Here is a 133315-nt window from a genome sequence, read left to right as displayed (position 1 = left end):
ATAGATACTAGTATGAGAGTGAAAATACATCATGCAATGTCACATCACAAGCGCAGCAGATGCAGGATGTAGTGAGAAAAGCCAGATTCCACGATGACGGTAGCTCGAAGCTGGTATATCGTGCGTGTACACCCAAACCGTGCAATCAATCTAGATATATAGCCCCAAAAACAACAACCCGATCCCACCTACCCTCCACAGGGGCAGAAACAAACACTCCATAAAAGCCGTTCATCTGCCAAGAAAAGCACGCCGATTAATCCACCTTGACACAAGTGTATTAGAAGGTAAAGCAACGACCAGAAGAGTTCCAGTGTAATCGGAGTGGCATTACTACTTCAGGACGGGATAGGATAGAAGGAGAAAACAAACAAGGGGTATTATTCGAAGTATGAGAAAAGGGGTATCAGAAGAGCAGAGTATCGCAGAGTGTTGCAGAGCAGAGCAGCGCAAGAGACGCTCAGGTTTGACAAAGCAGGGAAGCGCGTACGGAAGCGCGTACGTGTGCGGGAAGATGAAGATCCTGCTGCACGCATTAGCGGATTTGCTCGAAGAAGCCTCAGATAGAAAACAGGCGTACGAACCTTGTTACAAAAGCAAACATCTTCTTTCCTATCGCCTAGCCGGCGCCTGGGCCCCGGGCTGACCGTCGACATTGCCCGTGAGCTCCGCGACTCTCGCCTTGATGCGCGCGACGCGGCTCTCGATCGTCTCTTCGCCGCTGGTTTCTCCCTCGTCGGTGCGCACGCTCTGGCTGTGGCTTCTGCGAGACTGCTCCTCGCTCAAGCGGGCAGCGCGCTCAGCGGCGTTCTTCCTGATCTGTGCCCAGCGGTCCTGCGTCTGAGGTGCCTGCGCCGAATCATCCACTGACTCCTCTGAGATGTTGTCAATGGAGCGTCGTGAGGGCGTAGATTCTTCCGGCACTGCTGGAGGTGCGTAGCGAGGCACGCTCGGAGCTGCATCGTCGTCGTCGGAATCATCGGGCACGAAGGCTGGCATGTCGTCCATGGGTCCTTGGTCGAAAGTGGAGAACGCAGCGTTTGCCTCTGGGTCTTGGTGCCTGTTCGGGGTGGGCGTCACTTGGAGCGCCGGTTCATGGTACGTCTTCGAGATCGCCGATAACGCTGGACTATGCTGTGCATCTGTAGGGAAAGTTGGTGGGGGCAATGGCTTCTCAACGCTGCGGGCTGGGGAGGGCTCACGAGCGTCGCCGTGATCGTCGATTCGCGAAACGCTTCTGGTGGCCTCAATTGCACGTAGGCGTGCGTCGTCGTCGGGTTTAGTGGTCACTGGCGCTGGAGCTTCAGCCCTCTTCTTGCCAAAAAGCTTTCGGAATCCACCACCGCCCTCTTTCTTGTTCTTCTTTAATTTCGAAGGAGGGGACTTCTTTGCGTCTGAAACAGGACCATGCTCGTCACTGGGACGTGTCTCAGGCTGCACTGGAACAGGCTTCCTGAGCGCTGGATGCTGGTCTAATGCAGGACCGGATTTATCATCGAAAACGGCAGGCGATAGCGCTGCTTTCTCCGGAGGTGGTGGAGCCGAGCTCGAAGCTCCGTTGTACTGCGGCTCCGGGAAAGCCTGAGGTGCAGGGGATGGTGGCGCGTTCTCCTCAGCTGTAGGCAGCGCAGGAAGATCACGGTTTGAATGATTGCGGTGAGACAAAGCCGCAGTGCTCCCATTCCCATTCGCAGTAGACAGAAGGTTGGTATTCGAGCCTTTGCCAGCTGCCACGTCGCCGAGGTACTGAGCACGGAGTGCATCACGATCCTTTGCACCTTCCCCGAACCTCTTATCCCACTTCATTGCTGGTCCAGCTTCACTCAGTAGGTGGGGCTGCAGTGTGAGGACACTGTTCGTCTTGGTTGAATTTGCATCATCGTTCCTACCGCGGCGCTGGGCAAGCTGCTCCGCAGCTTGTAGGTTTCTCTGGTCTTGGGCTAGTCTTGCTGCGGCGGCTTGGACACGAGCGTGCTGATCTGGACCGATACTGGTCTTGCTCATTGGCGTGTTTTGGGTTGTGCGGTTATACGGCTCCTTAGCTGTTGGCTTCTTGCCCGTAGATTTTCTCCGCCCTAACCGACCCCGCTTGGTCCAGCTGAACATAGATTTCTTCTCCGCGATATAAGCTCCTTCTTCCTGTCCAGGCGAGGCGCCCTTGACCTGCTCTTCCATCACGAGCCATTTCGCGCCTGCAATCTTCGTCTCGATCAATGTGCATCTCCCAAAGGCAGCTTTGCGCTCGGTGGTTTCCTCGGATGCTAGACTCGTCATCCAGACCCACCAGAATGTATCGTCGAGGTCAAGCTGAGTGATGCTCGCAAGTTCACCAGGATCGAGATCCTCCTCGCCGCGCAAGTTGCGCACGTGGGATTGTGAGCTTTGCACGCGAGCAGCTTCGCCAATGGGTGGAAGTTTTGCGGAAGGTGATAGTAATGTCGACGTATTGTTGTTCTCGTCTGGAAAGCCAGTGGAAAGGAAATCAGCCCAGGAAGGTGTTGTAGGTCGACCAAAGTCGTTGTTCCGCGAGCGTGCCCCTGATCTCATGCTGGAGAACTCGCGTGTACCGGACTCACTTGGCGCACCGTTAGTACTCAGCGATGGACTATCTAGTATTCCCGAGAAACCCAGATCTTCAAATTTGGACCAGGATGGATCTTGTTTCGAACCCTCCGCCGCTGCTGCCACAGATTGATTGGCGGAAGAGATGGAATCTAGCACTCTGCGGCACTCGTCAGTCAATGCTGTGACGGTATCGTCATAAGATGAGAAGGCCTGCAGAGCCTCGTCATCGTCGCGGTATTCAAAATTCTTCGCTCGGCGCAAAAGGGCAAATGGCGTAGGAGACACAGAGTCCACGATCATAACGACTTTGGTGGTGGTCTGGAACATGAGCTGTGGCGCTTGTGGCGGGTATTCGGTCTGCGATAGCAACGACAGAAGTGATCTGGGAAGAGCATTAATACCGCTCATAACATTGGCGTCCGGAGATAGAGAGCGCAAGTAGGCGAAGAACAAATGACTAGCAGCATCGGCGGCTCTAATGTTGGGTCAGAACACAGTCATTGAGGCGAGTGGAGAGGCAGTACTTTTCCCATGCGCGGTAGCCCCCGTCAAAGCCTTTGCCATCGTCTGTGAACTCGAAGGCCCACCATCCGGCCATACGAGACAGCTTCCTCCCGCCCATGCCATTACTCTTGCCTCGTGCAGCTACGGCAGCGAGCAGATCGAAGAAATCGAAGATGACACGTTTGCGGGCTTCCGACTCGACGCTGAGTGGAATGAAAGTATCGAAGGCGTGTCTGGCGAAGTTGGAATCTGTGGCGCGCGTTAGCACGGTTACGCGTGCTCATGTGCATCCGCATCTGCAGCTTACCCGACTCCCCGATGCGGAAAAGCTCGTACGCGTCCCAACTGACGACGCCGCCGGGCAATCTGCTCCAACACCATTTCATTATGCTACAAAGTGTCTGTCTGAGTTAGCCACCGTTGCGGGTTCAATGTGACGAGGCGCCTACCAATGGCTCTGCGAGGCGCACTTCCTGCGCCAACCCCTCGCCAGTGAATTGCCTGCTCCCCTCGTAATTAGCCCTGAAGAAGTTGCGCACAAAGTTGCGAGCGGCGCTGGGTTCTGATGTTGGGCGGAAGGGTAGCAATATGAAGGGAATGTCCAGTGCTAGCACTTGTCAGCCATGTGTGGGTTCCAATGCGCAATTGATCGCACCTCTTGACTTCATCTCTCGTGTGCAGACGTGTATGAGCTCCTGGATCTCGTCGGGCGCAACCTCTTTGCGGGTCCAGGACTCTTCCCAGCGCGGCTTCGGCGGTGCCACGGGCTGGCTGCTGGCGTTGCCTGCCTTTGCACCGCGCGATCCATCTTTGGACCCAAAGACCTTCTTGAAGAAGGGCATTCTGTAGGTCAATTCACAGGCGGCGCCGTGTTGCCTGGCGGCATGCGCTGGTTGCGACCGGGGCGGAGCCGAGGGGCTTCAATGCTGGTACGCGAGCGGGATGAGGTCACCAGCGGGCGTTGGGCGGAGCGACGGGCGTGCGACGGTTTGTTGATAGGAGGCGTGGTGTATCGAAGCAGCCTGCCTCGGAGGTGGGTTACCAGTGTAAAGTTTCGGCTTGTGGAAGAGACGTGTGTGTGGTTGACAGACAACCTGACCCCTTTGCGAAAAAGCGAAATGAGCCCTGTAAACTAACTTCACAGGCCCCAATGCGCGCCCACGCCACGAAACACTGCCAAGCCCAGGTCGAGCTTGTTGTGCCGCTAGCAGCGACCCAATTGCCTATGGCACTCGTACATGGCTCTCTGCTTCACCGCAGCTTTCTCCATTATCTTGCTTTCCGAGCCTCTGCGCGCGCGCTCGGCGACGACCTCGGATGGGTGCTGCTACACGCGCCTTCTATTGGCCTCATCTCCCACAGGCCCTGCTGCGGCGCTTCAGGGTCCTGGATGCGTTGTCGTCCTCGTCCACACTCGGCGAATCAGGAGCTGTTACGTTGCGAGACTGTCGTCAACCCGTACCACTCGCTGGCACACCGCACCGGTACTCATTGTGGCCATGCCGCCCGGGGCCATACCAGCGATCGCAGAGGCAGCAGCACCTTCGTCAGAAGAAGCTCATCAACAACCCCCACCATGCCGCTGCCACAGATGGCGTCATGCGTCCGGGTAATGAGCGCTTCTCCAGCGTAGAGAGCACCTCTCTGAGCACCCTTCCCTGGAGCCGCATTCCCGCAGCCCTCACTTGCATGCGCGTCCTCGGAGGACGACAGAAGGGTCCGAATCACGCATGAATCACAAAGTACCGCTACTAACCTAATCGCCATTGATCGCGAAACGCGCCACACCCGTAGCAGTGGGCCATTGGTTAGGAACCCGCTGCACTCATCTCCAGCTCCCCCACGTTGCCTCATTCGTTGCACCAGCATTTGCAATTCCTGACATGAAGGAATGAAAGCCACAATAGTCAACTGATGGGTGACCAGCTTTCCTATTCGAGCAGTAGAACAGCCTCACGGAGGACACGCTGGCATGGGCTTGAACTTCTGAGCTGAAGTTCTGATTCCATTGGAAGCTGGTGACTGGAAATGCCCCTATAGCCTTTGATGTACTGTGTACACTTTCACTGTCTGTTGTTCCACGACACATCTATTATGCGGACATACTACAATGGATGGTCACTGCGAAGCTATAAAACAGCTTGCCCATGCCGCGAATTTATGCATACCCGTGGACCCGTACCCGTGGACAAATGGCTGTCATGTGATTCCGCGTTTAGGGTTTAGACCCAGCCCGGCCCGGGAAGACGCGCTAGCCGCTGCTGCGTGAGCCCCACCGACACTAAATGCAGGTGTTTTGTTGTCATGCACCAAACCGGAGCCCGCTCCCGTCTCACAAGCCGCAGCCTACTGAGCGCAGCTTTAGAAGTGAGGTTAACCTCCTCGGGCTGTTCGCATCTCGATTGCCGTCATCGAGTCTATAGTGAACCGCCAGTATGCAGAGGTGTCCAGTTCCGGACATCGATCGGGCGTTGTCCCCATATATCAACACACGCGAAGAGACATTGAGAGTGCGCCGTACGCTTTCCAGATACCTGACTGCTTCCCTTCGACCCGTCAATGCGGCGACTCAAAATCAGCACCTCAATCACGAGATCCCACACAACCTTGGTGCGGTCGGTACAAATCCTCCAGGACTCAAAGGTTCCCGCGGTGCATATCTAGAAGCAATCAGGAGTAAAAAGGCTGCCCAGGCGAAACTCGAGAGACTCCAAGCTTCGTTGGAAGAACTTCAGCAACGCCATGTCGTCGAGTCCTCTGTCAAAGTCTCTCCTCAAGAAACCGACGTGGCCCAAAGCTACATAACCCTGCTTCGACAGCGGCGTCGATTTGCAGAAATTGAGATTGTACAGGCATCTCTTGAAAAACTACTCAACGTGAACCCCATCGAAGGCCTAAAGGATCCGCGCGATCTTGTCAAGGACTCGATCGGTGAGCAACCCAGTCTCCCTGCGGAACGTTTCGAGAGTCTGGCACATGCTGAGAATAGCGCCTCGTCTATTCTGAAGCTGAAGAACGAGGTTCTTGAGGCAAGATCGAGCATGGACCGGGCAAGGGCGGCACGAAACGAAGTACACGGCGCATCGCAGGATGTACCCAGTCTGGCTGTGCAGGTATATGCGCTCAGTCGTGCGCGAGAAGAGATTGTAGAATGGGTGCAGGGCGAATTGTCTAAGATGGATGAAGAATCTGGGTTCATTGAAGATGCTTCCCCGGTCAAGCGGCCTGTTGCCCAGCCCAACGGCCAGGATCTCGCTTCATCGGAATCTCAAATCCGGAGTTGCTACAATCAATACACAGCATCCCGCGCAAATGCTATCGAGGGGCACCATTCTTTCCAGCAACCTCCAGCGACACGCCAAGGAGAGCTTGAGGAGGCCAAACAAGATACCTACACCACGGCTCAGAATACTACAAGTGGGAGCTCCAAGGTTCTCGTCGCTAGCCTTCTCCCTCATCTATCGCATCTCGCTCGGCACCATACTAATGAGCGCCTTATGCTCTTACAAACCCTCTATCTGCAAAATCAGATATCATCTGCGGACGAGGCAATGGGCGATTCGCTAGCGAGACTCGCTGACGAAAGCCATCTTCTACCGTCCGGGTCGCGAGGGATCGAGCCTTGGGGCACGGCCGTTGCCGAGCTCGAGACACGCAACTTGGAGTCCGTTGAAGAGCGCTTGCACAGCAGCCGATCGAATATCAACAACATCGCTACTATCATAGATCTCTGTTCTCTCCAGAGCAAAGTACTGGATTCAATTTAAGCGTTCACCCACAAACGTCATCTTGCTGTCCATGCGACACAATCTACAATGCAATCCCAGGTTTCTCATCGAATTGCAAGCGTACAGCGAGTGCTTCTATGCATGTATATTTCTTCAGTGAGAAGAAAACGGGCATCGTCCCAATGGGACATGTCGAACCAGTCAGGGTCATGCTCAACACTTCGTACGCACGATTTGTTGCTAACATCTGCCGCGCTGGTCCCCACGTTGTCTATGCCTAACCGACGCTTGATAACACATCAGGTGCTAAACTTGGTGTTCCCTTCCAAATCCGGGTCAGTTGCGGGCTCAGTCCATCAAAATATATAGGGAAGATGGTCATGGTTCGTCAAATTAGCCTTTTAACATCCTGGGCAACGCCGAAGCGACCCAATCGCCATACCCTTCCGATTGCCACGCCCGGCATGAAACATACCCAGGAGAGTGACCTGGGTATGCTGTTGAATAATGACTGCGATTGGATTTGCCGGTGTATATTGTAATATCATCGGCCGGGATTGGCCAGTCGTCTGCGTTTCTACAAGGCTTCTCCGCAATCTTCTTCATTAAACCTACATCACAGGATATGGGGCCATATGGAAGTGCCACAGGACTTGGTAATGGCCCGCGGTGGCTCCACACATTCATGGGTCGCCACAGCATGCGACTTTCGCAGGCATAAAGACTTCCTTTCCCGGAGACGACATACTCGGATGAGTTGACCGCCTTCCTCCATTGCCACCAATATGCCTTCCTACAAGCTCTTCGGTAGTGCTATTGCACTTGCCAGCTACGGTAAATAGACCCTCTTTGCGTATGCGCTTTTCTGACATCGCTGGCAGTGATCGCGCAAGGTGAGATCTCATCTAAAGTTGTCTGCGATGCGGAAACAAAGATCTGTTATTCGTCGTACTCGAACGCTGCGTCCGGATTGACCTTTGGAGTTGCTCTCCCGAAAAACGTCACCGATCCATACGATGCCATCATCAAAATCACGGCTCCTATAAACCATACCTGGGCCGGCTTCGCATGGGGCGGACAGATGGTATGGAACCCGCTCACTGTTGCCTGGCCAAATGGAAACTCTGGAGTTGCATCAGCGCGCTTTGCCTAGTACGCAATCCTCTCGGCTTTTAAAAGTCCTTTTCTGACAAAGAATAGCTCCATCGCCTTGCCCCAGGGCTATGATGGTGCCGAGCACTTCCTAATGAAGGGGACCACGAAGAACAGCACACACTGGACGGTGAACGCTCTATGCAAAGGCTGCACTGGTTGGCAAGACGTCGACGAAAACCGATTCGTTCTGAATAGCACGGGAACTACCCAGTTTGCGTGGGCTTTCGGCACCTCCGCCGTGGAAAATCCGGCTCGGAATGACTCTGCGTTTAACGTACATGCCGATGTTGGACACTGGACCCATGATCTTAACGCCGCTCGCATTGACAACTTTGACCAGTTGGTGAAGAGCAATCTGTTACTGACAACACCTACAGCTAGCGCCACCGCTATTCCCCCTGCCAATACCGTCACATCCAGTGTTAGGTCGACTGGCACCACCAATGCTGGCGCCGCCATTCCCGCTTCGTGCTCCGGTGCTGGAAACCCCGCGTACCCGGGTACACTCGCTACTGGCTGGAAGGCGACCAAGGTCGCGGGAGGATTGACTCTCCCTCGCAGCATCAAATTCGATGACAAGGGCAACATGTTGGTGGTACAAGCTGGCAAGGGTATCTCATATCACGTTGTTGGTACCGATGGCTGCATCACCTCGACAAAGATGTTGGTTTCTTTGAACAGTCTGAACCACGGCCTCACCTTGAGTGTAGATGGAAAGACCTTGTACGCCAGTTCCATGACCCAGGCCTTCTCGTGGCCGTATGATTCCGCCGCTGCAACAGTAGGCACGCGCTCCACCGTCATCACCGGCATGGTCAACGGCGGCTCGCACTTGACTCGTACGCTTGAGATCGCGCCGCACGCGCCAAACCTTCTTGTCGTGTCTCACGGTTCGAACGCGAACATCGATACTGCCACTTCCAACCCAGCTACTGGTCGCGCCATCATCAAGGTCTTTGACCTCAGTAAACTCCCAAGCGGAGGATACAACTACGTCTCGGGAGGCTACACTGCTGGCTACGGCCAACGCAACGAGGTCGGCATGTGCTGGGATGTGAACAACCAGTACGAAACGTTACCAATCGGATAATTCAACTCATGCTAACGAACCACAGGTTGTGGGGTGTAGAAAACAGCGGTGACCAATTCACCCGCAACGGCAAGGACGTACACAACAACAACCCCGGCGAGAAGATCCACTTCATCGGCGACGTGACCAAGCCCAACAACAACTGGTACGGCTACCCAACCTGCTTCACCGTCTGGCAGCCGAGCGACTTCACCGACAAGACGTTCAAGGTCGGCGACTGGTTCGTGCAAACGCCCAGCACGTCCATGAACGACGACACATGCGAGCAGAAAGCCACAAAGCCCGCCATGACGCTGTTCCCGCACTCGGCCCCCATCGACTGCAAGTTCAACGCCGACAACTCCAAGATGTTCATCACGTACCACGGGTCGTGGAACCGCTCGCCGACCACGGGCTTCAAGCTCGTCGCCGTCGACTTCAAAAAGGGCGACAATGGCACGATTGTCCCCACGGAACCGCTCACGAGCAACAGCGCCGCGAAGGATATCTTCTCCAACCCGGATGTTACCAAGTGTGCGGGTAACGGGCCGTCGTCTAGCTCGGGCTGCTTTAGGCCTGCGGGTCTGCAGTTTGACAAGAGTGGGAGGTTGTATATGACGAGTGATGTGTCGAACGGTGAGCTTTGGGTGCTTGGTCAGTCTTAGATGAGGCGGTTAGAAGCCTGGGGGGTGGGGGTTGTATATACGGCCACATGGTGTTTTGAATACGGGAATACTATCGTTGACTCTTAGTTGTGATTCGTTCATCTGAGCGTGTGAATCCTCTTTCCGTAGAAGCCTTGTGCTTCTATTCGTGGGTTTGTTCTTCAACCAGAGCAGGAGCCCGGGCGCGGGCGCGTCCACAGGCACGTGATTGCGCGTTCTTGCCTCATTAAGCGCGTGTTTGCTTCGAAGGGCGCGCACCTACTTCAGTAGCTGCTTCATTTACTTAATTAACCACTCACCCACGCTCTCGCTTCTACTTCGCTTCCACAGTCCACCCAAAGTTACGGCTTCGATCCCACGCCCTCCGCAGGCAGGCCACCCTCGACCATGGCTGCAACGTCCGCGGGCTCGAAAAAGCCAGGCCCACCCGCAGAAAAGCATGAGGTCGACTGTGACTTACACGAGTCTGCCTTGTCGAGCCAATGCAATGCGACAACTACCCGCAACCTCACCTGTCGCCGCGCTCCCAGGATCTTCTCAGCTGAGTATTTCCCGGTTTGCGGACAGCACAGGTATTTACAGATTCCTGCGGGCAATTGTCAGGCCATCGGAGAGTGTGGCCGACGCTGCGATCGTCTTGCAAATGCCAATCCGCCTTTTCACTTCTGCGACTGGCATGCGAATGGTACCGACACACTTCCCTGCTATCTCCTGGGCCTTCCCGCGGAGCTTCGAGATATGATTTGGCGACACGTTTTACCGGAGACCATATCTGGCAAGCTTACCTGCCAATCATACCGGAGAGGAATGGAGGGAAAGAAAGCAAATAAATTCTCGCTCTTGTTCGTGAACCTACAGATCAGCAAAGAAGTTTTAGCAGTTGCGTACGAGCAAGTTCCTTTCGAAGTGGACGTCGACGAATATCGAACAATCTTTTGCGGCAATCATTTGGAGTCACCTTCTCCCTGGCAAAGGGCAAGATCAGTTGAAGGTTCCATTTTCGACCTGGCTGTCACAGGCCGGCTACTACCAGTGCTCAAGCGTGTTCGCAACTTCAGGATCACAGTCACTTTAGGTAGTCACCAAGAAACTCCCCGTGGATGTTCAATTTATCGTAACCGACAATCTATCACAGTAGAAGATTACCACGTCTTCCATACTCGCGAGAGGTTGAGGAAGTTCATCGATCTTATCAGGCCGGGAGATAGCGCGCCCAGGCACGCGGATAGCGGCAACTTTAAACTTCGAGGCCTCGATCTACTGCTACAGTTCGGGGAGCAATACAATTGGGGATTTCACGAGGTACTGAGTATGGTGATCATGGCGGCAGAGCCCTTCAAGGCTCTAGGCAATGTTCAAAAGCCGGCTCTTCATGATATTGTATCTTTGCCATCCAACCCCGCCCGACCCGATTCTGATGCGGATGCCTTCAAAACCGAATACCAAGCCTACAAATTGGAATGGCAGAAATCAATGATGCAAATATCCGGAGAAGCCCCTGCGAGCTCCTTGGGGTTTTCACAAAGCAAAATAGACAAGATAAGGAAGGAATTGCGAAAAGTCGAACAGTTCATCTCGCTCCTACTGAAGCAGAATTTCACCGGGACCTACGGGCACGATATGTGGGATGATCTCGGTGACCAGCCATTTAGCAACATTGCCCGAGTCCTTCATCTAGCTCGGGTGGCCAGTGAACAACTTGATGTGGACAGACTTGCCAAAATTCGAGAGGTTCTGTTACAACGCTGGATCGACTACCAGGGGAAGCAAGAACAGAAATCCAATGCCTTGTCCGAGTCCTTGTTGGACATGTTCCAGGGCAACAAGAAACCCAAGGCGTTTCGTGAGCAGCGAGAGAAGTTGACTGCTACGAAATGGGAGCCCCGAGACATAGACTTCGACTGGGAATGGCCGGAGCTTGATGCCGGTCGTTTCGTTGGAAACAGGATTTCACCCGAAATCCCACCGGATGTGACGGTCACGGAAGATAGGCAGTATCGTCACTTCTCCAGGGATGGGAGACAATGGGCAGTCCTCAAGACTCCACTATTTGTAAGAAACAAACCTACTCGAACCAAGCCACTCGATTAACGACTCTAGATTCGACACAATCGCAACGGCGTGAGCATGTGATCCAGCCTTTACACCCATCTTCCTGCTTTGGATTTGTTCTTGAGCACAGCCATAGCAATCACGGCGTTATTAGCATTACGTTGCAATGCGCATACAATTGCTCGACATTCTGCCGTACATCGTAATATCCATGCACGTTTTGTTTTTGGCAACAGCACGAGCATTTCATGGGGCTGTTCCTCGACGTGTTCTGCATCTGAGCACACTAATCGTTGGCAAAATCTGATCTTGCTGAGGATGATACAACCACGGTGGGGGAGCGGTTTAAGCGCTCGACTCCAACAGTCTAATTGTTCATTCGGCACTTGGAAGTGTACATGTACCTAGTAAATATATACCAATCGAAATCATCATAGAAAAAACCTAGTATGACAGAACGAAACGTTACGTAACTCCAGTGCCCATGCCACCCCCAGATCTCTCAAACAAGCACCGCCTCACCCTTCACCAAGCCAAGTTCTCGAACGTTATTCTTTTCTCCTCCTCATCCCCACCTCCAACCCCAACGGCTTCCTCAAAAACCCCTCCCTCGTCTCCATCTCCCCCTGCCGCAGCTCAAACTCATACCGCCTAAACACCGTCCCCACAATAAGCGCCAGCTCCATCTCCGCCACGTTCCGTCCCACGCACGCCCTCGGCCCATAGCTAAACGGTATAAAAGCGTTCTTCTGCTGCTCTGTAACATTTTCCCAGCGCTCAGGGCGGAAGTCCTCCGCGTCAGGACCCCATATCGCGGTGCTGTGGTGGATGGTGTAAGCTGGGACAGAGAGCACGGTGCCCTGTGGGAAGTGCGCGCCGGCTATGGTGATTCCTGGGCCTGGGGGAACGACGCGGGGAAGACCGAGCGAGGAGGTGGAGTGTATGCGCATCGTTTCTTTGATCACTGCGTCTAAGTACGGGAGGTCCTTGACCTGTGCGAAATTCGGCACGTGGTCTACGTCTGGGATGGCGGCGTCCAACTCAGCGTGGAGTTTGCTGACTACGTTGGGATGGGTCAGGCAGTGGTAGAGCAGCGCGCAGGAGGTGTTGCTCGTGGTGTCGCTGCCTGCGATGAGCTGGGTGAGGGCCTCGGCGGTGAGTTCCTGGCGGCCTAGGGGGGCGCCTGCTTCGTCGCGGCCTTCCATGAGGCGGGCGAGGAGGTCGACGCGGTCGGAGGGGTTCTGGAGGCGGTCGTTTACGCGGGCGATTGCGATGCCGGCGAGGTTTTCGACGGCGGCGATGCCCTGGGTGAAGAAGGGGTCTGGGAGGTATTTGGCGTAGGGCTTCAACTGAGGCAAGCATCCGAGGGTTCTGGACGGGTCAGTGGACGGGGGAAGGAGGAGGATGGGTGGGCGTACCCTGAGACTTCTCCCCGACGGTTCAGCACCTCGATTGCAGGCGCGTATGTCGGCGGGGCATCAGGACTCTTGCGGACCTCTGCGACGTCCGCGCCCTTCTCTAGCATGCCGAACGGCGCACCAAACGCCAGATCCCCGATTACATCGAACGCGAGATAATTGAACCAGTTCAGCGCATCCATCTTGTAGTAGCCTCCTTTCTCGGCATCTGCGCGCTGGTCCCATTGGCGCTGTAGTTCCTCGAGGTTGTGGTGCATATACTGCTCGAACTGGCCAACAGACTTCGCGGAGAAGGTGTGAGCGACAGTTTTGCGTTTGCGCGTGTGCTCAGCGCGGTCGCGGGTGTTGAAGAGGCCGCGACGGATGGAGACGAAGGCATCATAGTAGTCGCTGTTATTCATTTTAGCTTTGTATTTCATCCTGTCTCTTCACTGCTCTTCTCAAGAGATGACTGGGGGAAAGGGGAGTCTTACCTCTTCAAGAAGCCGTTGCCGTGTCCGTAGATGATGGGAATGGCCTCCGCATCCGCGATACTGACATGGTTCGGCGCAATCCTGACGAGCGTCCCGTACTTTTTATGAGCGTCGTGCACGGCTAAGAACCGTCGTCCTCTCCGTGCTTGGTACAGCAGCCATAGATTTGAGAACTTCGCCGCGAAAGGGCCGGGAATTGCGCGGATGGACCAGTTGCGCAGGTAGGGCAGGATGTAGTAGAGGACAGGCAAGAGGAGGAGGGTATAAGGTGTTAGGAGGTTGGTGAGGAACATGGTTCCGGTTCCGGCGCCTTGACGCAAGACACTGAAGACAAAGAAGACGTGCAACAGAAGAAGGGGAGAGAATGCGTGTGCTATCCCAGGCGTATCTTACAGTAATCAGAGGCATACTCGTCTTTATACACCGTCCTGCACCAGCGCGGCGTCGTCACCAGCCCAGCTCCCGCTCCCGTCCCCTCCGTCCAGCTCATCTCGTAGACCCTTTTCCGCCCTCGCGCACCCACAACGTCTCAACACCACGCGAGCTATGCGATGGGTCCATCCCTCTCTGAGCTTAGTGCGCGCCAATCAGCACATGGGTAATGCAGCTCACGATTCCCGACGTTGGACTCCGGCCTGTGTTTTGCGGGGTTCAGGCCTCCGAGCTTCCCCCGCGCTGGTGGCTTGCGGTCGGAACAGGGATCCGGACCATGTCGCGCGCCTGACTCAGTAGCGTAGGGCTGATGGGCCACCGAGATACGTCCGCCCCAGTCCACATATAGAGGCTTCGGCAGCGAAGAACGGTTTCTGGGGTTTTGATGGGTTTCATCACGGTGCGTGAAATGACGCCTAAACGAAGCCGTGCGCTTGGGGATGTGTACGGCATCCTCGGCCGAGGTGGAGTGGAGCCATCAAACTACAGCGCTGTCAACGGTGAGTAGGATGCAGCGGAAGAGCTGAAAGAGACGTTCCAGTCCAACACTTAAGACACAAACCCTGCAATGAGAATCCATGCAAAGAGTGGTGGAGCCCATGCAGACCCAAGATCTTCATAGCTATCGCGAGTGTGGTTGAAGAGAATTATTGAGCATGGGGAGAGTCGTCCCGCCGTTACAAATTCCTCGTAAAAACAAGAAACATCCAGTTTGCTTCCAGACTTGATGAGATATCTAGATATTAATCTAAGACAGTCTCGAAATGCCACTTGTACCCCAACAAACGTCTACGCATGGTTCCTGATGACCTATGATCTCTTACGAGTTGGAGCTGCCCTATCCTTTGTCGGTATTTCCACAAGATAATTCGAATGATTGAAGCCGTATCAAGGCAACTTACTTATTTGCTCCATCCCCTTTGAAACTCTCCCAGAGGGCTCAATTCGGGAACGCCGTCGTTGATCAACATAACCACGCAATGTGCACAGAAAACACAAGTTTGCGCAATGCAACTAATCATATTAGGCATGAGCAACTATAGCTAAGAGAAGTCACAAAAGAAAAAGTGCCGCGCCAAAGGGCTCAAAAGGCCACTCCGGACGCCCTCACATGGTATCTTATCAGGTATCATAGGTGTCGTGTCAATCACGCCAATCCATCCTCTTCTCACGCCTTCGACCTCTTGTGAGGCCTCCCCTCTCTTTGCTAACTTACTATCTACCACTCACTCATCCGTCTAGTCATCATCCTCGAAGAAATTCAAGATAGCCTTGATCGCCATCGGGCCCAGCCCATGCGGCGGGTAGCAGATATAGCTCGGGTCGTCCGTGGCGCCCAGCTTCTCTCTGAACTCGGTCTTGTTCGTGAGCTTGAGCTCCGTCGCGATGGCCTGGTACGCGCGGCTCAGCACCTTGACGCGCGTGCCCTTTACGTTGTGGCCAGGCGTGAACTTGCTGCTTGCCCCGCCGCCGAAGGTGATGGTCGTGGCGCCGGCCTGGGCGACGACCTTCATGGCGTGGAGCACGACGTGTTCGATGGAGCCCGAAGGTGCGCCCGGGAAGTCGAGCGAATACTTGACTTGCCAGCCGTGGTCGGCGCTCAGCTGGGCCATGACGACGAGAGCGGCGATGGTGCCGTCGGGTGTCATGGCGATGTGGTATTGCCGGTGCTCCTCGTCTTGCCATGGGTGGATGTTGGTAAGATGCACCTGGCGGCCCTTCCTGCCCTTAAGCCAGTCTTCTACACGGGCATCGACCCTCTTCTTCATCTCGTCCGGTACGGGGGTGCCAACAATGTAGTCGGTGATCTTGACACCCTCCTTCTCGGCATGGCGGACCTTGCGCTGTACGTCGGAGTCGTTGAACGCAGGGTTGTGCGCAGGGTCGACACGCTGTTCAGCGACGACGGAGAAGGTCCGCCAGTTGAACTTGGTGGCCAGTACTTCCTCAGCATCGTGACCTACCAGAAGCCAAAGTGGCTTCAGGTTACGCTCCTTCTTGATGTACTTGAGGTAGCCAGTCATGGTCTTCAAATACTGGCTCGGGTGGCAGAGAGGATCACCCACGGTGATCGCGAAACCATCCTGGGGAACGAAGCCCACAGCAGCTCCCGTGAAATCGTCTCGCCAGATCTCTGTGCGAGGCTCCAACCAGGATGTGTTCGTAGCATCTCCGTAATTGGCAATGAGCTTGGTGATGGGCTGGAAGTCGATGCCTGCTGCAGCTCGATCTTGGCCTTCCCACGGCGGGTGCATTGTGCTGGATTCTGGGTGACGGAGTTGCTTGATCACGGGCTTTTCGGGCAAACTCTTGGGGTCGCGAGGGAACAGCGACGCATGTCGGATGTTGCCCAGGCTCAGCATAAGCATGAGAATACGTTCCAAACCGATACCACCACCGCCGTGCGGAGGAGCACCCCATTGGAAGCCCTGGATGTACTCTTCCATGGTCTGTGGGTCAACCTTCATCCGGTGCATCTTGTCAAGGAGCATGTCTGAGTCATGGATACGCTGGCCACCACTCAGAATCTCCTGGCCACGAACGAAAATATCGAAAGAGTTGGTGAGCTTGGGGTCGTTCGGATCGGGCATCGCGTAGAACGGCCGTGCGTTGGCAGGGAACTTGTCGAGGACGTAGTAGTCGGTGCCAAGCTTCTGCTTGATAACACGGCCAAGCTGTACTTCATCACGTGTACCCATGTCTTCGTTCTCATCCAGAGGGTTTCCGTCATCGTCCCTCCAGCCAGACTCGTTAAGCATGCGAATACCTTCTGCGAAGGGAATGATGGGAGTTTCATCTAACCAAACGAGATCCTCGTGAGGGAAGTGCTTCTTGATCACCTCAATCTCGGGCCGGTAGCGCTCGTAGATACCCTTGAATATATTCTTGAATGTGCGGTCTAGCACGCGGAGCACTTCATGATAGTGCTCGTCGATCGCCATCTCCAGATCAAGACCAGTGTACTCAGTCAAATGGCGGTATGTGTTGCTGTTCTCCGCACGGAAGACAGCACCAATTTCGTAAACCCTGCCAAAGTCGGCAGAGATACACATCTGCTTCGCCAACTGAGGGCTCTGGGCAAGGAAAGCACCACGGCCAAAGTATTCGACCTTGAACACACTGGCACCGGATTCGGTCGCACCACCCTGGAGTTTAGGAGTGTGGATCTCGATGAAGCCTTCATGGTCTAGCTGAGAGCGGAAGAGGTTGCAAATGCCGGACTGGATGCGGAAGATGCCCTGGGATGCTGTTGTGCGCAAGTCGATGACACGATTGCTCAAGCGCGTTCGGTCATTGATCCTCACGCGGGTGTGGCCTTCTTTGTGGTCAGCGCCCGCGAGGTCTTCGTCGACCTCGGCTTGCGTGACCTCAGCTTCGTAGACATTGAACGGAAGGTGCTCGGTAACAGCAGCCTCAACATGGAGGTCGTGAACAGCGACTTCGACGTCATGGATAGTAGCACCAGTGACGTCGCCCTGCTTGTTGTTTGGCGCCTGGAGAATACCCTTGACAAGCACAACGCTCTCAGCCTCGAGATGCTCAGCCCAGTAGAGCATGTACTTGGATATATCTGCATGCTCGACCAATATACCTTGGATGGTAGCAAGCTGCTGCCGGAAGACAAAGAAGACGAACTTGGAGCTCATCTTTCGCAGGTGGTGGATTCTAGCGCGGAAGACAACTTGCTTGCCAACATCAGCAGCGGTGAAGTCGAGGATCTGCATACGCGGCTCATGCTTCCACTCTGCAGCATAGCTGTTGGGCGCGACCATGCCATACTTCGCCCTCTGCTCTGGAGTGAGCTCTGCCGCGGCCTGAGCCTCCATTTCCTTCTTCCTCCGCTCGATTTCCTTCTCCTTCTGCAGAGCCTCCTGGTGACGCTCTTCTTGCTGCGCCTGCCTCTCGTGCTTTCGTAGCTGGTTCTTGGACATGGGCTCGCCTTCGCGGTTGAGCGGAGTGTCGCCATCGCTGGACGAGTCGCCGCCGATGTGCAGCTTCTCCTTGACGGCGCGGATGGGGGAGTGGGTGGCACCGGAGCCAGAGCGGCCATGGCCCGACCCAAAGGTCCGGCTGCGGCTTGGGCTGTCGGTGCGGCGGTGGAAGATGCCACTGTCATTCTTGGAGTGCTTATCTATGCTGGTCCTGCTGTCGGCGGGCGAGAGCACACCGGAGGGGCTGTCGAGGCCCCGCTTGAAATCCCCACTGGCTCGGTGTGCAAAGACACCGGAAGATCGTGGGGACGTTACGCCACCGTTCGCGTGGGAACCGGATCGTGGTGACTTGATGCCACCCGCGCTTTCATCGTCCGAGGTGGGGTTGCTGTGGGAGCCCGTCTTGAGCTTTCCCAATACTTTTTTGAGAGACATTTTGTAAGATGGGCCGTACGACGGCTGCTCCCAGGAGGATGGTCGGAATTAGGTTCGCACAGCTGCCTTGACTTCAGCTGGCGTGACGCAATTGCGGCCGTGGTGGGGCAGGAAGCGGCCGCGGGGGAGCGAAGATAAAGAGTTGGTGGGTGAGGAAGCTGTGTGAGGGGATTTCTTTGAGCAATGCGGCCCGGGACGTATAATTAACGTTGGGCGCGTCCTGCAGTGGCTTGTTTCTGCGCGGGCCACACGGGTGTGCTGATGACGAAAGGCTTTCTTTTCGCGTGCTGGCCTGGCCGAAACCGATGAGGAATGGAAGGTCGGTCTAGCGCGGGAGTTTCGGGTACGTCAGGGCAACGTCAGTCGTGATGTCCAAACGCTCCAGGAATACCCAATTCACCAGGGGACAAAGACAACAAAGCAGTGCGTGCTCGCTCAGCGGATCCAACAGCGGGGAGCAGACCCTTTTTGCTCTGGGCCTCCTGCCTCCGCACACGGGCGGCGTGCGCATTCTCTGCGGGCGCCATGGTGGTTTACTCAGAACAGTGCGGCTGACACATCCGTCTGATTCCGGTTCGAGCCACCTCTCTCTCGATGTGGCGGGCACCTCGGCGTGCGAAAGTGTAGCGAAGCTCTCAGAAGCTTTCCCAAGCCTGGCACCCGCTCATGCACTTCACCCCACATGGCGCCCGTCTTAACCGCTTGTGTCCGCTCTCGCGCGCATGGGAAAGGCCGTGACTGATGCACATGCAGATGTCGGCGACTGTGGATAGCGAGGTTTAGCCCTCTTTGCCATGCACCCTGGTGACCCCGGCGCCGCAGGCTATTCCCTGATATTGCCCGCAGTCTGTGCTGTGCCACATGTTTACCGGCTCAGGGCTCGTATCAGGCACGGCATGCGGGAATACCAACTTGCCAACACGCAATGCGTGAGATTCTCTGATCCTGCTCCAAACCTTCGTCTTAGCACTGCAACTTAATATAGCTCCGACCGTTCTGGAGCCCCTCAAATCATCCAGCGCACACACTCTGAGACACCGCCCAGTGAACAGTCGTCATTTCCACTGTTTGCCTTGTTCTCTCCCCAGAGATCTACAGAGGTTTATTTTACTGCAGTTCGGGATACGCATACAACACGTCATCCTCGCCGGTCTCGAACCCTCCCCATCGCTTAAACTCGTCTGCAACCTGCACTGCGGCTTTGAGGTAGAATTGGTTCTCGTCGCCCCAAGTTTCTGACGCAACCTTCATCGCTCGTAGCGCTGCTATCGTTAGCCCCGACCCACTTGGACACTGCGTGATAACTCACATTTCACAAAGTGCGCGTCCAGCGAATGAGATGAGTTCAGTGCCTTGTCCAGCACAAACTTCCAGTTCCTGCCTTGCAAGTCGTATTCGTTGATCCTGTCGAGCTGGATCTCCGGCCGGGTCTGCGCAATGTACACTGCCAGCGTGAATAGCCACCATTGCCGAACCAGGCTGATGTGGAACTTGGTTGGGATGAGTGGAAGGAGTAGTCGCACGGCGTGAGAAGACGTCAGCAGGTGGACGAAGAAGAAGTCGAACCGGGAATCCTCTGCTGGGTCGGTACCAACAAGTATTGCGACCGCTGCCTGTTGTGATTCCTCGAATTGCTTTCTTGGATCTGAGAGGTCCCATGCATTGAAGTATTCCAGGAAAGCGTCCTCCTGCTCTCCTAGCACCTTCGTTATGTCACCACTGCGCTTCTTGTAGAGTCCATCGAACCTCTTATCCTTCCTGACCTTGTGCAGAATGTCGACAAGGGATGTCGACTGAATGGGGCTCGGTCTTGTATACTTCGGGTCGTCGATGTACTTGTGGAGGGAGCCGTAGAAGCATGCCCCGAGGGCCAGGGCTTCGATCGCGACCGTTCTTGAGTTGAGCTCGTAGGCGTAGCCAAGGTGAATGAGCGGATGAGCAACTAGATCCTCGTTAAATCAGCATCAACAGCCGATGCGCTTCTACTTACGTCCAGAGACCAAGCCGTTGATCAACGGTTCTTTGCCCTCGAACATATACTCTTCCAAAAGCACCTTCGAGTCATACCGCTTCGCCACCAGTTGGTCTTCAAAGAAGTCCACAAACGCCCGTTGGTACCTGCAGACAATCAGCACTGGCAAGCCCGTGATGGCACATGTCATACTCTCGCTTCCCCAGAAACTCCCTCCAGTCATCCTTTGATATTTCTCCAGGCGCATCATGCCATGATTCCAGTTCTTCCGACTCCTTCTCGTAGATGTCGTTCAGGTGCTCATGCGTTCCGCCCAGAATGTATGCCGAGCCCAGAATCTGAGATGCAAGCTTAGCTAACAGCCAAAGTCGCCTTCGATTGCGCTCACGTGTGGTGCGTGGTTGTGGTACTGCAGATTGTGATATATAATCGAATAGTTCGCGTGGTTCGCCTTGAGCAGGTGCTTCAACGTTCGCGGCCGCTTCTCCGCAGCCGTCTCGACATTGTGCGTCTCCACGGGAGCTATGTCAATGGACGGATATTCGTTTCTATCTGCGGTTATGAAAGCCGGTAGCTTGAACGACGGGAGAGTGAACATTTTCCAGCTGGTAGGATGGTGGAAAGAAAGATTGCGGTGCATCTGCGGGGAAATCTAGAGCTATGATGATTCGATATGGTCTGTGCGTTGACACCATGATCCCGGCGATACTCGGATGTTCGATCCAGAAGCAAAGCGTCACCGAGTTCACTAGGTTGGAACCATGGACCAGCTCATTGGAAATGCTCGACGCTTATATTGACGTTCCAGCCTACACGAGTCTCTATGCCAACATTACAGGAACCTGACAATCAATGTAACGCTCACAAAGTCACTAAAGGCGTACGTGCTGCTGTTCACAGGGTATATTGCCTAGTACTCGCCCTCCTCAGCACCCTCCTCCAGAGAGTCGCTGGCGACCTCCTCGTAGTCCTTCTCGAGCGCCGCCAAATCTTCACGAGCCTCGGAGAACTCGCCTTCTTCCATACCCTCACCAACGTACCAGTGGACGAATGCGCGCTTAGAGTACATGAGGTCGAACTTGTGGTCTAGACGAGACCAAGCCTCGGCGATGGCAGTGGTGTTGCTAAGCATAGAGACGCTGCGGTCGACGGCGGCAAGCTCGCTTCCAGGAGGGCTGATGGGCCTGAGAGGGGGTAAGCAGAGATATAAGGTTTGACCAGGATCTAGATACTCACTTGGTGTAGTTAATTCCAAGCTTGAAGCCAGTAGGGCACCATTCGACGAGGTTGAAGGATGACTTGGCCTTGAGAGCGGCCGCAGCCACCGTGCAGTCGCGAGGAACGATGTCTCCGCGGTACAGAAGTGCGACAGCCATGTACTTACCATTGCGCGGGTCGCAGACAACCATCTGATTGTTGGGCTCGAAGCCTGGTCATGTCAGCAATGAATATGTTGGGAGCCTGAAGCACCTACACTGGAAGGTCAAGTCGGAGACCTTGAAGCTCTCGTGAGAACTCTTCTTGGCTGAGACGACAGGAGCGTAGCTGATGAGCGGGTAGTGGATACGCGGGTATGGGACCAGGTTGGTCTGGAACTCGTTCAGATCAACGTTGAGCGCACCGTCGAATCGCAAACTGGAGGTGATGGAGCTGACGACCTGGGCAATCAGGCGATTGAGATGCTCGTAGTTGGGGCGGGGGATATCCAAACTGCGACGGCAGATATCGTACACGGCCTCGTTGTCGACGAGGAAAGTGCAGTCGGAGTTCTCAATGGTGCTGTGGGTGGACAGGACAGCATTGTAGGGCTCAACAACGGAAGTTGAGACACGAGGAGCAGGATATACGGCGAACTCGAGCTTGCACTTCTTGCCGTAATCGGTAGAGAGGCGTTCAAGAAGGAGAGCACCAAATCCAGAACCAGTTCCGCCACCAAAGGAGTGGAAGATGAGAAAGCCCTGAAGGGACGAGCAGTTGTCTAGCGAGGTCAGTCACCGCCCTTCGTATGACCAGCGCGAGGCAAAGTCCTACCAGCAACGCGTCGGATGCGCTCGATGACGCTGTCGACCATCTCCTTGCCAATGGTGTAGTGACCGCGGGCATAGTTGTTAGCAGCGTCTTCCTTGCCGCTCATCAAGAGCTCGGGGTGGTAGAGCTGGCGGTAGGCGCCGGTGCGGATCTCATCGATCGGGGAGGGGTCCAAGTCGACGAAGATGGAGCGCGGCACGTATTTTCCGCTTCCAGTCTCGGTGAAGAAGGTCTCATAAGAGCCACCTTCCGCGACATCTTTGGCATCAGGGTCAGGTTTGCCGTCAGCCCCCAAGCCGTGCTCCAGCAGGTACCTAGGCTGCGGTCAGTCGAGATGGGTCGTATGCGGTGGCGGAGAAGTGCGCGTACAGCTCCCAGGCACTGTTACCGAGCTGGACACCAGCCTGACCGATGTGAAGGTGGCAGATCTGGAGAAAAGAAGTGGTCAGCGAGATTTCGATGCAACAATTGACGTCCGGCACGAATTGTCCCAACAACTCTTCTACAATACTCGAGATGGCTCCTTGGACAGCCAAGGCAAGCACCCCTCCTACCCCTCGATACACGTAAACAACGCGCTGTGTGGGTTGATATACGTACCTCTCCTCGCATGTTGGGCGTTCTTCAGCGCTGTATCAAACAGACAGAGGAAGAAAAGGGTGAAGGGACGTAGACCGGGGGGTTGTCGTGTACTGCCGTTTATGCGATGAAGCGGTGAGCGGCGTGGTGCTGTGGGTTTGGCGGGGCCCGCAGTTGTGTGTTTACGACCTAGCTTAGCGCATAGACCAGCGCGGCAGGGGGCTCTACACATTATTGGACCACTTGTCTTTATCCGCCAGCCGCTGTCGCAGCCGCTCGCGTCAAAGTGAACGTCGACCATGCACATATCATAGCCGAGGCCATTCGAGGCTGCTCTGTCGCACAGACAATGTCGAAAGCTTTATCGTCTATGAGGATGAGAGTAGGAATGCAGAGGTTGACCACGCTCTCAGTGCTAGCAAGCAGCCCCTTCGCCATCCACGGTGCCATCCCATTCAACACCACTCAACAACCCAACAAGTCACATCAACAGATTTTCCCACGACGTTGCCTAACAGCACGTGATAAAGTGACGAAAACAAATTTGATTTAGGGCTTCTGGCCAACCTTCACGTTGACTTCAAGATTGCTATCTGTATGACGAATCGAAAGGTTACAACGCGGTTTGGACGCGTCAATGCATAACTAATCTAACGACGGTTCGCCTGTTAGGCTTGTGTAGCTGTAAAAACACATCCTTGATGGAGGACCGATGTACTGAACCTTCACTTTAGAACGCTCGTGAGCTACACACTGCTGCATTCATTCCCATCCCCAAGCCCTTCAGAATTCCCGTGCGCTAAACAATACTTTAATTCACAATTACACATCACCATTCTCAAGAACAAAATCAAGTTCGCAACAGCGCTTAGTTACGAGGCTTCAGCCTCTGCCAGTCTACAGTAAATACCCCCGTGATGCTAATTACGACAAAAAAGAAAGGGAAAAGTTTCGTAGCCCACTACCTGCTGCTGAACAGCACTGGGACTCAACGCCAAACAGTCTATCCGCCATGGTAACGCTTTTCTCTATCTGGATGCTGCTATCCGCGCTGGATTCAATGCAGTCTGTTTAATTACAAAGGAAATAGGGAGAGTGGGTTTTGTGACTTAGTGGAACCGCCTCATCTCGTAGTTGTCCGTTTGAGAGCGGCTTGGGGCGTGGAACGCATGGTCTATGCTCTCTGTGGGGAGGGCGCCAGAACTCTCCGTCGCGCGCGGCTCGTCGTTGCTCATTCGCACCGCTTGGGGGCTGATGAGGCCGGAGCGCGGATCAAGCTTCTCTTTGCTTCCGTTGGAGTTGGAGTCATAGGCGCTCTCGGGGATGTCGGCCATGGCGGCCTCCTCGTCTTGGCCATGGTGCCGGTTGCGGCTGAAGAAGCGGTTCCTGTGGTTGCTTCGCTCCCGTGCTTGTGAGCTATCCGTGTTGACGCGCTGGAGACGGCCAGACTGGTGGCTCGGGCGGGAGGCAATTGAGGTGGAGCGAGCCATGTCGTTGGACGAGCCGCGCTCTGTGGAGTGGCGAGAAGGTGAGGTGACCCTGACCACGGTAGCTCGTTGCTGGATAGCGTTCTCCCTGTCTTCGAAGACATCGCCGGGCATCTCGGTGAAGCTGACATCCTTCATACCAAGCGAGAAGTCAACACGGCGGCCCATGGCTGCCATGGACTCACCGCGAGCACGCCCACCACCCGTACGAAGAATGGAATGCTGTCGGCCAGGGACACTTTCGTGATCTTTGCCATCGGCGGGGCCATCACTTCCATAAACAGGCGGAGCAACGATAGGCTCATCCTGGGGTTGTTGGTGGAGCATTCCGCTCGGGTTGTCGGGTGTTCCATTGTGACCGACGCCAGGTGTCGCTTGGTGAGGAAGATTCTGCATATACACAGGGAAGGACTCCTTCTGACCAGGGAAGCGCATGCGCGGTCCTTCGATCCCGCATTCTTGCATCGACACCATCAAGCAACAGATGAACTTGTTGCGGCGTTGGAGACGGAGCAGCTCGTTCTGCCAGTTGGACTTGTAGAAGAAGACGACATTGAGTGTGAGCGAGTGGACTTCGGTGACTTGTCTCAGCTCTGTGAGGATGTTGGACCCGTATTCACGCTTTTCAGCAGTGACGAATTCAAGCAACCGTTGGCGGAGAGAATCAATCTGTTCAAGAGTGGTGCCGAATTTGATGACGACAGGGACTGCCTCCGCAAGAGCACCGGAACGACGTTGGTTGAGAATAAACAGCGTGTTCAAGTAGCTGTTGGGTGCTTGAACAACATGGCCTTCCATCTTCTTGAACTCCGTGTAGAGCAATGCAATCTCTTTGACAAAGTAATCGTCTCCGAGACCTGCGGCACCAGTGTTACCGTAAATGGTGACGCGGTCTCCGACATCGAAGGGGTGCTTTACAAAGACGAAGATGACGGACTGCAAGAATTCCTGCGCCGTGGCTGAGAAGAGCCAAGAAAGAGCAAGAACCGAGGAACCAGCAGAGGTGAGGACGCCTGCGGCAGAAGTTGAGATGATCGAGACGAAGACAAGGACGGTGATGACGATAACGATAAACAAGAACACGTCGTCGAGCTTGCTGACCACGGAATCCAGATCTTTCAAGGACGCAGTGATGGATTTGCGTTCACGACCGATCTCAACACAAACCGCCTCCAGCTCTTCCATGGAAATGTCACCGTTCATATCCTTGTCGAACATGGAAAATGCTGCGTCTGCCTCATCGTTGTTTTCGAAGGCGTCTTTAAGGTCATCCGAGTGCACGGTCTCCGTTTCTAGGCGTGCAAAGGTTCGATACAATCGGCGCGCCAGGACCTGGCTGCCGGAAGTGCTACCGAGAAGCGTCAGGACAACCTGATTTGGGTGACCACTCCCATTAACTTCACGACCAGTGAAATCCCCAGCAACCTTTCCGGCGATGTCCCCGAATTTGCTGAAGGCTTCCTTGGTGTTCTTTTGAGCCTCTTTAATGTACTGGCCTGGTGTACGAGCACCAGATGCCATGCCTTGTGCTTCGAACTCAGAGTCCTCCATGGCGATCTTCTCTTTCGAATACTTGTAAAGCTTAGCCAAGCTCCCGATTTGGAATTTGTTCAACTCAATTCTGTCAGCGTATGTGCGCAAATGAAAGCTGATAGCAATGAGTTGGATAATGATCTTTTCAATGAAGTTGAGTGTCATTCCGACAAGGAGCGAGATAAGAATCTTGTTCAGGATCGATTCCCAGTTCTTCGTGGCGGAGTCATTGTTGGTGTGGTGGTGCTTCATAGTAGGAAGGAATGATATCTCGATGGCGAGGAACCAGAAAAACAGCGTCGCAGGGAGTTCAAGTTGTTTGCCCATGTCTCGCCATTTCTTGCTGTTGTTGGTGAAGAGACTTGAGATTAGTCCGATAGGCCAAGGCAGGCATTTGGCGATGGTCCTGCCAGCCCAAAGAGACAACCAGATGATCATGAGCCATATACAGAACCAGGACATCTTGACACCACCCACGGACGCGTTCTTGAAGAGCAATGCTCCCAGTAAAAGAGGAATGAGAATGATTAGAACCAACGGTGTAATGTAGGTGAAGTACCGGACAACCCAACTCGAGTTGTGGACTTTCTTGAAGAAGCGGGACACGCGGGTGGATGGATTCTCTGGCGGTTTGTAGATGGCCGTTCTTTCGTGCAAGGGGTTCGTAGCCACATCGAACTCGTCTTCGGGTTCGTCCCTGCGTGAGCGGGTTCGTCGCACGGATCGATTTGTCGACTGTCCTTTTTCGAGATCCTCGGCAATAGAAACCTCGCGCTCGACTTGGAGCATTGCTAGGTCATCATTCAAGCGACTAGCCTGCTCCCGATTCTGCGAGGGAGACTGCAGTGACCCTGGTGGACCGAGGTGGACTGTATCAACCGTCAAGTGGCTGCCCGCTCGGGCTCGGCGAGCTCCCGTATCAAGCTGAGGAAGTGCCGTCTGGCCTGGGTTCGAGTTCTTCTGGCTCAGTTCTTCTCCCACAAAGGTGCCGTCGTCGTCTGAAGATCGTTGTCCGTGTGCAGGCCCTGGTGGTAGGTGGGTTGAGCTGTCCATGGCGTAGGTAGGCTCCGGCCGCTCGACTGGAGTGACCATAATGGACGTCCAATGTGTACTTGATTTGATCGACTTTTTTGGGTGTATGCGTTGCCAGTTCGCCCGAGTGCGAACTGCTTATGACGTTGTCAATCCCTTCTGTGTATCTGGGATCAAGAATGACGGATTAAAAAATTATTCAGCGAGTGACGATACGTAAGAGAGTGCGTGTGCGAGGTGGTGGAGCGGTTGTATTGTAGGAGAGACGGCGATATGCCAAACCCAAATAGTAGGGACAGATTCCCGGGGGACAGTGTGTCTATATGGAGGATCACCGGCGAGATGCCATCAGCTGGGGCGAGCGGCCCTGATCAACGATTTTCATTCTCTAGCCAGGATCGGAGCGACGGTCGATAAGAAAACTGGGTCACTGCAAATGAAAGTCGCGGAAGCAAGCGCAAGAGGGCCGCAACGTCAATGCTGGCGTTTCTGTGGATCCGCCCATTCGGTGTTGGGAATGGAGACTGTCTCGAAAAAGATTTCCCGCCGCACGTTGCGCGTGCATAAGCGTGCAACTGATTGTTTGGTTCGCTGTCGGCCAAACGGTGTCTTTTGGCGCGCGTACGTCACCGATGCAGGTCCCACTTGCGCACTGCACCCTCGCCAAAGCAGAACACGCACTGCTGGCCAAGCCATGGCACTCGCGACGATATGTCGCGCCGCATTCTACGCGACGCACGCTGTACAACGACGAATCTCGCTACCCCTTTCCTGTCCAATCCTGTGTCCGCCTCGCTTCCACATGCCTCACCCTCCCGGACCCTTTGAAACAGGTGCCTGCGATAGCGATAAGGGTGCAAGGGGCGGCTGCTTTCAAGGATGGTGGCGACGGCGCGCCCCTGATGGGCTTGGCTGCATCTGTCGTTGCGTGGGGGGTCCACAGCGGACGATCGATACACCTGGGCAACTCGACGACGCTCCAGACGGATGCGCCGAGATTCCGACCCGGAGTCGACGGTCCCACACAAATCTCCAGATCGTCCCATCTCATGTGCTGAGGGACGCCTTTCTCGACGTCGTCGTTGACCACCACCTGTCTTGCTTTCATCAAACCCTCCGCAGAAGAATGTCGGTAGTGACCTTCGGCAGGCGGCACGTCTCGGTGGCCTAGAGACATTTACAACGATATTCTTACTGGCATACTCTGTCTGCGAATCTGGATGACGTCGGTCCGATTGACTAGCAAAAGCTGACTCAGTCGCGCTCCTCCCGGTCAATACGGCATACGGGCAATGGTACATATGTAGTGTAGTACAGTTTCATCGTATTCGAACGTAGGATGCAGCATATCATTTTGTTTTGAGGCGTGTGTTTTAGACACTGGCAATATTTACAGTTGCGCCGGAAAGAGCTATCAACACAAGGCTTCATCTGTCTCATCTCGATTATTATCATTCCATTTCTGCACATGCATATTGGCAGTCGGTCTGCCATCTTCTTCACGTTCGATTTAGTACCGGGTTTGAGTAGCCTGCGGTATTACGCATCCTAGTACGGCTCAGGGTTGATACAGTCCGGACAAAGTCGATTTCACCTGTTGGTCGCTCCTACCTGTTAAGGTGGCTATCCCAAGATCTCCGTTCCCTTGGATAGTACAGCTTTTTGCGCGTGTCTTGAAAATAAGTTGGGAAATCCGTTCAGTCCCTTAGTGTAGATCAACGGTCAATCAGTGGATATGGTCTTTACTAAGCTTCATGTATCATGTAGTGTGCGTCGTACGGTACATAAGTTTGTTTAGCTTATCGAGTTTATTAGACAGGAGTTGAGAGCAGTCATGCAGAAAAGTATGATTCCCAGTTTGTCTGTTCAACGGAAGGGATTAGAATTTTGCTAAGTGTTGCACAGTCCTCTTGCTCAATTTGTCACTTCTAACAAATCGCTGCAGCCTTCTGTAGGGAAACGATGAACATGAGGCGCCCGTGAACGTCGATATCTGGGCCTGCTGCGTACCTTCCTGTCCCTGTCACGGCGAACCGCGTTTGAAGTGCCTGCCGTTTGCACCTGCCAACCTCGCGAGCACCGACGTCACCTTGTACATAAACACCCTCGCAAGAAGCTTCCAAACGCACATCACAACCACTCAACCCATCGACCTGCGCTCGCAGCACCCGATCGGCAAATTTCCTTCCACTCGACGACTTGACTCTCTACCAAGCATCATACAATGTCGACTTCCACCGAGCGTTCCGTAAGTCACCACTAGCTCCTCTATTCACGTTGCTCCCTTCTCAGCCAGGCTCATGCTTGCTGATGGGCTTTCCTGGAGACCTCTGCGACTCGCATCCCTGCCGGTCGTCTCGTCCATATGGAGTTGCAGTCTGAACATTTCTCCCAGTTCAGCATGTCGAAGCGTCACTCACACTTCGCGAAGGTCCTCAATAAGTTGAAAACCGATCCGCTGAGCATTACTCCCGAGGATGCCCGGCGTCTGAGCGAGCAGGTCGAAGTCACTGACCGTCGCTCCGCTAAAATTGTCTCCGCGGTGGAGTCTCTCGCCATGGCCAGCGAGGACATTCAGCAGCAGCTGGACCCTCAGACGAACTCGCCACCGATGGTGCAGGTTCCTAGCCACACTCAACACAATCTCGTCAACGATCTCAAGGCGGCTGTTGACAATCATCCCGACGACGTGACCGCTGATCTCCTCAAGGCTACGCAAGATATCGTCAGCAGTAAGTACTTTCGAATCCTCAGTACTTAACTGTGTGTACGCGGTTGATATTCGTTCATTGACCTCTTTCGCAGCGATGCAGCGTGCAGTTGGTGCAGCCCACGCGCCAAACCCTGAACTGGAGGATGACCTTCAAAAGGAACTTGCTAGAATCGGTCCCAAAGTTGAGGCAGGCACTGTCACCAAGGCGGAAGCTGACCGTCTCCACTCCCTCAAAGCTCGTGCTCACGGCCATACCGAGAAGGGCGGACTTATAGCTCAGGCTCAGTCAGTCGCCGCGAAGCGCGAGCGTACCCAATCTCTCAGCGATTCCACCAACGATGGCCAGATCCCCACCGACAGCTCCAACATTTCGAAGGACCAATCCCAGTCTCCTGCTACGTCAGACACCTCCGGAAAGTTCGCTGCTCTATCTTTGGTGGAGAACAAACCGAAGGACTCCCCTGCTCCCAAGGTCGATTCAGCGCATCATAGTCAGATTCCCGTCCGCCACACCCGCAAGGGTAGCGAGCAGAAGGCGGTTGAGGCCCACTAGGGCTTGGAGCACACTACTCAGGTTCAAGTTCACGACAGCAGACGCTCGGAATGAGACATGGATTGTGGTTTAGGCACATGTATATGTAGCTGCGGTGCATGAATAGCTGGGACTGGAAGGAGGATCATGCAACAGGATGCTGTCTCGTCTTAGCATACGCAGTACATATGGCAATAGTTATCAACCTTTCGCCCTCAGACCATGTCCACACAATATTTCCAACCCTCGTATCCATCCATGGTCTCTCCGCTTGCCGCATGTGTAATTGTTGACAGTGTAGTTGTCCGCTCAGCTTGACACAACGGGACACAATTCGATGCTTCCTGAGGTAGCACACTCAGCTTTTTTAATAAGCGTTGCTCATGCTCGCCTTGGACTCTGCATATGCCAAGCATAGCATAGCCCAGATCCCTGTCTCACGCAAATTCAAATTATTTGTCCTGACATGTTCATCGTCCGGTTCCAGTGATATCTCAAGGGGGGTCACCATGTGGAAGCGAGTAAGTACGTGATTAATGCTGCATCTACTTGTCCTATCCTATCCTATCCTATCCTATCCTAGCCTATCCCGACTTACCCATGGTATCTCATCAATCGTAAAGGCACATGCCCACTCCAAATCCCAAGCGCAGACGCCCGCCAAAAACATCCATCTCGGTCCCCCTCCGCGCAACACTCAACCCTGCTTCGCCTTGATCTCCGTCTTCGCCAACGCATCCGCAAGCTCATCAACATCCTTGTCGCTCTTCTGCGACACGTTCGCCTCCTCGGCCTGCTGGTCCGCAATGATATCCCTCGCGGCCTTCTCCTGCACGTCTACGCCCTCGTCCTCCTCGTCGCTTCCGGCCTTTGCCTCCTCCTCGGCGTCTTCCTCGTCCTCATCTTCAGACTCCAGCTCGTCGAGGTCGCCAATGCCCCAGTTCTCGTCGTCCTCGTCCTCGACGCCGGCTGCTTCCCTGCGCTTGGCGAGCTCCTCGCGGAGCTTCTCGATAGATGCATCTTCGGCGTCGAACTTGTTGCCTTCGAGCTCGATGCGGCGGAGGGCGGGGAGCTTGGGCAGTGCGGCGGCGAGGCTAGCGACGCCCTTTGCGTTGATCTCGTTGAACTCAAGGCGCAGGATCTCGAGCTTGGCGTTTTTGCCCTTCTGCAGCGCGTTCGTGAAGGTGATGCCGCCGCGGCCGCTGAGCAGGCAGTCGCCGACGCCGAGCTCTTTGATGTCGGGCCAGTTGCCCACGACGTTGGCGAGGGCCTTTGCGCCCGTTGCGGTGAACGTGTTGTCCTGCAGGTCGAGGGTCTCGATTTTGGTCGAGTGGACGAAGCCGTGGTTAAGCACGTGCGTTATGCCCTCGGAGCGGATGCCGTTCTGCACCATCTTAACCTCCTTGATGCCCGTGTGCGCGGCGTAGGACTTGGCCCAGGCGGCCATGCTGCCGTTCTCGAGGCGGTTGCGGCCGCAGATGACAGTCTCGAGGTTGGGCACGTCCTTGCCTTCCTTGCGGGCGGCTTCTTTCCTCTCGGCGAGCGCGGTGAGGGCATCGGCGATGAGGACACCGGCGGCGGGGCCGAGGCCGTTGTTGTTGAGGATGAGGTGGCGGAGGGGTACGTGCTGGGAGAGGAAGTCGACGAGGGGCGCTTGGGTGTTCAGGCCGAACGCGTTGTCGGAAAGGTTTACGGTGTAGAGGTTGGGTAGCGCTAGGAGGGAGGTAAGGAGAGCTGACAGCGCCTGCGGGATTTCGGAGAGGAGACGTCCAGTGAAAACATCGGCAAAGTTCGCGACCTGGGGAGTAATTGTTAGTCGAGGGGTACATAGTGGCGCGTGAGGGTGTGCGTACTTGCAACTTCTTCTTGGTCTCTAGGACCTTGGCCAGCGCCTCGCTAGCTCCTATCCCGAGCGTATTTCCCAAGAATCGTACCTCCTCCACATCGTTGTTCTCCTTCAGCGCCTTGATATGGGGCTCGATATCCTCGGCAGTGTCAAGTTTCAGGCTCTTGCCCTCCAACGAGAAGATCTTCGACTCGGACATGTTCAGTGAACTCGAACTGTGAAAACGTCAGTGAATCGCCTCTATGTAAGGTTCTCGAGGGTAAACATACCGAAAGAATACAGGTTACCGTGACGAGGGGCTGCGCAAGAATTGTTGTTTTGGTGTGTTGGTGGGGGTTTCTGGGGCCTGGACTATCCCGGATCCCTGCATGACTGTGGCGCCCCGTGCGTTCGATCGAACCTTCTTTCGATGATCGGCCGCGGCGAAGCCAAGCAATTTCCAGGTGGATTTCACATTGCTAAGCACGTCAAGCTCCGGAGCACTTCACTTACATCACACATCACAATGGGCTCAAATCAGTCATGTATGTACTCCAGTCTGTTGGTGACTCGCATAGACTAAGTCAATGACAGCACCGGCACCTCCGCCACCAACGGCCGCCAACATGGGCGCAGACGTTAAGACTCCCAGCACACCCGCGAAACCAAAGGTATGAGCTCATTGAAGGTCTACCATGACAATGGCTAAATTCTCTTCAGCCTTGCTGCGTCTGCACGGATGAGAAAGCCAAGCGCGACGAATGCATGCTCTTCTCAAACGCCAGCAACCCTCAAGAAGAATGCGCCGACCTCGTAACGAAATACAAGCTCTGCATGAAGGGCTACGGATTCGAAATATGAGAATCCACTTGGAGGACGGGCTGTATGATACTTGTTGGAACCGGCATATATTGTACAATAGAAGCATCGGCATGGCGTCAAGCATTGTGGGACAATACTAGAGCTGCTACATACCCACTTGCATATGAATGAAACCAAACTTCTCTCCGTTCAAAAACCTTCAAAGAGATGGGTATCTTGATAAACGACCAGGAAACAAAATCCATAAGTCTGGCTTACTGCTTCTTACTCTTTGCCCCCGAGCCCAATAACCCGCTCTTGTCGAGGAGCGTCCATAGGCACCACAGATAGCAGAGACCGAAGCCTCCGCAACCGATGATGGAGTTCGCCACAATCCACAAATCCGGTTTGTCTGCAGGTGGAACGAAGAAAGCTTCCGCGATGTGCCACCCTACCATAGCGACATAGATGTTGAGGTGTAAGATCTTTGTGAACAGGCTGAGACCACCCGAAGTTCCCTCATGGTAGGCGGAAAATGACACAGGTGGCAACCCAAGCAGGTAAGCCCAGAGCAACGAAATGACGAAGTATGGCACTCTGAGTTCGTCTCTCTTCAGCAGCGGAAACATTGTCCAAACACCGAGCATGTTGGCCAAGCCTACCCAAGCACGGATAGAAGGTAGTAGGCCGCCCTGTCCACTCAACAAGACGGTCATTGGTAGAAGCGGCAGCAGAACGTTCTTCTCGTGGACCTGGTACGAACACAGGAAAAAGCCCCAAGCAGTGGTAGCAAAAGCAAGAGGAACCAGCTGCTTGCGTGGCTTGAGGAAGATGATGAGACATGGCGGTGTGATCGTGGCTAGGGTTGCGACAAGAGCGGCGCGTTGAAGAAGAGGACCAGAATATCTGTGAAGCTTGTGGAAGGTGTGAATGGTGCACCAGATATTGGCAACCTTGTCTTCGAACAGTCCTCGTGCGAACGGGAAGATTCTGTGAACTGACTGGGCCAGCTCTAAGACGTAGGGGTAGTACCAAGCCTCAGAGTCCAAAGATATTGGGAGAGTCTCCAGTAACGGAGGAAGCGGGAGGCCCTTGAGCGGCACCTTCTTATAAGCGTCGTATGCGACTCCAGCAAGGAATGGTAGGTAGAGAAGCGCAAAAGCCGCGACTGTAGTAACGGCGATCAAGAAGAGCCTCATCATGTTGATCCGCGGGAACACGCAGACGCCGAGGAGATAGGCAAAGACAGCAGGCGCATAGAACAATGCCATCTGTTTGAAGCCAAGGGCCCCCACGAAAAACACGCAACTCCACAAGTGGCGTCCAGCCTGAATGCTCGACAAGCTCGCCACTGTAAGACCCAGCATAACGGTATTGTACTGAAAGTGTCCATGGTCAATCAGTAACGTCGCAGGCTGCATGAGGATCGCAACAAGGGCGATCGTGGCTTCCCACACATTGACCTTTTCGGCTCGGGAGTATCGTCGCAAGTAGATGATCGTAGCCGGAACGTAGATGAGGTATTCGGAAACAAGAACGGTGGCACGCATATAAATCTTCAACAATGGATCGTCAAGCGCTCGGGAGTCGAATAGAGCGAACCACTGAGGGTTGATAGCGGAACCACTACCTCACATTAGCTATGGAAGATATTGACGTGGAAAAAACATACATGACGCCCAAAAGCCAGCTATGGTATGCGGTAAGAGGTGGATAGTCTAAACCCCACCACCCGAGGTCGTAGAAATACCAATGCGAAACGGGGAGATGTTGAGTAAGTTCCATCCAATGCCGCTGAGCTTCAAAGTCTCCGTGCATGGGTGGTGAATTGAAGCCAGAATATCCCCAAAGACCAGTTGTCCACCGGAAGAGCCCTACTACCATGAGGATCAAAGGTATGGTGATCCATTGAGAGACTACACCCTTGACGGGCCAGAGGAAAGCAACGAGGGGAAATGCGGGCTTGCGAGCCTGGCTGGACTGGTCTAAGTCGAGAGTGCCGTGGGTCACGTGAGCAAGAGAGCCCTCTTCAATCTTTCTTCGCCGACGAGGCTTGTGACCATACGGCGAAGCCATTGGAGAGACAGTTCAACGTTGCGAACGTGGTTGAGGACGGAGCTGCGGCATTAGGCGATGCGACGTTTCCGCGCGCACCACTAGCGAGGGACCCTGCTAAGCGCTCACCGCCTTCGAGTCGCCCCGCTGAAATTTCGACAGCGGGTCCGTGCGGGTAGAACTCTTGGCGGCCAAAAAGTCTTGAAAAGTGGAAGGCGCCAGCCATCGCACTTTCCTTCCACATCCTCCGCGATATCTTCTTTCGCGCAACAACACTTCTTCCTCTACACACCAGTCGAGGCTCTATTCGTGGCTTTGTGGGCATTTGCGAGCTACTGAGGGTTATACGAGAGAACTGCGACTCTCCAATACACATTCTATCAAGTCAGTGGGCACATGCGAACAATTTCCTTAACACACAGAGGATCAGAGGGCCCGCCGGTCGCTCATCAGAGCGCGGCGATATTCATCAGAGGGCTTTTCGCTACTGAGGGCTATTTTCTTGTCTTCTCGGCATCTTGTGGGAACACAGCGCCTTGAACGTGGGCTTTTACGTGGGCTTCGGAAAACTCGCCGCAAGGTGCAGATTTCACTGAGAGATTCCTGTGGGCTTTTCGCGACCTGAGACAGTTGGCTACCAGCGCATCTGGTCTTTCGAGACTGGCGCTTGAATTTCGAGACCTTCGTGTCTTACCTCTCTTCCTTTGCTTTTTTTCTTCTTCATTTTCCTACACCAAAGGTATATCTCCACAGGGTACTGATACGTTGTAGAAACAGAACATCACCATCACCATGTCTAAGACTAAAGCTACCAAGCCTACCGCCGACAAGAAGGCCAAGAAGGCCGACGCCCCTTCCAAGGTGAAGGAGGGCCGCGTCACCAAGGCTTCTCAGACCCCCAAGGCCAAGAGCAAGGAGATTGCCAAATCTGCTGCCTCTGGCGCCGATAAGAAGAAGAAGTCCAAGAAGGCTCCTACTCCTGAGCCTGAGTCTGAGTCTGAGGAGTCTGATTCCAGCGCCTCTGAGGAGGACAGCTCTGACAGCGAGGAAGAGACCACGACCAAGGCTAAGACCAACGGTGCGGCTAAGGCCAAGGTCGAGGAGCCCAGCTCCGACTCTTCCGATAGCGAGTCCGACAGTGACGAGGAGATGGCTGACGCTCCTGCTAAGGCTGCCACTCTCGCCAAGGCTGCCGCAAAGAAGGATGAGTCTGATTCTTCCGATTCTGACTCCGACTCCGAGAGCGAGTCTGAGGAGGAGGCCAAGCCGGCTGCGAAGGAGGCAAAGGCTGATGTATGTTAACACTGCCCATGTCTACATTGCACGCTCTAACAAAATACTGCAGGCCTCTTCGGACGACTCTGATGACTCTGATGATTCCGATGCCGACTCGGACGACTCCAGCGACAGCGATGAGAAGGAGGCTCCCTCCAAGAAGCGCAAGGCCGAGGCCGAGGCTGAGCCTGTTGTCAAGAAGACAAAGACTGAGGCTTCTGGCGAGGAGGGCATCAAGAACCTGTTCGTTGGCAACCTCAGCTGGAACGTCGATGAGGACTGGCTGTCTTCCACTTTCGCGCCCTACGGCACGATCGAGGGCTGCCGCATCATCACCGACCGCGAGTCTGGTCGCTCCAAGGGGTAGGTCAATTCCAATCGCCATCCGACGAAATTTACTAATGTGATTACAGCTTCGGATACGTTGAGTTCAGCACTGCCGACGCAGCAAAGTCTGCTAAGGAGGCTCTCCACGACTCTGACCTTGACGGCCGTGCCCTCAACGTCGACTTCAGCCAGCCGCGCCCCCCGCAGCAGGACAAGGGCGCTGCTCGCGCCAAGCAGTTTGGTGACAAGCGTAGTGCGCCTAGCAACACTCTGTTCATTGGCAACCTCTCCTTCGACTCTACCAACGACACCATCGGCGAGGCCTTCAGCTCCTTCGGCGAGATCACCCGTGTTTCTCTGCCCACGGACCGCGACACTGGTGCCCCCAAGGGTTTCGGATACGTCGAATTCGGCTCCGTCCAGGAGGCCCAGGCTGCCCTTGACGGTCTGAGCGGCCAGGATGTTGATGGCCGTAGCATTCGCATCGACTTCGCGGCTGCTCGTGACAACAACGGTGGTGGCGACCGTGGTGGCCGTGGCGGAGGTCGCGGTGGCTTCGGTGGTCGCGGCGGCGGTCGTGGCGGCCGTGGAGGCTTTGGTGACCGTGGAGGACGTGGCGGTCGCGGAGGTTCCCGCGGCGGCCGTGGTGGTTTCTCGACCAACCGTGGCGGCTTCGGCGACTTCAAGGGCTCGAAGATGACCTTCTAAGCTCCTTGCTATGACCGTCTCTCATGTATGATCATCTACCCTCGTTTGGATGGGTCGGTAAGTGTTGAGTATGCGCGCATGTCATACATGAACGAGCTTTATGAAGGTTCAATCATGTCCTGACATCTGCGATGTAATCTGTCATTATACCACGGCTTTGGCTGGCGTCACGGATCAAAAGTAGTTTTCATGCGCCCTTGCCTCTGATAGCAACACTGTAGTGTTGGAGGACAAAGGTTCGCCGATTGTTTATGTCAAATGAATATCAAGTTTTTCTGATGATTTGTTTGTTGCATGTGGTGATGAATACATGAGTGAATTGAACATTGAGCGCCGTAAAATCTCAAGTTACACGCGCTTTTGTGAGCCAGTCTGGCACACCGTTCCAATCTCCTTCCTCTTGCTACTCGAAAACCTCACGTTAGCTCTTGAGTTATACACTCGGTATCAACTCGTGACGTCCGTGAAAGCTGATTGCCCCTTACCACACAAGGGAATCTAAGTGCACTCCCGTCTCCTCATGCAGGCTATGCTACAACATGTGTCCAACTTCTCCCACCTATTTGCTTCGTCCACTCCACGACGTCGAATCTTCACCACCTTTCCTCAACACATGCCTCAACATATGCCGGTGATAATCACGACTGTGCCTCGTCCACTGCGAGCGCCGCTCCACTAAATGCTTACCTCTCACGTCTCTCAGCCCCGCGTCACACCTCCAACCATCCTCCCACTACGCTCAATAACCGAAGTACCCAAGTATCCATACATGCACAAGGCCCTGCTTCTTGACTCAGACCACCTCACAGCACCTCTACCGCCACGCATGCACATCCGTCTCAACGTTTGTTCCCTCTCATCATTCGTCTGTCTGTCTGCCCAGCAGTAGACCTGTCCTGACCTCTTCATAGCCTTGCAAGCTGTGCGAATAACGTATCCTATCGGCGAAGCACACCGCCCGCTTTGTATAATATCTCAACGCAACACCCGAAGGTGAGCGGATGTGATGGAATAGAATGGAATGGACATGTACATCTTCCTTTCCTTGGGTATTGCCCGTCTTGGAGGAAGATGACTTAATGGAAATCTAGCTTGCAGTGTTGAGCTGGGAAAAGGAAGCGTACGTAGGCGGAGAGACGTGAGACGAATGCTCTGAACAGGGCACGGAGTTTGTTGGCATCACATCTCAAGATAAGAGTTTTTGGCACGAGCTTCTTATCCCGTGCTGCGAGGGTAGCGTTCTATCGAACTGCGTTCATGACGCGGGTTAAAACGGCGAGTCACTCATGGGGAGTGAGGCGAGTTGCATTGCTCATGCTGTGGTATATTTCAGATTCCTTGTATTGCACATGCCTATGTCTATCCCGCCACCTCCTTCGTGAACACAACCAACAGCGCATCACCAACGCGCTCCATATGTCCGTCCCACTTCACAAACCGCACATCAGCCGCCAGTCCCAGCCTCTCGTCGCCCCTGCACGCACCCATGTCCTCCAAGCCCGCCCACACGGCACGGAACGCCTCGCCCTCGCCCTCCCTCTCAGCATAAAGGTCATCAGAATCCCTGAACCACACTCCCTTCTTCACCATCCGGTGCAGATCGTCCGCTGGCTCCATGCTCGCCCAGGTATCCCACGGCGCGTACTTGACGCAGACTTCCTGCAGCGTGGACGAATTGTGCAGCATGAGCAGCGCGTGGATACAATTATGCACCCAGTATCTTATCTTGATTGGCAATTTTCCGACGCGCGTGTTGCTGCGGGAGCGCAGCGAGGCTCCGGAGATGAAGTAGAGCGGGACGGTGATGCTTGAGAGGGCGAAGGTGGGGCTGGAGAGGTAATCGTAGAAGGGAGCGACTTCGAGAGAGACGAGGAGGTCGAGCTTGGTGTCGAGGTCGTTTGTGCGAGAGGCATCGCGCGAGAGGCGACGAGAAGGGTCGGCGAAGGGGTAGTGGTTGGTGAAGCCGAATGGGTCGTTTGACGCGGCGGCAGCAGCGTTGCGAAGCGGCCATGAGGGGTAGAGCGAGGTGTTTTCTGCCTCGTAGAAGTTGTCGTCGTAGTAACCTCCCTCGTAGTCGTGCTCGTCGTAGTGCCCGTTGTACTGCGCGCCTCGAATGTAGTCCACGTCTACTTCCTGTCCGTCATTCTCCCACCACCACACGTCCTTGCCATCGCTCCGCTCTGGCGGGTAGTTCCGGAGGTTGGGGAAGGTAACCCAGTTGAGCTCTATCTTCCTCATCCGCTTCAGCCATTGCTTGCCAGGTCCACCGGTGGCCTCAATACTGGCGAGAAATTGCTTGAGCACATAAAGGCCACAGCTAAGAAACGCAGTATGGTTCTTGAAGAGTCTCTCAAGAGCTTCACGGGCAACTTGGCGATTCAAGAGGAAGTACTCGTGGTGCAGAAGAAGAAGGATGGACGCGGCAGACGGTGTGAAGTATATCAAATGTCGTCGCTCAATGCGAAGCGCGCGGTCGCCGCGATTATCTGGAATTGAGAAGGCATAGTCGTAGATCTTGTCGTGTGTGAGCTTGCTCTTGCCCACTACAGCGGGGTAGCACTTACCTGGTCGCGAAGTTCTCGCGGCAGCTCCAGAAAAGGAAACTTGTCTTCGCGATCAGAGCTCACAGCTGCAAGATGCTCACGCCTGGGCGCTATGGTCTGATCTAGTGTAGTAAAGTTGGCGATTCTGTTGGGCTCCATAACGCGTCTGGTGTTCTTGCTTACCCCGCGGCGCGACTTCTCCAAGCTCCGTGAAGCTCCAGGCAAACGTTGGCACGTGATTCCCCCGCCCTCTACCAGTTGCCCTTGTCGGTTAGACTTGCGCGCCGCCATCTCGTAACGAAAGCTGGCGCACGGGCCATGGCCTGCATAGACGACAACCTTGACATCCTCGGTGATTTTCAGCACTGCGCCCAAGCTTGCAGCAGCGCGGCAATCCTTTATTGCCCCGGTCAAGGATCGCGGCCTCGCGAAGTCCGTCCGTCAATCGTCTTGTTGCGCATCTGGCCCCGATATCGAAAGTCTTAGTTTCATTTCGGGCATGCCCGATTGTTGAAGGCCTGTCTGCATTGGGTTCGCGTCCGCGCCGTTTGAGGAGGTACATATGCAGTTGCGGGCTCGCGTTCGGTCGACATGCACGATCGATGGATGTTGATCATATTTGTGACTACCGATGCAATTCTTGCCCTGGTCTGGGAAACATTTGCAGGGAAGACTGTCCGTATTTCGGATCTACGGTAAGGCAGACTCATCAACTGTCAGGAACAATCGTCCTCCTTCCGGCAAGCGAAGACGCCTGAACCGCCTGCATGTCGTGTTTCTCTATCAGACACTCGATGCAGAGTGCCCTGCTGGTGGGGGACCGCATACCTTGCCTGACAGTGTAGGACGATCGTGCCACCATCGAGCCCCCAACAGTCGTACCTTGGGACGAAACTGTTACTGGCAGCTTGACGCCTGCTGCACGACAGAAGACGTCTGAACGGAGTTTTCCTTGCCTATGAACGTCCCGTCTGTCTGCACGACCATGTGTCGTTACGAATTCTGCACGCCATATGGTGGCTAAGATCGTGGAGTCAGGGCCGTGGGATACATCGTACGACCACGTGTCTGGTTGATTGATACCTGTCAAATCCTTGCTCTAGATGTACCGAGTACCGCGGAAGGCATGCTCTGCAAGGTACTTGCACTGTCGAGCACATACCTCTTCGCGTACTAGATAGAATGCTTGCATGATCGGTTTGCTGTCCAGACACAGCAGCTCTGTAACGGAGAGCGAATGCATCTCTAGCCGGCTACCGACGCTGTGTGCCTTCCTAAAGTTTCACCATATGCAGTACGGCGCACGTTGAATGTTACGAAGAAGAGAGGCTGGTACTCCTCATTCCGTACCTAGACGGAGAACTCTGTGCGAGACATCGCTGCACCAATGAGGGGCACGCGGGGTCTACGATCCAGATCAGGAAAGCACTTGTCTCGTCCTCAAGGGTACAAGACATGCAAATACGCCTCACACAAAGCCGTTTGACGAAGACCTGGTTCTCGGATCCGAGTGTGGTCGCACACAGAGCTCGGATGCGATACGAGGACGGTGACATGGCGACACGCCGTTGCGTTGCATGCGGCTTTGGAGCGTTCGAGGATGTGTATCACGGAGCTCGAAGGTGAATGGAGTCGGGAAGGAAGCGGACGGGTACAATCGAGAGACATGCTCAGACTTTGCCATCGGTGGAGCGCTTCGGTCACGTCAGGCAGTTAGCAGTATCTCTTTTTGTGCCAGAGCGCGTGGATCCACTCGAAGCTGAAGTTAGGGCTTTTGGCCTCTTGGCTGTGTAACGCAAGGGTCATGGATGGACCACAAATGCTGCCTCTTTGTCACGCCCCCACGGCTATTATCAAGCAGATGGCTATGTCATCAACAACAGTGACATGCGAAGAAATCTCCGCTGGTCGTACGATCCAACGTGCCTTTGACATTGATGGCTTCGCTTCGTTGTGTGTCGCCGGTTCAGGCTCCGACTGGCCCTGGTGCTCCCTTGCCGAGGAGAAGCCGTGCCAAGGGAAGCTTGGAGCGACCACCACCCTGGCGTTGCTGCAGTGTGATACTAACGTGACTTTGCGATGCTGTGTTACCTCCTGGATACTCATGGAGCGTGCTGCAGCGAAACATAGCCTCTAGCACGCGGTCTCTGGCATGAGAGATTGAGGCTGTCGATCCCGAGCTACCGAACGTGTCGAGATGCAACCGGCTTCCGAAAAAGACATTCTTCGCCTTACGAGACACAACGGCGACGGGGTACCGTTGAAAAGGTCTGGTACAAGGTGCTTCGGACACGCTGTGCTGGGGAAGAGCCGTTTCCCACCGGCAAAGTAGGCAGCATTCCTGGCACCTGTCATTGGCAGGGCAAATGAGGCTGTGTTCTGGTAATAGATGATAGTCCAAACAAAGGTTGCAGCAAGCCGTCGAAAAGTCGTTCTGGGATCGGGGTTCAGCAGGCCTGCAGACCAGGAGCAGCGCATTGGCGGCGGCTGTGTCTGTGAGGGCCGGGGAATCCAACCATGGATGAAAACGTGGGCGGGCGTGGGCTAGCGGCCGGGGACGAGGGACGAGGAGCCACGGTTCTGCGATGTCTGGCCGTGCCCGTCAGGTGAAGCGCCGTGTGCAAACCGCGGTTTGGCGTCTTGCATGCTTAACTTTGCAGGCAGAGGCCGTGGGCCACGACACGCACACGGCGATCGATGATGGTCTGCCGCCCGGCGCACGAGGGGCTCCCGCACCGGAGGCGATCGTCGCGCGGCACTGAGTTGCTTCTTCCGCTGGCGGCCTTCTTGGTTGGGCAGACGCGGGCTGCCCTCGTGGCGGCAGACGAACAGGCATGCCCGTGGGCTCGCGCTCCGGGGCCTCAATGCCTCGCTCGCATGCCGCCCTCGCCCTCGTTGTGCGCGGTCGCGGTGGAATGCGCTGCTGCGCAAAGAGCCGAGCTCTCTCGTCTTGTCCCGTCCGTCTCTGGCTGTCGCCGTCCGCTCCCCCGCTGTCTGACCAGCCGGCACCTGTTCGCGCACAAGACAGGGCGCCATATTAGGTGCAGGTAGCCGCCACTAGGGGCCCTGCTGAGATACACGAAGCCTTATTGAACGATTTCCCACGTGCAAGCGGCATCGTCCTGCTGGCATTAATTGGCCGCCGTGGTGCCCTTGCGGATCCTCACGTCCTGCTCCGCTGAAAGCTCCAGCGACCTCCACTTCGACTGTCCGCCGTCCCGCTGTTGTACACACGTCCAGACCACCGGCCCCCTCGAGCCCGTGTCCTCCTGCTGCTGGCCATTCAGTGCGCGCGCCTGGCCTTGGGCCGTTGCATGCAAGGCACGCCTGTCCTCGCCCACCCGTTCGAGGGAGCCTGCTGCGACGTGCCCTGCGCTCCCTTCCTCGTCCAGGTCAGGGTGCCTCTGTTCTGCCCCGGGATATGTTTGCGCACCGGTCCTCTGCTGTGCCCGAGTTACTCGAATGACCACGATTGAGCTTGCTGTGCGCCCCAGACACGCCGCCAGATCCCAGCCCACCTTTGTTTTCTCCGCCTCGTCTTCCCACCGCGCTGTGACGACGACCTTTCTTGCTGTGCGACCGGCACACGACGCCACCCTGAACCTACTCGCTGCTGTCCCTCGAGTCCTGACCCGGCTCTTCCCCAGTGGCACCCAGCACGCGCCCTCATCGCGGCCCCCCCAGATCAGATCCAGCCATCTCAACGCCGTGCGCTCCGCAGCTGCCAGTGCTCTCCACCGCATCACGTCGGCGGACACTTCTGCAGCCACGTCCCGTTTCGCCGCGTGCGCGCCGGCTGCTCCATGGTGGACGTGTAGAGGCGACGCGGCTATCTCTGCTTTGGCGTGGTGTTGCTGCTGCTGCGCGCCCTCGGAGCACCACCCAGCACTGCGAGCGCCCACGCCGCGCAGTGACTGGATTCCTGGTATTCGGCACCGACGACGCTTCTCTGCGCCTGCTCCCTGAGTTCGAGCGCTGCTTGGCGACGCGACATCTGCTGCTGCTGCCCCGCCTCGCGCCGTGAGTGAACTCCCAGAAGGGACCGACGGCCACCATCCCGTGCGCCGCGACTGCCTGCTGTGTCTCTTGCGCCCCGCTCGCTCCTTCACTCTTGTCCCGCTGCTCTTTGCTTCCATTCTCCTGCCAATTCCTTCTTTTGCTGCACCCGCTGCCGTCGACAAGTCAGTATAGCACCCCAGGACACGCCCCGAAAGGCAGTCAGCGTTCCCGCTTGCCATTGGCCCGCCCTTCCACTGGCGTTCTCTGCATCACCCTCCCAACCTCCAGCTCGCCCGGGAGTCGTTGCTAGACTGCCGTAGTGCAAAGTGCACGACGACCGCGCTGCGTCTGCCGCTATGGAACATCAGCGACCACAGGTACGTTATATATTCCCACTTCTCCACAATTGCGAGCTGCGCTCCTCAACGCCCCCATCCAACAACGTGGGCCATATTTGGGTACCCCATCACACCTTCACACGTGCTTGCCCGCGCGGTTGGACCCGGCAAACGCAGCAACTACACAACCGGACTTCTGCTAATGAGTGCCTCAGCTCCCATCAAGCCTGTCTCAGGCACTGCCTTCAATAGCATCCCTCACCAACAATCTGTCTGCCGAGCAAAGCCCTGTGCGCCTGCGACAGCCTTCAGAGTCTCGCGAAATCCGTGATTCGGGCAATTGGTCCATTTCCCAGAGCAAGCGTGAGTGTTGACCTGTCATCCCCTTTTTGATCACATCTCCATCTCAACGCATCGCATGACATCTGCCAACCTCACCAATTCCACGGTACAATACTGTGCTAACCCAGGCCAGATTCCTCAGGCGTATCGAACACTATGGGTCTGCAACTGCAGACAATCCTGAACGCCGAGGACTCGCCGTCGCGCAATGGAGTGCCCGACACACCTTCGTCGGCACGGTATCCTTCTGGCGTGTCCTCGGTACATCAGCCGGTGTGTATTTTCTCTTTACCACTGAAGCCAACTAATGACGTCGCAGCCAAATGCTCTCCCCTCGCTTAATCAGGGCTTCGACAACCGTCTTAGTTTGGAGGCAGGCTCACAGCAGTCTGTATATGATTCGCGTCGCAGCAGCGTGGATAGTCGCATGAACGCCGGCATGACCCATCTTGCCATCAGCCCCGGATCTCCCTACGACAGCCAAAACGCTTCGCGCGTATCCCTTGTATCAAATCTACAGCAACAGCGAGGCATCAACCCGGTCGACCAACGTAACTCCAATGGCGCCTCACCACTATCGCCCCTTGGCCCTAGAGCTGGAGTGCGCACAAACCACCCCCCACGGAGGGCACCTGTGATCAACCCCAACCCGCGAAGTGTGTCGGGTATGCCCGATCCCATGGCTGCTGCACCGACGAAGGGTTACGCTTGGGCTTTCCCTGCCGAGCCCGAATTCGACAGAAGGGGATCCAGCAGTGGCGACTCCAGCGTTGGACAGTCTGGTCCGTCACGTCAAAACAGTTTTGCTGCCTCCATCAATAGTAGTATCTTCACCACCGACTCCGGCCTCCCGACTGGGCAGAAGAGACTGGACGATGGTATGCAGCCGTACGTTCTGTTAAGTGCATCATCCACTAATTTGAGCAGACATCCCTACTACCCACCACCACTCGATGCAACACCGCAACGTCACAAGCCTGCAGACTGCTGCTGAACAAGCTGCAGCCGCTGCAGGCGGTGGCAACTATAGTCGCACCCCTGAGCTCCGCGTGAGCCACAAAATGGCTGAAAGAAAGCGAAGGAGTGAGATGAAGAATCTTTTTGACGAACTCAATGCTATTTTGCCCAACTCGCCTGGCAGCAAATCCAGCAAATGGGAAATATTGACCAAATGTAAAGTTTTCTAAACATCATGGGGACGACCTTGCTAATAATTCGCAGCTATTGAGTATATCAAGAACCTGGGACGCGCTCATGAGACTGCCCGAGCTGAGAACGCTCGGCTACGACCTGACGCTGAATTCTGTCGCCGAGCCCAAGAAGAGAACGAGCTTTTGCGCAATGAGATAGCTGCTGTTTGGCAGCATCTCCAACGGGCGGACCCGGGTAAACCCCACGTATACGGAAGTATGACAGGCATGCTTGCCCAGCAGTATGGCAATACACCGACATCGACCACGAACACCTTACCGCCGCTTCAACAGCAACAGAATCCTCCACAAGCACCACAATGGGGAGCTCCTGCTCCTACCGCGATGCAAGGAGTTGAATTCGCCGGTCCTCGAACTTATGAGCACCCTCACCGCTAGTGGCGTCTGTCCACGATCTAGACGCAAACAAAATTTCTCGACCACATCCGACCACGTACGCCACGAGTCCAGTTGGACGTCTGGCCTATAATTACAATGATGGTACGCGAAAAGTTGACCGATATTCTGTACAATAGCATACTCTTGCATCACCCATGACTCACAGATTCTGTCACATATACTCACCTCGGTGTTGTCCTCGACGGCACTATTCTCCTTTGTCTTTCAAAATATAAGAGACGGATCAATTGGCATCCGGTTGCTTTGGTGTGAACTTTCAGCGCTGGTGAGGCAAGTGGACCTCCGGCAAGCAAGAAGTTTGGGGCTCAAAGAGCGGTTCAGTTCAGCTACACTCGAGATATCCACTACCAACATTCTGGCGTATAGTGGAGTACTGTTGTTCAGACGGGACGCGAACGAAACTTGTGGGTTCGCAGGCGCGTATGGAGCTTAGGAATGCAGGCTCGATATGCTCTCACGCGATCGAATGTCAAAAATATGCTTCGCGCATGTAACGTAATCATTACTGGTAGATTGGCCTAAGCGCTGGCAGTTGACGCGATGTTGTTTAGACTTCGGTCATGCATGCATGGGATGTATCTTGTTGATGTCACTTTTGTGTCGTGCGGCGATTCGAGCCGGGCATCAAGTCAGGTTTTAGTAAGTTAGGTAGGCAGTCTAGAGTAGACTCCAAGCAAGCATTGGTCTTACGCTACAAACGCCAGTTCACCTCCATCAAAGAGGTATCTACACGTACGCGCTCCACTCGCTCGCCCTGTCTCGCGATACGTTTGTTCCCTCACGACTGGGCTGGGAACAGATCCTTCTGTCCGGCGTCCAACGCACTCCGTTATCTTGTCTTGTCGGCACTTGGGTTGGGCAGATGCGCCGACCAACGATGTGCGAGGCGGGTGCAAGCATCAACCCAATCGAATCGAAATGCGAAGGACCCACTTCCTCGCGCCTCTGGATTCTAGAAACGCGAGTGCGAAGCTAAGCACAGTACAAGCCTCGCACACGCGACTTATACACCGTATTCGATGCACAAAAGATGGGTCGCGCTGCTGTACACGTCACGACAGAGAAGCGTAGGGCAAGCAAGACTTGCGTCCCTCACACCCTACAGTGACTTCGCAAAGAACGCAGGCTAGAACTGGACGTTCTGTTCGGTGACATGCACACTCAAGTGACACCCTGACAAAAGCTCCCGGGACATTCCAAAAGCGCGGTCAGATATCCACGTGACACGCATCACTACACGGCCTCGCTCTCTCCCCCATATCTACAGATCTACATACTCCTACGAACATGGGAATCCAAGCAAGCATGGAATGATTTGTACACCAGTTCAGCCACCACTCGTCCGGCCGTTTCACCGCCCATCCCGCGCGTTTCACCTCCCGCGCAGCCATGCGTGCCCACGCTCCGCCATGTTGAATTTTTGTTTCCTTATTTAGCTCCCGCCAAACGTGGGAAGGAAAAGTGGGCTGGAGTGGCGGGCTGTTTTTAGCTCTCTTCTCGACTCTAGAACATGAGGCGGATGCGGTCTGGAAGTGGTGATCGACGGCGGTGGTGGTGCTAAGGGGAGTGTAGCTTGGTTAGTGGGTGGCCTTCTTTTCTTTAGAAGTGAAGCGTGCGGGTTGGGCATGGATTTTTGGAGGCGATGTATGTCGGGAAGACTGGGAAGTACATAGTAAGGTGGTGTATGGTGTAGTGTTGTTGCGAGTGCGATGGGGCGCCCCGCTGTGGAAGGTGGGTAGAGTGCGATATGTGCGTTGTGAAAGGAGATGGGGTGTGATGCGGATGGGTTTAGGGGGCTTACTCTTGTGTCAAAATGTTAATATGGATATTCAATGTTGGCTATTAATTTGATAGACAGAGAAGCGTTTAGCTGTTGATATCTCGTAATAACGTGGCTTGTCTTAGACATTGGTGAGTCTCGCAATCGCTGACCTAACCATGTGTTGCCGATGTCCGCAGTTGCGTGAGGATTATGAGAATTCAAAGAAGATAGATATTGATGAAATCCTGCTTCTTTCTTTGCCAGTCCTTCCTGAGCAATGGTAGGCTTGCGGTAGGCTTGCGATGCTCTTCATCGTACATCAAGAAAGCTCTCCTCGTCGCACTGTCATCGTCCGCGAACGAGCCAAACATTCATGAACTATGACTACATCTTCCAACACAGCGAGCTTAACAACCTTGAAGCATCCAATTTCAAAAATAAGAACACGCCTCCCCCGCTATACCGTCCCCCGTTCCTATCACACTACGAATAATAAAAGTTCCGCGGAGTCAAATGCAAGTTGTGCACTTTGTTTATTCTCCATGCATTAGCGTGCAGTGAAAATTCTAGCTCTGAACCAAGGTCCGCTGCATGCGGACAATTGCAACGTTGCGAACCATGGCTTCGCCGCGCTGGTGTTGAACCCTGGTACGGCTTCCGGGCGCCGGGCGCTTCCTTTCATGCATGCACATGGACCCCACGCGTACCGGCGGTGGCTTGTGGGTCAACGGTCGCAACGTGCGGGGTTGGATCAACATGACATGTGGCAGTAGGTAAACTACAGCATCATGGATTGGATTGTTGACTGAGCTGGCGGAGGGGTGTTTGCTGTTGGGTTTCTAGGGGGTTCTATAGACGACTGCGTTTGTTGATGACGATGATGCTGTCATTGGGCCAGTTTGGGAAGTGCTTTCTATCCAGGTGATGGATATTGTGCAGATTGGATCTGAGTGCCTAGGATAGCTAAAGCGTGGATGATTTCCTTGTGATTACGAAGATAGATGTCTATCGACTTTTTCTTACACCTTCCTCAGCGCGCGCTCAGGCTCCGCCCCTAAGTCGCGCCTCCCTTACTGAACTTAATAACCAGCAGACGCCAAACCATCAAACACGCGCTTTGGTATCAAAAGAAACAACTAAGAATCCAAAATCCAAGATTCAAAATCCGCCTCACTCCCCACTCCCCTCTCCTACTCCCTCTTTCAAGCTCTCCACCCTCCTCTTCAGATCCAGATTCAAATCCCGATTCAGCAGATCAAACCCCGGCCCCGCATGCCTTGTCTCACCCGAGAAATCCAGAGCTAATGACAACCCCGAAAAGTCCTCTCTATTCACAAACGTCGTGTGTCCCAGCGTTACTTTACTCGCTTGGAACTCGAAGAAGTGCGTGCCGACGAGGACGCCTCGCCAGCCGTCGTCCCACACGAAGCGCTCTGGGGAGTTTTCCTGTGAGTGCTTTTAGGCAATGAAGAATGGATAGGAGAAGAAGACGAGAGAAGATGGGAGGAGGAAGTGAAGTGAAGTGAAGTAGAACGCACAACGACAACTGCGTTCATAGTGATGCCCATATCGACGCGGATTGTGTCGCCTTTTTGCAGGTCCTTGCCCAGTTTGCCATTGGGCGGCACGATGCTTTGGAAGTGTCCCGTGTGCCATTCTGGGAGTTTGGCGAAGTCGAGAAACTGAGTGTTGTTGGAAACGTTCGTATTTAATATATGTGAGGGTGGGTCTTACCACTTCTCGGACACGCTCTGGTGGTGCGGCGATTTCAATGGGTGGAGCTGCAACTTTGTGTACGACCATTCTGATAGACTGTGATGAGGGCTTTATGGGAGGATGTGATATGGTGTGTGGACGTAGTGGAGAGATTCGCAAGCGTTGGGTGGCGTGGGGAATTTGGAAGTTGGATATATGGTTTCTGAGCAGTCTCATGAACGTTTGTAACCGTATGATCCTGTGCAAAATATCTCAAAGCAGTTGCTGTACTCTTATACTTCGTGAGAAGCCATAAGAACGCGGAGCGAGGTACACAGCTCACAGTGACGTGTCAGCAAACTTACGGCCCGGAGTAACACGATTCGAACTGTTCTGTCCATTGCCAGAAAGTGAGGGGGTCTATGTATGCAGATTGGAAAAGACCTTCGTCCGCAATTGTCCATGAGCTGTCCGAAACGGAAGTGGTTGCGCCTGCAGCGAGCTAGAATAGCGAGAGGAAACGCGAAAACGATTGTGGTTAGAACTGGCGCTAGTCCGTAACGAATACGAGGTACTAACAAACATTGGCCGATTCCAACTTCCAATGTACCTCACAAAGACGAATGTTTCTTTCTGCAAGATTGGGAGTCTAGCACTTGAGGAAAAGGGCGCGCCTTCTTCCACAGGGGTCAAGATCTGTGAACGAAGATGTCTTGGGATCACATTGTCCTCATCTTGCTCGCGCACAACATACTCGTGACCGGTCAGGTCTCGGTGCCGAGCCTCTTCGTCCCAGAAGAATACGTCTCGAACACGTTCGAAGTCTCCATAGCCGGCAATGTACACATTATGATGCTTTGTAGTGCGCAAAAGCTAAAACCCAAACAGGACGCTACAGCAACAACGTACCTCTTCAACCCAGGGTGTGAGAACTTCGCGTGTGGACCAGTCACGCTCATCCAAGGCCCAACCACGGCAATCTACAGCGCAGCAAATGTGCCCTCAGGTGGCATTACTACAGTCTGGTCGTGTGCGCTCTCGCCTTCCGGTGAGCCGACGACTGCTCAGTGCACCTTGACTTCACACTGGCCGGATCACGACTGCTGTTCCGGCTCGGATACGAAGCAATACCCTCCTGGAACTGGCTATGCATTCCCAACGTATCGGGCAATAGTGACGGCCGGCACCGTTACTGGAGCTGCGACTGCAGCAGCTAGCTCGCCTCCCAGTAGCGTGGCAACCCCTTCAGAGACTGCGTCCTCTACGGAAGCATTGACTACTGCATTGGTAAAGTCTCCCACTGCCCCATTGAGGCCGACAAGCTCCGCTGGGACGGCCTCGACACCCGCAACGACTAGTGGGCAAAGTGTTGCAAGCGAGACTGGGACGGCGTTAACACCGGCAGCGAGCAGTGCGCAAAGTGTTGCAAGCGAAACAGCAACTGGTAAGGCTCCTGTAGCCTTAGCCTATCCTTCCCGCTTCATGGAAGCTTACATCGGTCTCATCGGAGGTATGTTATGGCTATGAACAGCCAGCACGCAACCAGGGAGCTCAGTTTGTATGATCATATGTGAATCTGTATCATGCAGGCCACCGTGCGGACAGTCCTTGAATATAAGAAAACTTTGCTGCCCAGTATAAAGGGTAGCTGAAATAATATCTATTGGGCAGAGGGAGGAGAAAGCTGCAGAATATGTGGCGATATCCATGGAAGTCAATGAAGCGATGAGTTCCGCCTCCATCGGACAAAACGTCACGTAATGGAGAGTGATAAACATAACTAAAAACTATAATGTTTACAGTCCTAACTATGGCTATCATGATCCTGAGGTAGTTCTCCATTCGCATCTGCTTACACATCGTGAAGTTCCGCCTTTCCCACACCCGTAACTGGCGGGTCCTTGCATCAAGTCTATCCGACCATCTCATTCCACACTCTTCTCGCAGACGATACCTTACCACCATCCCCAACAGGACCGTCTGGCCCCTTCCCATCTCCAACCGCCTCCTCCCGCTTCACATCCCCAACATCAAACCTCTCCACCAACCCCACCTCCCACCCTTGAAACTTCCTCGCACTCGCCGGAATCAACCCCTGACTCGCCTCCAACCCCCTTCTCAACTCCTCAAAGAGTTCATCTGGGAACTCCACCTCTTCCTCATCCGCCTTCTCTACTTCGCCTGGCTGTGCAGGCGCCCACGTCTCTCGCTTCCAAAACACCTTCATCGCGCGGGTAGGCTCGCGCGAGTTGATAGACGAGGAGAAGAAAAGGTCGGGTGTGAAGACCCAGAGGAGGAGGGCTGCTACCGGTTCGGAGGATGGAGAAGAGGAAGAGGAAGACGGAGTGGGAGGGTGGACGTGGAAGCGGCGGACGTTTTGGTTTTCGATGAGGTAGAGGAGGCGGGCGGATATCCATTTTTGGGGAGGATGGGAAGTGATTGGGGTGGGAGGAGAGGTGATGGCGATGCACCATTTCCAGATGCGGTGGCCGGAGGAGGTGGTGTCGGGGGTGCCGAGGATGTGCTTGCAATTGGTGCACTGGAGAGAGGTCTCTGATGTCTGGTTGTCGGGTCAGCATGCGACGCACGTAGTAAGGCAAAAGAGTGGACGAATAGGGAATGGGAGTAGATTCGATGTGGATCTAGAATGTAGCCTGCTCTTATCCCGCCATTCCCAAGAGCCTTTGGGTATGGCAGTGAAACGACCAGGCCGCTCCGTCACAGCACCAGCAAGCCCATCATCCAGGGGAGAGGATCTGAAGGTGTGCGAAATAAGTGTGTGGAGCCGCTCATTCTAGGGCATTTGTATCGACGACATTACCATGGAAAGGTTGAATGCCACCTTCTTGATGCCCACCTGACCAACTTGTGGTGATTGTGGATATACGAGAGCATTGTTGACCTACCTCGACACCTGTGCAATCCTCGTCTTTGAACAAGAAGCTCGCCAGATCTACGAATCCTATACCTCTCGTGGCTTGCAGCCGGTTACCAGCAGCGTAGCCTTTGTTCCCGATCGCCTCCTCGGTTGCGTGATCGTGCAAATGGTGTTCATCCGGCTTGTGGCAATGCCAGAAGTCCATCATCTCTGCCCAGTTCTCGTTGGGCAGGTCCCTCCACTCGCGCACCGCACCTGCCGGGACGATCACCTCTTTGCAGCTCTTGCAATGAATGGTCACATCTGTCGCGTCGTTGAGCGACGCGCCATCCCACGGCACGATGTTGGCTTTGCGGTCTTCCGATAGTAGTGTCCCAAGCATATTAGAGCCTTCTTTCTCCTCGATCTGGAGTCGCAGAGTCAGATCCTTGCTCGGAGGATTGGCTGGTAGTGAAAGAGCGGCGTCGCCTCCTCCTTCTACTTGTATGGGAAGCTTTATTGTAGCTGACGCGCCTTCGTGACTAACAGTGATGGCGCAGCCATCGCTGGCCAGCTTCGCCTTTGTCTGCCGCGTGTGTACTGTATGTAGCGACGCGAACAAGGTGACTGTCCGGATATGTAGAAGCAGCTCCGCATAGAGCGTAATCGAGGTGTCGTTCATCGCAAGGCGCTGCTCGGGCTCTTGCGTATTCTGCAGTAGGTTTGGCGACGCGATCTGCGCGGGCGATGCGCTGGGCTTAGGGGTTGTCGCAATCTTCACCGTCTCTTCTGGAAGCCCGAGCGCGTCGTAGGCGGACGCGGGGAGCCTGGAGGTCGGCATGGTGCGGTCGCGGAAGCCATATTGGTGCTTTCGACGGTGGGGAGGTGAAGTGAGCGAGAGCTGTCGAGCTAGGGCGAAATATCACTGCCGAGGAATGTCCGCTGCCATCTCACCACATACGGGCTGGCTGGTCCACTTGAAGTATCTTTTGGACTCATATTTGTCGTCTAAAGGAAAAAGCCCTGTTCAGGCTCTATTGGCGGAAAGACGGCTCGAATCGCCCAGGTGCCCAGATCCTGGGTCTGCGGGGGCCATAGCGTCGAAATTGTGGAAACATCCCAATCCTCCGCACTCACAACAACCCCCCATTGAACCCTCAAATCGAAACATGGCCGCCAAAAACCCCGTACCCTCCCTCGGTCATGTCACCGTAGTCGGCGGCTGCGGCTTCCTCGGTTCGCACATCGTCTCCCTCATCGTAAAGCGCCATCCCTCCACGCGCGTCTCCGTCCTTGACCTCCGCACCTCCTCGAACCGCAATGCCTCGTCACAAGTCTCGTACCACGACGGCGACATCACAGACCTCGCTTTCCTCAAGAAGCTCTTCGCAGACTTGAAGCCCGACGCCATCATCCACACGGCATCCCCACACTTTCACCTCCCCCCAGCCGTCCACGACAAAGTAAACATCGAAGGCACCAAGAACCTCCTCTCCGCCGCGCAAGAAACAGGCGTAAAAGCCTTCGTCTACACCTCCTCCGCCTCCGTGATCTTCGGGCCCGAGACCGAGCTCGTAAACGCGACGGAAGAATGGCCGATGATCACAGGCGATGCGCAGCCAGAGTACTACACCACGACGAAAGCCTACGCCGAGACCGCCGTCCTCGAAGCGAACCGCACACCCGCAAGTTTTCTCACCTGCGCAATCAGACCCGCGGGCATCTTTGGAGAAGGCGACGTCCAGCTGCTGCCGCCTATGATCGGCGCGTTCCGCAAGGGCCAGACGAAGTTCCAGGTTGGGGCGAACGACAACCTGTTCGACTTCACGTACGTGGAGAACGTGGCGTTTGGACACCTCCTTGCGGTGCAAGCGCTGCTGCACTCGCACAAGATCCTCCCCACCATCCCGCTCGACACGGAAAGGGTCGACGGCGAAGCCTTCTTCATAACGAACGGACAACCTGTGTACTTCTGGGACTTTGCGCGCGCGGTGTGGCACGAGTGTGGCGACCGGCGACCACTGAACAAAGTGTGGAAGCTCGACAAGGATTTTGCTTTCGCAGTTGGTGCATTGCTCGAAAATGTGTTCTGGGTACTTGGCCGGACGCCGAATATTACGAGGAAGCAAGTTCGGTACAGCACGTTCGCTAAGTATCACAGTATCGACAAAGCGAAGCGGAGGCTTGGGTACCACCCGCTTGTGCAGCTGGATGAGGGTGTCAGGAGAGGAGTGAGGTGGCTTCTTGAGAATGAGTTGAAGACGGCGCAAAAGAAGGATCAATAGAGCATAAGGACATCATGGCTACGTTGTAATACTTCTTCGGGAATTTTGTAAATATTGTAATTGCCTACTCAGATCCCTCAGTCCTGGATCTGTCGTATCATTGAAATTCCAGTAATTGGCCGCCATCCTTTTCATGCATAAAGTTACAGTATTGCGCCGTACCCGTGGATGCACCTAGCCTTGAAATGCCTTCTAATATACCACATGGAAAACTCCGTAAATCACCGTAAAGACTCCAGTTGCGTGGACCCAAGTGGTAGGGGCCCGGGTATCAACTCTCAATCTAGCATCGATGCGTAGCCGTGTCGTCGTAAGACTGCCCGCAGGCAGGTAAAGATATCCAGCAAGTCGACCTAGAAGCAATTCCTACAAGTATCAATTCCGCGTTAGCATAACCAAGAATGAGGCTGGGAGTGTGATGTCGCTTACTCAGCACTGTCTTGTGCCGACCGTCGCAGACGTCGGTTGTAGATCTTCTTTTCGTCGGGACCACCCCAGAAGAGCTTTGCAGCCTCAAGATTGACCAAAGTACGCGGATCATAAGCGGGTGACTCCTCCTCGATGGCTTCGATAATAGCCTCAATGTGTGACCGCATGTCGTCCTTTCTGGTAGCATTGTAGCATAGCACACCATCCGGAGAGACTCGATGGTGAAAGATCGGCGTGTCGAACTTAACGCGCGGCAGAACATCCGGGAATTTGGGACTAAGGTGGATTATGATGCGGAACATGCCTCCGTCAAGGTTCGTCATTGGCCGACCGAAGAATACTAGGCGCCAGACAAAAGGGTTCTTGTCGACTAGATCCAGATCGAGCGTCACCGCGTCGTTCTTCTTGTAGTTCTCGACGATCTGCTCGAATTGTCGTTGAAGGTTACTTGCTATGCCCATCTCCTTCTCAACAGCCCTCATGCCGTCAGTAGCCCAGATCTGCGTCTCTTCGTCCAGCTTCGCTAGGATGGTCTGGAGGCGGTCCTTAAGTTGCGGATATTGAAAGCTGCCCTCCATCGTGTTTCCCGGGCCCTCAAATGGCATCTTCTCGAACCGCTCGCCGTCCTTGTGTTTCTTCATTTCGCCCTCGATGCTAGCGAGATACGACTCATAGTACCAAAGGAACCGACGCTTGCAAAGATCCTTGAACGGCTCGAACGGTGCATCGCCAGCACCCGACTGATAATCCTCCTCCGCGTTGTAGACAGTCACCTGAGACGGCTTTCCTCGCTTAATGCCTAGATAGTCTTCGAGTCGCTCGATCACGGAGATGCGTAGAGTCTCATGTCGGATTTTGGCCACGTAGGCAGCCTGGTTCTTCTTGTCATAGTCAGATTTAGCGTCTTCGAAGCCGGGCTCATTTTCGTAGGGATTTGAGGACATAAGGCTCTGTATGGATATCAGGATAGATTCCAAACCCTGTGCCGAAGACCACTCCTCGCCCCGCTCGCCCCGCCATGTGCTGCACTGCTGTTAGCCAACCAAATTGCTATGCAGAAGGCTTTCCATACCCAAGGATTGACAAGCAGACCTTGCCTCCAGCATAGATATTTGGGTTGAATCTAGTGTGGCCACTGTTGGTGGTAATGCACTGGACGTTGGGGGCTTTCGTGGGATACTCCTTGGTGAACTTGGCGGTGAACTCAAAGAAGCCGAACTCGTAGGGGGTGTCTGGAGGTCCGATGATCAAGGCACGCACATGCCGAACGTCGATGTCACGGCAGGCAACCGCGAGAGCTGGCATACGTTAGCAGCTGGCGTAATCCTTAGGCAACAATTATTGGCACTCACACAGATCCGAACCCCGCTGTATCTCGCTCAGTTCCTGATTATTGTAAGCTTATGGAGGTCTCATACGCGCGTTGGGATACGTACGCGTGTTATACGAAGGATCGATTGGTTCGACATTGTGAGGACCTTGGGCAGGCCAAGCGCAGGGAGAGTTAGGGCAGGAGCTGCCGCCGCCTGAGTTGAGACTGTGTGTGAGTTTAGTCAACGGATGTTAGTTGAGAAAAGACAGGACGGTGGCGGGTGTTTAAGTGTAGGTCAGAGGCCGCCGCCGTCTGGTCAAGGTTGAAGTGTGGAGCGTGGGTGAAGCATCACAGTGCACTGGGGTGGGGCAGCGAGCAGGGATTAGGTCACCTAGAGTTGGGGGTTCCGACACCCGTGCACGACATCGTCCAAACACCACCGCATTCGCAGTGACAGACCCGTGTGATTTTGGAGGCGCGAAAGCGTACATAAGAACAGAATTGAGGGGTCTTGAGGCGTACTTCCCTTAAACTGTTTCCGAGGGTGATTGTGAACGGGCAGGAAGTGGGGGCGTGGTGCTCTTGGTCCCCAAGATGTGAGCTATTTCGCATGCGCTTTGCGCCATGCTCGCTGTGACATGGCACTGATATCTGTAGGGCTATCTTCGCGCTCTTCATAATCAGCAAGTCTGGCGGTCTCATATACAACCGCGAATTCCATGCCGGCTTGCAGAAGCTCAGCAGCAACGACCTCCTCATGCTTGCGGGCTCGTTCCACGGGTACGCCTTCTCCCATCCTCGCTTTCAAACAACAGAACCTAATTACGCAATCAGCATGCACGCAATCACAAAGCAGCTCTGTCCAAACCCACCCGTACCCCCGGCCCCTTCCTCCGCGCCCGCCGCGAATCTCGCCCCTCCCCTTTATCCATCGCGCAACCGGCATCGAAGTCCTCGAGACCTCACAATTCCGCATGCAATGCTTTCAGACTCTCACCGGAATCAAGTTTCTCCTGTTCACTGAACCCCAACAACCGAACATTGATACTATGGTGAAGAAGATATATGAGTTATATGCGGACTTCGTGATGAAGAACCCTTTCTATACAGTGGAGATGCCGATTAGGTGCGAGAAATTTGATCGCGGGCTGGATGGATTCATCAAACTGAGGGGCTGAAGGGTGAAGTTGGAGAAAGTTGACGTTACCTGAAATCGGCGATTCACAGGGTCAAAACCATGGAGTCCCTCTGCCGACTGAAGAGTACTTCAGACAGGTAAAAAGACACATGCACAGAGAGCGTCTAGCAAAAGGGCAAGTGATCGCCATATGGACGCTGAGTTGCAGGGGATTGGAGCTGGGGCGAAGAACTCTGGCAATAAGGCCGAGGAGAGAGGACCGGTACACGGTGAGGAAGGTTCTTAATCGCGAACAAATCTGTCACAGCTAGGAGCCATTCTTTCTTGCTCATACGTCTGAATACCGAAACAAGTGGATGTTCGAATGTATTCTATTTGGAAAGCCGCTAATCGCATCTACGATGAGATGCGCCAGACAGTGGTATGCGCCAGCATGAGTCTTCTACCCGTGAACGCCTCAGATGCTCGTTATTCGCCATAGTCCGGGGCTTACGCAGTGTCCATCTTATCATCGTCTTTCTTATCCTTGCTTCCACTTCCACTTGGCTGACCCTGATCATCTAACAAGGGTTGTTTCTCATCGCCTTCAGCCACCGGCTCAAGCTCGGACTTGCCCTCTGCAGCCTCCTTAGACTTCTTCTCTTTCTCTTGTCGTGCTTTCTCCTCCTCGAAACTCATCCTCAACGCCAATGCAAGCTCGGGGTCTACAGAGGGGTCTACTCCGAATTCGAAAGAGTTGCCGCCGGCATCTCCGCCTTCTCCACCTGCGTTGCTTGCACCTGCGCCGCCAGAGCTAGCATCTCCTCCGAGTATTGGCGTGGTGACGAGGGAGTCGCTGAGTAGATTCGAGCTGGGTTGGATGACCGCAAGATGTGATCCCTCCGCGCTCTGGCATGCCTCGCTGAACTTCTCAAGCTTCCTGGTTGTCTCTTCTCCAAGCTCGCCGAATGCGATGATATCCACACTTATGCCGTTCTTCTTCATGCGCTTTGACAGCTTCACAAGATCCTTCTCCTCCTCTTCAATCGGGCTGCAGGTGAAGACGACTATCCGCTGCTTCTGTGACTTGTTCTGACGGTGCTTGAGTGCCAACTGCGTCGTCATTAGTACCATGGTGTAGGAGGCAAATGCATGGATGACGTACTGCGGCGACATTGATGCCTGTGGAGAAGTGCGAGGTTCCCTTTATCTTTGTGCGGTGTAGGCCGTCGAGGACCTTGCCGATGTCCGTAGTGAGAGTGGTGAGAATCTCGGGTGTGCTGCCTCCCATGCTCATGAGACCGACCGACGACTCTGGGTTTGCCCCAGTCTTTGCAGAGAAGATGAGGTTCACAGCGTCGGCTTGCGCTTCCCATCGCGAGGGTCTAGGTCTGAATTAGTATACCGCAGCTACATCAGCGATAGCACGATACGTACACGTAGTCGCCGTTGCGACTCGCCTCGCTGTTGTCAACGCTGCGAATAGTTAGCGAGCGATGGCTGGTGGGGTTGGCCTGTAACTGACATTATCATAGAAGCCTCCAACACCATAATGACGGTTTCGCTGGCTCGATTGTGGGGTGCAGAGGGTGGTGGGGTGGGTTGTGCTTGCGAAGTGGTGGCTGTTGGAGACGTCGGAGCTACCTAAGCTCGCGAATAGTGCAGGTAAAGCCGGGGATTATGTCGGTCACGTGGACGCGGAGTGCTGGAGCGCTTGAGCTCAAATTGACAGGCCGTCAACAAGCTCTGCGAAGCTCCAAAGATAATGTGAGATTGGTACAAGAGCCACCGTAAGCTCTCGAGTCGTAGTAAGGATTTGATGCAGTTCTGTATTAGAAACTGTCTTGAAAATCGTACCTGTTAGGATCACAGGGTTCCGCGTCGATGCCAAGCGCGCGGCTGCTAGTGTAAATACGGTTGCCCCGTGCGGCGGAGATCTAGCGGCATACACAACGCACCTTCTCCCGTTCACAAACATACATCAGTTGATTGAGAAATCGCATACCCACGGGCGCAGAATTTTCACAATTGTTCGCGCTTCTCCATACCTCTGCCCTATATTCCAAGTTGCATAACTATCAGCACGGTGGCTTCAATCCACCAATTCAGCAGTAAACAAGCATCAACAACTATGTCACATCTTACCACCGAGGCAAAAGCTGCCGTAAAAGCGAACTTGGAGCTCGAGCGTATGTACTACGTACGCGGTCTCACTACGCCCACTAATCGTAATAACAGTGAAAGCGCGAGGAGAGAAACTCGTTGCGATGTGCGAGGCTCAGGTCGCGAGTCTTCGATCCCGTCTGGAACGACGCGTCAACCGCATACCTAACAGCAAGCGCGACATGAGCCTCGTAGAATTGCTTGATCCATCTACCAATGGTCCCGCTAAGACCGCGAAACCCTCGCCAGCGAAGAGAGACCTTGCGCCAGCTGCCGCCCACGCGCCAGTACCTGCTCGTACTGCTACACAGCTAGCCGCACGTAAGACCAGAGCAGCGCCTGCGAAAGCCGCACCAAAGCCTGCTCCGAAAGCGACAACTCGTGGCAAGAAGCGCCCATCAGATGATGGCGATAAGGAAAACGAAGAGCTCAGCGTGCCGAAGAAACGCGTCAAGGCCGCGACCAAGCCAGCAGCACCGGCGCCGGTACCAGCTGCGCGTAGCACTCGGGCTGCTTCCAAGAAAGGTGCTCCACCAGCAGCGCCCCAGGTCCTTTCGCCGAGGCCTACCAACAGCCGGCCTGCCACCCGTACACGTCGTGCGCGATGATGCGCTTCTGCAGTCTGCATATCAGTCGGCAGGAGATTATACTTGGCAGCTGGCACTGGCACGCTCCCATGCCCCGTATTGCCATTTGCGCTACGAACATTGTGAAGAAGTTTTGATTACAACAAGGGGCTTGTCCGAATGATCGTGACTACATCCGAATTCCGACTTACCAGCCAAGGGTAACTCGAAGGATACGAACCCACACTATTCTCGCCATCAAAGGCACTTTTCACAACAATCTTCGGAAGGATTCGACTACACCACCTCGGCTCTTCTTCTGTTCTCGTGTTCCAAGGAGATTTCCGTGGTCGCTCATTCGTTGGATCACTTCGAATTCAGCGTGCAGATTGACCCCATGACACACTGATCACCATCAAGGCGTAGCCCGACGCGCTTGCAAGAGCTTATCCGGATAACGCAGCACCCATGAATGAGGTTTACCCTTGCATGGAACACGCTGCTAGTTCCCCTCCCTCCAGTCTTGCCACGATTCGGGGCGTAGTTCTATACACTCCAATCAGAAACCGTGTGCAACATAGCCAGGTCAAGGGCGGGTTGAGGCGAAGCATCGGAGTCTAGAGGGGTCGGGCATAGTAGACCTTACACCTGGGGACTTCGTGTTTGTCAATGCACCACTCGGGGACATTCCTTTTTTGGGGAAACGTGAAATCGACCTTTGACTGGTACAGGGTCTTGGGCAATGGAAAGAGGAGGCTTTCCCGTTTCTAGAACCGCACGTCGGACGAATAGATAGATGCAGCTATAACGCAGGAGATACAATGAACCATGTGGTCATGAGTGGACTGCAATTTGGCACAGTGGTGCAAACAAGACTCGAAATCATGTGCACAAATGCGCAAACCCACATCAGTGCACCGGCGTAAACAACGTGGGCGGTTATCTGTTCGCCACCGATGTCTCAGTTGTGAAGTCGTTGCAAGACCGAATAAAGTTTGCTAACGCGCAGACGTGCGATGCATGTTTCAACGAGTGCGCAAAATCGGGCACGATGCCGCTCATGTTGCGCGCCTTTATCATCTCGCGTGGCAACGCTCGAGCAACGGTGATCGGGCCCACAACTGCGCCGCCGGTGCGGTGGACTCCGCGGGCTGCTGCCGGGATTCCCATGGCCCCCACACTATCCGGTGAGCACTTGTTGCACTCGCCACAGCGAAGGAACGGAGCCATACGTAGCCCGTTTTAGGGGACAGATGGCATCTTAGTTCGAGGGCTTTCGCAGAGGGAGAGGATGGGCAAAGCTCCTCTTTTGTATGGGAGCCCTCTTCGGCTTATTGACGAAAGGCCCGAGACCTCGAACCCCAGCGCGGGAGTGCGACATGGGTGCTGATGATGGCGCAGTCGTGAACCACAGCCTCAGGCACGCCAGAAGCGCTGCTGATCCCTGCGCCGTGTGCCCACTGGTGAGCAACGTCAAGCGTTAGATGCATATGCAGCGTTTCCTTGTAGGGTTCACCGGTCCAAGCCTCGCGTCTCAGAGCAGACATGGCGAGCAGTGTTTGGACGCTGGCAATGCACCGGCCGCGGGGAAGTTGATCACCGTTACCGCTCTTTGGCGCAGTTTTTGGGAGGGTTTTTTGCTCGACGGTGAGGAAGTGGCGGACTCGCACATTCGCCACGAAATGCACACGACGGCGTGCAGCAGCGACGACACGGCTTGCGTCTGCAAATCGAGCAGCCGGGTGACGCAGGCACGTCTCGCGCGGTATATCGCGTCGAAACGGCGCCGCGACAGCGAATAATAGGATTCCCTCGTATTGTGCATCTCCAAGCCCCATCGTCAATAAGTCAGCGTTAGCCCCATCGAGCCGTCGCGGCTTGGCAAAATAGGCAGCAACCTGACGAGGTGGTCGTCAACTTCTCGAGGCCGACCACTACCTTCCTTTCCCTCCCACTCCATATCCTCTCCTGCGTCCGCTGCTTTGCGTCAGCTTGTGTCCTGAGGCTTCGTCACCTGGCTATTGCGCTTTATCCGCCCTTGCTCGTTGCATTATCTTCCCGTGCCGCAGCCGTCTTACGCTGCGCCGCCCTCATATACGGACACCCCCCACTGGAAGTTGACACGCTTGCGAGCGCCCTTCAAATCCACCCAGAACCTCTGGCAACTCCCACGCCTTTTTTGTCAATCGCCTTTCATCCCCGCTTCACCTGGAACATTTATGAAGGCGTGACTTCCGGACCACTCGACGGCTCTTCCTATAGAGCCCGCCCATTCGGATTGCTCCATCCTCTTTCGTCCCGATCCGGTAGGGCGGCCTCCATCCGTGACTCCCAGCTGTCAAACCAGACCTGCAAGTCTGGCGCTGGCGTGACTCATAACCGGATCGTCACACAGAGAGTTGCGAGCTGATTGTACTTGTATACAGTCACAGCCATCATGTCGGCATCCCACTCTCACCCCCGCCGCCGTCCTCAAAAGGCATCATCCCCAACCATCTCGACCCATGGAATGTCATTGCGAAAGAGCGGTACTTTCCATTCACCAAAGTCGATTGCGTCAGATGTATGTGACTTGGACAACCAACACTACATGCCGCGTCGCTCGCCAACATCCCCGGAAAGCTTGGAGCAACTGCTTGAAGACTCCAGTGTACGTCGGGTCCAAAACTTACTCGACGACTTCGACAAGAGGGTTGCTGGCCACAAGTCGTCGTCGACTGGCTCGAGCATCCTATCTGACCCGGAGGTCCTGCCGGTTCCCGGCCTGTTCCTAACAAGCACGAGCCTGGAGGCCACCCACATGGATGTTGACCCTAAACCGAAGACCCAACAAGCTTCGCATGAACACGCATCCGACAGTGGTCTTGGTACCAGTGTCGATTCAAAAGACGGTAAGGCTCGGCTGCACGATCCCGCCTTGCAGGGTCCGCCTTCTGACATACATAAAGGACAATCAACTGCTCGCGAGTCCATCAGCACTTCTGTTTCCTCTTCACACGCTGCCATCACGCGTTCCTTCAGTGCACTTGGAGGCTCGGAGGAGAAGCACACTTTGAGTGACTATGCCTCGGAGCAGATTCGCCAGTATATTGTAGAACCAATCCTCGCTGAGGAGGCTCTGAAGGACTTTCATCCCTTGATCACCGACGTTCCTCGTCGGATTGGTGAGAAGAACATTTGTAACCTCCGCGACCTCGAAAAGACTTTGATCTTCCTGGCACCGGTAAGTGGCATTCGATATCTATCTGAGAGTGCAGAAGCTTATTGCATTCTTCGTGGTTTTAAGGAGCTCTCGGCAACTCCGACATCGTATCTTGAATTCTGCGAGCGATCAATTCAACTCTTGCATGCGACCGTCGACCGACTCTCTGAACAAGACCAACGACTTCCTTCCGACCGCCCTTACACTAACAACTACTTTCTCGATTTGGTTGAACAGATCCGAAGATACGCAGCAATCATGGCCGCCACCCGCCGCAAAGAAGAGAGTGGAGAAGAACTCGACGAAATGGACTACTCTCGGTATGCTAATACGCCATTCGCTGTGGCTATCCGCACAACGCTAATTCACCGAAGTGATGAGAAGGTTACCCTACGGGGTGGGCTGAGCCATGATGGCCGCCCTGTTGAGCTGGTCCGGGAGAAGAACGGCATGACCATTCCTCTTGCTGAAGGCGCCGACAGTGTTGCTACCGGATTCGCCAGCAAGCGAGCCTTGTCGGATGATGAGATGGACGTCGATGAGGTGACGCGATCCATGGCTCGTCGACGAAAGTCTGACAAGGCTGGTGACATCATGCACGTCTGCCGTGACTGCAAGAAGGAGTTCAAGCGCCCTTGCGATCTCACCAAGCACGAGAAGACGCACTCTCGTCCCTGGAAGTGCACTGAAGAGAAGTGCAAGTACTTCGATCTTGGATGGCCGACCGAGAAAGAACGTGACCGTCACGTCAACGACAAGCACTCCAATGCTCCTGCGCAGTACAAGTGCTTGTACCCACCTTGCACATATGCATCCAAGCGTGAGTCCAATTGCAAGCAGCATATGGAGAAAGCACACGGTTGGGAATACGTCCGATCCAAGAGCAATGGCCGAAAGAAGCCCCATACAAGTGAACGGTCTCCACCAACTCCTCTGACGCCATTCCTGGGTACTCCTCAATCAGCAACTCTGTCTACACCGATGACACCCTTTGCGCCTTCTCCGTCTGTCCCGTTGATCGATAACTTCGACTTCAACAATCCTTATGGATTTGGCACTCCTGCCCTTGGTGTCAACGGCTTCCAGCCAGACTTCCGCCGGGACTCCGTTACAACCAACGGATCGGCGCTTACCTATTCATCCGGCCATTCTCCCACCGAACCGACTTCTTTCGAGGATGCAGTGACTCCTGAAGATACCGCTATCAACCACAATGATATCTACAACAACTGTGCGCTTAATATCAACACAAACTTCACTGGTGTCTTCCAACAGCCTACTCCTGCAATGAGCACTGGCTTTGATTTCGAGCCATTGCAGTTCCCAATTACAACTGGGGCGAACAATGTTCCTCACCTATCTCCAAGCGGACAGGCTGACATGACCCTGTTCTCACCTCAGATGCACCTCGATGAGGGTTTTGGCGAAGGCATGGACACTTTCACTGCTCCGACCGGTGACTTCGAGCTGTTTGGCGATGCTGCTCCATCTACAATGGGGCTTGGTGGCACCTCTGGCTTCTTCCCTGACATGAACAACTTTGGTGGCCAATTCGACAACATGTATGTCGAGCCAACAACCACGTTGGACGACTTGATGGGAAACTACGGTAACCAGCAGTAGGCTGCCATGATGGTTCTCCAGCGAGCATTTGCATACTTCATTTTCTCAATTTTTTCAAGTAGCGACGGCCTCTTATCATTCAGGAGTTTTAGGATAGGCCTCATATGCGATGGTAGGATGAGCTCTTACGAGAGCATTGGCTGATGGAATATTCGGGTTTGCCGGGAGCTGGTTCTCAACGTGCGATTGCATGAGAATAACAGAAAATCCACAAAAACAAACGATCTTTGTTTTCACGGGTTCACGGCTAGTATAGATATCTTTGGCTCGTTTTGATCTCCCCCCTTATCTTTTGCAGGCTGGGTTGAGATCGCCAGATAGTGTACAATACAGAAAGTGTGGAGGACTCTACTGTGCCACTTTGCACTGACTTGACCATTGTAAGCTTGTAATGACTCAGCCAGATGCGAATGATCGGAGTCGTCCTTGATAGCTCTAATCCCTGGTATCCCCTAGGCTAGTTGATACCTGGATTGACTGAAAAGGAAGATCAGGTGCGAACTGCTCGCGTACTGTTTCCTAGGGTGCAGGGTAAGACAAGATAGCTTTGGTCCACTTTCGTCGCTCGATGAGTCGGTGGATCCACCACTGGGCGGGCGCACACGCGCAGCAAGTCCGTTCGAACGCATGCGGACTTGACGATCGATATCACGCCCATTGGCATCCGAGGGTCCGTTGGGTTAGCGCCAATAGCGCTCCGTCTGAGCTGAGACCAATGACGGAGACGGACTCCACGAGCAGACAGGGGGTGCAATGCCGCACGGGCGTTTCATGTAACTAGGCATGCCCCCTCCGATGCCGTCTGCTTGATCTCTTCAACCTCGTCGTTCTCTCGAGGCGGAGCCAGTCCTTCCCTTGGACATCCAGTCACTCTCTCACAACCTTCGGTCCTTTGTGGCCACGACAATCCTTACTGGGAACACGCCGGCCGTGTACCCGTCTACAAGCTCATCGAGAGCATCATCGAACGCAAAACGATTCGAAACACAATCCCTATCACGCGTGCGCAATTTCGTCATAGCAACTACAAGCAAGATGTTGGGTTTTCATCGCAGGACGAGGAGTTTGATCCCCGTGAAGGATCTCGCGAAGTACGATATGGTGCCGATGAACGAAGAGGAAGAGGAAGAAGAGATGGATATGGAGGATAGCGACACACTGGTTGATGACGTCTCTGAAGCTACGGATAAGACGCGCTCAAGGCAACTTACTCTGATCTATGTCGTGTTCCTTGCAGAAGCGTATGTTGCGATCGGCTGTGTGGGTACAGGGTCCAGAAGCTAATGCCAAGTGCAGTATCATGGCGTCGTCGCTCCAGCCACAGCTGCAGATGTTGGTCTCCGACTCCGACTATTGCGGCAACCTTTCCACGAGTTACCTGAGGAGCATCCTCGATTGCGCGTATGCCTTCGGAGGCACAACAGGCCTCTTCTGGGGTTACATGGCAGACCGTATGGGCAGGCGCCGCGTGACTTTGATGGGTCTCTGGATGATGGTCGTCTGCTGCCTAAGCATGGGATTTGCGACCGATCTTGCGAGCTGTACTCTCTTCCGCTACTTTGCAGGACTTGCAAGTTCGACTGTGGTGGTCACGACGCTTACCATGATCGGAGATTTGAGTAAGAGCTTTGAAGAGCGTGTTCACAATGTGGCTCTCCTACCGTTGATCGCACTATTTGGCTCAATCGGTCCCATCATTCAGGGCATGGTTTCGGAGAGCTTGCACTCGCCTGGTGCAGTCTGGGAGAAGTTTCCCATCTTGGGGTCGCAGCTTGCATGCGGAGGTCTCGTGCTGTCCATTGCACTGGCCGCTACATTCTTCCTTCAAGAGGTATACACCGACCCATGAACCACAGCGTATCTCAAGTACTAACAATGCTTAGACTCTTTCTCTTGACACAAGTTCGTCACGCATGGACCTCGACTGCGAAAAGGCCGCTTTCTTGTCTGAGAACGACTCAGATGCCCCAAAGATTGCCGTGATCGACTTTGTCCGTCCCGAGCCCATCACCATTAACCAGTTCATGCAGGCGCCTTCATTCCTTGTCCTACTGGCCTCCTTCTCTCTGCTCTCTCTTCACGCCTCCGTTTTCGATGTCGTTCTGCCCCACCTTGGTCACCAAAGCTCACAGGACGGTGGCATGGGGATCCCATGCCAATGGCTCGGCCTTACCGTTATGGTCGTCAAGGGCGTGGCTGGCATCACCATCAAGCACGTCGTTCCTACAGCAGTAGAGAAGTTCGGCCTGCTCAAACTCTACCGCTCGACCTCGCTGCTGTTCCCTGCCATCTACGTCGTCACCCCGCTTCTTGCTCTTGCAGCAGCTTCGGCATGCTCAACCAACTTCGTGGCTGTCACATCAGCCATTGGTCTCCTCACCAAGCATGTCCTCACCGGTGGAGCCACTGTTCTTGTTACGCTTCTTGTGCTGAACACGACGCCTGACGCATACTCAGCGGGCACTGTGGTCGGTATCATGCAAATCGCCAACCTCTTCAAAGCGCTAGCGGTGGCAGTCAGTGGGGCCAGCTTCTATCTCGCCGATGACCTGAGCGTCTCAACGACCAACCTCGCACTGTGGACTTGTCTGATGCTATTCGGCAGCTGCGGAGCTGCGCTGGCATACTTCGTCCGCGAGAGACCAAGCGTGGAGCGTGACTTTCCCAGCGAAGTTCTGTGCTGGGAAACATGCTACGATGCGGACGCAGAGAAGAGCGAGTTCGACCCTTGAAAGTTTCCTATCCTGAATCGAGAAGCTCACATTCCTTTGGACATGTATCATGTCATCTACGAAATCGTTGGATAACTACGCCATGCTACACCTTCAGCCGGTTTTTCTCATTGTTTCCAGCACAATCCTTGGGCACATGTGTGCGCCCTTTCTGTTGCATTTCGACAAGCTAATTCGGCTTCGCGCCTGATTTGTTCTGCGTTCTCTTCACGTGTAAATTAGGCATTTGAGGCGACAAGAATTCTGTCTGCCTGGGAATACGAAAGGGGATGACCAGCGACCAGCATCCGGCATCTGAAACACGCCAAACAATGCCCGTCCGGGTGTCATCTTTGACACAGTCGCGGAAACGGTTGGTCGGTGTGCGATGCAACGTCAATGAAAGCGGCGGATAGCGGGTAGGACCAGTGTCCTTGTGTATAGCGGCCAATATATTATCATTTCACCGTTGCTAAGGTCTTCTCCGCAGTTCTCCGCACTGTGCGTATTCGTTGTGGCTGCGACGGTGTGGCGCGTGCTTGAAAATGGCCGGCCCACAGTGGACTTGAGTGGCAGGTCTGGGTCTTGCCAAATTGCGGGACAAGATGCAGGATGCAGGGATCCACCTGCCGCAGCAACATGCCCCTTCAGGGCGATGCGCCTGCAGTGGTAGACTAGGCTCGCGACCTCCTTGTTTACGAACGCGCTCTCAAGCTCACCGTTTCTCTCCTCACACCTCCCGCCCGCCGCAATTTAAGGGTCTTTGTTTACACCTCCCGCCGCCCACCCACCCCACCAAAACATCCACAACGCCGCGTATCGATAAACAACAGGCAACACCACCCAGCGCACATCGCACCCCGTATAGACTCTACTCCCTTCTCGCGCGCCGCCATGTCGCTCAGCGCCACATACAAGGCGTTCCTGGCGAGTCCCTCGTCCGGCGCGCTCGCCGACAATGCATCGCTGCACTACATCACTACGCTCACAACCATCAACGATGCGCCGGCCATAATCAAGCACTTCACGGTGCAAGAGAAGTTGCTGAAGCAGAAGGAGCACAAGGTGCTAAATGCAATTGAGAGCGCCAATGGCGGGCTGTGCGTCGATCTGCAGGTCACGATTGAGTTTGTCCAAGGCGGTGGCGCGTACTTGCCCGGCCTGGACGACAACTTCGTCTCCGACAGGACGGTGACTTTCCCAATGGTACGTTGAAGGGATCCAGCCCTCAAGGCTTAGTGTCCTGTGTCACCCGAGGATCGGCACTGAAGGCCTTCACACTCTGTGTCTACGAGGCTGACGCGAGCTACGCAGGTCCACATCGTCCATTTTGAGGCGGGGAAGATCACCCAGATCCGCAAGTACTGGGACCAAGGCTCCCTCCTCAAGCAAATCGATGTCATCGGCGCACGCGCGCGTAACTGGCCGATCCGTGATGGCAAGGACCAAATTCGTCTCATTTCCTCCAGCGCAGCGAGCACAAACCAGTCGGAATCCACTGAGCCGTCCCGTGGCCGTGGTCACGATGAGGTCTCAGTCCGCCAGCGCCCCGCGCGAACGGCGACGAACAATGCGATGAACGATCCCCATGCATCCCTTTCGCTCTTCGAGAACCGACAGCCTGAGGAGGAGCGCGAATATGAGTCGCATCCGATAGCATCACGAGCGCAATCCGCCAAACCTCCAGCCCGTAACCTGGGCGAGTTATTTGTAAGTAATGGCTCTTGCATCCGGGCATAATTTTGGGTTGAGGCGGCCTACAAATAGCCCATTGCCCATCCAGGGCTAATACGCCGTTCTCGAATCGTTTGCAAAGCTGCACAAACTTGTGACTTGAGCTGACCACATGTCTGACAGGTCGGAGAAGATCCGGGCACGCCCACACCCCACAACGCTCCTGGTATTCCATCGAAAGCTGGCGGCGGCAAGAACTTCAAGCCGAACCGTCTGTTTAACGAAGACGACGAGCCTGCGCCGACTCCCATGGGCATAAAGACCAGCTCTAAGAAGTACGACCACTTCGAATTCGGTGATGGCGAAAACGAGGACACTCCCAAGGTTCGCGGAACGGCACGACCTGTTAACGTGAAGCACCAGTCCCAGTGGGATTTCGAAGATTTTGTCACGCCGGAGAAGACAAAGCCAAAGGTCCTGAGCCAGAACCAGCGGTCGATTGGATGGAGTGATGATGAGGTATGTTTATTCTTCAAATTGAAATCTGCAGTGGACGGGGATTGGCAGCCATCCTTGGGCAGCACATGTACGATGCGATGCAGTCTCAGAGGTCGTCGAGATCTCGTCACCCACTCTTCTGGTTTCTCTCGCGCGTTCTTGGGACATTTTTGCTAACCTACACAGCAGCCGGATGAACAATCTCCAGTACACCGTGAGGTCGTCCACAAACCGCGCCGCGATGCAGACATGCACTTCGAATTCAAGGATGACGGAACTCCTGATCCCAGCCGACAGAAGCAGGCCACGTTCAAGGGACGCCAGAACAACAACAAAGGTGGGCTGTACAGTGACCACATCATGGGAGGCGATCTCGGTAACGAATTCGACACACCACCCAAAGGCGACACCTTGGATCCTCTGAAGGACACACACCATATTCAAAATGACATCCGTAAGAAAGACTTCGGTGCTCACTGGGAGATGAAGGATGATAGCCCCGGAGGTCACAAGATGCCCGAGAACAAGCTTACCCAGAATCAGCAAAAGGTGCTGAAGACTATGGATGCCAACTGGAGTAACTACGAGCCCTCTCCGCAGCAGCAGAAGATCAAGATTGCGGGCAACGGCATGGTACGTGTCAATACAGTCCTCTTCAAACAGTCGTTGCTAACTGGACGCACAGGGTGGCCGCAGCAACGCCGCACAATGGAACATGTTCGACGAGGACCCGGAGATTGCGAAGAAGGAGAATGCCGGCGTCAGGTCGATGGGCAACGGCATGGGCGGGCGCAAGGGCGCGACGAGCAACTTCAACTGGGACTTCTAGGCGGAGCAACCTTGTCGCAAGCGCCGGCGGCCTCGACTCGCGTCCTTTCCTTGTAACGAACGGTGAGCACGGCCTTATGCGATGACGATATCCCACTTACGGCCACGACGAGCGAGTCCATTGGCTGGCTTGTATTTCTGGCGATTATCTTTTTTGTATTATTGAGGCGAGAAATTGGAAAGGATGAGTGAGCGGTACAGTACGATACGATATCGTGTAGCGAGGGCTCTGTTTGATTAGATGGCATGTGCTGTAGTCTACGGTGTATGCATATGGCCATTGCTTGCTTGCTTGCTAGGTACCTACTAGTGTATTAGCGAGATGGAGTGGAGTGTAGGTTCTGCTTGCATACCAGCCAAATTTTATCTTCTCCCTGAGTTGGAAAGGTGATAGAGTGTATGTTTGATGAAATCCATTTGTCCCGGAAACCCCGCTCGAACATGACGAACGGCAAAGACACAAAACGTGAACCCAAAAATCGCAAAAAGCCTCTGCAAAATCATAGGTGCCAGCAATCCCTTCGTCGATCTATCTGCTCGCATTGACAAAAATTACTTGATGGCGTTTACTTACCAGCACCACTTCATTCCTAATGGACTGTCTTTTCGAAGAGTATATACCTACCTTGTCGTCCACACGAAGCTTCGGCAGCTCGAAATCCGCTCGCTCTCCGCAATGTCTTCGTCTTGTTCTTCCTAGGTCTGGGACGGAAAGACATACCTGGATTCGATCTACACATGCCATCCAGCAGAAAGTGCTTGAGCTCTCGTCTTACTTGCAACCTCGCAGCTCGCTCCTGTGGACTAGACTGGACTGCGGCTCTTGCCTTTGCAGTTCTTTCCCGTTGTTTATTTACTTCCGCGCTCGGAAAAAGGAGTGTCTGTGTAGATGGGGGCTGCATTCTTTACTTGGGGAGAGAAAGGCGTAAGGGTGGGGAGGGACTTTGTGAGGGTGTGTATTAGGCATAGAGTGTTAAGTTCGTGGTGTAAGTGTAAAGACAACCATTGCGAAGATGGGCACGTGGAGAAGACGCAGCGGGGTATACGGTGTGTTCTTTACTTCTCTGTGCAGTTATATGGAGGAGGAGGAGGAGGATGATGCGTATCTACTTACTCCATTGTAACGTCTAGCACGACGACTTGACTTGTGGACTGCTAGTTTTGTAGATATAGAGCTCTTCCCGAGCTCTCCACGCTGAAAAGGATAATAATAGCACTCTGATTTTTGTCCTTTGGGTCGTGGAATGAAGCTACTTGTGGAGAATTCTAGGCTTGCTGGTGTCGTGGCGGATGCCGGAGTATATTATACAGACTGAGTCTACTAGATATTATAGATAGAACTCGTTGGTGAGACGGGACTACTCAATTAGATAGAATTTTTCAGTCAGCTGGAAATTTGGGATCGAGCCTGGGTTGTATCAGAGATGTAGGATCTGGCTGTCTAGAGTCAAAACTTTGTTTGGAGCACATTGTGCAAGCCTAGGATGGTAAGGATGCAGGGTCCCAGCCGGTCTGACGCGATGTGCGTGGAGAAGTGCGAGGCTCGCGATAAAATTGTACTTGAATGGGGTTGGTAACCCTGGTATTTGGTATGGTCTGGTACAGCGTCATTACATGACAACACCTCACTACGCTATCTTCAAAGCTCAAGTTCGACGCTCTCATGTATAACTGGATATCAATTCCGAGTGGCATACCATTATGCCGACTGTGCCATGACACATTCTGAATTATATACACTGCATCCTGACTATTCCGACAACAGATGATCGTATGGTATTACACTAGTATGTGTAACACGGTGCCCACCTTCCCGACGTACAACACATGATTCTATCATACGCCTCTCAACAGCCCTCCTCACATCGCCAACTCATCCTCACTCCCATCCCCAACGTCATCCCAGAACCTCTTCCTCGCCACCTCCACCTTCCCTAGGCTCTGCCTCTTCCTCGCCACCGGCGTCCCCTTCCTTGCCCACGACCGCTTCACCTGATTATATGCGCTCCGGCTCATCTTTCCCGTGCTCTTTGCGCCTGAGGAGTGCACCCCCGCCGCCGTACGCTGCGGCGCGGATGTGGGCGTTTTAAAGGTAGGTGTGGTAAGGAGGTTGATTGGTGGGTCGTCATGGTCGTCGAGGGGTTCGCGTTTGATGGCGACAAGAGGTGTGGTCGGGGTTTGGGTATGGAGTTCGTCGGCTTGGTCGAGAGTAGGGAGGGGGGAGGATGCGCGGACATGGATTTCCTTGGGGTGCGGTTGGGTCATGTGTGTTTGAAGGAGGGCGGGTGCAGGAAAGGTTTGTTTGCAGAGGGGGCAGGAGGGGAGGGCTGAGGATGGAGGTTCGCTAGCGATGAGGTCGACGTCAGAGTCGGAGTCCGGGTCGGCGCGGTAGGTGATGCTGGTTCGGGACTTGTTGGTTGACTTCTTTAATACAGAGGATGTGGGACCTGCGGTTGGCCTATTCGTAGACGGGGTTTGTACGTTGGTCGTGTTTCCGTTCGCCTTGGTAGCTGCTGCCCTGGTGATCTTCGTCGGCGACGGTTTGGTCTGGTGAGCACTTGATGCGATGGTGACATCCACCGTGGGCTCACGAGTGACTGTGCCTTGCAGGACAGCCTGTAGTGAGGTTTCCTGGGTGAGGTTCAGCGGCGTTTCTGGGATCTCTCGAGCATCGTTCAGGTCTTCGTCGGTGTTCCCACCTAGTGAATCTGCCTGAACGTCACACATCGGACCGGTGTCTCCATACAGGGACAATAGATCCCTCTCGTCTTCGTCGAAATGGCCCCCAGAAGCGATAATGTTCTCAGAATTTTTGGAAATAGGCTCTTCGTTTTGTTGCTTGTCTTCGTCATGCCCGAGCGAACTTGGGGTAGGTAGATGTCGAGCAGCTGCAGGTGAGCTGTGGGGTTGTGGTCTTCGTTCCTTGTTCAAAGAAGTTGACTCTTTTGGTATTATCTCAGCATCATTTTGAATCCCGATTGACACCAATCCCGATTCCCCAGGATTCATATTTGCAGCCTTCTCTCTCAGGACATTGCGCCAATGCGCCCAGAACCTATTCTTCTTCCAGTTCTGCCAATGCGGTCGGCTATTTATGATCTCCGCCCACGGACGATTGTGCAATACTCTCGACTCGATAATGTACTGATCCTCTTCTGCGGTAAAAAAGCATTTTTTAATTTTGGTATACCGTTCTTGAGGAGATTCGACTGTAAGCTGATCGTTGTTCAACATGTCGCCGCTGATTGAGAGTTCGCTCGCTAGCTCCTCCGTAGCTTGAGTCGCGTCGTTTTCCATGACGAGAGGGATATCTTCCCGAGTGCTATCGTGCCGCTTGGGTTTGATGTGTACACCTACCGCAAATAAACGTCGCTTCTTCCGTTCATTCTGAGGAACAGGTACCGGACTTGGTTGCGTAGCGGCGGGTATTTCTGAGACCACAGGTGGAGAGGGATGATAGAGGCTGGGTACGGTGGCAGGCGCAACCTCGCGAGTGTCTAGAACAGGTGTGACCGGTGTTTCGGGCTCTTGCAGGAGGTTCAATTGTGGAGATTGGAGCGATGGTACGTTGGACAGCAAGCTCGAAAAGATCGAGGCCACGGCTTGTTGGACGGCTTGCGCGGTTTGCGCTTCGAAAGCTTTCCGTGCCTGCTGCCCAGCCGGTGTTTGAGGGAACTGGACAAGCTGTATCAGGTCCGCGGCTGGGTTCGTAGAAGCGGCGAGCGTCGCTTGTAGCGTCGCGTTTGTGGGTGTATTCGGAACAGGTATGTCGGTCTGACCGTTTGATCGAGCGATAGGGGAGACATGCTGATGCGATGCGCTTCCGTGTGGTAGCGAATTCAACTTGAGAGGTGCAGGTTCTGGTGATTGCGACGGCGCCAATTCGTCCCTCTCGTCGTGGTCTTCCTCTTCTTCTTCTAAATTCATCTCTTTGTCGTTCGCGAACATATCGTCCACGAGCTGTGTATCGTCCTCTGCGGGCATCATGGTCCTCCGTTGTCGTCCCAGTCGGTTTCGGTATTCCTTGTCCAACTTCCTCATGTGCCCTCTGTCCACAACAATTGACCCGTTGCCGCGCATATCCACCTCGTCGCTCATCATATCCGGCATGGCACCGTATTTTGCATAGATCGAATTCCATTTGTTCTTCAGCCATTCGCTGTTCTGTTGCTTGCCCTTGATGTATTCTGGATTACTCTCGTCCACCTCGTCGACTCCGATGGACTGCAGTATGCGCATTCGTTTCGCCGGCGGCTCCATGGCGGGCGATTCGAGCGCTGTATAGCTCGTTGAGTTGAATGAATGTTGGGTGGGGGTTTATTGCTCGCGGCGCAAAGCATCAAGCACGAACGCGATGGCTGGGACGCGTAGATTCGCGCGGGGGCCGCTAATTTAGAGCTCGTGCACCGGGAGCCCTGCAGATGATCTCACAGGTGCACCTCCGACAACATCGCTCAAAAGTCAAAAGCAACCATACACGACTCAGGGCCCGTTTTGCGCATGAACTTTCCTGACGGTTGGCCATATCTCTGAATCTCGAGCAAACATGGCCAAAGACAGGCGGCCAGCATTATCCTGCCAGCAATGTCGAAACCCCATAGACATCGATGCCTCGATAGACCAGCTCAACCCTGCTGCCTTCAAGCTTCTCACAGGTAGGTTGGATGCATGTCCTTATCCTTGGATTGTGGCTCACTTCTCATAGATTCCACAGTCCCAGGACAACAACAAATAGCAAAGCACACGCCTACCCGCCAGTCCCGACCAACATACCCCTCTTCTCGCCAGCAAACCTACGAAGCCGCCATACAATCCGCTCGAAATCCGACCTTCCGACGAAATGTACCTCCCTCACGGCACGGCCAACATGGCGCACAGAACACGGCAATGTCCTTCATCAACGTGGACGTATCTGAATCCATGATGGCAACACCATCTTCACCGCCAGGCGCATCGCGGACACCAGAACGTCCGGCATCCGCACAGTCGACTGCTCCAGAGTTGACACGACGAGCAAGTGCAGCAGGGAACAGTGGCTCCATAGGCGGAGGCAGCCTCGCAGACGCCCTCGAGACCACAAACCGCATGTTCGAGATCCTCTCTTCGCGCTCAGACATCGACCACCCCATCTGCGTAGAGTGCACGGAGCTCCTGATCGAAGGTCTGGGAAAGCGTCTAGCAGTCGCGGTAAAAGAACGCGATGCATACGTCCACTATCTCCGGGTCGCCAACACCGACGTGCCCAGCGGCGAAGAAATCAAAGCCGCAGAGACAGCCCTCAAGCAAGCGAAAAAAGCCGAAACCAAAGCCCTCGCTGAGCTAGAGAAGCTAGAAGCGCAGAAAGCAGAGCTTGATGCCGCGCTCGCAGACGAAGAAGTCCAAGCCCGCGCTTGCGACAAGGAAGAATCCGCCTTCTGGCAAGACCGCAACGCCTTCGCCATCACACTGAATGAGTTCCAAAGCGAGCGCGACGCACTGTTGGTGAAACACGCGCACGACACCGAAGTCCTGCGCCAGCTCCAGCGCAGAAGCGTATACAACGACACCTTCAATATTACGCACGACAACCACTTCGCCACCATCAACGGCCTGCGCCTCGGCCGCCTCAACAATCCATACGTCGACTGGCCCGAGCTAAACGCCGCATGGGGCCAGACATGTCTCCTGCTCGCCACGCTGGCTGAGCGTCTGCAGTTCAAGTTCAGCGGGTACGAATTGTGTCCCATGGGCTCGACCTCTACGATCATCCGCCTCGAGCACAAACCCGGCCCTTCGACTGCAGATGCGCGGAACGCGTCCTCCCCCAGCGTTAGCAGACACAAACTTGAGCTGTACTCCTCAGGCGACTTCCCCATCAACTTCGGCTTCACGCACCGTAAGATCGACGCCGCGATGGTCGCCTTCCTCGAGTGTCTCCGCCAGCTGGGCGAGTTTGTAGAGGCCCAGGGCCCGCACACTGCAGGCGGACTGGGAGGCGTGGGCAACGGAGGTGGAGGGATGAGCTTGCCGTATGCGATCCGGAAGGATAAGATTCACGATCAGAGTATCAAGCTGAGCGTGAGTAAGGATGAGGCGTGGACAAAGGCGTGCAAGTATACGCTTACGTGCTGTAAGTTTCTGCTGGCGCATGCGAATAATGTGGAGAGCAGTGCTGTGAGGAGGGGGAGGTAGGGATTGGAGTTGAGTCGAGGGGAGATGGACAATGGCTAGATGCATAGCTGTCAACGGCCTGTTACGAACTTAGATCAATGATACCCAAACTTTTTTTCCTTCCTGCAGATGTCAGTTGAGTGCATCCAGGAACAGTGGACAATGCTAGGGACAATCTATGAGTATATCATGTATGTATCCAGAGCAACGTCCCTCCATGCGTAGCGGAAAACCCACCGTGCCGTAAAATTTGACGGGTATTTTGCGACTATGACTTTGCACACACTTCAAGTTTCACTAAAATTATATATGATTTATATACTTTGGCCCTTCTTGAAGATCTAGGGCGCCTCTTGCTCATTTATTCCGTTTTATATCGTTGCTACCACTATGAAGCCCTTACTACTCCATGATACTTAGAGACAGTCTCATCAAGCCTTAGAACCTCGCTATAGTGCTAAGAAGTTATTTTCAGCCTTATACTGCGCAAATTCATGTAAGGCCGCTACCGCAGGCGGCACTTCCGATCGAACCAACTACTAATTTCAGCTAGTTCACAACGACCCCAAAACCTAAATAATCATGACGGTGTTGTTATTCGTGATAAATGCTAGGTCTGTAGCTGTGCGGAGTCTTCGCGGGTGGGCCGATCTCAGCTCCCCAGCCTTGCGACCCCCACTCAACCTTTGCCATGCCTCCGGTCAACCAACTCAACTCTTTGGAAACAATGCCTACTTCAATAGTGCTCTTAGAAACTCAATCGACAATTCCAGACTTCAATTAACCAATATTGGCTGAGGATTTACCATGTGGTTACCCAGCCATGCTTTAAGATCAGCCAGAATAGTGTGCGGAGCTGGCTGCCCTGGTGGATGTATCATCTCGTCGAATACCTGCCACTCGTGGTCGAGCCACGCATGGATTACATCCCTTTCAAACTGGCTGAACGTTTCTTCGTGGATGATGGCATGCCCCGGCTGGCTTGTCGTTGCCTGCAGTTTATTCCCGATCCGTTGCAGCAGGGTTTCAGCTCTTGAGAGGAGATTCCAGCTCCATCCCATCACTCCACCGTTTGGTTCGATGCCGGCGAGAGAGCGGCATTGCTTGACTAGGTTGGCACATGTCAAGAACCGTACAGTTGCATGCATTTCCTCTCTGTAAACGATGTGACCCTGGTTGGGCTTGTACACGCCTTCATCATTCCATAATTCGGTCTGGGGTGTTCGATATCTTGAGCCTGCGAAAGAATAGAGCGCGCCCATGGCATGAAAGCCTATTGGGTCCTCGATTGGGAGGCGATCTAAAAAGGAGCGTTGTCAGCAGAGACTGTAAGAAACAATCCGGCAGGCGAAGACTTGCGATACACTTACATGAATTGCCCACTTTGCGAATGCCCGCATCACCACCAATTACCCAGCTACTTGTCCAGCTTTCCCCTGCTAGCGAGAAATTGCGAAATCCCACATCGTCAAATTGCAACCATGTATTCAGTTTGCACATCATCCACACCAGGGCAAATTGTGCAAGGGCATCTTTCGCGTTCCCGCCGCCGGCATCGGCATGGTAGCCCGAGAACCAGCATTGCTCGAGTCTTGTACGCTCGGGCTGAGGACTTCGCCAAACAATTGGCCAGAAGTGATAGCGATGTTCGTGAAGAGACAGAGCTTGGAAGGCGTTGTCAATAGAAGGGCAAACATCTGAGTGCACGAATTCGAACCCCCAATGCCCGATATGACGGTGGGGTAAGGGAACGCCAATGGAGCTGACTGTGTCCCAGACCGCGCATGCCGTGATACGAGCTGAATGTCTGGCCGGATCCAATGGCTGTAAACCAGCATTGCGCAGCGCAGGATTCTTCCAGCTCTTGTAGATTTCGTGCACGCGGTGGAGTTCGTGCCTTTGAAGCACTCCGACCCAGCCGATAAGATCTGCAATGCACCTGACTGCAAAGGCGCCCCTTGAGAATCCGATCAGAATAATCTGATCCTGAACGTCGGCGCTGTAGTTGCGGCAGATGAAGTTGTAGGCTTCCAAGATTATCTGGTCGAGCCCTGAAATATGGTCTGTTAGCACAGCCCGCTCTGATGAGCAGATCTGAAATGACTGAATAGGTATTTTCGAACCTTGTCCGACGGTTTGGTTATAGGCGTTCAATGGATTCCGGTAATCCGTGCCAATTCCGGGGTGGTAGTAAACTACCTGCCGATTGCCGTCATCGTCTATTGGTACGATGCATCGTGCTATTCGGGTTACATTAGTAGGAGGATTATTTTCGATGTATTCAGAATTTGATGTCCCGTCGCAACAGACGATAATCTTCATGCTAACTCACAGTCGATGGACACCCTGACCGGGGATGCGACATTTCTTATTAATACCTATGGTAGGCAGGGCGGTTCGCCAGATATGTCCAGATGCGGCCCATGCCAATATGGACTTCACGAAGTTGCATAACCGGCTGCATGGTGACAAGTTTCGGCGAATCATCGGGCGGCGAGACTAGAACCGGTCAGCGTATGCAAGTGTGGCCATATGGCATACATGTACCATGTGTTGCCTTGCGATTGGTAATATGTCTAGCGAACCCATGTCGGACAGCGAGCAGCCGGGCGGTCCCTTTCGGCCTTGAAAATGATAAGCTGTGTTCGTCAATGCCTCAGCCTGACCTCGATCCTTCGTCGTCCGCAACACAAGAGCGTTAAGATCTTTGGCATCACGATCCGGGGAACGAGGTTGGGGATATCGTTTCATGCGCGATGTGGCCATGGTTTCCCAAGCAGTCGTCTAGTGGGACCATTTCGAGACTTCTGTCCCATGGAATAAAGCCCTTTCCGAAAGGGTCGTATACGCTTTTCGAGCCGGAAGATGTTGAAGTTGAGTTCGTCCGTCCTTGTTCATACATGACCAAGTGTCTCCATTTCTGACGACGCCCCATTTCCCTTTCACGTTGCTCAGTCATCCGCAAATCACCGTTGCTTATTTGTACATGTACATGTAGCATTGTGTTCATCCATGACCTGACTGAAAACCGCGACGAGGCGTGGAGGTTGACGGAGTCGAATGATCCCTGGCCCAAGCAGCTCCTACCGGGCCAAGTCAAGGCGCGGATTGTCGCCTTCGGATATGATGCTGGTAAGATGGCGAAGCTAGGCGACATGCTCGACTCGGAGAAATTGGAACAACACGCCAAGGAGCTCTTAAAAGACTATCCGTTCCGTCTCTCTTCAACATCTCCGTCTGACGCACTGCATGGAGATACCCAGGAGACACAGCCAGGTCTCATCCAAACTCCAGTCGGTATAGAACGGTCCGTCATCTTCGTCGCCCACGGCTTCGGTGGTTTGGTGTACGAACAGGTAGGTCCAAGGAACCACCTGCATGGAACGCAGCGATCTTCTTTGCCGCCCGGCTGACGCAAGCTTCGCAGGCTCTTGCACTTTCGTATGGGCCTAATACGGAAGGGAGGAGTCGACGACACGCAGCGATCCTGCTTGATACGCCCCATCATGGTGCTGGATTAGCAGAGTGGGCCGTCATTTGTGCTCAGCGCCTCGGAATACCGTGCGCAGCCACGGCTCAGAAGCAGGACTGGTCGGGTTTCAAGACCCAGATAACGAAGATTGATGACATGCAGAGACTATTCCGATCCATTATTCGAACACAGGTTAAAGTAAATATCGCAGCCTGCTACGCAACCAGATTCGTTCCCAAAAGCAAGTTGGTGAGTGGCCTTACAGCCAACGAAGCATTGTGCCCTAATTTCTAAGGAGAGAGACCAAAAAATAATCTCTGACTGACTCCATAGTATCTATCTGCGGAATGGGCCGTCCTCCCCGATTTCGAGCCAATCCCCATCGACAAGAGTCATTTCGAGATGACAAAGCTGATTGAAACAGACCCGGCCTTTTCTAGAATTGCGGAATTGCTCAATAAACGGGCGGAAGAACTGCGTTTGAAGAGTGTCGACGACGAGGAGCTACCCTCACCCCGGGACCCGCTCAGCGATATGAAAAAGATCTTTGGATATGTGAAACCGCAACCGCAACCGCAACTGCAACCACAACCAAGTATCCAGGCGGACACCTCTGCGCCAGGCAAGGCCCCTCAAGAACCGGAGGATAGGCATCCGAACGTCTTAAGAGATAATATCACTGTGCTCTATGACAAGGGTAAGGAGAGCACAATAGAGTTAGAATTTCCCATGTCTCAGCAACACCCAGCTAGGCTGATATCACCAGTATTGTCTTCGTGCACGGATGGAACGGACACCCAGAGACGACTTGGACACATAGCGACACCAAGTTCTTTTGGCCTTGGGACCTGCGGAAGCACTTTCCAGACGCTCGTGTAATGGTTTACGGATACGATGTCGAGTTTTCACCAAACATGCAGTCCAAAGTGATCGAATTGATCGAAGGGCCAGCTATAACGCTTATCCGTAGTCTTGAAGATCGAAGGCAGAAAGTTTTTGTAAGCTCAACTCTATCGATGGAAACAACCAAGGTCAGAACTAATCTGCAACTGTAAAGGAGCAATACAGACCCCTGGTGTTCATTGCTCATAGCTTCGGCGGGCTGGTTGTTAAAAAGGTGAGTGATAGCCCTAATAGTCCAACCACAGTTGTACAGTTCTGATCCGTCGAAACAGGCGCTCATTCTTGCTTCGGAAACACCAACCGAGGCCGACCCCCGTCGTAGTATTCATACTGCGGCAAGAGCCGTCGTATTCTTCGGAACTCCTAATGCTCACAGCAGCTTTAGCAGTATGGCTCAAGTCCTGCTGAACATCGCCAAGATGTCCTTCACGAACGTGCCTCCGAATTCTGTATATGCCCTCAGGTCTCTTTCAGACGAAGTTCTTGCTCTTACAGATCGTTTCCGAAGAATTGTTTTTGAGCTTATTTCCCTGGTGATATATACCTGTGTAGAAACGAAGATAACTCCGAAAGTAGGGGAATTGGTAAGCTAGATATCTATTCAAAGCTCATCCCTCTACGATATTAATAACGTTTTAGGTCGTTCGCAAGGATTCCGCCGTCTTCGGCTATCCAAATGAGAGAACGGTGTTCATTAACGCAGACCATGAGCATATGGTGAAATTTACCCACGAAGATGACGATGGCTACAAGAAAGTGCGGGATATAATTCAAAGCATGGAGAGACGTGTTATCAGCGCACCTAAGTAGTTCATGATATGCTCTCTTCCTCAGTCTAACCTGAGTGGTCACGTAGATCGAATACAATTTTGCATTCACGTGGAATATGCAGAAACAAATTATGCCAGCCATCCTTCCTCCATGCTAATTTAATATCTATAAGAGAGGCGCTAGCTCTCTTCTACCGTAGGAAAGCCCTCCTCACCCTCAACAGTACCCTTCCCGCGTAATGCCACCTTTATAACGCGTAATAGTCTCGATAAGATACATTAAACACGTGGCAAGCTAGTATCTCAGCAGCTCGTTCTTACTAAACAGCGATCCTACCCCAATAGAACAGAACACCACCACTACGAGGTTTTGTACTTCAAAAAGACGAAGTAATAACAAGTAATACTCTTCTATTTCTGCTATTAGAGAAAGGTAAATATCATAGATACGTGGCGAGCTAGTATCTCTTACAGCGCCCCGTACTCTCAGAGGCGTGTATTACCAGGACCTCGTTTTTACTAAACAGCGATCCTACCCCAATAGAACAGAACTCCACCACTACGAGGTTTTGTACTATAAAAAGACGAAGTAATAACAAGTAATGCTCTTCTATTTCTGCTATCAGAGAAAGGAAAAAACCTATAGAGACTCGGTGATTGTGCGACGTTGTGAAGTGTTTGGTATTCTTAGCGCGTGTTCCTCAATCGAAACGAGCTCCTCGTAGATAGTCTGTGATGGGCTGTACCCTCGTACAAGATACCCACCCGTTGATAGAATTGCATATCATGATTGCAAAAAAAGATATCATACGGCGGGCGCATCTGTCATATGCAGAACATTACAACCTTTTTAAAGGGATATGAAGGATAACATTCTAAACTCACCTCTATATTACCTATGAACTCCTAGAAAAACTACATAGATTTTAGATCTTTTTAAATTCTTACGGTATTATGTTATATTACTAGAATGTAGCCAGTTGAAGTTAGGATAATAGCTAAAGCATATTAGGGGAGATTTTGCGAGCGTGCTAAGCTTTCTCCGAATTCTGCATCTAACAGATTGTTACGAGGTATTGCGGTTGTTTGCAACGTCATCGGTCGAAGTAGTGCAAGATACCTATCCGCTGAAGATAATGCACAACAGCGACGGCTGTCCGTCGCCGTGAGTACAGATAGTACAGTGTAGCCCTACTTTATCGGAAATTCATGTCTTCAAATCAGCTACATGCTACCGTCGGCAGCCTCCTTCGCCCGTGAGTATACGCGTCGCATTGTGGTCGGCAAGTCGCACTAGTCGAACTTCGCTCGATAATCTTCGGAGACAGCGGCGGCCTCCGTTAAACGCGAAAATGAGGCTCCTGCTCCCCAGCACTGGAGTCAGTCACGCACAACTAACTTCGACTTCCGATCCCCACAAGCGGATCCGCTAGCTATGGGTAGTGTCCTGTCAAGAGGTGTTGGTCGACGGGCGAGACGGTCTTCTCCTGAGCCGCTCAGCTTCGATACTCTGGACCTTCCGCCAAAAGGTGTCACGAGTCCCATGGTCGGTGCGGAAGGCGACACGGTCCCGGTGCCAGACCGCGCTTTCAAGAGGTCACGATGCTCATTTGTAGTGTTGCGAACCGTGCCCACGGACATTGTCGTGTCCGCAGCCGCTTGCGATGGTCTGGTGACCGAACCTCAGCCCCGTCGTGAATAGACATTGTCGGCACAAACGTTAGGCCGTGAATGCCCGCTGCACGCCGCGCAATGGCGTCTACGATTATTCAATCAGACTTTTTTTTCGTAGCGCGTCCTCGGGAAGCGGTAGGGCTAGCGCCGCGGATTAGACGCTCTAGGAGCGAATTTGCGGGGTAACTATTTTTTTTTAGGTTGTGAATCTGGGGAGAAGCTCAACATGGTCCTCTGTGATGGTGGAATCGATGACGGCACGTCATTGCCGTGTAGATTAGATTGCGTGGCTATACGCAACGTCAGCGACGCAACAACTTCCGAGTCTTTACAGACAGATGGCAATTGGTGCCAATGGAAAGACAACGTCGATTGTCCTGACCAAATTATGCCAGCACTCGTTATGCCGAGAGCACTGCGCTCGGGTAGTTTGCTGGCGCTGGGGCTAATCTGGTTCCCGAAAGAGAACGCTGGCATGAATGAGCACGATGCATCGCAACACAAGGCGGGGAAGGTTTCGAAACGTAAGAGGATTCTCTTACTTGACGAGAAGTCAACCACGCGCAAGTGGAGCCTGCGCAGCGGATCCTTTGCAGACAAAGGAACGCATGTCAGCAGGTGGAGTCGCTATTGGTGAAGTCTCTGTGCCGTGGTGCAGTTGTTGTGAGGAACGAAGATCTACGGTAACCCTTGGGGCAATCGGAATTCGTGATGCTTGTGAAGAAGAAGTTGACAATGTGAAATGGTCACGTCCTGGAGCATAATTCGAGGACACGGGCTAGCGACTCAGGACGACATGCACAGCGCATTGGCGATCAAGTTGGTGGTCATGGCGAGAACTGTCGTGACCGAAGACGTGAGACGCAAAGCGGATGGCGACAGTTCGACCTCATCAACCCCGAGCCAGGGCGAGCAACCGGACGGAGCTTGGAATGGATGTCCAGTACAATCCGCCGGGTGGAATGTCAACGGAGGTCGTGAGCCGGTCGTACAGTGCCAGTGTCCAAGTGCCACGCCGGCTGGCTGATTGCGATGGTGCTGGGTGCTGTTGGTTGTAGGAGGCTGGCGGCAACAGCAATGTCGCGTCCAACAGGCAAGCGCTGGCGGGCGTGCGAAATGGCAGGCTCCCGAGTCGTCTGCGTGTCGACGGTCGGGGTCGGTGGCTCCAGGTTGAATTTCGTGGTGTCAAAACCAGCAATCTATTACCAAATGCTGCTCATGTGACGGGTCACGCACTGAGAAAATCCACCCTTTGAGTCGTAAGGGCTCTGTTTGGCGCTAGTGATGTAAGGCCAAGCCCTGACCATCGCTCCTCCTCCGCAGTTCCGCTAAACAGCAGCAGATGCGACCACGCTTCCGAACCGCGACAGCTCACGCGTGCGCCCATACCTGGTGCCATGATTGGCACGCAAGGGCGCTTTCACTCGCTTTGCGCCCCTGGCCGATCCACTTCGGCATCACTGCCAGCAGCCGGGCCGCATGGCGTCCTGCAGGAGACTGGGGAAGCTTTGCACGTTGACTAACATCGGTACCGCATTCCCTTTGTCATAATAAAAATCTGCCCTCCCGTGAAGCTACTATAAGAGCACCTGCCCGCTACTATTCTCTAGACTTTTGCCACCCGTACTCAACCACTGACTCACTCTTTCACCTGTCAAAGACCCTTTCCCACGTCATCCACCGTGTAGTCAACCACAGAACCTGAGCTCCTGCTCTGTACCTTTCAGACTCGAGCCTTACCTACCACCCCTAAAATCCGACATCCAGTGTAATGCACATTACCGATATCCCCTACGAAATCCTGTCTAAGATCCTTGAGGAAGCAGCCAAAGCCAATATACGCGATGGCCCGACCTACACTTTCGGGCTGTCCCAGCCGCCCATGCCTGGCCGCAGGGCGTCTCTCCAGCGCTTCGTGAGAGGACCCGTCCCGACTGAGATGCTTCGATGGGACGCCACTTCTGCGATGCGCCTGGTCTGCTGGCAATGGCACGAGTGGGCCTTGGAGTATGCCCTCAAAGATGTCTACATTCGCCGCTGGAAAGGCGGAGAGGTAAGTTCCCTTCTTCAGGCTTTTTTTGGATGCGCCGATACTAATTGTTGCACAGCGATGGGCCGAACTGTCCTGCCGCCGCGAGAACTATGGCCTATACGAGCTCATCGACAAGCCCACCGGCACCGCCGTCTACCGCGACCCCTTCGGCTCTCTGAAGCAAACCGTCAAGACGTTCAACGAGTTCCCGGGCGTAGCTGCTAAGATTAAGCGCATGTGGTTCCACGGATTTTACACTGCCCAGACCGATCGCATGGTTTTCGAGTCGCTGCGGAACTGCATGAATCTGACATCTGTGACGCTTCCTTGGACTACCATCCGCCACCTCGATGCATCTGCATGGCGGACCCTTCTTTTGGGCAGCGGAAAGCCGCTTGAATCTTTGGAATTGATGGCGACAGACCCGACCTCGCAGCAAGCGGCCGAGGCAGAGAACCAGATGGATTTGGAGCCGCTCCAGTCCGTCAATTTCGGCATGCTCCGACGTCTGAAGATTTTTGGCGACACCACTTTCATGCCCATCACAGATCGCGATCTGTTCGATATTACGCGCACGGCGACACATCTGGAGGAATTCTACATGACCTGCATCTCCACCATTACCATCGACGGCGTCGTGGCTATCGTGAAGGCTGCGCACAACACCCTCCGAGTTCTTGAGCACAGCCCGCGGTCACAGGATGGCTTCTGGCATCCTCACCCCGGCTCTCCTTCCGATTCTGAGCACCTCTGCGAGCTTTTCCGAAGCTGCCCGAAGCTGGAAACGCTATCGATTTCTTTGCCTTCTGTGTGCGCAGATTTGTTTTCCGACCAGAACGCGAAGTTCAACGGCGATCTCCAAGTGCGAGCCCTGCATCTGTGCGGACACGAGGACGGCCGCTCCACGCAAGAGGCCGCTACGGACTTGGAGAAGCTGCTTCAGACCTCTCGCGAATTTGTGAGTCGCAAAGCTGCCAGCATTGTTCCCAAGGATCTCTATGTGGAGCTTTTCTTCGCGGACTGCATTTTCGAACCCAGCTTGAAGCTGGTACACGGCGATTTCTCTCTTGCCGAATTATCTTCCAATGGTACATGGCCAGGCGCCCTGAACTACAGCGGAAAAGGACCCTATGGATCTACTGGCTTGTACGAGAAGGAAGAGGAGGGACCTTTCCAAAGCATGGACGAGAGCGACTTCTTGGCTGGCGTCCGACGCCGATTCCTTTCTATATCGACTTAAGCATCAACCAAGCGCGACTCACGGCCTCTACTCTTATTGTTCATTCTTGTAATCTGCTCATCGACTTACGAATCATGATTCACTGCATCAGCGAGGAGCTTGGAGTTGGACTACCAGGCCTAAGTTGCCACCGCAATGAAGCGGCTTCGCACGAAAAAAAAAAGTTTTCTATGCATCTGCATGGCGGCAGGAGGAAAATTTGTTTTGGGGCAATGATCCCGCTTTCCTCCCAATAGTTTACGGCTGTCTACCTGGCTAGGTTGGCAGATTTATCCATGTACTACAATCCAAATATCAATCTCGACTATACAAACCAAGCGTTGCTGAAGACTGTGAAGTCAATTGTGCCTCTTTCCTAATTTGACACCCTGCATGTGCGTATACCAAGTTGGGCTAGGTGCACTCACATAATTGCTTACATGAACTCACCGCATCGACAACACAACGGCTTGAATTGTTCCGTTCCGAGAGTGCGGAATAACTTCGCACTCGTCTGTTAGTCACCAATTGACCAGTACTGATTGTTGATGCTGAATCACCTCTTACGGAAGCCGGCGCCCCAGATATCCTGATGTGGGGCACGTCCGCCAAGCACCACGTACCTATTTCGCAGCATTACCAATGGTGAGCTAATGAGGCTATCACCGCACCAGCGACAATCATAGACTGGATGACGCTAGCTTATGCTCTCCTGACACTGCGAACAGCAGGGCTAGCCGGGCACTAGACCAGAATCTGCAGCCTCGCGAGGGGTCCTGGCCATTGTCTGGTGCGCGGAATGTTCGAGCAAGTGAATTGGCCAATGGGGAGGGAGGAGGGAGGGCCGAGTCGACGGGTACGTCGTTTGGTCTGGAAGCTGGCGGGATGGGTATATAGAGGGGTTTACGCCCTGCGCTGGGTTGCTGGAGGATAGCTACGTGTGAGACAGTGTCTTGTGAGCTCTTACTATTGCATCGCTTCATTCGGAGTTTGAATTTCGACATCTGCCATTATGGGTCCTAAGATTGCTATCGCGTACTACTCCATGTGAGTAACGTCAGGGTACAAAGTGGGTGTTTTAGCTATGAAGATGTTTGAAACCTTCACACTCGGTGATCGAGTGTGAAGTTTTAGACATTTGCAGCTAGCCAAGATATCTATTTCTACCCTTTTTCAATCTGCGATTGTTATACTGACTTTGCGCCGCAGGTACGGCCACATCCGTCAATTGGTGAGATAAACTACTCCCAAAGCTGTCTTGCCTACTGGCAGCTCAATCCTCGGGCACAAACAGTCCAGCTAATCCCAATCACCAGGCCGAAGCCGAAAAGAAAGGCATTGAAGCAGCCGGCGGATCCGTGACGCTCTTCCAGTACTTATCCCCACCTAATACCATTCGCGGTCCGCCTCTCTAACCTCTTCGCAGAGTCGAAGAAACCCTCCCCGAAGATGTCCTCGCCAAGATGCACGCTCCTCCCAAGCCCACAGACGTCGAAACCCTCACCGACCCTGCGCAGCTCGAGCCCTTCGATGCCTTCCTCCTCGGCATCCCCACGCGGTACGTAACATATGTCACAGTACACACCCGGTCCCAAACTCTACAAGTGACTGACTCTCCGTCTCACGACTAGGTACGGCAATTTCCCCGCGCAGTGGAAGACCTTCTGGGACAAGGCGGGCAAGCAGTGGGCCACCGGGGCTTATCATGGAAAATTTGCAGGCGTTTTCGTTTCCACGGCTGGCCTTGGCGGCGGACAGGAGAGCACCGTCATGTCGTGCTTAAGCACACTGGTACATCAGGGAATCATTTTCGTGCCGTTTGGCTACAAGCATGCCTTCGGTGAGTGGCTTCTCTATTCCATGACATAACGATGTGCCACCGACATCTGTGTTGTTGCAAAAGAGATTGATGGCTAACATTTCCACAGCTCAGATGGCCGACCTCAGCGAGGTCCATGGCGGCTCTCCCTGGGGCGCAGGCACGTTTGCCTCCTCGGACGGATCGCGCCAGCCCTCGCCGCGGGAGATTGAGATTGCGACCATCCAGGGACGAACGTTCTATGAGACTGTGGCCAAGTCTGTCAAATGACTAGCTAGCCCCGAAGAGAAGGAGAAGCAGGCCGCACTGGCGGGTACGGGTGCGAAAGTCGACAATGCGAATGGTGGAGAGACCGGTGGGAAGAGTGCACCGGCTGCTGCTGGAGCTAGGTCGCACCGTGCTGGTGTGCCTGGTCAACCGCAGGGAAGTGAGCACAAGAGTGGACCTTGTGGTTTGCCCTCGAAGTGTGTTATCCAATGATGAATAGGTAGACAATACAATAACCTTCATTGAAAGCTGCAATCTATGATGCTCAACACGGTGCTCACATGTGCAAATGCATCCCGCATTCTCTTCACTTATAAACCTTCTACCCTGCTCAGATTCCAACAGTTGAACCCACGTTGTTGATTCGGCAGACGAAGGTTCAGTTCACTGTACGAAAGGTTTGTAGCAACATGGCATTCACACGTGATGTTGAAGTCGCCCGGGCGCTCAAGCGAATTGCACCAGCCACGCCGCGCCACGCCACCTACCAGTGGGTTCCTGCCAGTCGACCGCGCACGTTTCCCAGCGATGACGTCGCCCCAGCGCTTCTCTGGCGATCCAGCTGAGACCAGCACACAGAGAAATTCCGTGTGCGATGCAGAGGTTCGTATCTACATTCCTTCGATAGCATCCTAGTCAAGATGAAATCTCTCCGGCTATTGCCATCCGCGCTCTTAGCGTCCCTCTCGGCCGCGTCTCCCGCCCAGATCGTCCTGGATGCCTCATCCGGAAAAGCCGCACCCACACGAACAGAGGACATAGGCGTTGGCCACTTTTCAGAATGGTCGCGCGCAACCAAAAAGCAGTTTCTCGTTGACTGGCAGGCTGGGAAGCAGTCAGAATGGGTGTTTGTCATGGGAAACGAGGCTGGCGACCTGGACTCCATGACTTCGGCCCTGACATGGGCGTACCACCTTGAGCATTCGACGCAGAATACGAGTAATCCATCGAAGGCGATTGCGTTGTTGCAGACCCAGACTGATGCTCTAGACCTGAGGCCAGAGAACAAGTTGGCGTTGAAGAATAGTAAGATGACGAGCGGTCATGATGATCTACTTACCATGGACGAGCTACCCGAGGATCCGGAGACGCTGGCGATGAAGCTGAGAGGTATAGTGCTGGTCGACCATGCGAGTCCACTCCGGAAGTGGGAGCGGGCGAAAATACTCAGCATCTTCGATCACCACGTGGACAAAGACACGGCTCCTGACGCCTCCCCCCGCGTCTTCGAGAAGGTAGCGAGTTGCACAAGTCTTGTAGCCCGCCAGATGTTCGATGAGTTCTACGCATTACCTGAAGAATACCACCTTCCGCACGAACTGCTCGAACTCATTCTCAGCGCCATATCAATCGACTCCGGAGGTCTGGAACAGGCAACACAAACCGACATCGACACCGCAAAGCGCGTCTTCGAGCGCAGCCAATGGGCCGACAAAGATCTCTACGAGCAGATGGAGGCGGTAGACGAGGTGCTCAGCGACGCAAAGAAAGACCTCGACGACCTTTCCGTCCGGGACCTCCTCCGCCGCGACTGGAAAGGCGATCTCGTGGATACGCCGTCTCCGCGCACCCCCACCGTTAGTCTGGGCTTCGCTTCCATCCCGTACTCGCTGGACGAGCAAATCGAGAAGACTGGCTTCGGAGAGCTCTTCCACTGGTTCGCGGTGCACGCTGCGTGGACCGCCTCAATCAATACAGACATCGACATCTGCCTCACCAAATACAAGATCAGAGATGAAAACGGCAAGAAAAAGAAGATCCGCGAGATTGTGCTTACTGTGCGCGACGACGTGCGTATCGATAAAGTGCAAGCAGATGCGCTGTTCAAGGCCGTGAAGAGGGCGCTGGAGAGCGATAAGAGTCTGGGGTTGAAGAAGTGGCATCGGGTGGACGAGTTGGCGCCGAGACAGATGGTGTGGGAGCATCAGTCGGGGGCGGGGAGGAAGATTATTAGACCGATCGTTGAGGACGCGGTTAGGAAGTGGGATATGAAACAGGGGAAAGTGATTGAGTAGGATTTTGAAGCTCGGCGCGCGTAAAGTTTGGAGGGTAAGGCTAGGTTGTATCCTTACATGCTGATACAGTGATCGATTGCAGTGGTGCAGCTGATGTACAACAGAGCATCTGTCTTGGTATGAGATCCGTCCTTCATAGCATAGTTCACATACCCAAAACTTCAGTAGCACCCCAGATGCAAACCTAGATCCTCTTTCTGATCAACCTTTTCGAAAGGCTTAAAAGAAAGTCCCTTTGGCTGAGTGGTGTGGCTTGGCTGACAGCTTTGTCTACGCCCAACTGGGCGCCTTTAGGCGGCAAACGAGGCAGGACATGCCAATTAGCTACACGGAGCCATTGTGTAACGACCGTTTCTCGTCAATAATGATAGGAGACTACTATAGAGACACTGGTAACACATCCCTGCCAGAAGACGAGGGATGCCATGCACTTCGTGTTGCGACCTGGACGCCACGCTCAGCCATCCCGCCTACCGACCTGGCGACATCCACACCTGGGCAAAAGGCCTTTTTGAAACAGCGTCCAATCTTACGCTGGTATCGTCCCTTCTCTCGTACTAAGACGCTCAGCTCCGAGATCAAACCTGTCTCTTCAGACATCACGACCTCCCCGGACATTACCGCATATATGCCCACCAAGCCTACATCCCAACACGTCTACCCCGTCAGAGTTCGATGTTCCCTTCTTGGCGTTGAGCAGGAAGCAAGGCAGACGCACGTTGGCGAAGGCACCGCACTCCTCCTTGTTCCTTCAACAACGGTCGCAGGAGCTTTTGAGCGGGTCGGTTTGTGCCAGGGGATGCCGCCGCGATGCTTTGACGAGAGCGAAGAGCAAGAGGTTAAGATCGTTTGAGGCGTCGTTCAAGGAAGGGAAGAGTATGTGTTGTTGCTGGGTAATGATTGAGCGCACCTTCAGAACACATAGTCATGTATGAAGCCTGAAACGGGTATATTTGTACTACACACCAGAGATTAAATACACAATTGCCTAACCTTCTCCCACCTTTATAGACATTGATAATACCACGGCGGCGAAACGCCTTTGCACGTGTATGGCGACTGCGAAGTCCAAGTTTAGCAACATTCTCAAATAGCAGAGCAAAGAAAAGGAGAAGGAGACTCACCTCGCACACCGTACACCCCTTCCAGTCATTCCCACCGCACTGATCCCAGTGTTTCGACTTGCACCCGTTCCCTGGTCCCGCCGAGCTCGTCGGCGCCGGCGTCGCAGTCGTCCTCGTAGGTGTTGGAGACATCGTCGGGCGTGGCGTAGTAGACGGTCTCGTGGTACTCGAGCGCGTCGTAGCAGTCCTCGTCGTCGTAGGTTTAGGAGTCTGCGTCCTCGTCGGCCTCGGCGGACTCGTACCTCCCTTCGTCGGGGTATCCACCTGGCTGCCATCGCAGTACACTGCGGGGCCATCGAGCGCCATGTTCTTGAGGATGGTGCTCATGCCCGAGGTGCCGGGGCCTGTGCAATCGACACCTTTCGCAGCCGCGGTGTTGAGCGGGGTGGGATATTCAATGTGGAAGACGGGCTTGTTGGCTGCGAGGAAGGTGGTGTAGCGGTCACATTCGCCGAGCTGGGCGCATTGTTCGTTTACGGCGAAGTCGACGGTTGGGGTGAGGGCGTCGACGATGTCGAGGGAGTTTTTCAGGCCGATCTCCATGTTGAATTTTTGGGCTTCGGTGGCCATCCATTTTACGTAGTCGATTGCGTCTTGGGATTTGAGGGAGAGCCCGTTGTCATTTTGCTGGAGGAGTTTGTTAGCTAACTTTTCGTAGGGGACGTGCTTCACCATGAGCATGGCTTGGAAAGATTTCTAGGAATGTGGGTAGCTCATCGAAGCAATACATGCACTCACGTAGCCGTCTGAAGCAAGGGTTAGTATTGTAATCCATTCACAGAATCTCCAAACGTACCTATGTTGTCCGGATCTATAGCATCGCACCCTTTGTCTCCAGCTAGCTTGATGCGCTTCGCCATGATGTCCCTGATTTTGGTGCTTCCTGTCCGTATCCACTTCTCGTTCGGCCACTCCGGCAGCACCTTTCCAACATCTCCAGCTGGGAAATCTTTTGCATCTGCGCGCCAGTCTTCCACTGTTCCAGCGCTGAAATAACATATCACAATCTTTCCTGTTGCTTTCAGTGCTGTGATAGTCGCCGTGTCGCTGTCGAAAAGATCAATATCCCATACTGGTGCATCGGTAGGCGGAAGAGGTGATTTCGATACATCTGGCACGCCCGTGAGGATGATCTGCCACTTTTGGCCCTTTACAAACTGGCTTTGCGCCCATGAAGGGGCAATCAGCAGAGTCGCCCAGAACAGTGAGGCGAGCATCTTGAAGGAAAGCCCTCTCGTGTAAGGGAAACGTAGGGAACAGCCCGAGCTTTTGGTCACGTCCCAGGAAGCAAAGGAAAACCGGTACGAATGGCAGGTACAGAAGCCATGCGGCGAAGATCAGATGCAGCAGGTAATCTTCTAGAACCGGCATTTCGAGCATATAAAGATCTGTGCGCTTCCGTAATGGCTGGCCAACGTTCTGGTTTACGTATATTCTCGACAAAAGCGCAATGCATTCACATTAGCCGTCTGAACATGTTGCGACCTTGGGGACACTGGCCCTTCCCCATATTTGTTTGAAAATTGCGCGTGGGTAACCGAACCAACCATGCAACGGGGGATGTAAATACAATGAGATTTCGGTCACACCCGGATCTTAAGTCGAAGCTCGAAGCCAATTTAAATTGCGCCGACAGTGTAGCCACAGCACGCCATGGACGAGATGCTTTGAGCTTTCTGAGTGAACAGCACATGTGCTAGATCTTTGTCCGGCGTAGAGCGGAGCATTTCAGACTCCAGACATCGCCCGTTTGGAGGCTTGAAGGTGACCGCGTCCTAAGCGTCAATGTTCCGATCGACGAGTTATGCTAGCATGCATGTCCGGCATATAGAAACATGCGGGGAAAAAGCTTAGCTGTGAATCGCACAGCCATGCTCAAAGATCTTTATTCAGATGATCGACGGGTGCGGAGCGGCAAAGGGAAATGTTCTGGACTGCGGCTAAATCGATCCACAATATACCGACCATGCATCACGCTGATGCACTGACGACGCTTTCAAGGTCAGCAAGACACTTCTGCAAAGCTGTAAGTTCCTAGACCGGAAATTTGAACAATTTGTTTTGCCAACAATCTGTTATTTCTTGATTAACCCACCAATGAAGGGTCACGCCCGTTTGCCAGAAAAGGAGCACACATGGAGGTACTCAGGCTGTGCATGGAAACGTACTCGAGAAGACAACGATAGCGTTTGTACGCGACCAAATTCTGCAGCCGATGCATGGAGAGGGCATCTTGCTTTGGTCCTGTCTAGGAGCCACGAGTACAAGAAATCCACCGGTAGAGCATAGACCAGGCTGATACCGGGCTTGAGAAGCTTGTCAATCCAGGTTTTGTTACGGCTGCTATATTTTGCCCCTCAATACGGAGGGTGCAATCGAGTTTCCAGGGGTATCAACAGTCTTCGGTTCTGCATTCTAAAACCCACGGAAAGGAGAGAACGTATCATTACTGAAGCTCGCATACCTCTGAAGACAAAGTATCTTCAAGGACGGGATGCAAGGCCCGCAGTGTAGGCGAGCTACCGTGTCACCGCGTTCATGTTTAGGCGTACAATTCATCCATCCGCAGCCGTATCCGGAAGGCGTTCCGCTGTCTGATCTGGTAAGCAGCATCTTGTCGCCATTGGAAAGCGGTGTTGCTATCGCGTGTAACTAATGCGAATTGGGAAGACCAGTGGACAGCAGCCGAGCACCCAGTGCAGCCTGAGAAGAAGTGTTCGCAGAGGATCGTCCTTACCTCTGGTAGGTACCTATCGATTAGATCACGTGATCCGGGCGGAGATGATCCGGCCGCCGATTGGTGTGTCGACTTGCAACTTTTTAGGAGGACGCGACGTGAACATTTCCATTCATCATTACGGTCCATTGCATTCTTTAATAATCTTACTACTACTCAGATGGACTTCTCACTCGGAAAAGGGGAAGATCTGCAGCGACCGCATCAAGAACGCCCCTCCCCATGCTGCTTCCTTTGCGAAGCATAAGCCGTCTTCTCCGCCCTCCGCGACCTTCACATGCGCGCTCTGTCACCACATTTCCCAAACCGATACCAACGTACATAAAACCATGGGATCCTACAAAACACACGTTTCAGGCAGACGTTCTCGCCGATCCGCGCGATGGCTCGCGAGACGAACTGCTCAAAGTCGAGCGTTGGCAGCTGCGCCATTTGCAGCAATTCGAGGTGTTTCCTGGAGGCACGGACACGTATACTCACGAGGGTCGCGCCGAAATAACAAAACTGAACCATCTCCTGCGACTGGCGGACACGAAGTCGGATCATCCAGGACTCCGTCTGATGCTGTGGAATACCTATCGTCGGTTACGGCATCGCTTTCCGGAAACAGTATATGCAATACCAGACAAAGCATGGGATATACTCTGGAAGATACAGGAGCGGGGGATATCTCCAACCAGCGACGCTTCGCGTCACCTCTTGGAATTGGAGACGGACATGGCGACTTGTAGAAATTACGAGCCAGTAGGACGTCGGATAAGATACCTGGACGGTTTATATTTGAATGGACAAGAAGAGCTGGCCTTGAAAGAATGGGAAGAAGACCATGAAGGTGTCAACGGCCTCTCACGGCACGACTACAAACCTGAACACCTGGAGCTAGGTGCCAAAATGTACGCGCTTTCCGGAAACCCTGATCGCGCACGCAAGATCATGGCAGAGCTGTTCGACCTTTATCCCTCGTGGGATCCATCTGTTATTAAGACTGTCTTTCGCGCTCACACCAGATCCTCTGATACCCGGCATCATGATTTGGCGAACGGAATGTATAGACAGTTGAAGCAGAAATTAGGCGAAGAAATGATGCTCGACGACTACGACGCTTGTTTTCTGGGCTTTCTGGAAGCTCGTCATTTGACGTACGCTAAGCTTGTGTTTCGTGACATGATCAAGGAAGGCCATCTCGCCAAATCATATTCTCCTGTAGAGATAGAGCAAGTTCTTTCTAGACTACACATGCTCTACCGGCTAGGAACCAACATCTCGAAGATGACCAGCATTGGCTTGCAAGCGGTCAAATCATTACCGCCAGCATATCACTCACATGCTTTTGCTCATTGGATGAAGGCAGCGGTGATCTTCAATGCTCCGGACGCTGCAGGGCAAATTATAGATCTGATGCTCCGCCGTAACTCTCGACCCCAGACCGTTCACTTCAATATGTTGCTAAAAGCACTTATGCGGACCGAACTTGAGCAATCCGAGCAGAATCCATACGTCCTGAAAGCGGAAAATATCGGTTGGCAAATGATTGCAGAGGCACGAAAAGCTTCCGTGGAGAAGCTCCCAGCCATGCCAGCGTCCGAGTTAATCTCACAATGGGCCGCTGAGAGGAAAGAATTGGTACCAGACGACGAGGCTCTGAGGCATGTTCCTAACGCCAACGTTACCACGTTTGCAATCATGATCAAGCACCATGCAAATAGATTGCAGTGGCAGCACGTGGATTATTTGACGAGACAATTAGAAGAGAGTGGCATCCGGCCTAACACAGAGCTGATGAATATTCTCATGGACAACAAGTGCCGTCAAGGAAAATTCAGCGAAGCCTGGAAGACCTACAAATCGTTGACAGATCTACCGGCGGGCTCACCCGGTGTCTTTCCCGACGGATCCAGCATCAGATGCTTGTGGAAGATGCTTCGACTTGCGCTTGGAGACCAGGTTGCTCGCGATGACCCGAACCTTCCTCGACCACGTGAGTTGTTGGCCGAGACCGTCCAATGGTGGACGCGCTGTCGAGCCAGACCTGACGCGGAGCGGTTTCGGATTGGTTTAGCCGCCACGGATCAGAAGGCGCTGCCAAGCCTGGTGATGCACTGCTTCAGCTATACGAACGATCTGGCAGGTTCGCTTGTTGGTCTGCATATCCTGCGAAAGACCTTTGACATCTTTCCATCCGACATATCTGCGGAAATAATCCAGCGACATGCCGCTTGGGTCGACATGCGCAACAAAGGCCCTGTTGAGCGATCAAGCCTTCACCACCGTGGAGTATACAAGACGAATCTCGAGCAAATAGGTCGGGTCTACTACATTCTCGTGGATCGCCGGTGGCAGAAGATGAATATCACTCCGGAAGACTACGCCGGATTCAAGGACGAAGAAATCGGGGAGCTTGGCCTCAATTTACTCTCAGAATTCATCCGCGTGGTTTTAAAACGCTCGCACCCCCCGGCAGCGGTAGAAGACATGATCAAACAGGCCAAAGTCGACGCTGGAGTCCCTGATATGGCGACTGGTGATCTGGATGCCTTCCAGGTAGCCTGAGGCAACATGGTGTGGCCATATTAGTCGCTCAAAATTCATCTTCTCGAGATTTTAGCTGGCGTCTACATCTGCATTGCTTTGGCGCACAGGACATGACACGGAATCTCAACGATCGGTTGGTTGTTTGATTACTTTTCGAGGCGATAAACTACTTGTACAAGATTTCTGAAGATACCCAACCTTACTCCGGTACTGTATAATAAACGAAGATCCCACTTTATTCATACCTCATGACATAATCCTCTGACATAATAAGTCATCTCGCTTTCACAATCCCAAAGGGTTGCTTCCTGAGCCCTTTGACCCTCCTGCGATCCCAGGTCGCGAGGCCATGATGGCCTTCGCCCCCTGTGGCGTGCTTGACAATCCGAGCGGGTTCTTTGCTGAGCTCGCGCGAGCTCCCGATGCGCCAGTGACGTCTTTGATCGAGTTTCCGTATTCGCGAATGGTGTCGCCCCAGCCGCGCGATGTGTTTGCAAGACTGTTGACATGTCAACATCTGTACGTCTGTATGTAAGTGGTCATGAGACTTACCTCGTGCCTGCGCCCCTACCAGCACCCGCTACACCGTTGCCAGCAGCGGATACGACAGCTCCAGTAAAGTTGCCGATGCCAGACGCGGCCTGGCTACCCATTTTCGAGAGCCAGCCCTGTTGCTGAGGCGGCTGCTTCTTAGCGGCTTGCGGGTTCGCAACATTGGCCTTTGGTTTCGTTTGCGTCTTCGGCAGCCGTTTTTTCGTTTGAGGTCCCGCTCCAGCTTTCTGGAGCGCTTGTTGTGGGGTTTTGGGAGCAGCTTTTGGGAGGGGCTTCGTTTGCGCCTTAGGTAGCGGCTTGGTCACCGCCTTCGGGCCAGTCTTCGGTGCTTGTTTGGGAGGCATATTTGCGATGTATGGAGGTTACTATTCTACGTCTCCAATAACCAACTTTCGAGATGCATTCAGATGTGGCGCTATGATGTCAACGGAATCCGGTGGCTGGTGCGGAGTGCTTCTAACCGCATAAAATAAGGTTGCATTAGCAGCGGAGAAATCCAGACCACTTCAGACGGCGAGACCCTGCATGTCTCTGGCATCCCACCACGTCTCTCTACGAGTGCTGCTTTGCGCGGTTACGATACGTTACATGAATCTCTTGCTTTAGTTTTGCGATTGCATAGCTTGTCTTCTTTTCTGTACGATATTCGCGGGCCGAGTGCGAGTGCGGAAGTGTCTACGAACGAAAGTGGCAGCTCGCCGATTCGGCCTCACACCGACACTGGTCAGGCAACATGAACACCATTCACTCGAGCGCGAGCTAGACACCGCTTCACCAAGCAACCTGTAAGTTGATTTTCTGTTTACTACAAACCCCGCGCCCGCGCAAAGCTCCACGATGCGACACGACACGCGACACATCCACCACGATTGGCTCCAATGCGCCTGAAGCGTTCAAAGACGTCTATTGGCGACCTAGCCGGACTCGATGAGGACTTGCGCTCTAATGCCTCGTCCCCTCTGGCGCTTCCGCCCGCGGATGCGCCCGAGGGTAGCCGTGGTAAGCGGGGGTTTTCTATCACAGAATTAACAAACCGTTTAGGTATCAAGAAGACACCGCGCCGGTCAATCGATAAATCTCACATATCGAAACCAATCGCCGACGCACGATTCCCAATCGTTATATCCTCTCCAACCACTCCGCTCGGAGAAGTCTCCCCACCGCCGTCCATCTTCATTCACACATCGAACTCGAGCCCGGGCAGGAGGGAGCCGAAAAGCTTACAGTCGAGTCGCGCAGTCAGTCGCAGACAATCTATAACAGAACTGAAGTTTGGGGGACCCGTGCCGAGTTTATCGCCGTTGCAGATTCCAGTCACTGCAATACCTTGGGCCGCAGGCGAGCTTGTCGATAGCCCACTTCAAGACATACCCGAGTCTCCTTTCGAAGTTCAGCTTGGGCAAGCTATCAAGTTACTATCGCAGTCTCAACGAGAAGATTCTCAAAAAAAGCACATCATGGATCCCACTCGGTTGTCGGTACAGCCGGCTGGCGCCGGCACCAAGGGCCGCGCGATCATGCAAGCGAAGGAGATGCAGAACATAGTGGCTGAGAGAGCCAAGCGTAGTGGTGACGAGCCGCCGCCATATGACTTTTACGAGTTGATCGGCAAAGGCGCATACGGCCGTGTGTTTAAGGGGTTTGTAGTGTGCAGAAAGCCTTCGGGAATCAGTGCTGATTAGACACAGCAAAAACCGCAACAATGATGGACTGGTTGCCATCAAGATCATTGACATTGATTCTGTTGATTATGAAGAAATGACCACGAAGAACCTCTCGGAAACACTCAAAGAAATCAACATTCTCCAGCAGCTGCGAGACAGCAAAGCACGGCCATATGTCAACATCATCGAAGAAGCTCGGTCGGTCCATAATGAACTCTGGATTGTCAGCGAGTATGCCAGTGGTGGCAGCGTCAATACATTAATGAAGCCCACCATGAATCTCAGAGATCCAGGACCAGGACTGCCGGAGAAATTCATCATACCGATTGCGCGGGAACTCGCATTGGGACTGAAATATGTGCACGAAGCCGGCGTTTTGCATAGAGATCTCAAGTGTAACAACATCTTGATTCTCGAGGATGGCCGTGTGCAACTGTGCGATTTCGGTGTATCTGGACAACTTGAACCTGAGAGCTCTAAACGGTCGACCATTGTTGGTACCCCTTATTGGATGGCGCCTGAACTGCAGAACGAATGGATAAAGGACGCCCACCCGCAAAGTAGGATAAGACCGAAGGACATTCTGTATGGGTCCGAGGTCGATATCTGGGCGTACGGTTGTACCGTTTACGAAATGGCGACAGGCTTTCCGCCTTTCCACAGAACCGTTCAGTGGGATTTACCTGATACCGGAGTCCCTGTCTTGGAAGGCGAGAGGCACTCTGATACTCTTAAACAGTTCATTTCTTTCATACTACAGCCGAATCCAGAGGATCGCCCTACTCCTGACGAGATTCTGGCACACCCCTTCCTTATCGATTCAACGAAGATGTTTCCCACCGTCATTCTGGTGAAACTAGTCGAAGACTACTACAAATGGGAACTTGAAGGCGGCGCTCGAGCCTCATTATTCTATGCGGGCGGCGCTCAAGCGCCCGACCCTCTTGCTCCGGAGGAAGACGGCGAAGACGATGACTGGACCTTTAGCACCTCAGACGAGTTCGAAAATCGTTTGTCCAGAGCATTTCCCGATCCATTCTCAGCAACATCAGGTCAAGGCTTCGTTGGGATGAACATGCCGATTGATGACGAGGACCGTTTCGCGAAGCTCCAGGCCACATTCCGTGAACAACAGATTAAGAAAGGAGAAGAGCGACTGAACCGATTGTTCGATATGGACAAGTCACCATACCGATACAGCGGCGTTGACTTCGCGGATAATGGCCGGCCTCCATCAGATCTCGCGCTTCGTGACTTCAATCCCGGCGCACCGAATCGAGAGACAATCATCGACTTGGACTTTTCTTTACCTACGGCTGCTGATGTGCCTAGTATTGACTTGGGTGAAGTGCCTACTCTGAAAGCAAACAGGATGAAGAGCCTTATGCGTGAGATGGAACTGGAAGATGAAGAGCGAGATCGTTTTGATGAGGATGACCAGCTTACCAAGCGCGCAACACGAGATTGGAAGTTTCCTACTGCGAACGAAGACTCTAACAGGCGGACTCAAGACTGGAAGTTCCCTACTGCGAACGACGACTCTAACAGGCGGACGCAAGACTGGAAGTTCCCATCCTCTGACCAACCAAATCGCCGAACGCAGGACTGGAAATTTCCCATGGCAGAAGAGCCTATGCCAGAGCCGAATAGACAGACACGCGACTTCAAATTCCCGCCGAAGCCAAACCGAGCAACGAGAGAATGGACTTTCGATGCAGCCATGGCAGAGGCGAACTATCAGAATCAGCGGAACTCACGGCGAGCCACTAAAGACTGGAAGTTTCCATCCTCGAATGACATGCCACCCTTGAACAATCGCAAGACGCGGGACTTCAAATTCCCCATGGGTGGGTTGGAAGAGCGTGAGCCGGAGCCGGATTATCCGCAACCGTTCGCATCTTCTCCAACTCTCGAGTCAAACTTTCGACCTAGTCTGAGGCACGCTACAACAGCCCCAGTAGGGACTTTTGACGAGTATCCACGGGTCAGCTCTGCGCCCGAATCACCGTTGCGCACCTCTATGATAGATCTAGACATGGCAATGGTTGACGACTACCGTCCCGGTACGGCTGGTTCAGAATCCACTACTACGTATTCAGCTGCGACAGAACAGATGAACGACAACCCTTTCAATCTCGAAGACCAAGTACAGCTCACCGAAAATAGCAACCGCACTTCGTATCATATGAAGTCACAGTCAGAGCCTAATCATGCTCTTCCCGGCCTATTCACTCCCCAGACATTAGACGAGCAAGGCCTTCCAACAAACGTTGACCCTCACGCACCACCCATGCACGCCCGCGGTGTCTCCTCCGTCTCACAAATGCAAGCCCAGCTCAAACCACCACCCCACAACGTCCCCTCGGCCTACCACCGCGCCGCCCAGCGCTCCCCGAATCTCGAGTTCGGCTGGTCGCACACCGCAGCCTACAATCTCGGTCTCGGCAGCGACGACTCTCCCCCTCTAAGCGTCATTACCGACGAATCCGCCGACGATGAGGACGTAGACGAAGCGTGGGACGCCCTCGAAAAGCTGACCCTCGCACGCACAAAGTACCCACGAAGCTTGCGCCGCAACGATAGCCACGACGAGAAGCCCACCTCCTCGGACGCAGAAGACGGATACACCACCGACGCTACATACGACGACCTGCCCCGCCCAATCCGCGTCTCTGTCGGCCCCAACGGCAACCCCCTCGTCGACTTTCCTATCCCGCGTGGCCCGGCGCCTGAGGCGCTACTCGGTGTGCAGGGCGATCCGCTACTGCTGCAGAATGCGCTTTGGAAGAGTAGTCTGGAGTTGAGAGATGGGCTGAGGGCGAGTAGGGACTTGTTGAAGGCGATGCGGTTGGAGGATGTGAGGCCGTTGGAGAGGCTGAGTGAGGAGGAGGGGGGTGCGGAAGGGATGAGTACGATCAGGGTCACTAAGGCGTAGCTGACGCAGGTGAGTTCCATTCTGCTTTTGTGTGGATCTGCTAGGTGTGAGCGTTCGGCTTGATTGGGCGTTGAGATGGACTTGGTGGAAAGGGAAGACTGGAGGAGTTGGGTACGATAAGAGGTGTTGGAAGTGCATGTTCTTTGATGGGTATCCGGAGGACGACACGGCGACTGGTGGAGTACAAGGCGTTTTTCAAGGCGTGGCATACACGTGTGCATTGCTGCAGGCGTCTGGATGCGGATCTTCCTGGGCGGTATACCTTCTCTGCGTATTGTTTGTGGCACGATAGTGCGGCAAGGCCTTTGGGCCGGTAAATGTCAATTTCGTTTGAACGACTTGGGTCATTGAGGACGCGTTCCCTCAGGTAACTGACACCTCTCGGACTGGTGGCTTGGCGACACGCGACACGGTCAGCGTCAAATCATCACAGCGCAGTGGAAGAGGGAAGTTTTATGATATAATTGTATAAACTTTTTTATCCAGATACCGTATGCCGTCATATCCTAAACGTACTTCGTAATCGCTGTGCAATGGCACCCCAGTAACACCCCTGATATCATACCCATACACGTCACAATGGTATAAAATGCAGTACCCAATAACCGATGCCGAGACCCAAGTAGCGCCTCGCAATGCTAAATATACTAAAACAGAATCCAAAGCTGCGCATCCCCTATGACGAGCTCGCATCGGTCCCGTCGTCGAGATCCTCCTCAGGTACACCTCCGACAGCGGCGACAGGAAGGTCCAGCGTGCTTTCATCGTCATCATCATCGTCTACATCGTCGTCACTATCCTCTTCTTCCTCGTCATCGTCGTCGTCCCGCGGCACCTCCATCCCAGGAATAGGTTTCCACTGCACGTAGTCGTTCTCCACCCACTTCTTACTCCTCGGCAGCACATACGGATCAAACGGGAAGTACGCGTCAAGCAAGAAGCCCTCCTCGCCTTTCTTCATCGTGAGCGCCGTCTCCCGCGAGCCCACGGCAACGACTCTTGCCAGTCGTATCCGCTTGTTTGTCTCGATCAGCGAGTTGACATACATGAAGCGCAGGTGGAGTGCGATGCGCGCGAATTGCTGTACGATGGTTGGAGCGCAGATCTTGAGGGGATTGAGCTTCGAGAAGACGTTCTTGTAGAGCGTCTCCTTGACGGAACCGTACCAGGTGAAGTCGCCTTCGTGGTAGACGATTTCCTGGTCTGTGGGCGGCCGGCCGTCGGGCGTCTCGATGAGGTCACGCCAGCGGAAGCAGAAGGCGTAGAGGAGGGCTTGCGAGATGGCGTAGTATGTGCCGTAGCGTCGGAGGTCAGGGCCTTTGCAGGTGGGTTCTTGTTGCTGTCGTAATGTCTCCAGGTGGAATCCAAGCAGGTCGAAGACATCGCGAACGGTGGAGCCGGGTACGTGTGCTCCACGCGCGATGAAAGATGCTAGGTAGGCAGCTGCTGCGACACGGAGGATCTGAGGCCGGGTTTGGTCGAAAGCTAATTGGGAGCAGCAGCCAGCGAAGCGATCGATGAGGTCGGGAGACATCTGGCTGAAGTGGAAGAGGAGAAATTGTGTATGACGTGAGCGATACGTGGGTAGTATGATGCTGGAGAATTGTGAGAGGAGGCTCTGGTACGTTACGTCGATTTCGTAAAGATCGCCCTTCTCCCATATAGAATCGTAGTACTTGAAGAGGAGGAACATGATATTGTCCAGCTTGGTGACCGACTCTTTGATCTCTTTCACGCGGCGCTCCTCTTCATCCAGGCTTTCTTCACTCGACACCGACTCGTTGTCGCTATCGTAATCATCGTCATCAAGATCATCGCGAACCGAGTCCTCGATAAGCTGATCTTCCAAGTCATCGTCAAGCTCCTCCATATCGACCTGGATTTGGACATCGATCTTCACAAGCTTGTCCATGACAAGTGATAGTATAGCTCCCTTCAGCTCGGGGCAGTATTCTGCAACTTTGAGAACATTGCTGATGTAATCCGTGTGTGCTTTGGATGTATCGGTCGGGAACGGGAACGTGGAGTTGAGGACCGGTTGGAGGTATGTGCTCGTCATCGGGCTCGCGCGTACAATATATCGTAAAGCATCGTGCACCCGGGTCTGTAGTCGTGCCCGCTGGATGGGCGGGTCGTCCTCCTGCCGCATCTTCGGCGATGGCGGCTCCACGAATAAGTTCACCAGCATGGCGAGGATACCAGAGGTGAAGCCGGGGTCAGATTGTACCAGTGACCGCAGAAAATATCGGTATGAGCGCACAAAGTTCTCGTTTCGTGCAACCCAGTGGCAGTCGAGGACGGCGTGTACCAAGCCGCGGCTAGCTTTAAGATGGGTAACGTTGTTGGTGAGGGCGATGACATATTTGTGAAGCAGTCCAGTGGAGGGTGCGTCTGAGGAAGTGGGCCTTGCTGTGAACAAGCTTCGCAACACGTCGTAGCCGGTCGCGTCGCCGGCGGCATGCTTTTCCAATGCACGACTGACCTCCTCGCCCACCAGCTCTTGACTCTTCTCGTTCGGGTCGGCGAGAATATGAATATCGACTTCGGGATCAAATGTGACTCGGCGGCGCTTCGCTTGACTCGAGAGCTGCTGCTTGCTGTCGGGACTGGAGTTGAGTTTGCGCTTAAGGCTGCTACCGACGCTGGGGGCGATGACGCCGGGAGCTCGATTGGTAGAGGCGAGCGACACCATGTTGAGGGTTGCAGGGTGAGAGCGTAGGTTACATTGAATCGAGGGTCGAGGTTGCGAGCTTGTAAGCAGTCGCGGAGCGGGCTTTCGTGAAAAATGGAGGGTCGGTGAAAGATGTCAGAGTAGCGCACGCGAGAAAGATGTTAGTGCGATCCCCGCTACACTAGTGCGTGTGGGTCTTGGGAACTAAATGAGGAATAGCCGAACAAGCTCTGCCTTTTCAAAGGTTACTGCAACACCACAACCACATAATTCTTGTTAATATCTTTCTTATGGGAGCTAATAGTCTAAAGCTCTGCTACCTCCCTCTTTAGTACAAAAAGTAGAGTTTCTCGTGACTTTTCGAGAGTCTGTGCAAAGGCCTTCCAACATCACGTGCACTCGCGTCGATCTGAGCTGAGTACGCGCATTATCGAAGGGCATGTTGCAATGAGATAATACGCTCTGTAATCTCTCCTTGCATTTATCTGTTTATGGGTGCCAGAAGGAAACAACCCAATTTGTCTTAATGCTCGGAATCTTCATTCAAGAGCAGCACTAACATTTCACGAATCCAAAGTGAACGTCGATTTTACGAGCAAGACTTATGTATAGATGACAAGGATACCGTTTTGGTAACAAGAATAGTACAACTATTCTAGTCTCTGTTTGAAAACGAAGAAAAGTTTTTTTGGCCGTCATGTAGTCCTCGTTCATCATTCAAGTATTTAAGCCTTGAGGTTTCTCTTTGAGAACCATGGAAACACGACATGCAGGATAGTGTTAGTCACTATGATGAATAGTCCATGGTCATTCCCCTAGGCCAGTAGACGGGTCTGTTGTTGCGCCAGACCAGAGCTAGAAATAACTTGAACTGAGGAAGGTGCTTGTCTCTGAAAGCTCACATCTCTCCGCACTGCGCGATAACAACGTCCTGCAACGGTCTGTTCTCTGATTGCGTAACGCGTGTGTTTTCGATCTTGGTGACAACGTCCATGCCATCTACGACCCTGCCAAAGACAACATGCTTGCCGTTCAGGTGAGGTGTGCCGGTAGGGGAGCTAATGATGAAGAATTGGCAGCCATTGGTGTTAGGACCAGAGTTCTGAAGTCGTCAGTATGGCCAACGATGTTGGCACACGAGATAACGTACAGCCATAGAGAGCAGACCAGGCCCATCGTGCTTCAAGTTGAAGTTCTCATCAGCGAACTTCTCGGTGCCATAGATCGTTCTTGATCCAGTTCCATTGCCGTTGATGAAATCTCCACCTTGGATCATAAACCCTTTGATCTATGTTGGTTAGGTTTGTTGAGCACTGGCAGTGAGATGGTGCAGGTAAAATGTAATGATTACCAAGAACCAAGTGCATCCGCTCGGTAGTGTGGTATGTACTTACCACGCGATGGAACTTGCACCCTTTGTAGCCCTGTGGCTGGCCTCGATTGTTCTTGGTCTCTCCAGTGCAGAATTGGCGAAAGTTCTCCGCTGTCCTTGGTACTACATCCTTGAACAATTCCATCTTGATGCGGCCCAGTTTCTCACCTATTGCCCATCTTAGCAGCCAGTCGCCAGCACCACCTCAAACGCAACGCGCGGCAACACGAAAAGAGAGATAGATAAGCAACGATAGGCCGGTTCTGGGATTTGTAAAGGGCTGCATACGGCATACCTCCTAGCGTGATGTCGAAGAAAACGACTGGATTGGGGTCGGCGGACTCGGCCATGACTGGGGCAGTGCACGATTCTGCAGGGCTCCTGATGGTTGCAAATGGATGACGTTAGACGAGAATTGGCGAAATCGGAGTTTCGTAGAGGGGTGCAAAGTGTGCGGACTCGCTGTCGGAGGCCTGCTGTGGTGCCGCAAAGCCGGTATTCAAGTCAGCTGCTACTGCAAGGCACCTTAAGCGGGAGGGATCGTCTGTCGGGGTGAATGTCGAAGTGGGCAGCCAACACTGCGTGGTGCCAAAGCTTGGAAAAGTCAAGCGGGTGATGAACGCAAACAAGCGTGCGCTAGTCGCTTTTAGCGCATCGGGTAACAGATGATGCAGCGAGCGGGCGGAAAAGCACGCGCCGACCAGCGGCTCCGTTGGATGCCCAGCTCGTGTGTGGTGTGGGCTCGCATGACAGTCCAGATGAGGAGCTGGCAGAGCGGAGCATTGGAAAGTCGTTGTGCGCCGATGCGATAGGCTCATAATGGCGTTCGTATGTTGGTGGAAGTTATCCAAACAGGCGCCCAGGGTGCTGAGACAGGAAGGGGCGCCTCGGCGGTCGTGGCTGCCGCAACTTCAGAGCTGGCAGGCGCTGCCCGATAGCAGTGCAGGCACGCAGTTGCCTTTCACCAGGTCTGGACTGTCACTGCATACGTATGAAGTGTTCGCTTCGCCATCGCCACCGTTCGTTGACTTCACCACTGCGTTCGCTCGGCAAGTTGTCCGCAGTGTCTGCGCGAATTGTCATTAAGAGATCACCCGAGCCGCTCTCAATCTAGCTTGGCGCGCTGTCCGGCTCTGCGACGCCATCGCTCCCGGGAGTCCTTTGTCCTTCTCCGCTCTCCAGCCTCGACACGACACAAGGCACGACATTGATCCCGACCGTCTGCGTTGCACTCGGAGGGCATGGCAAGCGTAGCGATCCGATACCATCGCTGATTTCCATTGTCGCCGTCGACAACTCACAGCCCCGGTGCTCTCCCGTCTGAGCCCGGTCCAGCTGCTCGCCACGATACCGCTGCCCTCAGCACGCCTGCCACCCAGGCCGATTGCTGTTCTCTCGCCCACACGTTGACGTCGCTCGAGTAAACTCCGACCTCGTTCGCGCGAACAACAAGTCGCGCACTCGCTTTCGACCTCGCATCCGGTTCTTTGTAGGACAAAGCGACCATCCGCAACCGGTCCATCGACGGCCTATTGTGTGGATCCACGATCTGCGTTTCGTTCTGTAAATAGCTGCCACAGCAAACGACCTACTCACCGTCGAGGTCGGTAAATCGATCGTTGTAAATACATGAGACGCTGCGAGTAGCAATGTCTTCCACATCAACAGCACCAGTGGCCACCCCGACGAGTGGAGGCGGTGGAGGCGGAGGCGGAGGTGGCCCGACCAGCTCGCCTTTACTGTTCTTCGTCGCACTCGGCTTCGGTGTTGTCTTCACCAACCTTTGGTATGCTCATGTGATACCGATCCCGCGGTACGAAGCGCCCGCTAACAATGCTTAGGATCATCGTCGGTGTAAAGTATTGTTTCCGATACAACCAACGCAACCGGGCTGCTCGCGCCGCCGCAGATGGAGAGCCAATTGACCTTACGGCGATGCCACGGCCGCACAGGAGGAGAAGGGAGAAGAAGTTAATGACCATGGAAGAGGTCAACGAGCGTTTCCCGCTGCAGAAATACAAGCAATGGAAAGCCGGTCGCGAGAACGAAGGACTACCGGCATCGGGTGGCATCGCCACTGCACCCCAGAGTCGAGCCAACAGTATCAAGGATGTTGAGGGTGTTGTTGCACCCGTGCAGGAGGGTGCATCGAGCCCTAAGCCCACCACTGCGCTCAGCATGGCCCAAGATGATCACGCTGCTACGGATGGGGCTTTGCAAAAGGAGACTATGTCACCACGCACTAGTCTTACAGTAGGAGAGAATAAGGAAACCGCATCTGAGAATAAGGAGGTGGCCGAAAAGCATGTCGAACTCGTACAGACGGAAACCGCTGCCAGTCACTACGAACCAGGAAAACCATCACAGGCTCACGAGCACGATGGCGATGACTCGGACGACGACGATCCCATTCGAACAGCAGCCGCACCAGAATTACTGGCAGAGCCTGGTGACACTTGTGCCATCTGCTTGGATAGTCTTGAGGACCTGGACGATGTGAGGGGGCTGACTTGTGGTCATGCTTTTCACGCTAGCTGCGTTGATCCGTGGCTCACGAGCCGTCGTGCTTGTTGCCCACTGTGCAAAGCCGACTATTACGTCCCCAAGCCTCGCCCTGAAGGTGAGACTCTGGAACAGACGTCTTCCGGCCGCCGTTCGAACGCAACTGGACTCAGATCGCCTACATCTCCCCCGGCTGCTTGGAACGCGCGTGGCAACCCCTTCTCACGGTCCCGTGTCGTAGCGATCTCTACTCCTAGCCGGCAAAACAGTAACAGCAATGCTCGGCAGGGGATCAGTTTCAGTGCCTTCAACCGGCCCAGCCGTCGAGACCGTACTGCTGCGACCGATGCTACCACTCCAGTGAACCAATCTCAACAAGTCTCAGGCTGGAGAGCACGACTTGGAAGGCCCAGTGCACCCAGTATGCCAAGTTGGTTTGGACGCAATCGTGGCGGCAATGCCGACAACAGCGCGACTGCCCAACCTACGCCGGGCCAACTTGAGGCTGGTAATCGGTAGTCCTTCCTCCCGTTTGCGCGGACCACGACGATACCTCTTCTAATATGTCTTACGCAATGACGACCTACATATTCCCCCTTCCCATCATGCTTTTTCTCACACGTGCGGACAGCGGCGCTTCTCCGTGGTGCACATCGACGCGAGCGACATGTCTTCAATTGGCGTTACGATTGGATCTCCCCCTTATGTTCATTGTATAGTTCGTATCTCTCTACGCTAGCTCCAGGCATATCATTGGGCGGGGTTCTGGTTCCTCCTATTAGGGAGTCTACTTCTACTATTTGAACCGGCTTCGGTTGCATCATACCCTTATATGGCGTGACGCACATCTTGCTCGGTATCACTGGTGGTGGTGGTGGTGGTGGTGGAAGGCCGAAAGAGGAAAGAGCCTTCCGGCATGTTTACTCGTCGCAATGAGTAGCGATGTCACTGTGGATATTGTACATGCTGAGTCAAAATATGAATTTGGTGCCGTGCATCTGCTATCGCCCTTGAACTTAATGTTGCTGGTGCAGTGGTGATTTGTTTGTTTGCTCACCCACAACCTCGTCTTTCACCTCGCTAGCGTGCCTTCCAGATCCGATCACGCCGCTAGGTATATTTAATCTCTCGCCTCAAGACAAACTTCGCACTTATTGCCCACTCACTTTCTGCAACACTTTTGCATCGGGTCAGAAGAATGTGCGACAATACGCCAGCCATGGTGGCCATGGATACAGGACAGAGCCAGGCGATTGGCGATGCTGTCCAGGGTACGTCAATCTCACACATCGACCAAATCTAGTTACTGATTAGTTGCAGACGCTCTCAGCAAGCCATCGACGACGACTACCAAAGTCAAGCTCCTGGACAACGGCCTCCTCGATCTGAGTGAGACGCCGGCACATCTCGTCGAGACGTACGTATACTGTACCCTAGTAGCCGTAGAGGTCTTTTGGTTAATTGCGAGTAGCGTACGGCGCAATGCGACCGAGTCACCGCTTCTAAGACTTCCTGCAGAGATCAGGAATCGTATCTTCAAGTACGCTTTGGGCGGGGACACGATCGAGATTGACCGCAAATTTGGATGCGCATCCAAATGTGGACTTCCTCACTGTAATTGGGCATGCCGTAGCTATTTCGGCACGGTTCCTCCCTTCGCACTTGTTCAAGTGTGCAGGATGATATATGCAGAGACTGCCGTTCTAGGGTACGTGTGCTTAAGACACTGTTCGTCCAAGAACATTGCCCTCACTAACTTCGATATGACTCAGCTTCGTGCTCAACACATTCTCATTCTTCGACGGCAAGACTTCACCATGGCTTGTCATAGATGGAGTGCTGGGTTGGGCACCGAAACAGCTACCTGCACATGCCGATGTCATAAGCAGCATCACACTTCCCCTATTAGAATGGATCAAGGTTTATCCGGCTTGGGATCGCAAGATACTATCGTTCCCCGCCTTGGTAAGGGCGAGGGTGAGGGATTGCTTTCCAAATCTTGCCCATCTAGTTCTCCGCAGCTTGCAAGCCTTCGATGAAGGGGTTGAGGACATACGTCGTTATTACGGCCGGTTCGCTCCACAGGAGGACCGAGTTATGCTTGCGTTGTTGGGGGACGACGAAGTCTTGCAGGCCATTCGGCAAAACGTAATCGATCAGGAGGGCGATATCAACGTCGAGTTCGAATTCTCGCATGGTAGTGATGCGGATGTGAAGCTTGAAGGTGGGGGCATGGTACTGAGGAGCATTTGAGGTCAGAGCACGGGGATTGGGAGATTTAGAATGAGGAATTCGGAAGTGAAAAGAGCAGCTTGAGGGAGAGGAGCTTCAGTAGGCATTCCTGCGCTTGCATGCTCCACGGCCATACATGCTCACTACATGAGAAAGATGGTCCACCAGTGATAGGTTCCTGGTAGTGCGCTTCTTCCGAACATTTGGTGTTACTTGCATCTTTCGACAGGGGCGTAAGAGGCGTAACCAAGGCGAAAAGTAAGAGTTAGGAAAATAAGATTGCGATAGTTGACGAATGCTTATGACGTCGTATGTGCTGCTATTTGCGCTTCTCACTTCTGCCTTCACCTGCCCGGCATTCTCCCGCACCCCCTCGTTGACTCCTCGAAACCAACTTAGCGAGCAGGCAGCAGCTGCGTGAACAGCTTTCAGGCGTCGACCGCAGTCGCTCTACTTCCGCCTTCCTTCAACCCGAACCCGTGTTCCCGATGCACGCGCACCACTAGCACTGCGATGGATTCTGGAACAACCTCAGACCGGCAGCTTCGGAGCCACGTGACGCCAAAGCAACTGGAGAGTGTTCGGCTGCTCCACAACGGTCTCCTGGACCTGAGCGAGACGCCGAAGCATTTGGTCGAAGTGTAAGTGCTTACTCCTTGTCGCGGACTACAGATCTAACGTTTGTCAGTGTGAAGCGCAATGCGGCTGAATCGCCCCTGCTGCGCCTGCCTGCAGAGATTAGAAACCGCATCTTCAAGTTCGCTCTCAGCGGGTACGATTTCCGAATCAGCTACAACAGGGCTAGAGTGAGTTATAATATTTTTAAAATCCGGGCAAGATACTAAGTCCTCAGGACTCATCAAACCGTACCTATAAAAGCTTAGATTTACGGATTGAGTATAAATCAAGCGATGGAAAGAAGCACATCAACACAATTCGCAAAGAGTCGCCATTCTATTTGATCCAGGTGTGCCGACAGGCTTACAGCGAATCTGCGACGCTAGGGTGAGATGTATTCCAGTTTAACATAATCGACTGTTACTAATCTTTTCTCACAAAGCTACGCCCTCAACAGCTTTTACATCAAAAGTGGCAACATGGATTTTTTTGGTGCCAGTGGCGAAGCGATTACTTGGTGCCGATCCTTGGTAGCCGCGCAAATCGATGCTATTTCAAGCATCAAGATCCCCGCAAAGACCTACTTACCGGCTGTGGGATTCTGTATTCGATACTTTGCAGTAACGGCTTACTTCCCCGCCGTCAAGCATATCTACGCATGTGGCGATTATCCACTACGCAGATTCGCCAGGTCCGTCTTATCAGCGGAGCTTGACATGAACAGTCGTAGGTTCCAATACGTAAGCGACGCTCAAGTATACAATCGCTATGCAGGATGGAGCTATGACCAATTCCTTGAGCTCATTCAGCACACCGTAACCGAGGCCGAGGGGAAAGGTGTCGAGATCATACTCGACGGGCCGCCGAAAGACCTTTTCTACTTCCAGCAGGACTAGTACACAGAAAGGCAATATGGGATGGCAGTTGATAGCCAGTGGGAGTTGTCCAACCACAAAGACAACGGTGAACAGGATGGATGGGAACACAAGGTCGGACAAGGAAGACGATGACGGAACATTGCTGAGTAGCTATGTGTACATGTATCACACTGGCTTCTATGTCTTTAAGGGCTTCATTGGAAGTCCACAGATAAGCTTCTCATTGTGGCAGCTTGCTTGATGCATGACCCCTACTTAGTCATCTCAGGAGAACTCGTAGATGAACGGCTGTTCTTATCGAAATCAGCTCAATAGCATCTTCTTGAAGCCATGGTAACAATGAATTCGATCATATCGTGATGTTGGTAGGCTTACAAAGCAGACTCGTACGGTTCTCGCCCATTGCGATTGGAATGTACCCTCGTGGCTGCGGATGCACGATATCTAATCAATCTGGGAATTACTTTTGCTTTTCGCATAGCCAGCTCACTAGCATTTCGAGACCGTAGATCGGATGGGGTTATCAGCCGATCATGTGTTTGCGCCTTCCCTGCGGCGTTCAGTTGGGTCGCTCGCACATCCTGACTTCTTCACGCCCGCACTGCTCTGACGATTGTTTTAAAATCTACTGAATGCGATACCGTTGGAACACTCTCCCATTTTCATACATTCGAATCACTTTGTGCTGCCATTTCCAGCATTAGTTTGCCCGCCGATTGTTACCTTCTGTATATTGTGGATGAGTTGGGGCGATTCGGCAGGAAGCGGGCGGTCTTAGAGCCACCTTCCCGTCACTCAATCAACTACGACTGTACGGTCAATACGAAGTAACCTGGATTATTCCATACTGGAGCGCCATGCTAGAAAATGTACGATTATAGGACTAGACCTGTTGGAGTCGTATCAAAGATATGCCGGCTGGACTCAGGAGCAATTTAACAAGCTCATTGAGAGAATCATACGCCAGATAGAAGGCGAAGATTTGGAGGTTGCTATTGAGGAAGGTCCCATTGAAATGGACTCTTTTCGAACTCAGCCTTAATGGGGAGGGATAAGCCGACGACGACAAACGAAGCAAGCGTTTTGAGGGCGATTGAAACGAGCAGAAGTAGACGTATCGAAGTCCAGCGAAGAGTTGGGTACTGTATTGCTTAGCTTGGAGCATATGCCGCGCGACGCGGCATCAGGAGTTCGCTCTCGTTGCATACAAGGAAGACGTCTTCTCCCAGATCCGTGAGAAGATCGAGCTACAACATAGAGCGCGCATACGTACACACAAGTTCTTGGGCTGGTTCAGCTTCGCTCTGTGGTCAGCAATCTCAAACAAAACAAAATGGTTCATCTCCATTTTTGGACCTCTCATCCTCGCCATGGCTATGCTTGCTGCTATAATAAGCCCTGTTGTGTTGCTTTGGTTACGGAAGATGGATAAGGGGCTCACGGCTGTCTTCACGGTAATACTTCTACTGTTGGACACAATACTTGTAATGCTAATCATGATACAGGCCTGCAAAAGAATTCGGAAGTGGCGCAGGAAGTCGACGAGACGGTGATGGCAACAGGCTCGTGTAGATCTAGAGCAGGATGGTGGTGATAGCACGGATAGTGGCAGCGCATAGGTTCGATGCTCCGAGGCCACGGAGAAGCAACACATAGCACACACCAGAGGTTTCGTTCATAGAAGCTATGCGTTTGCAAGATGCAGTTCCTTTCGTTCGGAGGATTGCAGTACCTCTCGGATTTCTATATCCTTCGATCTCTTGTTGAAACAAAGCGGACTTGCAGCATTCATGTGTCTTGGTCTGCCGATCCGGTTGATGTTAGCAGTTACTGAGGTGATGGCTTGCACTTCAGAAAGATCTTGTCAGCCTGCAAACAGCATCTTTGATGACGCACTACAATTTTGCCGCATCGCAATCAACATTTGACGAGGTGAAAGGTCGGACCTGAACTGCGCTTGTGTCAAACAGGCCGTCATTGTTGTCAAGGTAACTGCGCCCCTCTCTCACTTGATCTCTCGACTGGGTTTATAAAATGTTCGTGCGCTGCCTTGTACCCCCCCACCTTCTCAAACTTCTTTTCTCTTCTAGTCGTCCACGACACAAAGTCTTTCCTGAAGTCTCTCGGAACCAACTTCACGCAACACTCAGCAACAATACCGACAGCATTCAACACGGCTGCACGCAAAGCCTTCATGTCGGTCAAGGCTACGCCATTTGTGGCTTCCGTACTTGGGAGTATCCCGCAAGGTCCTGATACGTGCGACAAACCAAAGACATCGGAGCCCGCTGTCTCGGAGCCACCTACCTCGCAACCAGAACTTGAGCCCTCAACGGAGACAGACGGGAAGTCTTGGGAAGTCGTCAAGTTGACGAATGGCCTCATTAGCATGGAGAATACGCCACCGTGGCTAGTTGATGTGTGAGTCTTCTTAGACTTGATGCCATTAAACTTATCTAACCTTCACAGCGTCAAGCGCAATGCTCTGCAATCTCCTCTGCTCCGTCTCCCTGTTGAGATCAGGACGATGATATGGCAGTACGTAAAGGCTGGAAGCTTCGTCAACGTACGCCTGTCGTGGATGACTTCGACCTGCACAAAGTTTGGCGTCGCCCTGGTCGGACCGTGTACTTATCTTCAAGATCCACCCCAATTGCCAGCAGCGATCCGTCTCCGAGAAGTGTGCCGCCAGCTATATTTCGAGCTCAGCCAGACAGCCTACTCAGGAACCATCTTCTTGTTCAATACTGTTCACGCGCAAGATGTTAGGACTTGGGCCGAACAACTAACGCCCGCACACAAGAATGCCGACACCGACATAGCAAGCTACTCGGCTTGGTTGATATATCCTGTGACTTTACCCGGCCAGCCTATTTGTGAGTCACTCCCAGGGTTGCAGCGCGTTCACATGTACCGATCCGGCAAATTTGGCTACCAATATGTCAAAGAAGGGAGTTCATGGAAGCTGTTGGAAGACTCAGGTACTCGCCATGATCGGCTGATGCTCTAGCTATTGTAACACGAGTGGTGGATAATGTCAGCTGGGAGAGAAGGCGAAGAGCTGGAAGTGGTCTTTCGCGAGGTCTGGAAGCTGAGGAGCTCAAAGATGCAGGTGCCTCCGGTCAATCTTCTGTCAAATTCTTCAGCTGCGAACACTGATTTCGATGCGCCTTTGTGTCTGGACCTTGTGTCGTTGAGTCTTTGGTCAAACCTTTTCGTGTTCGTAGCTTCATATACCAGTCAGCTGAAGCATGAGTACTTCACCTTCGACATACAAGATAGATGTCTTTGATATCTTTTGCTTGAACTCCTCAGGGTGTTCGACGTGGGCAAGTAAACTTGCAGGGCTTCAGGTAACTATAGCCGTTCAATGATGATAATTGAGCTTCAAGAATGTTTTCATTTTGTGTTATATTGGCATAACACATTTACGAGTTTATGCAGTGACCGTTCCACTGTCACATTGCGGACGCTACTGTCCTTCTCTCACTGAAGAACAGCAATAGATAAGGTGAACGGTATCTTACTACTGACTATCTTACTATGAGGTTTAGGGCAATCGGATATCCCATCTCTCTTACTTCAATGTTTCAAGGTGTCAAGGTCCCGTCTCGAGAGTCTCTTACTAGGACTCATGGGAAGGGCGAGGTGTATATACCTTAGGGCGGCCTAATGCTTTTCAGTCACGTGTTGGGCACACCACTTGGGCAATCAGAAGACGCCCACCGAGCTCGAATCAGCCTCCTGATTGGCTGCTCAGTAACGTGATTGAGTAGCTTTCGACCGCACGGAGGTAGCTGCCTTAACCCACTATCTCAACCCTCCATTTAGTCCTCACACTTCCCTTCTAGCACTCTGAGGTGTCTCAAAACCAGAAATACTACGACTGAACTTAGAATGGCTCCCCGCAAGAAAGCCGTCCCGACCGCGTCCAAGATTCCAAAAGCTTCGTTCGGCAAACGAGCGATTGTCAAGAAAACGAAAGCCTTCAACATTGCGAGGATGTCCAGACTTTCTCCGCAAGCACTAGCGCAAGCTGGCCGGAAGAAACCGTCGTGGCAGGGCAGCTTGTTGAAAAATGGGCTCGTCAGTATGGAGAAGACACCTCCGTGGATGATTTGAGGTGTAAGTCTCACCGGAAACTCTGCATGGTGCATAGGACCCTGAAGCATCGACTGATATCATCACAGTGCGAAGCGCAATGCCACTCGATCCCCGCTACTGAGCCTGCCCGGAGAAATCCGAAACATGATCTGGCGCTACGCGATGACCGGCAACGTCGTGAAGATAAGCGAAGATGACGAGCGAAGCCTCTACGACGACGTGAAGACATGGGAGAAAATACAAGTCGCCTTTCAGGGCCACGCTGTGCAGGTCCAAGATGAAGGCAGTCCGACCCGATGGCGCAATGCCTTCTATCTTCATGAAGACACGCCAGTAGCCGCCTTCCACCTGCCTGAAGTCAGCCGCCAAATCTACACTGAAACTGCAACTTTGGCGTATCCTGATACCGTCTTCTACCTCGATACGGGAAGATGGGGCGCCCCCTTGTTTGTCCAGACTTGGTCCGCCACCTTGACTCCTGCGCACAAGGACGCCATCACTGATATCTCCATCAATAAAAACTACTTGGAATACTACCTGAACGAGTCGCGTCGCTCATTCCGAGCGAACTTGCCTGCACTAAAGCGAATTCATGTGGATGAGTCTGACTTCGACCTACGCAAGATCGTATGCATCGCAAGACACGGCCGCCCACTTTGGATGGTTTGGACGGTCGAAGAACTCAAGGAGTGGATACAAATGGCAGTCAATTACAACGAGCACAACGAGGTGAAAGTCGTCTTCTATCCGCAGCCACTCATTCCCGATTCTTGATTCGATTAAAGGGCGGCGCCGACATACGATGACGAGGTAGCGAAGGGGGACGTCTAGAAGTTGAGAGTACATGGACATCATCGGCAGAATGGTCAACATCCCCTAAAGGCACGAGCTTATGTGACATACTGGGCTTTGGACTGCCTCACGTGCAGTGCACAACCACTCATTCTTGGTTTGGTTCATCTATTGCTCGGTCATTACTTCCCTTTTAGGACTCACTCTTCGGTCTCGCACCATCTGATGTAGTCATGTACATCACGTCAGAGTGGATTCTACTTGTGTTCCTTTCCTAGACCAAGAACTTACTACCCACTGCCCGATGCAATTGGCCACGAATCTGCCATCCGACTCAGTGCTCTTATAGCACAGTCGAGACCCTTTTCTTTCTAAACATCCTCTCTGTTATGAGTCCCCCTTTAGCTCTAGTGTGCAAAACAATTAGCAGAGACACTCTTCACTCCACTTCCCTCCTTAGCTTCAGGTCTCTAACCTCGTTCTTCGCTTGTGTCGATGTTATTCTCTCTTCGGGCGCGAGAGACTAATCTTTACATCGAAGCTTGCTTAACCCTCAAGCTCAGCTCAAACTTATCCTACTTGTGACCGAGTAAATGAAGCAAGTGAACAACTGCCAGAGAACATGCACGAAGAGCTCAACGTGCATATCTTTCGGAGTACTTTGAAAAACACATTCCAAATCAGACACCCAGCATCGCTTATACGCTGCATACGGAGCCAAACACCTACGACCGATGTACTACCCGCGTCGGTACCATCTAGACCACACCATCTGCAGGTCCTGCTCACAACGCCGTGGGGGTCCACCAAGTGACGTCCTGCAACCCTTCCCAATCATTCGTACACCGACCAAACAGCCAGCGCGCGTAAAAGACCTCGTCCACCCATCAAATCAGATCAAAAGACGTCCTACAGGCAGGAAAGCCCAGCAGAGATACCCGCTCCAGTGAAACCGCCGATCCCAAAAGATCAACCTTGCAGCCTCGCTTACCGTTCCGTGTCTTCCTCATGGTTACACGTATCGCTCCGGACGTCGTGCAACGTGCTGCGCAGTATGCGTAGACATCACACCACCAGCGTTGAGCCTCCGAGTGGTCAACGCCCTCCACGGCATGCAAGGGTGCCTGACGGAGCAGCCGGCCAGGTTGGCAAGTTGGCTTCACCGCAAGATATGCCCTCCGGTGAGCGTACGCCTCATGATGCGTCGAACGTCCAGTCACGATGACATCTCCAAGGAGGCGCACACGCTCGACCAAACACGTCCGCAAGCGTCCTTGTTCGCGCCGACCTCGTGGCCTACGCCCTGTAACGTGCGCCCCGAACGGGCATTCAACAGGCAACGAACGGACCCAGGCGAGATGAGAAAAAGCAAACTTCCGGGTAGAACTGGTCGACCCGAGGAAATGGGCAGGCACGGACCTGACAGAGCGGTAAGCGATGCATGCAGGCCCCGCCAATGACATCGTGAAGAGACAGGAGGATGCCAAAAGCAATCATGGAGACTGGAATTTCCCGAGCAAGCTTTGCCTGGAGACCACGTTGAGGTCGCATAAGCCTGCCGAAGCCACCCGTTGTGCTTCGCGAGGTTGGTGCATGGGCGTGTGCATGGGTTGCGGACCGACTTCGCGCCTGGGAGAGGTTGCTTTTTCTTCGGGCTGGTGCTTGAAAGTCAGTAGTATGTGTGGAAGTAGGCGTTTGAGAGGGAATATGGAAAGAGATTAGTGTTTCTTGCAGTGAGCGAGAGTCGACTGGATGAGGTCGTAAAGGTCATTGGCGGCTCGTGGTATACTCATGATCGAGGTGCATACCCTAGGTGCATGCTAGCGAGATCCGACCAGATATACAAAAAGCAACGACAATATTGTCCAGTAGTCGCGTGTAAAGTGTAAGCATCTCACAAAAGGGGATGTGACGACCAATATTTGAACCGAACTCGAAGGAATGGGAAGGGAAGGATCCGCTCCCCTAGACAATCTCGTCTACACTGGCTCCAGCCTAAGGTATCCTCTTCACCTACGCAGATGGATCACTATTCGTGTTCGACGTACGCAGCGCTTCTTCGACGCGTCCGAGGTGCAGTGCTTCGATGTTCGCGGTGTTGGACCGGGCCTGGCCATCGCGCATTGCATCGTGCGTCACCTCGCTGTCCGCACGTACATGCACCGTACAACCTATCCAACGTCATGCACTCCTCATGTGCGTCCCACGACAGATAGAGCCTCAATTGACCGCCCTTTCGGAGGTCCACAGGAGATACATCTCACGCGATCGAAGGGTGGCTCAGCTGGGATTCTCCGGCGATCAAACAGGGCGGAACCCGAAGTACGCGGTTGGCTCACGACCCGTCGTCGACCGAAACTTGACTTGACTCGTGGTGGAATGCCTATCTCATCGATAAGTTCGTAACCGTGTACCCCACGCTTTGTAAAGTTTTGGAAGGTCGGGGGGAGATGTTGCATTGACCAGCGGAGGGCGTCGAAGCGGTACAGTTCTCTCCCGGTCCCGCGGCCAAGAACGGCGCTTTGATGGCGCTTTGGGAATGGACGAATCGCGCTCGGGCCGATTTGATCGGGCTGCTTGCCGTAGTGTTGGCATTTCCATCTCGAGCATGGGGGAGTACGATTGCGTCGAGGGTGGATGAAGAGATCTAGGCCGGTACCTGTTTCGAGCATGTACAACAAGAAGACATTTCGGAGGCAGAAAAAGTGGCCGACCAGCTGTACTAGACCGCGGCAACAAGCCCTTTGACCACGCTAGCAATTATCGTGATGCTCGCAACTGCCGTGTCGCGCGAGCAAAGTACAGCCTTCAGAAAGACGGTTCATTACTTCATCGCGAAGTCCTTTTCGGTAAGAATCGGATGGATGGATCGCATCCGTAGCGTGGGGGCATCGATGGTGTCCGGCGCTGAACTCCTTCCACCTTTTCCCGACCTGGAGAGACCCACAGCTAAGCTAGAGTCGTTTAGTGTTGCCGTACACGGTGGGTGCAGCCTCGCCTCCGACATCGTACAACACGACGCTCGAGACACGTACGAGTCTCCGACTACACTTGACGAGACTGCTCGTTCGCTCGTTCGACGTCAAGAAGCATCCCCCCCATCCCTCTGCAGTAAGCACACAGATGCCTCCCTACGATCTCCTAATACTGTGCAACACTGTACATGCATACCCATTACCGATGTATGCGCCCAAATTTGCTGAGTAGTCAAGGGTGAAGCGGAGGTATACAAATTGTCCACTACTCGGAATTGATGAATCGGATCTCGCTTCGTTCTATCACAGGTCTTTAAATCCCTCACTTGCTTGCGGAAACAAGCCACCCTGTTCCTTTCCGCGGGGTGATGTTGCACTGTCGTATGATCTCTTACTTCCTCGAGTACATCGCGGCCTTGGCTCCTGAATCTAGAGAATGCGGGGGCAGATGGCTGCAGCACCAGACCCACTTGGGTAATACTCTCCATATGTATGAGATTCCATTCAGAGCGTGACCCAATTCTGGGTGTGCCGTAAAATACGAACGGGGCTGTGCATTGAGTCCTTGAGCTTGCGCGGGTCATCATCGTGTACCACTCGCAAACCTGGGAAATTCTTTTCCTGAGGCACAGTCGCATACAGTCATGGGGCCAAGCCAAATCCATTGAGCGCCGTCAAAGCCAACATGTCTTTTGTAATGTTGCACTACCTAGCTCTGTAGGTATGTTTGGCGGAGTCATCTCAGGAGCGGAGAAACTTCTGCCGCTGAAATCCGTTGAGTGTGGCAATATGTGCCTTCGAGTTCGTTGCCCTGAGCCGTAACGTGGTTTGCGTGGGGAGTCTTGTTCAAATCGCACTTCTGTCCGATATGGTGGGGGGTTACTGAGCACTGCCGTTGCGATCTCACAAGCAAGACATTTCGTTCGGAGCCACAGCCGAAGTAAGATTGTCGGTGAGACCCCTCAGCACGCAGATTCGAGACCCTGGATGGCCCTACATCCCACGCTGTCAGATGGCGACGGTTGCGCGTAAAGCCGATCGACCCCACGCACAATGGCATCAAAATAGTCGCATGCGGCTCGTGACAAGCGTACAGTCTGTGCAACTCTTGCGCACCATCAAAGAAAAGCGAGGTTCCAGACAAGATCGGCGGTGCACCGTTTTGATCAACGGTGTAAGTTGGGCTTCCCTCGGTTCGTATACGGCGACCAAACCCCGCATTACCACCACTCACAAGGTTGGTGTATAAGCTTGAGGCCAAGCCTGCTACCCCGGGCGCGTAGGGCGCCGATCGTTAGGAAAAGTTGTCTTCAAAGTCTGAAGGAGATGATTTAGGAAGTGGGGACTGCGTAACCTTACTTCGTCACCATGACAAGGTTGCAATGAGTGTACCACGCAAGGTTTAGTTCAAGAGATCTACTGAAGGTCTGGACATAAGCGATCTCGGCGAATATCCAGGAACTAATCAAGTCGTGTGCGCCCCTCAAGTCCCCTCTACTAGTTACTTCCGATGGGTTGCCAAAGGGGGGCTCGGTCGTCGTCGCCCAAACCAAAGAGTCACACATGCGGGGAGATATGTTAGAGTGAGTTGTCGTACAGGCATGTGTACTGAGCGATCTATTGTTGGAATCAACGGTTTCCTGAGGGTAAGATGCCGAAGGAAGTGGTACTTTCGGTAATGTCGAGCCATTCATTGAAATCCACTTTCATGCATTTCACCCCTGGCGTAACTGAATGCCAGCACTGCCAGCGGAGGTGTCACATGGGGCCGCACATCAGATCCTTGCCGATGCTCCTCTTTCACCTTGTGCTGTTTCTTGACGTTGCTTGTATTCTTTCTCAGTTCGTAGACCGGCGGTTCCGTGAACTGTCACGTATAGCGCCTTCTGATGCAGGAGAGCGGAAGGCGCAAGATCGCGGGGACGACTGGGCGTCAGGCTCATGCAAGTCAGAAGCCCCCAGGAGACCATCGGGAGCGGCACAGTACCATGCTGCACCTGAACCTGAACGTGGTCATAAAGCGGGGGAGCATCTCCTGGATCGGCAAATTGTGGGGTAATAGCGCAGGTTGCAGACCTCGGTTCCTTCTCGGCCTCGCTTTTCGCGAAGGCTGTGTTGTTGCGCACACTGGGCTACACTGTACGTACCGCACATATGCAGAGGTAGACATCACGCAGGATCTAGACAAGAGATGGGCATGAGGTGCAAGAAATTTCTTCTGTCTCGTGCCTTGGTGGAGGCGGCCGCCCTCGATCCCCGTCGGAGAGCATGGTATCGCGAGTCTGCTCAACGCATCTGATGGCAGATCCCCAAGAAGGACATGCATGAGCTGTAGTGCTGTCTGATGTGCAGCGGGAACAAATCGTTCGGTCTCCTGATGGCTTCTTGCCACAAACGTTGGCGTGGGGGATCAGACATGTTTGCCGGCGTTCAGTTCACGTCCGGCAAAACGGTTCAGACAATTCCCCTTTTGCCGATGCAACCTGTATTCGGCAGCAAAAGCAACGAGAGGCTGATAGTTTTCCACGTTTCTGGGGCATGAGAGCTTGCCTTGAGTGCCGGATCGTCCTTCGGCAGCTGCTGCAGGCATGGTGTTGGATGTGGATGACCTGCTTAATTCGCGCGCACCGCAAATGTTGGCTCGGGCGTTTGATGCCCGAGTGATCGCACGTTCAAATGCAGGGCTTCGATACGAGGGCAGGCCCCGGAGGTTTGAGGGGCGAGATTGAGGTTGGCCCATCCAACAGCACACGATGTTGAGATCACCTCGGTGTAATTGCGGTAGGCTAGTGCGGCGTAGTAGCCATGGTCTGGGGTCCGCCACCGGAGCCAGCAATAGAACGTGGGGGTTCGCGACCGCCGGGTCGATTGTTCGCCAGCCATGTACTGCAACAAAGGCGACGAAGCCAAGTCCCCTCCGGAGCCCTTGCACTGATCCGGAAACCAGTGTCGATGACTGCTTCAGCGCTGATGTCGCGTGGTCTGATGACGAACATCGCTGCTTGGGTGGCGGCCTCAGCCGCGGTCTGCCACGTCTTGCATCCTCTTGCGGCTCCTCAAGCAACGGGGTGCGTGCCCATGGAGTCGCCCGAGATAAACGGCCTCCGTCCACTGGGACCACGACCGGAGGCCGTGCGATATCAGATGACGAGGAGAGCTCGGATGCTTCCTCTCTGAACAATTCGCCGTCTGCAAGTCCCCACCCCCACACTAGGAACCCCGAGCACGCGCTGCAACGCTCCTTGAGCCCCGCCAACCCTCCGGACGGGCGAGACGGTGGCAACGACCGGCCTATGAGCGGCCTGGACAGGCTTGCAGGAGATCGTCACAAGGCATGCGACCCTACCCAACACCTCAGGCCAAGATCCGAGCTGGGTCGGCCGCTTACCCTGCCAGCTGTGGCCGCGACGTAAGGAGAAAAAGCAACCAGTGTGATCCCTTCTGCACGTCACAGCGATTGGCTGGATTTGGGCCTGTTGGCCAGGGCACAAACAGCCGTGCCTGACATGGATCTTGCGCCTCCAGAGTCACCGCCCCTTTGGTTCTGGCTGCGAGTTTGTCCTTCATGGGAACATCTGTGAACCTTGCTTTGCCCGCGACTCCTAGCGTTTCTCTGACCGCATCATCAGCTGGACCCCCACACTCGTCAGTAGGCCGGCTTGTGAATTATTTAAGTCTGGGACGATCCTCAGTAGCCTACCATAGCTCCCGCTGGTGTATCCAATTCGTCCATCACCCCGTCACATCCGCAATTATTCTTTGTCACAAGGATCCGCTCTGCTTCATCTCTTTGTCAGTATAAAGTCGGTTGAGCTGCCCCCCAGATATCATCATGTCACCGCACAACGACGCACCTTCGCCTGCTTCGAGCTTCAACTCTCGTGCAGAGTATCCAATCCATCACCAAGCTGTTCAATCCATCTACACCATGAACCACTACAACGAATTCGACACCAGCTCCATCGAGTCCGGCGATGTAGGTCTGAGACGATCCTTGGTACCCGGCATATACGTTCCCACTGTTGCATTCTTCGATCCTGCCACTGACAACGTCGACGTGGGAACTACTGCCAACCACGCTGTGCGTCTCGCAAAAGCCGGTGTTGCTGGAATCACCACGCAGGGATCCAACGGCGAGGCAGTGCATCTTTCCCACAAGGAACGCAATTTGGTAACAAGCACAACCCGCAAGGCTCTTGATGATGCAGGCTTTGGGTACATGCCACTCATCGTCGGATGTGGTGCTCAATCTACCAGGGAGGCCATCGAACTGTGTGAGGAGGCTGCTGCAGCTGGCGGAGACTATGCCCTAGTGCTCCCTCCCGCTTATTACCAAGGGTTGTTCTCCAAGGAGACTGTTGCAAGCTTCTTCCGGGATGTTGCAACCACCTCGCCGATCCCAATACTCATTTACAATTATCCCGGAGCTGTGTCCGGAATGGACTTGAATTCCGACGTCATCATCGACCTGGCGCAACATCCAAACATCGTCGGCTGCAAGTTGACTTGCGGTAACACTGGCAAGTTGAACCGCATTGCAGCAGCTACACGTGCAGCCACTGTATCTGATCCCGGTTCTGGATTCATGTGCATGGGCGGCTCTGTCGACTTCACTCTTCAAACCTTGATTGGCGGTGGATCCGGCATCATTGGGGGAATGGCCAACATTGCTCCGAAGGCGTGTGTCACACTTGTTGAGCTCTTCGAAGCGGGAAAATACACAGAAGCACGCAAATTGCAGGCCGTAATCGCTCGTGGCGACTGGGCAGCCATTCAGGGTGGCATCATCGGCACGAAAGCTGGCTTGATGGCACATTTCGGATATGGCGGTTACGCCCGCAAGCCTCTTCCGAGGCCCAGCAAAGAAGAGACCAACAAATGGCGAGAAGCCTTTGAAGAATTGGTTCGCGTAGAGAGCTCTCTATGAGACCGATCTGGCTTGATCTTCTGTGCTGCCACCACTGACCGGACTCAGCCGCTCTGGCTGTCGCATTCATTCGCTCGAACCGCATTTTCATGCTTTGACGCGATCAGCGCGTTGCTCATATCCTCGTTACCGTCGATATCGCATTTCCATCGGAGTTGAGCGCACATGCATATTGTGGCGTTCTTGGGGAACATCGCCTTCAACATATTTCTTTGTCTCTTACCGGACTCTCGTTCACAAAATTCAAACAGGAAAAGTGTTGCACCAAAAAGCTATTCCATCTTTGTCTGCGTCTCTAGATCATTGGAGGCATGTATGCGGGTCATGTGTCGACATTGTACATATCGCTCTTGGTCCCTATGGGTGGTCTTTTGCTTTTGCGGTCGTTTAGCGGCATAGGTAGAATCCTTTCATAAGCTGTGTGCAAACCTAAGCGCGTGCCAGTGATGTTGATTGAATGGAAAATTGGGCCCAGGTCATTGCTAGCGGTCAGCAACATACTGAAATTTGATTTTCCTGCTACTGCCTCTTTTCTGTGTCTTTGCAGGTCTGTTGCTGTTTCGTACCTCCGCATAGGATTCCTACTAGTGCCTTTGAACTGACACATTGGAAACCGCCTCGGCTGTTCTTGATAGTTCTTCTTGACTGATGGTAAGCGAATGATAGTGTGTCTCGAACATTGGTGTAAGTTGAGAGAAAGTGATTGAGACAATCGTGGAAATAAGGGTGAGGTTTGTTTGGAGCTAACCTGTTCTAGTTCACTGGCAGGCGCGTTTCTGCTTGCTTCCTCCCCCCTCACCATTCTCTTACTGGAACTTGAAAATGTCCATAATCAAGTATAGAAGTATCGCGACAGCGTAGACACAATGGTAGGTTCATTGACTGGTAGGAGGATTACACCTCACAAACCCAGCTGTGCCCATGAATTTCGAAGGACTGGTCAAGAGATAAGATATTGTTGCCAGCCCTACGCAGTCGTTGACATGGCGAAATCGCCAGGCACAGGACCTGAGTCAATCACCGAGGGCAGCCCGCGCGATACACCGCCTGTCGAAGTAACAGAGTATGGGACTGAGTTAACCACCGAAGTCAGCTCTGCGACACAACGATGAAGGAAACTCGCACGATCGAACCTGCGACATGACTAGAGGGCTGACGCCGCCCATAGAACAGTAAGGCAATCGCTGCGTATGCCGTATCATCACTGCAAGAGTGCATTGATGAGAGATCGTACAGTGTGGGACCTGAGTCGACCACGGAAGGTAGCTGTCGTAGGAACGAAAGATGGCCTGCCTCACCATACTTGCAGTTGCACACGCAATAAACCTGAATCGACACAACGAAGCACGGTGTTGAAGAAGTCGCCGCGCAAATCCGCTATCACGTCCCGTAAGTCAATTTGAACCCTGATACCTCCGCTAGGAGTCCACTTGAAGCTGAAGCATCTGTACCTTTTCGACTAGTCATCAGACGCCAGACAAGAGCGCGGTTCAGTGGACATGGATTTGCTTCAACTCGGAACCTGTAGCCCAGACCTTGAGTCGTTTTGCTTCCTGGGCGCAGCCCAGGAGTTCCACGCATGATACATCCGCAACTTGCCGGGTACGATAAAGCCCTTGGTCCAGGGAATCCTGCAGAAGCTGGTTATGGACGACTATGGTAAGCTTGCTTCGTTCAAACCGACGCGGTATGGAGAGAGCAGCGTTCCAGAGGCACTTGTCAAGCCTGGAGACGCGAAGTCGCCGCCTCTTGGACGACCAAAAAATGAGTCTTCTCTACCCATATTTCACGTCAGATGGCTCCTCAATCCTCGATATTGAAATTCTGGATACACACAACTAAAATCCCTAGCATTGAATCCACTGATCGCTGAACAACACAAACTTCCTCCAGCCCTGGTACTACAGCTCACACACAGAGGGAAACAGACCAGAGCCTTTGGATAGCGGCTCGAGTTTTGCTTTGCGGCTGGCAAGATCATATTATGTCCGCCCGGAAGCACGTTACGGCGAGTCGATGCACATTGCTTGTCTGATGCTCTTTCCTTGGCATCTGCATGTTCAAGCTTTCTACACAAGCAGAGAACAGAGCTTATCTTCACTTCGTGCCCTACCCTCCCTCATCCCACAACCAAGCCATCTCGTTTCGTACTCACCCATCAAATGTTGTCATTATATATGCTCAGTAGATCTCTTTCCATTCCATGCAACACGATGCTAACGTATGAATCACGGCCTCTATGATCCGACCAGATAGGCTACTCTAAACGCCATCATGAAGTTTCCATATACAATCCTTCCCAATATCCACGGTCCTTGTGCCAAAGCAACAGCTATTTCCAACCTCCAGCTCATCGTCCCACGGAACTTTCTGGACTTTAACCTTCTTCTCGAGAAGCCAGTCGTCGTACCCTATCCCACCCATTTTAGCCTGTCGACTGTTATTTACACTCTCCCACAGCGCGGCGGTCTCCACCCACTCCGCTGTTTGCACAACTTGCTCCGTCTCCATCCCCTCCTCCTTAACTGTCTTCGTTAAATCAAAACTCAAACTCCCCCCGAAACCGCTCAACATCCAATCCGGGCCCCACCAGATCCGCCAAATCTCTCCGTCCCATCTGCCCAAACACCCTACGCAAGGTATCATACAAATTCGTACTTTGGTTCTGATGAATCATATTATCCAGATCCCGCTCGCTAACGCCGTCGCCGACAACCTCCCTTGCACGCTCCTTGCCCTCCTTCTCCACGACCTTGTGCATTGCCAGAGCACCGAGGAGGTGCTGTGCAGCTTCGGTGAAGCACCCGATGTTGATGCACGACACGCCGAGGTTATAGCGCGCGCGAACGAAGTTCGGTCGGAGGGCTAACGCGCGGGAGTACGCGTCGATGGCTTCTTCGCTCCTGCCGGAGTTTGCGAGCGTCGCGCCGAGCCGGTTCCAGAGGAGGTGTACTTGGGAGGAGGAATTGCTGACGCCGGATTCTGTCGATGCGAGCGCCGCGCCGAAGCAGTCGACGGCTTTGTCGTATTCTTCTACGCCGTAGAAGAGGACGCCGAGGCCGACTTGGACGTCGGGGTCCATTTGCTCTCCCGCAGGTGACAGCTGCGCTGCTTGGATGAACAGGTTTGTGACTTTCTCGTGGAGGAGGTGGCGGTCTGTGAATCCCATTTCTGCATCTGAGGAAAGGGGTTCTTTGATAAGCGTCGGGTACTTTGTCGCGAGCCAGCGCTCGAGGGTGCGGTATGCGGTGCTTTCGTAGCCTTCGTTTGTGTAGCTGACTGCGAGACCCATGAGGGCCTCGAGATTGCTAGGGTCGAGCTTGAGCGCCTGTTCGAGGGCGCGGATGGCAGGGGTTTCCTTCTCGTTTTGGGCTTGCGATTCGCCTAGTTTTACCCAGGCGGCTATGTGTTGGGGGTCTTTTTGGACAGCGGCTTCGAAGGCGAGGGCTGCTAGGGAGAGGTTTCCGCCTTCTTCCATGATCTTGATGCCTTCTTCGAACGGGTTTGTGATGTCTTTGAAGAGATTGTTCTGCTCGAAAAGGTAGTCGCCCATGGGCGGGTCTCCTACGGAATGCGTATTCAGCCCGTCAAAGCCCTCCCACTGGTCCAGATCGCCCATATGCATGCTGTCGGCGAAGTTCTCCTCGTTGGCCAGTTGCCTAGCGTGTTCAGTCTCAGCCTTGATGCCGCGCCATATGGACTCGAAGTCGCCGAAGTCGGCGGCGTCTACTGACCTGTCCATTGCATTGAGCTCCTCCTCTATGCGCTTGTTTGCTTCCACGTCCAGCGCGTCCTTGTCTACCTGCTCCAGCTCGGCAAACTGCTTTTCCCAGTCCTGGTCATCGAGCTCGACCATGCGACCTTTGCCCTTGCCTTCTTGCATCGGCTGCTGCTGCTGGAAGCTTTGTTGCCCGTAGTTTTGGTGCATCATGCCCATGCCCATGCCCATTCCCATGCCGCCCATACCCATACCCATTCCCATTCCACCATTATACATGGGCCGCTGGTACCCTCCCATCATCGAAGACGGGGACTGGACGGTCGGGCTCGCTGTCCGTGCGGTGGGGTTCATCTGCTGGAACTTTGCGAACTCGGCGGGGTTAAAGCCTGCAGGTCTCTCCTGCATCGATGGTCCCATGGCTTCTGGTGCCGCCATGCCAGAGTCGAACTCTGCTGCCCAGGCGGGCGAACCGCTGTGTTGTGCGCGTTCTAGCTCTCGCCGCATCTGCTCCATGGCGAATGGCGACGCGGGACCGGGGCCTTGGGGAAGCTGTGCGTTTTGTTGCATGAATTCGTTCATCATCTGCACCTGTTAGCCGAGTTCCAAGCTGTACTCGTACACGGCAATGGCCTTCATCCATTGTCGAAGGTGCCTTCCAGACTTACACCATCCGAACCGCCGCCCATCTGCTGGCTGCGCATGCCCTCCTGCATTCCGCCCGGCCCCCGCCCGACCAGGCGATCCCTCTGTAATGACTTGTCATCTTGTACGTGTTTTGTGAACTGGCTGAGCGGGTTGCCCGCCGTCGAGCACTCTGCGCCGCCAAGGAAGGACATGGTTTGAGAACTCGCGGGTGGGTGTTCGAGTGCTGGCCGTGGTACAAGATCGATTGTAGGTGGCTGTTGTACAAGGTGACTGCCGCCCGCCGGGTGCAAGTATTGGGCCGGCTGTCAACGGTGCTGTCGACTGCGGAGCGTGTTGATGAGTGCGGGTTAACGTGTCGCGGGCGGCTGCGGAGTGGGGCAAACGCAGCCGAAATCGCCGAGGTAAATCTGATTTCTAAGTGGCGACCATAGGGCATGGGTAGCACAACTGGGAGCGGAAAGAAGAGCAAGGTCGACTATTAAATATTGTAGCATCGCGGCAGGCCATCCCGCCCTATCATTTACAGAAAGAGAGGGGAATCAAACGCCAGGACACTCCTCTAGTATGGTACATGCGGACCTGACAGGCCTATCAACACAATACAAAACGACAAGATAGAAACTGCTAGATGTAATCTCACGCCGTCGTCGTCCCTCATTGCCTGAGAACTTTTTGACCTGTCCATTCCCTCTCCGTTATCGAAACAATGCTTGCAATGCGCCTATGGTTGCATTTCTCATCTCCTGTCGTTGTCCCTGGTGTTGTACCTGTTGTTATCCCTGCTGTTGTACCTGTTGTCCCTGTTGTCCCTGTTGTCACTGTTGTTGTCCCTCTTCTCCCTCTGCTCCCTCTGGTTGCTCGTACCCGACTTGCTGAAGTCGACGCGCAGCTGCCTGCCGTAGATAACCTTGTCGCCGAGCACGTCCTTGGCTCTGGTGGCACTGGCAACGTCGATGAAATCAGCGTGGGCGAAGCCTCTGGGCTGGCCGGTCCTTCGATCAATGGCAACACGCACGTCCATGACGTTGCGAATATCACGGAAGAGGTCGTTGAGGTCCTTGTCCGACATCTCGAAGGACATGTTTCCGATGAAGAGAGTCTTAGAAGGTGGGTTGGGGACGATGGAGCCGCTCTCGCTACGTGTCTTAGAGTTTTCCTTGGGCTGGTGGAACTGGACGACAAGGTTGCGGCCCTCGAAGACCTGCATGTCGAGGTTCTCGCACGCCGCCTGGGCATCCTTCACTTCCTTGAACTCAATGTAACCGAATCTAGGGCGAAAAGTTAGCCCGAATGTCATCGGTCGTGGTGCAGATGTATAGCTTACCCTCTGCTGAGGCCCCTGTTGTCGTAGATGACCCTGACGCTGTCGACCTCACCGAAACGTCCAAAGACTCGCTTCAGCTGGTCTGCGGTGACCTCGTAGTACAGATTACCGACATAGACGGTATTGTTCGGGGTGAGATCCTTGTTAGCGCGGCGCGCAGCGCGTTGTTTGCTTTCTAGCTCCGATGCACCGAAGTCGGGAGTGTCTTGGGCATCGGCAGGTGCTGCCTGTACCTCCTCCTGTGCCGGGGTCAAATTTTCGTCTACAGGAGCTTCTGCTGCGGTTTGCGCAAAGCCCTCCTTTGCCTCCACCTCCTTGGCTTCGGCCTCTGTTGTCTCAACCTTGGTCGGCTCCTCGCTGAGATATCTCTTCTGGAAGGCAGGAGCGATCCATTGCTGCTTCCTCGCGTGGAATGCGATAGGTGTGATGGAGGAGATAGAACGCGGCTTGACGAAGACGGCCGACGAGGGCGTCGAGGCAATCGCGCGGGCAGCTGTGCGGCGGAGAAGAAACCTACATCAGACGCATTAGTATCTCTAGTGAAGAATGAAGGATGAAACAGTGGCAGCGTACATGATGGCGAGGAATGAACAGAAAAAGTAATTGAAAAGAAGCGTGGATGGAAGCTTCGATGTCGAAGGGGTTCCTCCCAAATTTTCTAAGATACTAAGACGCGACCAAGCGTCACGCTAAGCCTTACGGTCACGAGACTCGGAACCGCCCGGGCCGTCCCCACCACGGTACCCTTCTGGCTAACTGAACGTATTGTTGGTATTCATTTCACAGATACATATCCCACAGTACGTCCAGTCATAGCCCATGCCAACGGTCCTCCCACGGTGGTCTCTTCTGAGGTATCCCCCAGCAATCGCACCCGCGACGTCAATCTTATCCTTTCTCTAAATAAAGCAGACTCGTCTTTGTTGACTAATACCACACCTCTTCCAACATAAAAAGGCCCACGCTCGTCTTCTGACCTTTACACTGATCCTTGTGCCCACGGCACTCTAAAATATCAGCTGGTGAGAAGATGTGTCCTCGGCTCTGTTCCAAAAGAGTACCAGCACGAATATATGTCTTTGCTTCGGTTCGTTAGACCAAAATGCTTATCACACATGCTGGATGTCTCCATTTCCATGCAATATTACGAAATAAGAGAATAGAACACCCCATTGGAGAAAAGAGCGTGAAGATATTGGGACCGCCTGGCTCCAAAATGTACACATCATCCTCTCATGTGTTATTCTCTGCATGATCACTCCCATGGGCCGGAAAACCGCCCAGAATTGACTGTCACCCTGGTCAATGTTGGAAGATGAGGACTCCTCTGCTTGCCCCGTCAAAAGTGCTTCCGAGTCGCCTCTTGTCGCCTGGGTGTTCAGATTCCAAACGTTCCCTCGTCCGGGCTTTCGAGCGACAGCACCAGAGCAAAACTCAGCACGAATAACCTGTATGTCTTGCGAGGTCTTCGTGCCTCTGCCACGAATGGCCAGTTACCTACTTTGAAGTCTCATTGGGCATAAATCAAAATGCCCACGACCAATATTATGTTTTCTGGCTCCCTGTCGCTCGCATATCTCATAGTTTGACTACTTGATCCCTAGTCCCATTCCGAAGGCACATCGGTTCTATTCTTCAATTTTCAAAGCAGACTTCTAGGGTTCTTTGTTGCTGGCGACTGTGCATCGAGTTCACTTCGATTTTTAGTGTGCTATTATGCTCAAAGAATCGTTTCCCGAACTCTATGCCCGCCTTTTGCTTCGACTTATGGTATATCAAGTCTATGGGAGTCCTTTTCCTCCTTCCAGGCGTGGGAAGCGATAGCTATATCTCGTGCGCT

At 53.7% G+C, this 133315-nt stretch overlaps 45 protein-coding genes across 45 annotated transcripts; 26 read left to right on the top strand and 19 right to left on the bottom strand.

Annotated features, from left to right (window-relative positions):
* Positions 1–612: 612 nt before the first annotated feature.
* On the bottom strand, positions 613–3911 carry N0V89_011429 (uncharacterized protein; the record flags this gene model as incomplete). Its single annotated transcript, XM_056220160.1, has 5 exons — positions 613–2947; positions 3090–3318; positions 3377–3470; positions 3519–3676; positions 3725–3911. The coding sequence occupies 5 exons, from the start codon at positions 3909–3911 to the stop codon at positions 613–615; spliced, it is 3003 nt and encodes a 1000-aa protein (XP_056065463.1).
* A 1593-nt stretch (positions 3912–5504) lies between these two features.
* Positions 5505–6836, top strand: N0V89_011428 (uncharacterized protein; the record flags this gene model as incomplete). Its single annotated transcript, XM_056220159.1, has 1 exon — positions 5505–6836. The coding sequence occupies one exon, from the start codon at positions 5505–5507 to the stop codon at positions 6834–6836; it is 1332 nt and encodes a 443-aa protein (XP_056065462.1).
* Positions 6837–7582: 746 nt separating this feature from the next.
* N0V89_011427 (uncharacterized protein) lies at positions 7583–9686 on the top strand (the record flags this gene model as incomplete). Its single annotated transcript, XM_056220158.1, has 4 exons — positions 7583–7631; positions 7679–7949; positions 7998–9017; positions 9068–9686. 4 exons carry the CDS (start codon positions 7583–7585, stop codon positions 9684–9686), a joined length of 1959 nt encoding a protein of 652 aa, XP_056065461.1.
* Positions 9687–10125: 439 nt separating this feature from the next.
* N0V89_011426 (uncharacterized protein) lies at positions 10126–11777 on the top strand (the record flags this gene model as incomplete). Its single annotated transcript, XM_056220157.1, has 2 exons — positions 10126–10130; positions 10259–11777. 2 exons carry the CDS (start codon positions 10126–10128, stop codon positions 11775–11777), a joined length of 1524 nt encoding a protein of 507 aa, XP_056065460.1.
* Positions 11778–12286: 509 nt separating this feature from the next.
* N0V89_011425 (uncharacterized protein) lies at positions 12287–13922 on the bottom strand (the record flags this gene model as incomplete). The annotated part of the gene is made up of 3 exons (XM_056220156.1): positions 12287–13109; positions 13157–13546; positions 13630–13922. 3 exons carry the CDS (start codon positions 13920–13922, stop codon positions 12287–12289), a joined length of 1506 nt encoding a protein of 501 aa, XP_056065459.1.
* A 1377-nt stretch (positions 13923–15299) lies between these two features.
* DPS1 (aspartate--tRNA ligase dps1) lies at positions 15300–18428 on the bottom strand (the record flags this gene model as incomplete). Its single annotated transcript, XM_056220155.1, has 1 exon — positions 15300–18428. One exon carries the CDS (start codon positions 18426–18428, stop codon positions 15300–15302), a length of 3129 nt encoding a protein of 1042 aa, XP_056065458.1.
* A 1107-nt stretch (positions 18429–19535) lies between these two features.
* N0V89_011423 (uncharacterized protein) lies at positions 19536–20998 on the bottom strand (the record flags this gene model as incomplete). Its single annotated transcript, XM_056220154.1, has 5 exons — positions 19536–19690; positions 19738–20370; positions 20419–20546; positions 20593–20738; positions 20789–20998. The coding sequence occupies 5 exons, from the start codon at positions 20996–20998 to the stop codon at positions 19536–19538; spliced, it is 1272 nt and encodes a 423-aa protein (XP_056065457.1).
* A 312-nt stretch (positions 20999–21310) lies between these two features.
* On the bottom strand, positions 21311–23040 carry TUB1_2 (alpha-tubulin; the record flags this gene model as incomplete). Its single annotated transcript, XM_056220153.1, has 6 exons — positions 21311–21584; positions 21637–21829; positions 21875–22378; positions 22432–22742; positions 22798–22856; positions 23029–23040. 6 exons carry the CDS (start codon positions 23038–23040, stop codon positions 21311–21313), a joined length of 1353 nt encoding a protein of 450 aa, XP_056065456.1.
* A 1076-nt stretch (positions 23041–24116) lies between these two features.
* N0V89_011421 (uncharacterized protein) lies at positions 24117–27119 on the bottom strand (the record flags this gene model as incomplete). Its single annotated transcript, XM_056220152.1, has 1 exon — positions 24117–27119. One exon carries the CDS (start codon positions 27117–27119, stop codon positions 24117–24119), a length of 3003 nt encoding a protein of 1000 aa, XP_056065455.1.
* A 2341-nt stretch (positions 27120–29460) lies between these two features.
* On the top strand, positions 29461–30325 carry N0V89_011420 (uncharacterized protein; the record flags this gene model as incomplete). Its single annotated transcript, XM_056220151.1, has 2 exons — positions 29461–29791; positions 29865–30325. 2 exons carry the CDS (start codon positions 29461–29463, stop codon positions 30323–30325), a joined length of 792 nt encoding a protein of 263 aa, XP_056065454.1.
* Positions 30326–31001: 676 nt separating this feature from the next.
* rna1 (Ran GAP Rna1) lies at positions 31002–32349 on the bottom strand (the record flags this gene model as incomplete). The annotated part of the gene is made up of 2 exons (XM_056220150.1): positions 31002–32102; positions 32158–32349. 2 exons carry the CDS (start codon positions 32347–32349, stop codon positions 31002–31004), a joined length of 1293 nt encoding a protein of 430 aa, XP_056065453.1.
* Positions 32350–32755: 406 nt separating this feature from the next.
* Positions 32756–32990, top strand: COX17 (Cytochrome c oxidase copper chaperone; the record flags this gene model as incomplete). The annotated part of the gene is made up of 2 exons (XM_056220149.1): positions 32756–32800; positions 32850–32990. 2 exons carry the CDS (start codon positions 32756–32758, stop codon positions 32988–32990), a joined length of 186 nt encoding a protein of 61 aa, XP_056065452.1.
* A 215-nt stretch (positions 32991–33205) lies between these two features.
* ALG6 (Glucosyltransferase-like protein) lies at positions 33206–35006 on the bottom strand (the record flags this gene model as incomplete). Its single annotated transcript, XM_056220148.1, has 2 exons — positions 33206–34556; positions 34603–35006. 2 exons carry the CDS (start codon positions 35004–35006, stop codon positions 33206–33208), a joined length of 1755 nt encoding a protein of 584 aa, XP_056065451.1.
* A 771-nt stretch (positions 35007–35777) lies between these two features.
* On the top strand, positions 35778–37295 carry NSR1 (nuclear localization sequence binding protein; the record flags this gene model as incomplete). The annotated part of the gene is made up of 3 exons (XM_056220147.1): positions 35778–36278; positions 36331–36623; positions 36674–37295. 3 exons carry the CDS (start codon positions 35778–35780, stop codon positions 37293–37295), a joined length of 1416 nt encoding a protein of 471 aa, XP_056065450.1.
* Positions 37296–38654: 1359 nt separating this feature from the next.
* Positions 38655–39997, bottom strand: N0V89_011415 (uncharacterized protein; the record flags this gene model as incomplete). The annotated part of the gene is made up of 2 exons (XM_056220146.1): positions 38655–39809; positions 39860–39997. 2 exons carry the CDS (start codon positions 39995–39997, stop codon positions 38655–38657), a joined length of 1293 nt encoding a protein of 430 aa, XP_056065449.1.
* A 4676-nt stretch (positions 39998–44673) lies between these two features.
* On the top strand, positions 44674–46106 carry N0V89_011414 (uncharacterized protein; the record flags this gene model as incomplete). The annotated part of the gene is made up of 4 exons (XM_056220145.1): positions 44674–44790; positions 44837–45395; positions 45445–45690; positions 45739–46106. The coding sequence occupies 4 exons, from the start codon at positions 44674–44676 to the stop codon at positions 46104–46106; spliced, it is 1290 nt and encodes a 429-aa protein (XP_056065448.1).
* A 5390-nt stretch (positions 46107–51496) lies between these two features.
* On the bottom strand, positions 51497–53282 carry N0V89_011413 (uncharacterized protein; the record flags this gene model as incomplete). The annotated part of the gene is made up of 2 exons (XM_056220144.1): positions 51497–52144; positions 52491–53282. The coding sequence occupies 2 exons, from the start codon at positions 53280–53282 to the stop codon at positions 51497–51499; spliced, it is 1440 nt and encodes a 479-aa protein (XP_056065447.1).
* A 328-nt stretch (positions 53283–53610) lies between these two features.
* ERG26_2 (erg26, C-3 sterol dehydrogenase) lies at positions 53611–54726 on the top strand (the record flags this gene model as incomplete). The annotated part of the gene is made up of 1 exon (XM_056220143.1): positions 53611–54726. One exon carries the CDS (start codon positions 53611–53613, stop codon positions 54724–54726), a length of 1116 nt encoding a protein of 371 aa, XP_056065446.1.
* Positions 54727–55151: 425 nt separating this feature from the next.
* On the bottom strand, positions 55152–56624 carry N0V89_011411 (uncharacterized protein; the record flags this gene model as incomplete). The annotated part of the gene is made up of 4 exons (XM_056220142.1): positions 55152–56178; positions 56228–56453; positions 56508–56541; positions 56592–56624. 4 exons carry the CDS (start codon positions 56622–56624, stop codon positions 55152–55154), a joined length of 1320 nt encoding a protein of 439 aa, XP_056065445.1.
* Positions 56625–57077: 453 nt separating this feature from the next.
* On the top strand, positions 57078–57491 carry N0V89_011410 (uncharacterized protein; the record flags this gene model as incomplete). Its single annotated transcript, XM_056220141.1, has 3 exons — positions 57078–57100; positions 57125–57247; positions 57302–57491. 3 exons carry the CDS (start codon positions 57078–57080, stop codon positions 57489–57491), a joined length of 336 nt encoding a protein of 111 aa, XP_056065444.1.
* Positions 57492–58094: 603 nt separating this feature from the next.
* Positions 58095–59135, bottom strand: RPN10 (proteasome regulatory particle base subunit rpn10; the record flags this gene model as incomplete). Its single annotated transcript, XM_056220140.1, has 4 exons — positions 58095–58697; positions 58750–58969; positions 59022–59060; positions 59110–59135. 4 exons carry the CDS (start codon positions 59133–59135, stop codon positions 58095–58097), a joined length of 888 nt encoding a protein of 295 aa, XP_056065443.1.
* A 580-nt stretch (positions 59136–59715) lies between these two features.
* Positions 59716–60355, top strand: N0V89_011408 (uncharacterized protein; the record flags this gene model as incomplete). Its single annotated transcript, XM_056220139.1, has 2 exons — positions 59716–59773; positions 59823–60355. The coding sequence occupies 2 exons, from the start codon at positions 59716–59718 to the stop codon at positions 60353–60355; spliced, it is 591 nt and encodes a 196-aa protein (XP_056065442.1).
* Positions 60356–62750: 2395 nt separating this feature from the next.
* N0V89_011407 (uncharacterized protein) lies at positions 62751–65138 on the top strand (the record flags this gene model as incomplete). Its single annotated transcript, XM_056220138.1, has 2 exons — positions 62751–63835; positions 63890–65138. The coding sequence occupies 2 exons, from the start codon at positions 62751–62753 to the stop codon at positions 65136–65138; spliced, it is 2334 nt and encodes a 777-aa protein (XP_056065441.1).
* A 1035-nt stretch (positions 65139–66173) lies between these two features.
* N0V89_011406 (uncharacterized protein) lies at positions 66174–67870 on the top strand (the record flags this gene model as incomplete). Its single annotated transcript, XM_056220137.1, has 3 exons — positions 66174–66379; positions 66435–66969; positions 67022–67870. 3 exons carry the CDS (start codon positions 66174–66176, stop codon positions 67868–67870), a joined length of 1590 nt encoding a protein of 529 aa, XP_056065440.1.
* An 873-nt stretch (positions 67871–68743) lies between these two features.
* N0V89_011405 (uncharacterized protein) lies at positions 68744–70850 on the top strand (the record flags this gene model as incomplete). The annotated part of the gene is made up of 5 exons (XM_056220136.1): positions 68744–69055; positions 69164–69559; positions 69707–70042; positions 70208–70654; positions 70707–70850. 5 exons carry the CDS (start codon positions 68744–68746, stop codon positions 70848–70850), a joined length of 1635 nt encoding a protein of 544 aa, XP_056065439.1.
* A 1859-nt stretch (positions 70851–72709) lies between these two features.
* Positions 72710–75109, bottom strand: N0V89_011404 (uncharacterized protein; the record flags this gene model as incomplete). The annotated part of the gene is made up of 1 exon (XM_056220135.1): positions 72710–75109. One exon carries the CDS (start codon positions 75107–75109, stop codon positions 72710–72712), a length of 2400 nt encoding a protein of 799 aa, XP_056065438.1.
* Positions 75110–75395: 286 nt separating this feature from the next.
* On the top strand, positions 75396–77020 carry atg6 (Vacuolar protein sorting-associated protein atg6; the record flags this gene model as incomplete). The annotated part of the gene is made up of 2 exons (XM_056220134.1): positions 75396–75504; positions 75555–77020. 2 exons carry the CDS (start codon positions 75396–75398, stop codon positions 77018–77020), a joined length of 1575 nt encoding a protein of 524 aa, XP_056065437.1.
* Positions 77021–79755: 2735 nt separating this feature from the next.
* On the top strand, positions 79756–82184 carry N0V89_011402 (uncharacterized protein; the record flags this gene model as incomplete). Its single annotated transcript, XM_056220133.1, has 7 exons — positions 79756–79877; positions 79998–80355; positions 80805–81187; positions 81238–81469; positions 81529–81588; positions 81647–81958; positions 82014–82184. 7 exons carry the CDS (start codon positions 79756–79758, stop codon positions 82182–82184), a joined length of 1638 nt encoding a protein of 545 aa, XP_056065436.1.
* A 3405-nt stretch (positions 82185–85589) lies between these two features.
* N0V89_011401 (uncharacterized protein) lies at positions 85590–87090 on the top strand (the record flags this gene model as incomplete). Its single annotated transcript, XM_056220132.1, has 2 exons — positions 85590–85871; positions 85927–87090. The coding sequence occupies 2 exons, from the start codon at positions 85590–85592 to the stop codon at positions 87088–87090; spliced, it is 1446 nt and encodes a 481-aa protein (XP_056065435.1).
* A 991-nt stretch (positions 87091–88081) lies between these two features.
* Positions 88082–89158, top strand: PST2 (flavodoxin-like fold protein; the record flags this gene model as incomplete). Its single annotated transcript, XM_056220131.1, has 6 exons — positions 88082–88116; positions 88279–88300; positions 88386–88441; positions 88496–88627; positions 88701–88909; positions 88998–89158. The coding sequence occupies 6 exons, from the start codon at positions 88082–88084 to the stop codon at positions 89156–89158; spliced, it is 615 nt and encodes a 204-aa protein (XP_056065434.1).
* Positions 89159–89796: 638 nt separating this feature from the next.
* N0V89_011399 (uncharacterized protein) lies at positions 89797–91170 on the top strand (the record flags this gene model as incomplete). Its single annotated transcript, XM_056220130.1, has 1 exon — positions 89797–91170. The coding sequence occupies one exon, from the start codon at positions 89797–89799 to the stop codon at positions 91168–91170; it is 1374 nt and encodes a 457-aa protein (XP_056065433.1).
* A 1149-nt stretch (positions 91171–92319) lies between these two features.
* N0V89_011398 (uncharacterized protein) lies at positions 92320–93511 on the bottom strand (the record flags this gene model as incomplete). The annotated part of the gene is made up of 3 exons (XM_056220129.1): positions 92320–92481; positions 92559–92977; positions 93091–93511. The coding sequence occupies 3 exons, from the start codon at positions 93509–93511 to the stop codon at positions 92320–92322; spliced, it is 1002 nt and encodes a 333-aa protein (XP_056065432.1).
* Positions 93512–95253: 1742 nt separating this feature from the next.
* Positions 95254–97581, top strand: N0V89_011397 (uncharacterized protein; the record flags this gene model as incomplete). Its single annotated transcript, XM_056220128.1, has 1 exon — positions 95254–97581. One exon carries the CDS (start codon positions 95254–95256, stop codon positions 97579–97581), a length of 2328 nt encoding a protein of 775 aa, XP_056065431.1.
* Positions 97582–97848: 267 nt separating this feature from the next.
* N0V89_011396 (uncharacterized protein) lies at positions 97849–98459 on the bottom strand (the record flags this gene model as incomplete). The annotated part of the gene is made up of 2 exons (XM_056220127.1): positions 97849–98062; positions 98116–98459. The coding sequence occupies 2 exons, from the start codon at positions 98457–98459 to the stop codon at positions 97849–97851; spliced, it is 558 nt and encodes a 185-aa protein (XP_056065430.1).
* Positions 98460–98993: 534 nt separating this feature from the next.
* N0V89_011395 (uncharacterized protein) lies at positions 98994–102714 on the top strand (the record flags this gene model as incomplete). The annotated part of the gene is made up of 3 exons (XM_056220126.1): positions 98994–99114; positions 99157–99754; positions 99804–102714. The coding sequence occupies 3 exons, from the start codon at positions 98994–98996 to the stop codon at positions 102712–102714; spliced, it is 3630 nt and encodes a 1209-aa protein (XP_056065429.1).
* A 676-nt stretch (positions 102715–103390) lies between these two features.
* Positions 103391–105406, bottom strand: RRN3 (DNA independent RNA polymerase I transcription factor; the record flags this gene model as incomplete). Its single annotated transcript, XM_056220125.1, has 1 exon — positions 103391–105406. The coding sequence occupies one exon, from the start codon at positions 105404–105406 to the stop codon at positions 103391–103393; it is 2016 nt and encodes a 671-aa protein (XP_056065428.1).
* An 877-nt stretch (positions 105407–106283) lies between these two features.
* On the bottom strand, positions 106284–107107 carry CYP3 (Peptidyl-prolyl cis-trans isomerase H; the record flags this gene model as incomplete). Its single annotated transcript, XM_056220124.1, has 4 exons — positions 106284–106487; positions 106536–106673; positions 106780–106925; positions 107053–107107. The coding sequence occupies 4 exons, from the start codon at positions 107105–107107 to the stop codon at positions 106284–106286; spliced, it is 543 nt and encodes a 180-aa protein (XP_056065427.1).
* A 1299-nt stretch (positions 107108–108406) lies between these two features.
* Positions 108407–109778, top strand: N0V89_011392 (uncharacterized protein; the record flags this gene model as incomplete). Its single annotated transcript, XM_056220123.1, has 2 exons — positions 108407–108543; positions 108599–109778. The coding sequence occupies 2 exons, from the start codon at positions 108407–108409 to the stop codon at positions 109776–109778; spliced, it is 1317 nt and encodes a 438-aa protein (XP_056065426.1).
* A 700-nt stretch (positions 109779–110478) lies between these two features.
* Positions 110479–111512, top strand: N0V89_011391 (uncharacterized protein; the record flags this gene model as incomplete). Its single annotated transcript, XM_056220122.1, has 4 exons — positions 110479–110530; positions 110580–110676; positions 110938–110967; positions 111032–111512. 4 exons carry the CDS (start codon positions 110479–110481, stop codon positions 111510–111512), a joined length of 660 nt encoding a protein of 219 aa, XP_056065425.1.
* Positions 111513–112004: 492 nt separating this feature from the next.
* On the top strand, positions 112005–113005 carry N0V89_011390 (uncharacterized protein; the record flags this gene model as incomplete). The annotated part of the gene is made up of 2 exons (XM_056220121.1): positions 112005–112132; positions 112567–113005. The coding sequence occupies 2 exons, from the start codon at positions 112005–112007 to the stop codon at positions 113003–113005; spliced, it is 567 nt and encodes a 188-aa protein (XP_056065424.1).
* Positions 113006–115181: 2176 nt separating this feature from the next.
* Positions 115182–115997, top strand: DIP2_1 (beta transducin; the record flags this gene model as incomplete). The annotated part of the gene is made up of 2 exons (XM_056220120.1): positions 115182–115408; positions 115457–115997. The coding sequence occupies 2 exons, from the start codon at positions 115182–115184 to the stop codon at positions 115995–115997; spliced, it is 768 nt and encodes a 255-aa protein (XP_056065423.1).
* Positions 115998–116884: 887 nt separating this feature from the next.
* N0V89_011388 (uncharacterized protein) lies at positions 116885–117865 on the top strand (the record flags this gene model as incomplete). The annotated part of the gene is made up of 2 exons (XM_056220119.1): positions 116885–117096; positions 117178–117865. 2 exons carry the CDS (start codon positions 116885–116887, stop codon positions 117863–117865), a joined length of 900 nt encoding a protein of 299 aa, XP_056065422.1.
* A 6825-nt stretch (positions 117866–124690) lies between these two features.
* Positions 124691–125785, top strand: N0V89_011387 (uncharacterized protein; the record flags this gene model as incomplete). Its single annotated transcript, XM_056220118.1, has 1 exon — positions 124691–125785. One exon carries the CDS (start codon positions 124691–124693, stop codon positions 125783–125785), a length of 1095 nt encoding a protein of 364 aa, XP_056065421.1.
* A 2539-nt stretch (positions 125786–128324) lies between these two features.
* Positions 128325–130342, bottom strand: PEX5 (Peroxisomal membrane signal receptor PTS1; the record flags this gene model as incomplete). Its single annotated transcript, XM_056220117.1, has 2 exons — positions 128325–130094; positions 130172–130342. 2 exons carry the CDS (start codon positions 130340–130342, stop codon positions 128325–128327), a joined length of 1941 nt encoding a protein of 646 aa, XP_056065420.1.
* Positions 130343–130887: 545 nt separating this feature from the next.
* On the bottom strand, positions 130888–132989 carry N0V89_011385 (uncharacterized protein; the record flags this gene model as incomplete). The annotated part of the gene is made up of 3 exons (XM_056220116.1): positions 130888–131419; positions 131476–131988; positions 132973–132989. The coding sequence occupies 3 exons, from the start codon at positions 132987–132989 to the stop codon at positions 130888–130890; spliced, it is 1062 nt and encodes a 353-aa protein (XP_056065419.1).
* Positions 132990–133315: the final 326 nt, after the last annotated feature.

The sequence above is a fragment of the Didymosphaeria variabile genome, assembly GCF_027946475.1.
Source record: "Didymosphaeria variabile strain IMI 356815 chromosome Unknown scaffold_9, whole genome shotgun sequence".
Lineage (NCBI taxonomy): Eukaryota > Fungi > Ascomycota > Dothideomycetes > Pleosporales > Didymosphaeriaceae > Didymosphaeria > Didymosphaeria variabile.
This window is presented reverse-complemented; position numbering and strand designations above follow the sequence as displayed.